Below are 143,246 nucleotides of genomic sequence, written 5' to 3'. Positions count from 1 at the left end.
TTCAATCGCTGTTTTTAAGTGGAGGACTGAGGTGTTCTGTTTTGTTTTTCTCACAAAAGCTTATACATATGCTTGTTGCCATGTGGTTATCTTTTCTCCCCTTTTATCCTGCTTTTTTTTTCATTTGCATTTCTCCAGTATATTCCCTTTCTCTGTTTTCTCTCTTGCTCGAGCTCATTTTTAAACTCATGGTGTATTATTTCTCTGTCCAATGACAAGAACACTGAATATACAGTTTATTCATGTACTAATAATTTTATTATGCTTTTAAATTATGTATATTTAAACTATATATATATATATATATATATACCCTGATTAGCCACAGCATTCAAACCACTGACAGGTGAAGTGAATAACATTAATCATCTCGTTACAATGCCATGTTCTGCTGGGAAACCTTGGTTCCTGACATCGATGTGGATGCAGCTTGACACGCTCCACATAACGACACACTTCCGGACCAAGTACACCCCCTCATGGCCTCATGGCAACACCACTCCCCGATGGCTGTGGCCCCTGCAGCAGGACAGTGTGCCGTGCCACACTGCAAAAACTGCTCAAGAATGGCCCGAGGAACACATCAACCTGGCCTCTGAATCCCCAGATCCCAATGTGATTGAGCATCTATGGGACATGCTGGTACCCCACAGGACTCAAAGGATCCACCGCCAAAACCCTGGTGCCAGACACCACAGGACACCCCCAGAGGTCCTGTGTCCATGCCTTAGCAGGTCAGAGCCAAGCCAGGTCCAAGGAGGTCCCACCGAGGATCAAACGCTCTCTGGGCTCTGGTTCGGCTCTTGGATACAAGCGTCCCATGCTCGACCAGGTTGGGATCTGGGAATTTGGAGGCCAGGTCAGTGCCTCAAGCTCTTTGTCACATTGTCCTGCTCGGGGGCACTGCCACTGGGGAGTGGTGTTGCCATGAGAGGATGTACGTGGTCTACAGAGGTGTATGGGTAGGTGGAGTGTGTCAAGTGGCATCCACGTGAATGCCAGGACTCCAAGTTCCCAACAGAACATTGCATTGTAACGAGATGATCATGTTAGTCACTTCACCTGTCAGTGGTTTTAATGTTGTGGCGGGTCGGTGTATACACAGTGTATATATGTATGTACGTATATACACTGTGTGTGTATGTGTATATATATATATATATATATATATATATATATATAGATCTATATATATATATATAGATATAGATATATATATATATATGCATTCCCTTTGACCTTCAGGTTATTGCGGTGAGGAGTGTGCAGGTGAAAATTAGCCATTTCTGGTTTTTCATTTTCACTCCTTGATTTCCACTTCTTTTCAGACTCTGCCGGCATTCAGCATTTAGACATTGAGACTTTTAGACTCTTTATACTTGCCAATTTAGAGTTTTGAGCTGGAAGAGTTTTTTGTTTTCTTTCTTAGGGTTTTTTTATTTATTTTTTATTTTTTTGCACAATGCCAAAAATAAGATACGGTACCTTTGAAAATTCTCACAATAATCAGAGTGCAGTTGAATCTGTGTGCCACAGCATTTCCAGTCCAAGTGTACACGTCTTCGTTTCCAGCTGGTGGTCATTCAGACACTTATACTGTGTTCTTTTGTCTCTTGTCTTTAGTTTCATCATTTTGTTTTTTTGCCGGGCTGTTGTCAAGCTGTTTTAGCAGTGTCGGGCATTTTAAAGAGATGGGCGACCATGGCATGTGAAGTTTAAACGAGTGCCTGTGTGTGTGCATGCTTCACAGCGTGTTTGGGATGTTTGAGTTTTCAAACTCAAAAGAATGTCTTAACTGGTCACCCACGACCTCTGTCCCATCTCTGTCCGAGCTTTTTGCGAAGACTTGACTTGTGACTGATAGCTTTGGTGGTGTAGGCGTTACCTTGGGAGGTATCTTTGGGAAACTGCTTGTGGAAAATCACTGAAGAGTGCCACAGTGAAGGAGGGAGATCTCGACATGCCAACTTACACTGGGCACAAAGCCAGCTGGTTTAAAAATACATGACTTGTCTGTAATTTAAAAGCCCCACAAGCTCATTGGGGTATAAAGTGGAAGTGTCAAAGCGAGGTGGTGTACCTCGATTCAGCTGGAATTGCAGTTTGCTTATGAATGTATTGTACAGTTTTCAGAGTGGAGGAACTGTTCGTCTTTGCTCCTACTTCAGTTATTAACAGAGGTCGTAGAGGTCACATACCAGCTACATACAGTAGACCGCCCGCCCAGTCACAGTGAGCCCACCCCTCCTCCAAGCCTGTGTGTCCTTGAAACTTTCCCTCTTATCAGTTCCTCCTCCATGTCCCACTTCCAGACGTCTGAGACAGGCAGCTCACTTCAAAGCCCAATTATCCCCCCCGCCATGAGATAATCACTTCTGACAGCCACCCCCCCCCCCCCCCCCCCCCCATCTCCTGACATCTTGTCCTTCAGCAACTAACTGGGAGACAACCCAAAATGACCCCCGCCCCTCCTCCCTTTGCTCGCTCTCTCTTGGCATCTTCCTTGTTCTTCTCATGGGAACCAACCCCCGGCTCTCAAACTGACCCGGAACAAGTCTCGTGTATTTCCTGTGTTGTGCAGTATTTTATTTATTTTGTATTCTTATTTCTATATATTATATTTTTTACAAATTGTTTGATTTGCCACGGGTGAGCGTGTGAGCAAGCGTCACTCGGGAGCTGTTGTGATATCATTTTATTTAATATGCATTTTATTATTATTCCTTGCCAGCAGCATGATGTCTCAATAAGGTACCATTTAGTTATTTGTCACAGAGACGCCTCTGTGTATTTTCTTGGGAGCTGCCATTAGTAACACTTTATAATGATGGCACAAAACACACAAGCATGACTCATGACTTTTATGTATTAATTAATTCAGGATGTATTATGAATTCCTGTTGCTCACCTCGCTGTGAGTTTATGAGATTATTTAAAGCTTAATGGATTCATCTGCTGATGATTAACTCAGTTACTTAATACTTTAATTTATGTGCCACCAAATTATCTGGAATCCAGTTACATAGAAAAGGGATAGTATTACGTCTCCTAGAAACATGAAGCTGTTTATTTATCAGTCAGACGCAAACATCGACGTGTTGCTGCAGAAATCATCTTTAACATTGTTGGCACAATCAGATCAGGTCTTTGGTCCAGATTGAAATATCTATGTAACAATTATATGGATTACCATGAAACCTTTTAGACATTCATGGTCCCTCAGAGGATCAGTCCTACTACCAAATTTTAGCAACAGTATCAGGCTAAGACACTGTTAATTAGGAAGTACTCGTTTGAAGACATTGGGACTTAATTGTCATTGACAATGTTTAGTTTTTTGTACTTACCGGGTCCTACTGATCCCACATCGCTAGGAGGAATTAAAAATGCATACCAAACAAAAGTTTGGGTCTCAGGAGGCTAAACACGTCTATCCATTAATGCCCTGTTTTGCAGAGCGGTACCTGCCAAATGTTTTTCGTTTTAGCGCACCGTTCTCTTCTTTGCTGCACTCAACTTCTTTCAACAACAAAAATATCTACACAGATTTAAAGATTCACTTGTTAGCTTTTAAAATGTGGCAGATAGTGACCACTGGGTCAAGCAGCAACATGCAGATGTTTGAAATTAATAGAAAACATCTTCATACTTCTATTAGAACAGGTTACTGTTAAGCTTTCAAAGCAGGTGATCAAATATATGGCGCTGAAATGACCTTGTTTCCAAGTATCCAAGTCTGGTGATTTTGAATTTTGAGAAAAATCTCCTACTTCTTAAGCAAAATAAACAACTTAAAACCCCATTCAATTGGCTGAAAATACATTGTCACAACACAGGTGAGTTTTTCTTACCTCCTAAAAAGTAGAACTTAGTAGTGACACCACTAAGGTTGTCAAGACTGGTGATAACAGTTTTGATACCATATGTTTAAAACAGTGTTAATTATATGTTCGACAGTATGAAAAGTACCAAAGCTATTTAAAAAAAACCAGATCTACAATCAGATTTTCAACCCAAGGCTGCACAGATGAAGGGAAGAAAATCAGCTGGTCTTTGACCTGTGGCTGTTGAGACGTTCTCTCCAGAAACAAACCCATCATGTGACTGGAGATGTCTGTACCAGCACTGTGTGCAGGTTCTTAATTTGTTTAGAAATAGAAAACATACTCTATGTTTTGTGCCCTAAAACTTTTTTATTTTTGCCATGATATGGAAAGAGGTATGGGATATGTTTTTTTATATTAGTGTTGTATAAAAGTTTAAAATGCTTGTTTTGTGACAACTGGCGATGCTTCTGTATGTAATTGGATTCTGGGGCCGGTTTCACAAAACACCTTAAATTCAGATTTTCCGTAAAGTCCTAGTTAAGGTTTCTTTAAAGTAAAAAAGCAGTTGCACAAAACATCCTTACTCTTCTCCTTAAGGTTTCCTTAAAATGTTCACTGAAGTATTTATGGTTTTCTCCTTGTCTTAAGTTCAGATTTTCATTAAAGCCCTAGTTAAGGTTTTCTCAAAATAACATCCATTGAACAAAACACCTTCAATTCAGATTTTTCTTGAAGTCCTAGTTAAGGTTTTCTCAAAATAACATCCGTTGAACAAAACACCTTAAGTTCAGATTTTCATTAAAGTCCTAGTTAAGGTTTCCTCAACAACCAAAAAATCAGTCTCACAAAACACCTTAAGTTCAGATTTTCATTTAAGTCCTAGTTAAGGTTTCCTCAACAACCAAAAAATCGGTCACACAAAACACCTCAAGTTCAGATTTTCGTTTAAGACCTAGTTAAGGTTTCCTCAAAATAAAATGGGTTGCACAAAACACCTTAAGTTCAGATTTTCAATAAAGTCCTAGTTAAGGTTTCCTCAAAATAAAATGGGTTGCACAAAACACCTCAAGTTCAGATTTTCGTTTAAGACCTAGTTAAGGTTTCCTCAAAATAAAATGGGTTGCACAAAACACCTTAAGTTCAGATTTTCATTAAAGTCCTAGTCAAGGTTTCCTCAAAATACAGTTGGTTGTACAAAACACCTCAAGTTCAGATTTTCCCCAAAGTTGTAGTAAAGGTTTCCTCTAAATAAAATCGGTCGCACAAAACACCCATAACTCTTCTCCTTAAGGTTTCCTAAAAATGTTCACTTAAGTATTTATGGTTTTCTCCTTGGCTTGGTGTTATACTTAAGGAATCCCTAGACCGCTGCACAAAAGACCTTAGCAACCAAAGCAAGGTTTAAAAAAAAAAACAAAAAAAACTTAAGGTACCTCTGACTCTATCTTAACTGCAACGTGACCAAGTTCCTGGTGATTAATGAAAAAAACGAACACACCCTAAGATAATGTTATTGTCACCTTGGACTCAAGGATGAAGTGATTCAATTTTGGTGGTCAAAAACTTGTGTTTTGCAACTGGTCCCAGTTATTTTGGTGGCTTATGAATTAATGATGAAGTAATTTAAAGTTCATTAACTGAAGATCCATTAACTCCATATAAGGAGGGGAGCTCGGAGTAGAGCCGCTGCTCCTTCACATTGAAAGGGGTCAGTTGAGGTGTTTCGGGCATCTGACATCCTGGGCGCCTCCTGTTGGAGGTGGATGGCAACTTGATCATAGTGAGTGACCGGAATTTATGCATCAAATCATAATGACTCTTTAATTAATTCTATATTTTAAATGTGTGTGTGTGTCACCTTCATCATAAAGTGTTACCCAGATGTGCTACACTGATGAAGATCGTTTAAGTTTCCATCATGTTAGTTTGAACATTAGTCACCAGTATTTGCTTGATAATGTGGTTACAGCTTAACGAATGCATTTGATCATGATTTAATTTATTTAAACTTCTTCTTTCCTCACACTTGTCATGAGACGGTGCAGCAGATTATGCGCATGAAGTGGGAGAGCGGACCGTGTTGAATGTGTTCCTGTCGAAGTGCTCTATATGCTGGGGACTATACGGGATGACCGAGTCGTTTCATGATGTCACGTGTCCGCAGCTCCATCCTGTGGTTCACTGTTGATAGTTTTCTGAGGGAGAAGCAGTCACTTTTCAACTGGGAGAGATTTTTTTTGTTATGAAATGTCAGATCGCATGCAGGGATGGATAAGCATGGGGCTGTTGCCATCTCAGTCCCTCACACACAGGTGTGACCATGTGCGCAGTAAATTGAGCTTAGGTGTTTGATGGTATGAGGATGCCGGGCCGAAACCAGCGTCTGCACCAAATACAGTGAATGGAACAAGGCCACTGTTATCAGTAGTTACTCTTAAAGGTGTTTCAGAATCTCCACAGACAAACCGTGACAAGCAGCTCAACTCTCTGGTTGTCATGACGTCTCACCATAGATTTTAAAAAAAGGGAAAAATCAACAATGTGTATATTATGTCTGTATGGAAACCTAAACGTTCAGATCCAAACGTGGGTGTTTGATGTCCGTTTGTATGCTTTTTGTGTGTCAATTCAGAGCGAGAGAATAAATTAATTTATATATTTTTTAGAAAATAAAAGCTGTACTATTATTACTAAAAAAAAAAGGACTGTGGCCAATAAAGAGTCTTACACAACAGAAATAATCTCAAAGTCAGACTCGAGTCGACATCTGCACTCACTGCCTTAAAACATTCACAGGTTCTGTTTCACAGCTCTGACCCGAGAAAAATCATAAAAAGGCTTTTCGAGGAGGGCGAGGAGAAGACGGTGTACAGTAGTAGTGGTAGTAGAGTTTGTACAAATATACCAAGTGAAAAAAAATATTTATTACCTGCATTGGAAGAAATTGTTTACTTATTGAATGTTACCTGTTTATGTAGAAAAGTTTAGATGTAATAAAATGCATTCTGTTAGTTCTCTGTGTGTTTTCCTTTGTTTTAAAACATCATCTCTTCTTATGCCTCCAGGCCGGTGAAAGCCGGAGTCAGTGTGTTTTCGGTTTGTCCATCAGGTCGTCCCAGTCACGTGAATGAAATATCCTGAGGAATTTTCTATGAATTTGGCACAAACTTCCACTTGGACTTAAGGATGAACTGATTAGAATATGGTGGTCAGAGGTCAAGGTCTCATTCTGGTGAACACAATATCCCAAGTATGCTTTGAGGAGTTTTCTTCAAATTTGGCGCAAACATCCACAATGATGAACTGATTTGATTTTAGTGTTTAAAGGTTAATGTCATTGTGACCTTGCATCTGTCTCATTCTCAAATTGAATTTCCCCTCAGGGGGATTAATAAAAGTATATACAGTTTTTAAAAACTTAAATTAAAAATTCTTGTGAGCGCAATATCCCAAGAAAGCTTTGAGCGAAGGAATTCACTGTGACCTTACGTCCATCTCATTCTCATTAATGCAATATCTCAAGAAGGCCCTGGAGGAGTTTTCCTAAATTTGGCACAAACGTTCACTCAGACTCAAGGATGAACTGATAAGATTTTGGTGGCCAAATGTCAAGATGACTGCAATCTGGAAATCCATCTGTTAAAAAAAAACAAAAACTTTTTTCTTTTCTTCCTACAATGTAAATTGCAGAATCTGTCTTGAGAGATTAAGATGACTGTGACCTTGCATCTGTCTTATTCTTGTGAATACAATGTCCTGAGAAAGCTTCAAAGGATTTTCGTCAAATTTTGCACAAATGTCCACTTGGACTTGAGGATGAACTGATTAGAATTTGGCCGTCAAAGGTCACTTTGATGTTGCATCTGTCTCATTCTCGTGAGCGCAATATCTCAAGAACCCCTTGAGGGATTTTCTTAAGCACAAACGTCCACTTGGACTCAGTGATGACCTGATTAGATTTTGGTGTTGAAAGGTCAAAAGTCCCTGTAACCTTGCATCCATCTCATTCCTGTGAACGCAATATCACAAGAACCCTTTGAGGTAATTTCTTCTAATTTGGCACAAACATTCACTCTGACTCAAGGATGAACTGACTAGAATTTGGTGGTCAAAGGTCACTGTGACCTCACAAAACAAGTTTTTGGCCATAACTCAAGAATTCATATGCTACTTATGACAAATTTCACACAAATGTCAAGGACAGACGTGTAATATCTATAACGTATAGAATAAAATGAAGAAGACATTACATTTTATATCAAACAGGTCAAAGATCAGCTTCACTGTGACATCATAATATTCTGCAAAAACACTTCTCTGGTCATTACTAACACTTTCATTCAGGAACAGAAGGGGAGACATTTGGTTAATACTGAAGTGTGACACTAATCTTGGGTGTCCATCTTGAAACTGCAATAACTAAAGACCTTTTGTGCTGCCGGGTCGAAGACGTGTGTAAAGCAGCCATGTTTTAGAATGTGTAGCGTGACTTGTAGTTTTTTATTCAACTTTATTGAATAATTATAATAATAATACATTTTATTTAAAAGGCGCCTTTCAAAACACCCAAGGTCACTTTACAGAGTATAAAAAATACATACAGAACAATAGTCAGTGAATCTTGACACTGACACCACCACAAAGGCAAGGGGAGAGACATGTACAGGATCGTTTTAAAACAGAATAGCCTTTGAAAATAATCTCAATGTGTCTTGCAGTGTCTCACTGTCATCCCTTGTTGCCACCTGTGAGTTAACTAGGTTCACAGGAGCAGAATGGTGGTGGAGACCAGACAGCCTGCCTTGGGAGGAGAATAAACTTCAATGGACTCGTGCTTTTGGTGATTCCTTGACTGTGTGTGTGTGTGTGTGTGTGTGTGTGTGTGTGTGGAGGACCAGAAAGGAAGTGAGCCAACTACCAAGTAGGACCGGATTGTTTTTTTTTTTTTTTTTAATTCCACCTCAGTGAGTTTGAGTCCTCTTTTTTTGCAACACATTACTTTTTCCTAGTGCCTGTTTTTTCATTTTAATTAATTTAGTGGACATGGGCGTTTCTGTCTCACTGGGATTACCTTGAGCTGGACAAAGAGAACTATTATTAAAGGGGACGTTCCTCTGATTACCTTTTTTTTCTTTTTTTTCCTCCTGTATTTTCATTTGGGGAGGGGAACAATATATAAATAAATCATGTTTGAGTCCATTTAAGTTTTCTTGATTACGTTCTGCAGCTGGTGTCAGTAGGGAGCCAGGGTCAGACCCCGTATTTTGTCTACCCCCACTAACCAAGATTAAATAATAACTGTAGCTTTTGAAAATAACTCATTACTAGGCTTTAAAGGTAAGCTGATTGTTATAACACTGTTGTATTAGAAGTGTAGAAATTGTGCAAAATCTTATAAGGAAACTCTCTTGTTATGAAAATCATCTCTTTTTTAGGAAGATGTTGCTGTAGTAACATTTTAACACCCTGCTACACCACAAGTGAACACTAGATGGCAGCAGAGTCGTTTCATCAACTTCCCCCTCTTTGTGGTGTTTCCAGCCCAGCCTGCAGATATTTCAAATTACCATTACGCACGGTTTGCCCCCTCCAGTCTGTGCCCTACTGGCTTTGGTACGTGCTACACATAACATGAGCATCTGAAATTATTAATTAGATGTTTGTGTTTTAATTAAAAGTGATGGGGAAGCCTCGCGCTCCGATGAGCCTCCATTACGCACAAGACTGATGGACACATCACACCTAATGCTCGCCAGTAAACACCTCCACCCCGCCACTCCTGTCATGTTGTCAGAGATGAGAGCAGTGGTGTTGGATGATCGTGCGTCTTGGAGCGGAGAGGCGGAGAAATGACAGGACAGGAGGGTGGGGATGGATACAGGCGGAGGAGCTGGCATCTTGTGATAATGTGGCACTCCAAGATTCAGCTCTATTTGGACATTAATGTTTTTATGTATCTTAAATGAAGACCATTCACTGGCTACATTATCTTGAAGTGTGAGTTGCTGACATCATGGATAAAGAGAATGAGAGCGTGTGTTTGAACAGGTCACTGTTGGAGGTGGACTTCTTCAGCAAGCTGGAGGACATCGACGTGACGGCTGACGGGAGCCCGGGTCTGAGGTTCCTCATCTGCCTCGTTTATTCTGTTGTGTGCGCTGCGGGTCTGATAGGCAACCTGCTGGTGCTCTTCTTCATCAGGGTCAAACAAGAGAGGAAGAGGTCCACGGTGAACTTCTTCGTGTTCAACTTGGCAGTGACGGACTTGCAGTTCGTGCTCACTCTGCCCTTCTGGGCCGTGGACACCGCGCTGGACTTCAGCTGGCCATTTGGAGACGCCATGTGCAAAATCATCCTCTCCGTCACCGTGATGAACATGTACGCCAGTGTGTTTTTCCTCACTGCCATGAGTGTGACCCGCTACTGGTCGGTCGCCTCGGCTCTGAAGAACACCACTGCGCTGAAGTCATGTTCCGCCAAGTGGACCTGCGCAATCATTTGGACACTGGCGACTGTGGCGACTGCGCCGACTTCGATTTTCTCAACTGTCAGTAACGTAACCGGAGAGAAACTCTGTTTGTTGAGGTTTCCCGGGGGACAATACTGGTTAGCAGTTTATCACATACAGAAAATACTCGTAGGGTTTGTGTTGCCGATGTCCATCGTGTCCATCAGCTACATAATGCTGCTGCGTTTTGTCCGCAACCGGAGTATGAAAACAAGCAACCCCAAACGGATATCCCAAGTTACAAAATCTATCACCATCGTCGTGTTGTCTTTCTTTCTGTGCTGGATGCCGAACCACGCCATCACCTTTTGGAGTGTACTGGTCAAACTGAACGCTGCGCACTGGGACAAAGCCTACTACATAGTCCATACATATGTGTTCCCACTGACGGTGTGTCTGGCTCACACCAACAGCTGCCTGAACCCGATTATTTACTGCCTCATGAGGAAGGAGTTCAGGAACAAGCTGAGAAGTCTGATTCACAGGGGATAATGTTTTGGGGCTTTGGGAATGATTTCATGTGTTGACAAACAGTGCCCGTGACGCACCGAGTGCGCACGGCGAAAAAGGCACGGGGTGAGAGAGGAGACCTGTCAGAAAGCTCAATGACGACAAACAGCATCATGTCAAGACTATTTACTCCGCTCTGTTGAGAAAAAATATAACTTTCATCAGCGCTTCTTGTCTGTAAAGGCTTGCGTAATGTGGCTTAGTTCTGTTGGCTTTTGGCTTTATGCAAACCAATTCCTAATTTTGTGTAAAAAAAAATGTGTTACACGTATGATCACTGTGGCCTTGCTTGTTCAATATCCATTAGTAGTGACGTGTCCCTGGTCTACTGCTGGAGTGACTGCGTGCGTAATTGCGCATGATAAATAACCATGCATTAATGTGCTTGCGTTATAGCTGTAGGCAAACGGTTAGGAAGCTGAGCGCTTTCTACATCTATCTGTGAATGTATTTGCAAATAATGTAACCAGTGTGTCAGTCATGGATGCAAACATCACCTCCTGGAACAAAGGAGGGAAAGCAACGAGTCGTTTTTTTAAGTTACAGCGTGCCAAAATCATTTGTTTGAGCACAAAAAAACAACAAAATGTGTGACATGATTCTTGTAAATTAAAAAAAAATGTATCTAGTATGATTTGTAAATAAAGATGTATTCAAGCTGTCACATTGGTTAGTTTTCCTTAGATATCATCGGCCTATTCGAGTCGAGTTGTAACAGGTGGAAACAGTTGCTAACGGTGCAGGTAAAAAACACAGAGCAGAAGTGTGTCGCTGACCTGCACATTGAAGCTAATGGGTTAAACCATCATCAACATACAAAGCGCGCTGATGAAATAGACTTAATGGCTTTTTGTGCTCATCACCGGGAGTTCTCCAACATCACTCATCAGAGAAAAATGGCCTCGCGCACGAGCACTACATGAGCCGCGTGCACAAAGGCCATTCTGAATGGGTTTAAGAGCTGCAGCCCACGCGCACACACAGCTGGGTGTCAGTGTGAACATTAAAAAGCAGCAGGCTCTCTCTGGGCGCTGGCTGCAGCATTGGATTGAAGTGACTGTAAAATATTGCATTGAATTAGACAGAAAGGGATTTATTTATCAGAATCAGAGTCAGAATCAGAAATACTTTATTGATCCCCGGGGGGAAATTATTTGCGTTGCAGGTGCTCCTTGCAAGAGTGGAAAGATAAGTGAAAATATAAGAAATTTAACAAGAGTATGTAGTTCAAATAAACTGGATTATTAACAAAAAATAAAAGTTATATATATATTGTAACCTAAACAAGATTATTTACACAATATATAGAGTATAAATAGATAATACACATAATATATATACAGTCAAGGTGAAATGGGGTTATTGCACAAGTTAAATTAAATTATTGCACATGTTGACAGTGGGTGAAATAGTCTCAGGGCCACTCAGAGGGAGGAGTTGTACAGTTTGATGGCCACAGGCAGGAATGATTTCCTGTGGCGCTCAGTGGTACATCTTGGTGGTATGAGTCTCCCACTAAAAGTACTCTTGTGTCTGACCAGCACCTGGTGGAGTGGGTGTGAGACATTGTCCAAGATCGTTCGTAGCTTAGACAGCATCCTCCTCTCTGACACCACCATCAGAGAGTCACACTCCGTTCCCACAACGTCACTGGCCTTGCGCATCAGTTTGTTGAGTCTGTTAGTGTCCGCCACCCTCAGCCTGCTGCCCCAGCACACAACAGCATAGAGGATAGCACTGGCCACCACAGACTCATAGAAAATCCTGAGCATAGGAGGACCTCAGTCGCCTCAGAAAGAGGTATAGTTTGTTTACAGGAGCATGTAAAGGAACAATCAGTCTGTTTTGGTATTTCTTTACCAATGATTATTTTTGATCAAGTTTGCACTGACGTAATAGTTTTTAAGGCAGGAAGTGGACAACAAATGTGCAAATTTCGTCTTTTTATTTATTTATTAATTTATTTATTGTTTATATATGATTTTTTTTTTAATCTAATTTTTATTTTATCAGTGATAATGCTCTCCACAGAGCAACAGATTCGAACTCCAACCTCCTCACATATTGATGTTTGGTCATGGACTTTCCACATCCAGATACAACATGCAAGGTACCCTGGGTGCATTGGTTGTTGACGTACTGAGAGGCCTTGTCAAGTTCTGCCTGTTACATGCATTGTCTTCTTTCAACATACACTTCTGTTTTCACAGGAAATTTAATGCAGTCTCTTTCAAAATAAATGCACTAAGTCGGTACGACACTGCAAAGACACTAAAGGATAGCTTTATTCATCGGTGTCTGACGCCAGATGTCACTGCCCAAGTGCTGGATTTCGACGACTTCAGAGTGAGCCTGGGTTGCATGGAGAGAGTGGGTCCTTCAGTGATGTGTTGGATGAAGAATGGGCCCTTATGAGTGATTGCCACGTTGGAAATACTGTATATCTGTGTTCAAAGAAAACTCTCATTAAATTAAAAACAGTACCCCTTTTTTGCCTTTCGTATTTTTTGTTATATCATCCAATGTCAACTCTCTGATCATGTGACAACCTAACTGTAACCTGAACCTTAAAACTTTGTCTCAACCCTCCAACAAACAGGCCTCTGTAGACGTGAAGACTGATCAGAGTGTCCTCACCTTCCAAAAATGTCCTCACTCATAATATACTTTACTTTTATCGCTCCTTTCATACAAGCAATGCAGCACAAAGTGCTTTACAATAAGGTCATCATAAGCACTGAGTGCTTCACATAAAAATAGACATGATGAACATAAAAGACGAACAAGTTAATTTGATACAAAAGGACATGGAAAAACAATACATTCAACAATTTTCATTAAAAGTACACACACACACACACACATTTATCATGATATAAACTATACATGGGCTATATCATATCCATGACTGTATTCATTTGAAAAGAACAAGTTTGTTTTTATCCTCACTGGTGCAGTATTTGCTTAGAGGATGCTGATGGAGAAGTACAGTCAGAGGGAACTGCATTGTGTTTTATAGATCTATTGAAAGCATATGACAGGGTGCCGAGAGAGGAGCTGTGGTATTGTATGAGGACGTCTGGGATGGTAGAGAAGTATGTTAGAGCGGTGCAGGACATGTATGAGAGCTGTCGGACAGGGGTGAGGTGTGCTGTAGGTGGAAGTGGGAGTGCATCAAGGATCAGCTCTGAGCCCCATCTTGTTTGCTATGGTGATTGACAGGTTGACAGATGAGGTTAGACGGGAATCTCCATGGACTATGATGTTTGCAGATGACATTGTGATCTGTAGTGAGAGCAGGGAGCGGGTGGAGGAAAGGTATGCCCTGGAAAGGAGAGGAATGAAAGTTAGTCATAGCAAGACAGAATACGTGTGTGTGAATGAGAAGGACCCAAGTGGAACGGTGAGGTTACAGCAGGAAGTAGAAAAAAAGAAGGTGGAGGATTTTAAGTACTTCGGGTCAACAGTCCAGAGCAACAGAGAGTGTGTAAAAGAGGTGAAGAAACAAACAGGTGGAGAAGTGTCAGGTGTGATGTCTGATAGAAGAGCAGAGATGAAGATGTTGAGGTTCTCTTTGGGAGTGACGAGGATGGATAGGATTCCTCTTCTTCTTCTTTTTTCTTTTTCTTTTAATTCTTTTTCTTCTTTTTCTTTTTCTTCTTTTTCTCTTTTTCTCCTTCTCTCTTCTCTCTTCTTTCTTCTCCTCCTGTAAGAACTATTCTGAGGTGCTTTACCTGTCCTACTTTTTCTATCTGAGTAATATTATTTTCTGCTATTTATATTTATGCTCCGCTACATTTCAGAGGGAAATATCTTACTTCACTAGATTCATTTGAAAGCCGACCCCACTACTCACATTTCACAATGAACAATATATGAAATGCATTTTAGGGTCACATAACAAGCCATGAAGTATCTCAGAGAGCACTGAAAGTACATTTAATCAAGTACTTGAGCTCAGTTCTTAGGTGCTCTAGAGTTTATCATTTCTACTTCTCTATACTTCTACTGGCACTTGTGTTCCCTTGGTAATGAGCTGATTGGCTCCTACCTGCCCGTGTTATGTGGGGAGAGGTATAAGTGAGACACGAGAGAGTGAGTGCCTCTGCTTAAGAGTGAGGAGAAGGTGCTGTACCCCTAAGCTGGGATGTGTTAGTACTGTCTTGCCGTGTTGGTAAAAAATTAAATGAAGAGGAAGAAATAAATGTTGTAGCCCACTTATTACCCACAGCCCGGAAGAACTGGGGGAACATTAACGGTCAAGAAAAGAGGGATACAAAGTTAAAGAAGTTGATAACAAATGGCAAAGTGAATAAATCCCAAGAAACGAGAAAAAGAGGTTAAATTAGGGCCCAAACTCAAAGATCAACTAAGCATTAAAGAAACTAAAGCTTCAGTCTAAGGGGCGGCACGGTAATGTGGTGGTTAGCACTGTCGCCTCACAGCAAGAGGGTTCCCGGTTCGATCCCAGGTGTGGGAGCCCTGCTGTGCGGAGTTTGCATGTTCTCCCTGTGTCAGTGTGGGTTCTCTCCAGGTACTCCAGCTTCCTCCCACAGTCCAAAGACATGCAGATTAATTGATAACTCTAAATTGGCCGTAGGTGTGAATGTGAATGTGAATGTGAATGGTTGTCTGTCTCTATGTGTCAGCCCTGCGATAGTCTGGTGACCTGTCCAGGGTGTACCCTGCCTTTCACCCAATGTCAGCTGGGATAGGCTCCAGCCCCCCCACGACCCTCAAGAGGATGAAGCGGTTAGAAGATGGATGGATGGAAGCTTCAGTCTAACGCAATATCTCTGTATTTTTTTACTGTGCAGTCAGAAAGGCTTGAAGGGGGCTGAAAAGGAGTCATTAATGGAGATGCAATAAAACATTTTTGCAGGTTTTTAGGAGATATTAATTAAAGGGTCGTGGGTTTCTCACAAACTTTGTTTGACATAAACCCCTTGGAGGTATTTGGTCTACCTCCCTTGAGTCTTTCTGACATTTCATAATGAGTCTTTGCCTTTTCTCATGCAGTCCCTCATGATTAATCTCTATGGGATCATTTCAGAAAGTGTATTATTTTCCATTTTAACTAAAAAGCAGCCAGTATTTGAAGGGTTGAAAAGATGTTTATTCGTCTTGGAAGGGGGATTAACTATGACGCTGTAGTCTGTCTGCTGCAGTTGATGGGACTCGGTGGGCTTGACTGTTGTCCATAGCAGGAGATTGAACCTGTATCTCCTAGCTGATGCTGTTATCCTCATTCTCACCACACATCTTGGCCTTACAACGGTAAATCATGTGAGAAGGTGAACATCATATTAGTGTTTGGATCTTAAAGTGGATTTAATGGTGCAGAGACTCTCAACCAGTTTCAGACTTCACATGGTGTCCACTGTACCACTCTAAGTTTTCCAAAATTGGTCGTCTGTCAGTGCTATTAAAAATGCAACACAGAAATATTTCAAACATCAAATTCACATGACAGTGTGACAACTCACTAAATTCAGAGTCTGTGAGAAATTTATGACCTAAGAAATATGGTCACAGGCCAGAAAAAGCTCAAACACACTGATGCAGTGACTCCACAAAAATGTCCTCTTCACTTCAGTTCGTTGCCCGACAACAAGCTAGAAGCGGATTTTTTGGAAATATTTGGAAGTCTGTGTTCTCACAGTCATACACGACCTCATATTGAAACCCTATTTTTCTTTGCTGAGACAGATCAAGGGTCGTGATTCATGCGTGGGCTGGTTTCTCATATCAGAAGTGTCACTAATTAGCAGCTATTAGTAAGAAGATTCATGATGAAACAGGCTGTTACTTTCTGCAGGGCCTAATGATTCAACACCAATATTGGGTGAACGCTCCACCCAACCTCTTAGCACATTTCACATGGATTTGTCTCAGTGGAATCACATTAACCAGAGCAAATTTAAAGGTGATAATATGTCAAGGCTGCATGCAGTGGTGTTGTAATAGGTGGGAAGATGGGTAGGTTACCAAGGAGGAAGTGGGTTTACTCTCCTATATATTCCAATGGCTTTTTGGCTGATAAGCGGATATACTGTAAATGGCCAGAAAAGGAGATGGGTGTATCCCATGTACCTGCATATATCCTCCATTACCCCACTGTCTGCATGTTTAACAGCATGTCATCGACTCTGGCTAAAATAGGGCAAACAGGTCGGTGGATGATGCAGTCAACCTGGGACTGCACTACATCCTGCACCACCTCGACTCCCCAGGGACTTACGCAAGGATCCTGTTTGTGGACTTCAGCTCGGCTTTCAACACCATCATCCCTGAAATACTCCACAAGAAGCTCATCTAGCTCACGGTGACTGCCTCCACCTGTCAGTGGATTACCAGCTTCTTGACTGACAGGAGCCAGTGTGTGAGGCTGGGGAGCATCACATTCAGCTCCCAGTCCATCAGCACTGGCGCCCCCCAGGGGTGTGTCCTCTCCCCACTGCTCTTCTCCTTGTATACCAACGACTGCACCTCAGGTAACCCTTCTGTGAAACTCCTGAAATTTGCGGACGACACCACAGTCATCTGTCTAATCCGTGACTGTGATGAGTCTGTATACAGACAGGAGGTGGAGCAGCTGGTCCTATGGTGCGGTCAGAACCACCTGGAGCTGAACCTGCTCAAGACTGTGGAGATGACAGTGGACTTCAGCAGAAGCCCCCCGACACTACCCCGCCTCACCACAGGTCAAAGGTCAGGAAACGGGCAGGAAACATCACTGTAGACCCCTCACACGCCGGACACAATCTGTTTAAACTCCTCCCCTCCGGTAGGTGCTACAGAGCACCGTTTGTCAAAACCACCTGTCTCAAAGACAGTTTCTTCCCCCAGGCTGTTGCTCTGTCAAACAACACTGCATCCTTGTATATTGTATATATTAAAAAAAAATTACAAATCAGATACAGATAGTTTTGTTCTTAAGCAGCTTATTGACAATATCTTACACAATGTTCAATACCTTCCAAAGAGCTGTATTTTGGTCAGGGTGGAAAAGCAGCATTTGACATGAAGTAGGATACTCACTGCTCCTGAAACCTGGCACCTCTTTGCCTTCAGAAGTGCATCAGTATTAGGTGTGCAAAGTCATCCAGTGAGCCGAACTGGACTCTTTGAAGAGCCAGCCCTGGCCCCCGGGGTGTATGTTTGATGCCCCTGCACCAGACCTTTAAGTCTCAGGCTCCCTCTACCAATGCAACATCAAATAAATAAAACAAAAAAGAGGAGCACACAAGTAAAACAAATGAGAATTGAAACACAGTTTAAGTTAAAATAAAGTATAAAATATGACATAAATAAAACATTAGATAAAGTAATTCACACTGTAATTGTCAGTCAATGAAGTGAAAGTAAACGGGAATGCAGTATATGCATGAGCAGAGGTATAATCATATACAACGGTGTAGAAAATTATAAAACAATAAGCAGCCTACTGTTAAATGGTAAAGTAAGTGAAATTATTTTTTAAATATTAAATGTAATTGAGTAAATTTAAAGTAAAAAAACAATAACGTTAATATTAAGGTTTGAAGTTAGAATAAAAAAATAGACTTTTTTATTTTTTATCTATTCATTTATCTATTTATTGGCATTTTGGAAAATACACATTGTGCTGGAAATACTACCAGCCTGCGAGATCTTTGGTTCGATCGTCATTTTTCCGAGATTCAGGAGGAGCACCATGAACGCCCCACGGTGTGGTCATGTGACCCAGCAGCAGGCGGGCCATTCTCAGCTTCTCCTTCGCTCTTTGGCACCAATGTCGGAGGTGTTTGTGCCTGGAAGAAATGGACTCTGGCAATGCACGAATTTGATCATTCAGAGATCCGATCAGCTGAGTCTGTGAATGGCGCCAAAACAGGACCCTAAACCTAAATTTCAAGAAGGTGGGTGCTGAGAAATAACGCTGATGTTACAACGGCTGGAAGGGGGCGGGTTTGTTGTTGTTGATGCTGCTGCTGTAGCTCGACAGTAGTGGTCTCCAGGGAAAGAGAACAGAGCTCCAGAGCCTTTATTTGTGTCCATATTTGTGGGGATTTAATTTCAAACACGCCCAAATTTGATTCACATTAAAGCTATTCACCTTAAAATAAAGTTAAATGTGTAAAACAGACGTTAATGCAATGCTAACAGCTAGCTAGCTTGTTATTTATGCTATGCACGAGCTAAACCCTTTCAGTCACTGACACACAAAAGAGCCTCTGAAACCATGCCAGTCTAAGTTATATTAGTTCAAATTCTATCTGAGGACCTTCACAGTAGTTTAAGGAGTTATTACACTTGAATGTATTGTAATTATTTTGTTCTTAGCTCTTGTAGTCCTTTCATTTGTTTCCTCTCTTCGCAGGTGAAAGAGTCCTGTGCTTTCATGGGCCACTGCTCTATGAGGCAAAGGTTTGTTTCCATACTATATGTGTTGTTATGAATTGATTATTAAGTGCAAGACAAATGTCAGCCAACGTATTGACGCAGAGCTGTGTGTGTTTTCTTGTTTTCACAGTGTGTAAAGATCAACATAAAGGACAAACAGATTAAATACTTCATTCATTACAGCGGATGGAACAAAAAGTGAGAAGCTTGGTTTATTACTGTTTCATTGTTTGGCTGTATCTCTCTCTGATCCCCTGCTGTGAGTTAAACCAGTGAGAACTTTTCTTATTTTTTCCTTTGTGATGGTTTGAGATGTTTTTTCTGTTGCAGCTGGGATGAATGGGTTCCTGAAAGCAGAGTTCTCAAATATGTGGACAGCAACCTTGCGAAACAAAAAGAGCTTCAAAAGGCCAATCAGTAAGTTTCCCTTTCCGTGCACAGAAGGTAGAGATGAAGAATTTATTGTTATTGTTATTATTTTTTTGTGAGACACTTGTTTATGTGTAAAAAAACAAAAAAAAAACAACAACCAAAAAACACACAAATACCTCCCTGATGTTGAATATTTTGTCATTTTTCTCCCAAACTGCTTCAACATTTACAAAAGAGAGCAAGACAGTTTGCAGTCAGTGTTGGGAAGATTACTTTTGAAATGTAATAGGTTACAAATTACTAGTTACCCTGTTAAAAATATAAGTAATGCAACCATTTTAATTACTTCATTGAAGTAATGTAACTTATTACATTTGATTACGTTTCTAACAAATGATTTAATCTGGGCAATTGAGCTGTAAAATGTCCAGAAATAGGCGATGCTAGAAAAAAGCATCCCTGCACATCGAAAAAAAATGCAAAACAACAGAATGTATGTTTTATCCTACACGTAGATTGTAAAAATAATGACATCACCCATTGGTTTGTGGACTCTTGTGCAAAGCCTTGAGTTTGGTATTTTGGTCATCACTGTCTTGGTTTTTTGGAGCCAGAAGTGACCGTATTTGGGTGAGAGGCTGGAGCTTAAAGCAGCCCTGCCCTTCACTGTGTGTAACGTTAAGCCTTAAAATGTAAATGGGTGAGTTAGATAGAAATCCACCCCCGTACAGTTGTCGTGAATGCTGAAATTAGCTATAGAGACCAAAACCATTTTTATACCAGGCTGTGAACATGTTTATTTATACAGAGCCCTACACGGGCTAGGACCGAGCTACATTGCTAACTCCCTTGTTAACTATTTGCCTCCATGACCACTGTGATCATCTGCTGCTGGTTTATTGGAGGTTCCCAGCAACGGCTGGAAGAAGATCAGGGATGCGGCCTTTGTCAGTGACGCCCCAAAGCTATGGAACACACTACCTATAGATATCAGGGAAGCTAGCTCGCTAAATATTTTTAAAAGAAAGCTAAAAACATATCTGTTAAATTTAGCCTTTAACAAGCTCTGACTTTCCAGATACAGGTCTAAAACTCTTTCTTTTTATGCTTTTACTTTCTATTTATGCTTCACGCTGCTGCAACTCTTTTAAAATTTTACTTGATTTTATTATTTATAGTTTTACAACTCTGTGACTTAATGAATCAGTTCTGTTTCATGTTCATTCTGTCTGTTTTCACGTGAAGCACTCAGTGCTTATACTGCCCTTATCGTAAAGCTTTTTGTGCTGCGTTTCTTGTATGAATGGTGCTATATAAATAAAGTTTATTATTACTATTTATCATTATTTCGGCTGTAAAATTGGACATTTTAACATGGGGGTCGATGAGGATTGACTCGCTTCTGGAGCCAGCCTCAAGTGGCCATATAAAGAACTGCAGATGTTGGCACTTCATGTTGACTTGCTGCTTGACTCTACATATAACCTTTTTACCGAAAATGGTATATTTGGATGTAACCCCTTTGTAATCACCAACATTTTGATTAGTAACTGGAATTTAATTACTTTTTTTTTTTTTTTTTTCAGTAACTGTAACTCATTACAATTCCATTTATTTTGTACTTCATTAACATTCGACTACTTACATGTAGTTATTCCCCAACACTGTTTGCGCTTAACTGAATTTATAATTTAATTTTAACCGGATTTATTTTAATGAACTTTAATCATTTTTTTCCTTCCCAGGGACCATTATGTTGAGGGAAAGATGAGGGGTTTAGCACCAAGCAAGAAGATTGCTGCTGTGCAGCAGAAAAATGTTGATCTGTAAGTATCCGCCTCATTTTACCAACTCTGTTAATTCAATATATTTTAAACACGTCATATAAGTAGACATAATGTTGAATGGAATAAAGTTGTATGTATGAACTGAATGTAGTCATGATGCAGTTTGGACCACACAGGGTACTTGTGTAATGTGATATTGTTACTTAAGATGTTTCTTTTTTTCTTTTTGTTTTGCATCTTAGGAAAGTGAAAAAGGCAAAGCAGAAGAGTAAGTAAATGTTTCCACACAACATGTTAGTGGCAGCTTTAACTCAAGTAAATATTTTTATTTTATTTAAATATTTTTAAAAATTAAAACTCAATTCTAACATCAGGTATTTGTCTTAAAGGATAGTTTTTGGGTCATCAGAATGAGACCGTAACATTTGAATATTACAACAAAATGTTCCTGTATCTAAGATATTAGGTGTTTATGCTTTACAGTCAGCATTGTGAGTGTTTTCACATATCCTGGCAGTGTGGATCAGAAGCTTCTCTCCAACAGTACATGAAATGCATTTTCAGATTAGCCACTTTTCAAATTTAGCTCCTTATCAAACATGTGCTTCACGGTGTAAGGTGATTTGGAGGCACGCTGAACCTGTGAAAATCACCATGGAGAAAAGACATTAACAGTTCCTGTAGCTGTAGATAAAAATGGACTGAAGTGCTGCTTTATTTACATGTCCTACAAACTACATAACAACTTGTTGTTTACCTGCTGATCCATTATGCCTAAAAGCACCGTCTTATTTTTTGAACTTGTTATGGATCTGTTCAGTACAAGAAGAGGCTTTGACCTTGATAACTTTTTCAGACTTTTTTTTTCATGAAACCCTCATTTCTTCATAATTCATAAGCTGTGATGGGTGTCTCGTTTAGCCCCGGGGCCGGGTGAAGGCACCAGCAGCGGAGAAACGCCGCAGGGACCACGGAAGAAGAGGGCTCGGGTTGATCCCACTGTGGAGAGTGTATGTATCATCAGTTATTTGGAACCCTGTGGACACACATGCAAACATACCCACCTAATTTTACAGCTTGATCAGATCATAGCATGGCATTTTGTTTGTGTGTAAAGCAGAGAAAAGAATTAACTGTTTTTTATCTCAGGGCATATTTTTAATCATAAATTGAAACCATGACTGATTATTTGACTCCAAAAACGCAGAGTGGGAAAATATTGGGATGTCAGCCTAAAAATGCCTGTTTAAAATTGAAATTTAAAGGGATAGTGCATCCCATAATCAAAAATACACACTTTTCCCTCTTACCTGTAGTGCTATTTATTGATCTAGATGGTTTTGGTGTGAGTTGCTGAGTGTTGGAAAATTGAGCCATAGAGATGTCTGCCTTCTCTTCAGTATAACAGAAATAAATGGCGCTCAGCTTGTGGTGCTCAAAGCACCAAAAAAATACATTTGAAAAACTCAACAGCAATGTCTCTTTCCAGAAATCATGACCTGGTTACTCAAGATAATCCACAGACCTTGTTGTGAGCAGTTTCATGGAGGGTCTATTTATTTCTACAGAACAACACCCATCAACCGTATCACAGCACAGGAGGAAGTGTGCATCTACTGCCAGCTCGCCTAGCACCACTGATGACTAACGTTACAGCTCAGCCCAGGAGGAAGCCTTAAATGTTTACATCTCGGGGTGTCACAAGCATGGACCTCTAACGCATGAGTAGATGCACTTCTCCTTTTGCTCGGTGATGTGGTTGGTGGATGTAGTTCAGTAGAAAGAAAATAGTTCCTACATGTAACTGCTTGCAACAAGATCTGTGGATTATCTTGAGAAACCGGGTGTGTTCTATCTGAACTGTCCCTTTAACATATCACCTTGAGATCAGATATTCAAAGAGTCTATTTTCTGCTACTTTACTAGTGGTTTCCAGCTGTGGAGGTAGTTTTGGCTTTATTTGCCCACTGCTGTCGAGGCTTTCAGATGTATTTTTTGGAGCTTTGAGCACCACAAGCTTAGTGCCAACTAGTTCCAATACATTCAAGAGAAGGCAGACATCTCTATAGCCTACACCTCCAACACTCAGCAACTCACATCAAAACAATCTAGATTTATGAATAGCACTACAGGTAAGAGAAAACATATGTGTTTTTGATTTGTCAGTGAACTGTCCCTTAAAGGCAACTGAGAGATGCTGAACAGCTGTAGTTTACTCAATTTTACAGTTTTATCAGATTACTCAATTACTCCCAGAATAATCAATAGAATACTTGATTACTAAAAGAATCGATAGCTGCACCCCTAGAATCAACCCATGCCTGGCGCAGACAGATGAGGTGTTTCTTCTCCCCTAAATCCTCTTCCCAAAGAGTCTTCACAGAACTCGGAGAGGTTGAAGAAAAGGTTTGAATTTGATTGTAAATATATGAAATCATACCATTTATTTTCATTCTGTCGGGCTCACAAAGTTGTTTAAGAGGTCAATTTTTTGTGCACGGAAGTGACCGCTGTCCTCTCTCTGGTGCACCCACAGGTCAGAGAAAGACTTAAGTTATTTTCAGAAAGCAAGAAATAGCAGGAAATGTTGCATGCAGACAGCAGAGGTAATTATGATGTGCAAACACACCAGGGTGCCAACAAAGGGTTAGTTATGTCACAGTACTTATGTCATTAAAGGCCTGAACATTTGAGGGTGGAGGCTCATTGCAGCCACGGAACATCATTATTCTCTCCTATAAGACCCGACGGCGGGTGTCCAACAGCAGGAGATGTTGGCATACTGGTATTTTATTTTTACCTCCACCAAGGACTTTTGTTTTCAGTTCGGCTTGTTTGTTTGTTTGTGAACAGGATTGTGGAAAAACTACTACCCGATTTTCATGAAAATTAGTGGACGGGTGAAGCACGAGTCAGGGAGGAACCCAATGAATTATGTTGCAGATAGGAATCACAGGACAGATAGACAAATTATTTTTTCATTTATTCCTACATCTTTCACTTTGCAGTTTGATATCTTCTTGTTTGTGTCTTTGTGAGACACAGAAGTATGAAGTGTGTACTACAGAACCTTGAAAGAGAATCATCTCTGCTCCCAGACACCCATAGAAATAATCACCAATGTGTGTCCAGGAGGAGATGTTCACCAACCGTGTGGAGGTGAAGGTGAAGATCCCTGAAGAGCTGAAACCCTGGCTAGTGGATGACTGGGACCTCATCACCCGACAGAAACAGGTGGAAAAATACACACAGACACAAAGTGTAACAAGTGCCTGTGGATTTATTTCAGCTATGATGACCTGTGGAGGTTAAAAAGTTGGCTTCACAGTAAAGAAAATGTCTGTATAACAAATTCACGTGGACATGCTGCTTTTTAAATCCAACTAAATTAATTGAATGATGGAAACACATTATTAACAACCATTTTTACACCTGGAAACTTGGATTTGGAATTAGGGCTGGGCGATATAGACAACAAATTTATCTCTGTATTTTCAGGCTGAATGGAGACACACAATATATATCCCGATATTTTCTCCTAAGTGAGCTACATTACATCAATTTCAAGCTGACCCACAGCTAAAGTCCCCTGTTATTTTTGCTGCATGTGTTTTTCCACAGCAGGGCAGGTATAAGAAGTTTACCTGTTGGAGGTGAGCTGTTTGCAGAGGTGCAGTAAGAGCCTGTTGTCTGCAGCTCTTCATCAACATCTCACTGTGGCTGATTCTGACTGTACTCTTCCTCCCTGCCATATTATTAGACTTGTCTTAATTGAAGAAAAGCCGCTAACAAAGTTCAGCTAATTGAGTGATAAACATATTTCATTTCCGATAGATTCTTCATAATAAAAGTCCCCTGTTATTTTTGCTTTGTAAAAACTTTTATTGTGAAGCAGCAAAATAAGGAAATGTTGAGTTTTTCGAGCAGCAACTTCACACAACTTCTAACATGGCTGGAAGCGAACATTAAACAGTAAAATAATAGCAGATATCTGAAGTAAAAACAGGATGCAGGAGAGAAACAAAACTCCAAACCACAGAGATTCAGTCAGAAGCTACAGACTAACTGAGAGCTGAACACACAGAGACTTTTAAAAACACATTTCTCTCTGGTCTCTGAGGTGAGGAGAGTGTTGCAACACACTTGACGCTTGTTTTAGGGGGAGAACGAAGGTCATTGGGTGTTGGCTGCGTTTGGCTAGATGTCACTGCTTTTCGACCCACTCCAGAAAAGGTCCATCTCTGACGCAGCTCGGCGTGGCACTGGACGTCTAGACTGGAAACGGAAATCTAGACCGATGTAGTACTGTAGACTAATTTACACACAGAGTGAGTGAGTGAGTGAGTGAGGCAGAGCTGTGCTGAGAGTGTGGGAGAGGAGAGCTGCACACTGGTATGTGTTATATAACGCAACTTGACCCTCTATCGATATAAACTGTGTTGTCTAAATGTATATCGTGCTTGAAAATGTATCGATACATCGTACATAGTTGTTATATCGCCCAGCCCTACTGGGAATGAACCAGGAGTGAATCACTGTGTCAAAACCAAAATCAGTCCTCAACTCTTTTCTCAGAATTTAGATTCCTTCTCTCATGTTTTTTTGGAGTCAGATCAGATCTCACAGTACAGTACACTTCAAAGTCATACCACATCGTAACACTGTGATAGGTTAAGATGTTGATTAAACACCAAAATTTGACATCACTGACCAGAATTTGTTATGAAAGTCTGCTGCAAAAGATGGAAGAGCAGCAAACTGAAGATCAAAGTTGCAGATGAAAGTCACGGGATGCACAAGCTGTGCAATGTAGCACTGACAGGAAATTGTTGGATACAATTATACCTGTTGTCGCCTTCAAAGTGAGGAATACGGTGATATTTTGTAACTCGCTAGCAGACTAAATGCATGTTTTCTGTTGCCTACAGTTATTTCATCTGCCTGCTAAGAAGAATGTTGAGACCGTCTTGGAGGACTATGCAAACTACAAGAAATCAAAAGGAAACTCGGACAATAAGTAAGAATCAATGCCCCCTTCAAATCATGTGACTGTAGAGACATGTCTGTACCCTGTTATAATCTGTTTGGCATCATACAGTGGTTTTTGCATTCTTGCCCATCACTGTCTTCCCTTCTATGGAATAAATGACAGGTTGTTTCCTGCATAATCTTATGTCCTTTACCCAGCATGGTGCCATTTATTCACAATATCTACTTTTACCTCAGCCGTGATTAAAGTGTAATTTCAGTATTTTTCAACCTGGACTCGACTTCCCCATGTTTTCTTGACTTGGTGGGTAATGGGAGCAACAATTTTTGAAATTGGTCCAGTATTGAGTGAGAACAATGCAGCCAACAGTAGCAAAACAGGCTGCAATGTAAACACTCAGGGCACATTCGCACCGCCAATTTATGTCCACTGGAAGTGCGTGATTTTGCTGCTGATGTGTTCACATTATTATTTTAAGTGTCTGACAACATAATGGAAAGGATCCCTACAGAAACATATTTGTTAAATATTAAAAGCCTTGAAAGCACCATCACAAAACCCACCAAGCTCCATTTAAATAAAGAGGTATTTTAACATCAGAAAACACACTTTATTCAAATTTGACCAAGAGAAAATGAAACTCACAAATAAAGTCTTTGTTTCTTCTTTTCACTGTTCCAACAATCACCAATTCTGGTACAGTTGAAATCAACCCTTAATTCACCCAGTTAGATGTGAAGACATGCTGGCTCTATACATGCTAAAATGATTATTCATTTAAGTGGGGTCTGGTTGGTTTGGATGTAGCGATTTTGGGGCTGTTTCTCATTAAACAGCACAGATCCTACTCTACAACAAAAAAGTCTGTCTGTCCTCTCCATAATGTTGTCAGACACCTTAAATAAGAATCCAGTCAGTGGCAAAAACAAACACTTTTAGTTGATGTAGCAGTGTAAATTATTTGTGCACGTATTATTTTTGACATCTGTTTTAGAGTTAGTCTTTGTAGTTTTTTTGTCTCAAATTCAGGACATTGTAGTCAGCTTTAAGTCATTAGGTTTTGTAGATGTTTTAATCTAATCTAGTTTGATTTATTCATGTATCAGAAATTGGAATCAAGGTGACAGGTTGTATAATAATTTCATTCAGACGTTTTTTTCTACATCATTTGAAAAGCTCAACGTCTCTCTATCTATGCTCTCAAAAACTTTGACACAACAAACCAACTAATATCAGACAACTAGGATTTGTACCAGGGTTCATTGTAAACTCTGACTTATCAATCACACTGTTAAGAAGCAGAAAAATAACTTAAAACAGATTGGTCTCACAGAGTTATTGATTAAAACTAAACTTTCATCTCTGTCAGAGAAAACTCAGCTGAGTTCAGAGTGTTTACTAACAGCACAGCTACTGAGCCTCCTACCTGCCTGTCAAACAGCAATCTAACCATAAACCTCCTGAGACAGTCGGGATTGAGTGGAGTCATGCGGGGTTCACCTGTGAAGTCTAGAAGTCTGTGAAGACTGTTTACTTGAGTTTACCAGCACGTCCCTCGTGCGGCATTTGAAGAAAATTAGAAGCGTGGTTGTCCTCGGCTTTCAATGTCAGATAGTCCACTGCTAACATTTTCGTTGCGCCTTGTCTCATCAACAAAAGTGAAACATAGATTATTTTCAAGATCTGTTTTTAGGTCGTCATTGTCTAGTTTTCATCATGGAAAAAAGATGACAGAAAATAACACCGTGCACACATGCCCCAAGTGGTTAAATTGCATCCTGTTTCCCGGCTGATAGCTGCAGCATTCTTGCTCAATTCTGGACTTATTTCAAAAATGACAGTTCCTATTAGTCATTTGGAAACAAAATTATAGGAAAATAGGGTCCCGATTGAAAAGTACCAGTTACTGTCTAAGTGTAATTAATTATAACATAACAGAATATATCTCCATGTTTTAGTCAATTTGCAAATCATTAATGCTGCTGGCCATTCTCCTAAATTACCACATTTTAAATTGATGGGTGTTTTTTTGTTGTTGTTTTTTCACCAAGCTACCTTTTTTAATTAATTTCAGTAGGATATTAAAATACACCTGCTAAGATTAGATACTGGCTTAGTTTAATCAAAGTCGTGGTGTTGTAATGCAGTGGAGAACACAGACAGATATGAAAATGTTAGCTAGACTGGTGCGTTCATGTGCTCTCTTACAAATCAGAGAAACAATTTACTTTATTATAAGTTAGCAAAACTCATTTTTATTGAGTTCAAATAGAAAAAGTAATGAAATTCATATCTTTTTGATGGCATCCCTGATTTCTTATTGTCTTTCTAATGGGTCTAATTGTCTGTCATATTTTTTTAGTCTCAAGTTTCACATTTCCAAATTCCTCCAAGCAGGTGAACACACCAGGCTGGCCGACTTTAAGCAGTTTAATCTGCATCACAGCACAACGAAAACCCTACACTGACTCACTTTGAATAAACCCAAACAATATATGAGCTTTGACTGATTTCCTTCGTAAAGCAAATTTTAAATTCTCTTCTATTTATGGCTTCTTCAAGCTGTGATCTCTTAAGTCTCCACTGCTGCTCTCCCCAGAGAAATAACATGTGACTTCTCTCTGTGCCCTTCACTTAGAGAGTACGCAGTAAATGAGGTGGTGGCGGGGATTCGGGAATACTTTAACGTCATGCTGGGCACTCAGCTGCTTTATAAGTTCGAGAGACCGCAGTATGCTGAGATACTGACTGAACACCCAGACATGCCGATGTCCCAGGTGTACGGAGCTCCACACTTGCTACGCCTATTTGGTAAGGACCCTGGACACACTGTGAAACACATATATACATCAGATACCGCCACAGGCACTAGTGGCGCTGAAAGCTCCCTGCTGCATCACTTCACATTGCTGTGTCTGCCAAAGAAGTTGCACATGAACACACCACAGAGACTCAAACCGACAGTAAACCAGCATGTATGTTCTGCACTTGCATGAGAGGAAATAACTCTCCAAACCAGCAGACAGTGGTAGTCTGTGTCCGTCATCCAAAAAGGGAAACTGGAGGACTGTCTTGATGCTAATTAGACAGTTAGCACATTAACGACACAATCCAATGATGAAAGAACAGAACATATTTACTGTGTGCCAGTGAACAGTAACACAAACCACAGAGAATTGTTCCAGCTAAAGAGCTTGTGGCTTGTGGTTTGTTTTGGTCTTTCTCCCTCTTGACTTCAGCTCTTTGTTTACTCTCCTTACCTCTGTTGTCCTTCTCATGCGCTGAGCTGAACTGCCAATCAGAGCGATTTCATTTACCAACATGCTCTGCGGTCTCTAATGTTGATTCAGCAAGCTGAAAAAAAATCCAACTAGCGCCAACAAGGGCCACAGGAACTCACTGTCAGTCCAACATTGACCAACGTCTGACCGTTGGCTTGGTGTGTCCGGGCCTTTACAGGTTACACACCCACAGTGTAAGATAATGCACCAAATCAGCTTAGTTGTATCTCTGTGCCATACAGTAATGAGCATAAATAATGCTTGTGCTTAGTTATTTGTGCTCTTTTCTGTGTAGAAATAAGATAACCCATGATGATAATCAGATCAGCTAGTCAATGTGACATTTACTGTGACAGTTAATGGTGAAATGATTGATAATTGCCGTCACAACGTTGTTTACTGAGGTTAAATTGAACACCACACTCTAGGAAAACTCAGCTGGGTTCTTAAGATGACTGATTTGGTTACTGATGCTAATGAACACCTCTGACTTCACAAATACCCAACAGTCAAGCATAATATAACAGTTGGCTTAAAGGATGAAGGACTGTCATCTCAGCTGAAATAATAGTGGGCCAGTTATGTGAGAATGAAGCTGATCTGGGGTTCTCACCAAATACAGCTTCATGCACGTTAGAAATATAACCAGTCAGTTAAATCTATAGTTTTCACAAATACTGTAAAACCTCAATTAAATGCCTAGTCCCTTTTACTAGCCCAGTGTGGCTACACATTTAAAAAAAAATAAAATAAAGGCCTGTCTCAATTAGAGGCCTGGTCTGGTTGCCAGGCATTTCATTTTTATAGAAGTTCTTTGGATGTGTCAAACTGGACTGTTGACCACCTACTGGAGCTAATGTTAGTTAACTGCCTGGATCGCACATACAGATGTAAATGTTTAATGTTAGCTCGGTTCAGTTCATTTTCCTGAAACCATGACCACCAGAGAAGACTGTAATTCATTCAGATTTACCAGTATGATGGTAAACAAGTGGTGTCTCCCTTCCTCTGAGGCTGTCATAAATCAGAATATGTGTCCATTCCTTGACTACCCGGTAATGTATTTATATTCCTTTAGTCCATAAGGGTCCACCGATCAAAGGAAGCTCAAGTGTTTTTCATAATAATTTATCCAAGTTATGAATATTATTTTAACAGGATAAAGTGGTGGTGTGTCGGTATGCCGGGTGCTGTAATCCTCAAGTGCCGTGAAACAAGTGTCATAGCATAACACACAATTGATATATTATTTAAAGCCTAATTTTTATACAAGTAATATTCATACTGGTTCAAATAAACTATTTGAGTGTATTTCCCATCTTTGCTGCGCAGTAGTTTTGTGCAAAAATAATTAAAGGGTTGTCCCATATATAAGCCTGTTGAGTTCAGTGATTTGAGAAAATATTAGCCCGGGCCACTGTTTGAAGTTTGAAGATAAGTAGACAAATAAATCTAATCAGATTAATCTACAATTGAAATAATCGTTAGTTGCAGCCCCAGTGGTGGCTGTGTAGGACTGTTTCCGTCTCATGTGACCCAGACATTTCCAAAAACTCCAGAGTATTGTTAAATCCAAGGGTCAAAATTTATGTATGTATTTACTTCCAAAATTCATAATATGTTTTTATCTATAATAATACTCCGCTTCAATCTATATTTGTTGGTGTTTACCCTTTAAAAACAACATTTTCATCGCTGTCAAAAAACTGTTTCCTCTCCTACTTGCTGCACACAAAGGGAGGCACATACTTGTATTAACAAGGCAGTCTCACACCAGTCTAATAACATCATAAATGACGTTTGTTCATTAAAGACAGTTGGTTTTATAAAAAAGATTAACACATTTAATCCAGTAAATCTCCTTATTCGAATCGAGGATTTTGTTTGAGGATTTTATTTTACTTTTTTTTTACAGTGATGACGTCATAAAATAGAACGACAGGCATCAGAGGCTTTATTTGAAAACCTCAGTAGGAGCTTTGAATTTAAAAAGTGACATGCACAACAGCCATAGAATCTCCAGAAAATCTATGATACAGTGATACATATAAATACAGAATATTTTGTCCATATCAGCTACCCTGGGGTCTGTTTTCATCTCAGGTCAACAGCTGTGTTTAAAGAAAAAAACATGTATCCCACTTAAAAAAAATAGATATACAGGTCATCTTTTGCACGTCTAGAGTTTTTCCTTATCTGCTGTAAGGGTTTAAAGGACAGTGGGATGTTGTGTGCTGTAAATAGACTTAAATTCTGTGTATATAAGGTACAAACATGAGTATGACATGTTATTTCTGTCATTTTTACATTCTCACTGTGTTAAAAAACATCCTCCACCCTGCTGTCTCCCTCTGCATGGTTCCTCACACACTGTCTGTTCTACTCTGACAGTTCGTATTGGAGCCATGCTGGCCTACACTCCACTGGACGAGAAGAGCCTGGCTTTGCTGCTCAGTTACCTCCAAGATTTCCTCAAGTAAGGTTCAACTCCGACCACGCCACCAGAGCCTCCATGTCATGCTTGGCTGATTCTCAAATGTCATGTTACATCCACATTCGTATTAGTGCAGCCAAGCTTTGTTGCAAATCCGCAAAACATGAAATTGATTTTCTGCTCTGGAAAATATTTTTGCTGAGACTGATGGACATTCAGCAGCTTTTTATGGCAGATAGATCTGACGTTTGGCTTCTTTTTATTATTTAAAATGGTTTCGGAGATGAGTCATGCGTGGTGTTTGATTCGTTTTGATTAGTTGTGTCAAATCTTTATCAAAACTAAGTCCGAAACAGCACTGCAGACATATTCTTACTGACTGAAGTAAATAGGATTCTCAAGTGGTTGAATGGTGACATAACACACAACATTTAGGAATAGTGCGTATTTAGGTTTAATTTTCAGAAATTACTCATGCTTCATGGAACAGCTTGTGCAATGTTAGAAACACAATGAAATATAAAATATAGTAATTCTGAGCAAAAGATCTCAAGGCGCAGAAATTATCCGAAGTGTCAAGATCCATGTACTTTTTTCAAACATTCCAGTGAAGTCTTTTCAGCCGGAGCACCAGACTGGAAAATGGATTAATGGGGACCTTATTGAGGCTTTCTTTTCTTAGATAATTACACTTCTGTTTGCCAGCATGACGTTATTCTGACCAAAAGACTGCATTAGCTGTAGAAAAGAAGGGATAACAGAAGTTTCTAAAGATCTGTGTGAATTCAGTCTAAATATCAGGCCAGAAAACCTCTGACTTATCATGTCAGACATCTTTATGTCACTGTACTCACTGTCAAAAAACACTATAATATAAGACACTGGTTAAATGGTCTGTGGACACACTGCTGATTGAATACATTGGGAAAAAAAGGTAATTGGTGAGCTGTGTTGAATATTGAGTGGTCTGATGTTTTATGAGTTAAACACATCATTGTTCAATAGAATTTGTAAATTTACTGAGGCAAACAACTCGAGGTTTAGCCTTGCACCTTGCTGTAGAATAATGTCACACTCCTCCCATCCACAGTACACTCATTTCCATGATTTTATATATGCAGGCAGTGAATCTTATTAACTTACACACCAGACCTGTAAGCTCATTCTCAGTTTCCTGTGAAGAACGCTCTCTCATTTCATCTGTTTTTTTAACCAGATGAACCTTACTGAATGTCCAACTGTACAAGACTCCTTGTTTTTGGACTCTAATTTGCCAGGATGTAGAGTTGAGGGATATTTTTCTTTCTTGAAATTAAGGCTGCTGTGCAGAATAAAGACTTTCTTACTTTCTCACCTCAGTTTAAAAATCATCAGGGTTCCTGCGAAACATTAAAAAGTCTACAAAGGGACTGAATTATTCATCTGAAAATAAGACCTCAGTTGCTACTAAGATGTCTTAACACAATCTTTTTGATGTTTAAAAAATGCCGTTCGTTGTAAAAACCTTGGGTGCCCTCCAAATTGCATAGTTTATTTTTACTTTTAGTTGATACTGCAGCTGCCCTTAAAAAGTCCTTCCTGTTGCATGCAGTATGCACACAATCGAGACATTACGCCCTGAACTTTGACCCTCTTCCTTTTTTATCCATTACCATGGAGATAAAACAAACGCCACTTATCAAATTCACCACAGACAGAGATCAACCTGGAGAGCTCTGCTGTTGTTACTTTGCAATGTATGTAGTTAAACTTTAAATTTACAACTGCACAGATTGTAGATTTGAACATATTTGTGACAGTGAAATTACATCTGCAATTCTCTATCAGTCATTTTCATCTTCCGTCCTTTTGTTGTTTGTGTTATTTATGATTATTTTGTTTACTTAAACAATTAATATTCCTATTATTATGATTCAGCTGGTCATCAGTTGCTTGAATGCGCCGTCATCCGTCATTGCAGCTTCTGAAAGCTGTCAATCAGCTGTCATCAGTTTGCGTCTCAGTAGAGGCAACGTATTGTCCACTGTGCAGAGGATTGTGGGTCAGAATAGCCAGAAAAGCATGTTGGCTTACATACTGTAAAATCAGACTGGATGTAGTAGAACATCCTGGTATTTTTGGCACACTGCATTTGACATACTAAACTATATAGTATGGTAGTGTGGGGATTGGAAAGCACAGCCGGTGTTGGTGAACAGATAGCTAGCAGCTCTGGACATGGCCGCTGTTGAGGGACAAATGTTTCAGCTTTCAGTAATAACCCTTTCTGTCCGTCCACACAATAATGATCAATCTGAAATGTTCTTCAGGTACCTGGTGAAGAATTCATCCACCCTCTTCAGTGCCACCGATTATGAGGTCGCGCCTCCAGAGTACCACCGCAAGGCCGTGTGAGAGCTCTCAGCACGCAGCGCTCCTGTCGATGCTCATCTCCCACGCCACATGTAAAATAACCATTACCATCCTTTTGAGTGCAGACTTGGATGAGATTTTTCACTTGAACTGATTCACTTCCTCCGTAAAGGTCTCCGGAGCTTGTCTCAGTTCAGAAGTAAAAAAAATACATAAATGAGGAAATCTTTTTGAAGCAGAAATGCTCCTCTTTTCTCCCTCTGTCCTTTTTGCTCTCTTATTTGAAAAATACACATGAAAAAAATGTATTTTCTGTCGACGAGTTTCTGTTTCCACAAACAGCTCTTTGGTGTTTTTGTGCATTCCACCTGATAGATATTTGTTACTGTTGCATGTGTGTATTTATTAGTGTTTCTTCTGCCACATGAGGTGCAGTGTAATGCTGGACGACACGCTCAGCACTCAGCAGTTGATGTTTTTGTATCTGTATCTTGTGCATTTGTATCAATTTGTAAAAAAAAAAAAAAAAAGTTTCTACACAATCTCTAAATTGTTCGTGTTTTCTTGTTTCGTGTCTTGTAAAATATTTAGTGTCATCACTGTTCTTCCAAAAATGCATTTTGCTAAATTTCTGACGAAATAAGATGAAAAAATGACAGAGGAAAGTCTCACAGGGACATCAAGGCACAACATCAGACATCAAAGTCTTAGATGGTTTCATATTCGTCTGAGGGACAGGTGGGCAGAAACGTCTGTCTGTCCTGCACGTCCCAAGACCAAAATGTATAAATTATTTTTACCTGACATATAGATGTTTTAAAGGGACAGTTTACCCCCATATCAAAAAATACATAGCTCCTTTTCCACCAACATTTCCAGGAAGTTTTATTTCCAGGAATTTATTAACGTGGGTAAAGAATTCCTGGTAATCTGTGTGGTTTGCATTTCCACTACACCTCAAAGTTCCGGAAAATTTATTCAAATCAGTAGACCCGGCCGTTTTGAGTCGCCGACTCAAAGTCCCGCTGAATTTCCTCCTTGGCAAATACGCTCAAAAGAGCCTGGACCTCATCGTCCGTTCACTTCTCATAGCTTCTCTTCTTTTGCTCCATTTTCCAAATGATCATAACAAACGAGGTGAAGCTTGTAGAAATGAAATAAAGTTTGCAGCTACACTGGCATGGAAGTGCCACCAAATAGCGTTCCTCAGCTAACAGCCCTGCCCCTCAGGAGTTCCAGGGAGTCTGAAAAGTCCTACCCCCCTACTAGGTACTTTTTTCAGGGAAAGTTTGGGGTTGAGGGAAAGTTTTTTCCCCGGGTAATTTCAATGGAAATGCACCGAGGTTTTTCAAAATCCCTTTTGATAGAAGTTCCTGCGGTGGAAAAGGGGCTATTTCTCCTCTTACCCCTAGTGGTCTTCATTAGTCTAGATTCTTTTGGTTTGAGATGCTGAGTGTTGGAGATATCAGCCGTAGAGATGTCTGCCTTCTCTCAGATATAATGGAACTAGATGGTACTCAGCTTGTGGTGCTTCAGTGCCAAAAACAGTTACATTGGATGTGTCTTTCCAAAAATCATGACCCAGTTACACGCTTCCTTCTGCATGATGGTTCAGTTTGATGTAGTTTGGTTGAAAGAAAGAAGTTCTTTCATGAAACTGCTCATGACAAGGTCTGTGGGTTACCTTGAATAACTGAGTCATGATTTCTGGCAAGAGACATTGCTGTTGAGTTTTTCAAATGTATTTTTTAGGCACTTTGAGCACCACAAGCCAATGTCCATACAGTTCCATTTTATTCAAGAGGAGGCAGACATCTCTATGGTCGATATCTCCAACACTCTGCAACTCAAACTAAAACAATTTAGACTGATAAATAGCACTACAGATAAGAGAAGAAAAAAATGTATTATTGATTTTGGGGTGAACTGTCCCTTTAAATTCTCTAAAAAAGACATTTAAAGTCAGTCTGCAGAAGATATCAAGTCAAGGAAACAACATAACCCATGATAAAAATAATTATTAGTTGCAGTCTCATACAAAATAGTTAAAATAGCTCCACCCCGACCAACTACAATAGTAAAGTCCTGCTTTAACATAGATAAATAAGGTAATGATATAATAATAGTGTAACAATCACAGGGGCAGTTTTTCTGCATTGAATACTTTTAATACTTAAACCCTCTGTAGTATGCATTATGATGCCAGTTAGTAAAAAAAAAAAATGTTAGTGATGATTCATTTTTTTTTATTTATTTATACTTTTTGTCATAAAAAATATATACACAGCTCTGGAAAAAAATAAGACACCACAGCAAAATGATCAGATTCTCTGATTTTACTATTTATGCGTTCAAATAAAATTAACATTTTTGTTTCATTCTATAAACTCCTGACAACATTTCTCCCAAATTCCAAATAAAAAAATTGTCATTTAGAGCATTTTCTTTGCAGAAAATGACAAATGGTCAAAATAACAAATAAGATGCAGTGTTTTCAGACTTCAAATAATGCAAAGAAGACAAGTTCATATTGATTTTTAAACAACACAATACTAATGTTTTAACTAAGGAAGAGTTCAGAGATGAATATTTGGTGTACAACTTTCTAGAGTTAAATGCATCCAAAACTAAAGAAATGATGATTGATTTTAGACGTAACAAGAAGGCCTTCACTGAGAGTGTTATAGATGGAGAGAAGATTGAAATTGTCAGCTCCTATAAATATCTAGGCACTGTGTTTGACAACCAGCTTAAATGGGATGTTAACACTGAAGCTCTGGTCAAATGTGGACAGCAGAGGATTCATCTCCTTCGAATGTTAAATTCTTTTTCTGTCAGTCCAGTTATTCTTTGTCGCTTTTATCAGTCTTTCATTGAAAGCCTTTTGACTTATTCTTTTATCTGTTGGTTCAACAACCTGTCACTCAGGGACAAGAATAGCCTGAACAGAGTTGTGAAAATTTGTTCCAAGATTATCGGACTTAAGCAGAGAGACCTAGGTTCTCTATGGGAGCAACAGGTTCTGAGGAAGTCACACAGCATTCTAAGTACTTCCGGGCTTGTTTTAGCAAGTGAATTTTCACTATTGCCTTCAGGGCGTTGTTACGCCCAACCTGCTTCTAAGAGTAATCGCTTTTCCAAGTCTTTCATCCCCTCTGCTGCCCGATTGTTAAACACATCCTTATGTATTGTGCGTTGTGCATTGGGTACTGTGTACCTCTATGTATTTTTATCATCCAGGTTAAATTTTGCAACCCTGTTCTCAGCACTGTGATGATACATTTTACAGCAGATCCAAGACAGGTTTTTAAAGAACTTGAACCAGAGCTTGAAAGCCTTTATTGTCATTGCGTAGGAATACAATGAAATTACTTGTGATGCTCAAGTGATGCATCCCAACAAAGAACATAGAAACACAAGACACAGGATGTTCAGTGAGCGATAAAAAAAGATGTACTTAGTAAGATTTGCCCTAAAAAAACAATGTAAGACTCAGAATGAGCCCACCTTACTCATCATTTATGACTCACTAGAAGTGTGTGGTGCTGTACCTCTCTGCAGAGACTCCCTCCGCCTGTCTGTACTTATTTTCTATTTTTCAGGACGTTTATGGACGTGTACCCCCACAGTGCTCAGTGGGGTTTTATAAAAAGGTAGCAACCAGGTGCAAGATCATAAGCAGCAGGCATCCAAGAGACACAATGCCAAACAAATCTGCAAATATAGTGAGGTGAAACATCAAATGAGAGTCAATCTGGGGTTGGCTTTTACTTTTACTTTCACCGGCAAGGGCGTTTACAAGCAGCAACCAACAATCAGTGGTGTAGTCATAGTTGATGAGGTGGCAGAACCATTAAGTAGATCTGTGGGTAACTGAGGAGGAGGTGGGTACTCTCTTACATATTACAGTGGCATTTTAGGTGATAGGGGGGGTATACTATAAACCAGTGGTTCCCAACTGGTGGGTCGCAGACATGTCAAGTTTGTAAAAAAAAACACACTTTATTTTGAAGTACAGTGAATTTCTGGCATAGCCTTCATTTCGAAGTGTCATTTCCTGCTGCAGAGTAATTGACTAATGGACAGCTACTTGATAAAGACAGCAAACTTGCTCAACGACATGGCCAAACGCAAGTATGACGCTGAATGTATTAAACTGTGTAGACCTTGAAGTAACGACTAAGAGAAATCTGGACCCCAAGGCTGGACCAGCTAGGAACCACTGCTGTAAACGACCAGAAAAAGAGGCGGGTGTACTCCGTATACCTGTGTACTGCCAACAATCCTGCATGGTATACCTTTAAGTAGCGGGATCATTTTCTCACCCCACAAAGGAACATTTCACTCTTTATCAGAAACATTCAAATTCAAAACACCAAATCTGGAGATGCATGGTTTTCCTTGGATGTTGAGATGAAAAATCGTAATCTGAAAAGTAACTAAAGCTGTTAGACAAATACAGTGGAGCAAAACGTCCAATATTTACCTTTAAGATATAGAGGAGAAGAAGTACAAAGATGTTGACAGTGGAAATAGCTACTGGCTACTTCCCTGTTGATTTGTTTGTCAAGTGTTTACCACTGAAGCTCTGGTCAAATGTGGACAGCAGAGGATTCATCTCCTTCGAATGTTAAATTCTTTTTCTGTCAGTCCAGTTATTCTTTGTCGCTTTTATCAGTCTTTCATTGAAAGCCTTTTGACTTATTCTTTTATCTGTTGGTTCAACAACCTGTCACTCAGGGACAAGAATAGCCTGAACAGAGTTGTGAAAATTTGTTCCAAGATTATCGGACTTAAGCAGAGAGACCTAGGTTCTCTATGGGAGCAACAGGTTCTGAGGAAGTCACACAGCATTCTAAGTACTTCCGGGCTTGTTTTAGCAAGTGAATTTTCACTATTGCCTTCAGGGCGTTGTTACGCCCAACCTGCTTCTAAGAGTAATCGCTTTTCCAAGTCTTTCATCCCCTCTGCTGCCCGATTGTTAAACACATCCTTATGTATTGTGCGTTGTGCATTGGGTACTGTGTACCTCTATGTATTTTTATCATCCAGTGCCGGTATTGATTATTTTTAATGAACATATTTATTGGTGTTTTCTTCACATTTTAATGTAATTCATCATGGCGACTAACAAAATTTGCACACAGCTGTTAATTTTCTTTCTATGTTCTATGTGTTGTGTGTGTGTTGTTGTGCGAGCTGTCAAATGAAATTGCCCTTTAGGGAATTAATAAAGTTGTCTTGAATCTTGAATCTAACCCTGATTTTCAGTCACAGCTTTCATGCGTCTCGGCATGCTCTCCACCAGTCTGTCACATTGCTGTTGGGTTCTATGCCATGTTCTATCCCACTCCTGGTACAAAAATTCATGCAGCTCAGCTATGTTTGATGACTTGTGACCAATGGGGTTCAGGTCTGGAGATTGGGCCGGCCATGACAGGGTCTTGATCTGGTGGTCCTTCATCCACACCTTGATTGACCTGGCTGTGTGGCATGGAGCATTGTCCTGCTGGAAAAACCAGCCCTCAGAGTTGGGGAAATTTGGTAGAGCAGAAGGAAGCAGGTTTTCTTCCAGGAAACCTTGTGTGTGGCTTGATTCATGAGTCCTTCACAAAGACAAATCTGCCCAACTCCAGCTTTGCTGAGGCACCCTCAGATCATCACTGATCCTCCATCAAATTTCACAGTGGGTGTGAGACACTGTGGCTTGTAGGCCTCTCCAGGTCTCCGTCTAACCATTAGACGACCAAGTGTTGGGCAAAGCTGAAAATTGGACTCATCAGAAAAGATGACCTTACTCCAGTCCTCTATGGTCCAATCCGTATGGTCTTTTGCAAACCTCAGCCTGACTCTTCTTTGCTTCTCATTAATGAAGGGCTTTTTTTCTAGCCTTACACAACTTCAGCCCCTAGGATTCTGCATTCTCGCCGTGCACTTCACCCCAGCTGCCATTAGCCATTCTTTTTGTAGGTCCCTTGATGTGGTTGCTGAGTGACATTCGAATGAGTTGACGGCCATCCCGGTCAATGAAGAGTCGTTTTCACCATCTGCTGGTCTGTAGCTTGTCCCCAGTGTCTGCTGCTTGACCTTGTTCTTATGAACCTCCGTCTTAGAAATTTTAAGGATGGAAGCAGCCTGACACTCACTGTATCTCTCTGCCAGTAAAGCCAGAATTGACCCTTTTTTCTACCCTCAAAACTTATTTGAACTCTTTTGGCATGTCAGTAGCTATTTTTTGATTCCAATTACTTTTGAGGTACTACAAGCACTGTTTTTGCCATCTAGCTGGTCCTATTGCAAGAGGATAGTGATGACCACTGCAGTGGTTTTTATATTTTTCCTTATGATTTAAGATTTGGTTGAGGTGATCACCTAATCAGTACCTTATTAAGTAGTATGAGGTGTGCTTGTGTTGGAATTCAACAGACATTTGCACACAATATCAGTGGGCTCTTATTTTTTGCAGAGCTATATATATATATATATATATATATATATATATATATACATATATATATATACACACACACACACACACACACACATATTTTCCTTTTTTTACCTTAAAGCAACACCGTGCCATTAGAGTAAGAAATTCAAAAAAAGGCTTATTGTCTAAAATTTTAATCCAAATTTTAAACAATACTCATGGAAAATATTCAAAAACCTTTAAGTTTAAAATTCATGCCATTTGAAATTGAAAAACATTAAAAATAAACTCCTTTCATAAGTTTATTTGTCTGAGCGTTACCCTCAGACAACATGGTACCACTGTGGAACAACACATATGAATGAATGTGTTAAAGAACATATTTCAGCAAAATGTACATAAACAAAACAAGTTTAGATTTCAGTGTTTGATTTTTTTTGCTTTAGATAGCCTTTTTGAATGAATAGCTACAGGTAACATTAATGATTTAATTAATTTACAACTAAACTGATAAATGGATTTTACCATTTAAAAAATAAACAAACATGACTGTCCCATTTTACCTGAACGCCTCATCGAAGTGAGCTTAACGTGTTTGAGGGTCCAAAGTTTAAAAACTAACACTTAAGGTGTCCTCAGAGTTTCAGGTGGTTTTCCTGGTAGCTTCCCCAAAGTGTCCCAAATTCCCAGACTGCACCTTACTCATTATGTATCCATTGATTGATTGACTCATTGTTTTAGTTTTGTCCGATTAGAGACCACAAGGGGGCAGCATTTCCCCCCTGCGTTTGATTGATTCTCCCAAAAACTTCACCTGCTGCTTTAACCTGCTTCCAGTGGTGGAGGAAGTACTCTGATCCTTTACTGGAAATGAAAATAATCCACTATAAGTAAGAGCCCTGCATTCAGTATTTTCCTCAAGTAAAAGTACTGAAGTTTTGTCAGCTGAATTTACTTAAAGTAAAAGTACCAATTCTGCAGTAAATGTTCCCTGACAGTGTTTTACTATTATACAAATATTGGATTAATATTACTGCTGCATTAATGTTGAATTTGCTGCTGGAGTTGTTGAAGGTTGTGCTGATTGGAGCTGTTAAATATACTGTTTGGTAGTTTAATCTACAGCAATGCATCATATTCTTTAAGGTCATCATATGTTTGTAGCTTGGCTGTCCTGTGAGAACCATGTATCTGCCTAAATTCAACTTTTCATGTAAAATGTGTCAGAATATTAGTCCAGCGAGTGACTGTTGTGGGCAGTGGCCAGCCTCATTAACCTATCTGTCCTGGCACTGCCCAAGAGTCACAACATATTAGCAAATTGTTTTTCAGTTGCTATCAGTCGTCCTGGGTCGACCTGTGGTCTTTGGTATTAAAGGTTCTGATCTTGTGTTAACCAGCTCCCAACATAACATGATATTATTTGTGACCCTACTAGCACATGGATTGATATTAAATTGGATGCAAACAAGGGCTTCTGCCCATTCTTTTTTTTAAGATATTTTTTGGGGCATTTTTAGCCTTTAATGAATTGGACAGACAAGTGTGAAGGGGGGGGGGGGGGGGGGGGAGAGAGAGAGAGAGACATGCAGCAAGGGGCCCCAGGCTGGAGTTGAACCTGGGCCGCTGCGGCAACAGCCTTGTACATGGGGCGCCTACTCTACCACTAAGCCATCGACGCCCCTTGCTTCTGCCCATTCTGCCCTCGTGAAGGATGTGGTGCTCCACATGCATTTAGAAAAGATTAAATTCTCATGAAGAGGATGGGGAAACAAATTCTACCAGATCTGGCAACCCTTTATAGACCACTTAAAGAGGTCCTTCCCCGAGCAAGCCTGGTTTAAAATACTTAAAACATGGTCAAAAGGTTAAATTTTGCAACCCTGTTCTCAGCACTGTGATGATACATTTTACAGCAGATCCAAGACAGGTTTTTAAAGAACTTGAACCAGAGCTTGAAAGCCTTTATTGTCATTGCGTAGGAATACAATGAAATTACTTGTGATGCTCAAGTGATGCATCCCAACAAAGAACATAGAAACACAAGACACAGGATGTTCAGTGAGCGATAAAAAAAGATGTACTTAGTAAGATTTGCCCTAAAAAAACAATGTAAGACTCAGAATGAGCCCACCTTACTCATCATTTATGACTCACTAGAAGTGTGTGGTGCTGTACCTCTCTGCAGAGACTCCCTCCGCCTGTCTGTACTTATTTTCTATTTTTCAGGACGTTTATGGACGTGTACCCCCACAGTGCTCAGTGGGGTTTTATAAAAAGGTAGCAACCAGGTGCAAGATCATAAGCAGCAGGCATCCAAGAGACACAATGCCAAACAAATCTGCAAATATAGTGAGGTGAAACATCAAATGAGAGTCAATCTGGGGTTGGCTTTTACTTTTACTTTCACCGGCAAGGGCGTTTACAAGCAGCAACCAACAATCAGTGGTGTAGTCATAGTTGATGAGGTGGCAGAACCATTAAGTAGATCTGTGGGTAACTGAGGAGGAGGTGGGTACTCTCTTACATATTACAGTGGCATTTTAGGTGATAGGGGGGGTATACTATAAACCAGTGGTTCCCAACTGGTGGGTCGCAGACATGTCAAGTTTGTAAAAAAAAACACACTTTATTTTGAAGTACAGTGAATTTCTGGCATAGCCTTCATTTCGAAGTGTCATTTCCTGCTGCAGAGTAATTGACTAATGGACAGCTACTTGATAAAGACAGCAAACTTGCTCAACGACATGGCCAAACGCAAGTATGACGCTGAATGTATTAAACTGTGTAGACCTTGAAGTAACGACTAAGAGAAATCTGGACCCCAAGGCTGGACCAGCTAGGAACCACTGCTGTAAACGACCAGAAAAAGAGGCGGGTGTACTCCGTATACCTGTGTACTGCCAACAATCCTGCATGGTATACCTTTAAGTAGCGGGATCATTTTCTCACCCCACAAAGGAACATTTCACTCTTTATCAGAAACATTCAAATTCAAAACACCAAATCTGGAGATGCATGGTTTTCCTTGGATGTTGAGATGAAAAATCGTAATCTGAAAAGTAACTAAAGCTGTTAGACAAATACAGTGGAGCAAAACGTCCAATATTTACCTTTAAGATATAGAGGAGAAGAAGTACAAAGATGTTGACAGTGGAAATAGCTACTGGCTACTTCCCTGTTGATTTGTTTGTCAAGTGTTTACCACTGTTGACCCTTGATGACACATTTTGTGTCATTTTATTAACAAAGCAGAATGACACAATACATAATAGAAGGATATATGCAGCCTTTGTGCAGTGGTATTTCAGCATTTACATACATTCTATGTTGAAATCAATCAACCCACCACTCTACACATTAATAAGAGAGTAAATAAGCCTAAAACAGATTTAGATATTTGAATTAACATCTAGATCTTAGGGTACCAAGGGACACATAGGTCGAGCAGGTGCCCCATGGGTTCAGTTCCAGCCTGTGGCCCTTTGCTGCATGTCATCCCCTCTCTCCCACCCTTTCGCAATAAGTCTATCCTTTCTAATAAAGACATAAAAAACCTCCAAAATAATCTTTAAATAAATCTATCTGAATCTCAAATAGTCTTTGGAACAAGTATTTTAACTTTTAAATCTTACATCAATTGATCAGGTATTTTCTGTATTAATTGTACCCCAGGCATTAAGTAGTGAGCACATGTTCTGTTGTACATGCTGTTATATATATATATATATTAAAAACTCTTGTCCTATATTCTGTATAATTCCATACTCACATAAAATGTAGGAATGAGATAATTCAAGGGCAGATGACTGTTTAGTGTTCTACCCACATGTCCTTGAACCAACAAGCCTATACTTACATCTCATTTTCTGGTCTAAATCAAAAAATATATACTGTACAGCAACAATCTGGCTGTTTCTAACCAACACTTCAAGACCTTTTTCTCACAGAAGTATATTTTCATCCAAGATGTTTATTAAAGATAACAGACAGTTGGATGTTTGTTCTGGGAAAGCAGCAGATAGCTCAGTTTAGGTAATGGCAGCTGTTTATTTAAAGTGGCAATGTAGACAAATGAGGCATTTTATTCCAAGTAATAGATAGCGTATTGTTGAGTTCATGGATGTAATCACTGGTGGTTATATTTAGATGCAGAAAGATATGACTGTTTATATTATTTGATAAATGCAGATAGGAAGGATGGATAATTTATTCAAGGGTTTATTGGAGAGTGTATACAGATTCCATTCTACTGTTCTGGGTAAAATTATGCAGTGTAAAAAAAACTCTATCTATCTATTTATCTATCTATCTATCTATCTATCTATCTATCTATCTATCTATCTATCTGTTGTTCTGTCTATCGTTCTATCTATCTATCGTTCTATCTATCTATCTGTTGTTCTATCTATCGTTCTATCTATCTATCTATCTATCTATCTATCTATCTATCTATCTATCTATCTGTTGTTCTGTCTATCGTTCTATCTATCTATCTGTTGTTCTATCTATCGTTCTATCTATCGTTCTATCTATCTATCTATCTATCTATTTATCTATCTATCTGTTGTTCTATCTATCTATCTATCTATCTATCTATCTATCTATCTATCTATCTGTTGTTCTGTCTATCGTTCTATCTATCTATCTGTTGTTCTATCTATCGTTCTATCTATCTATCTATCTATCTATCTATCTATCTGTTGTTCTGTCTATCGTTCTATCTATCTATCATTCTATCTATCTATCTGTTGTTCTATCTATCTATCTATCTATCTATCTATCTATCTATCTATCTATCTATCTGTTGTTCTGTCTATCGTTCTATCTATCTATCGTTCTATCTATCTATCTGTTGTTCTATCTATCGTTCTATCTATCTATCTATCTATCTATCTATCTATCTATCTATCTGTTGTTCTGTCTATCGTTCTATCTATCTATCGTTCTATCTATCTATCTGTTGTTCTATCTATCGTTCTATCTATCTATCTATCTATCTATCTATCGTTCTATCGTTCTATCGTTCTATCTATCGTTCTATCGTTTTAGCTATCGTTCTATCCATGGGGTAAAAAGTAGGATATTCCATATAAATTCCAGTGGTAGAATGTAACTAAGTACATTTACTCGACTACATTTATTTGACAACTGTAGTCACAAGCTACTGTATAGATTCAGATAATCAATACAAAATATAAATGAACTAATAAATTATAAGACTTATTAGCAGTTAAGCTACAAAGCAGTATGTAAAGTAAGTAACATCTGCTCCATCTTTACCAGCTGACACATTAAAGTGATGCATCAATTATTATGGATCATAATCCAATAATATTATTTGCATTATTCTGAAATGGGCCATTCTGCATACTGAGTTATTTTACTTTGGGTACTTTAAGTATAATTTGATGCTAATACTTTTGTACTTTTACTTGAGGAGGGGGCTGTGGCTTAAAGGCAGAGCGGGGCATCCACTAATCAGAGGATCAGCAGCTCAATTTCCGTCCCCTCCAGTCCACATGTCCAAGCATCCTTGGCCAAGATACTGAACCCTGAACTTCTCTCGATGGCTGTTCCATTGGTGTGTGAGTGTGTGTGAATGGTGACTGAGTAGCAGGTGGCACCATGTGTGTGAATATGTGTGTGAATGGATAAAGTGACACGCTTTGAGTGGTTGGAAGACTAGAGAGGTGATATACAAGTGCAGTCCATTTCCCATTTACTCAATGCAGGATATTTTGATTGTAACAGGGTATTTCTTTACAGTGTTGCTGCTATTTTTACTTTAGTACAAATATCATTTTAACTAGACCAGTGAAGTGTTCTCATGTTGTTTGTTGTCTTGTTATTCATTATTTTGCCCAGTTCTTTGTGTGTTATGACCGCTGTCTTCCTTGTCTCTGTGCAGTGCAGGCTCTGTTCTATCTGTATATTTTCCACTGCTTTTATTGTTGATGTGTTTTCGTCTTGTTTGTTGTCCTGCTCGTCATCATTTTTGCCTAATTCATTGTGTGTTATAATAGCTGTTGTCTTTGTTGTCTCTGTGTAGTGCAGGCTGTGTTTGTATCTGAATATTTGTCACTGCTTTAATAGGGGGCACCACAAGTTCCAAAGAAGTGCTATGGCCTTTCACAAAATTTGGCCATGATCAATAAGGGGTTTTTCAAACATCACCAAACTTGGTGGACTTTTTTAATTAAGCCATTGAAGCATGTCCCCAAAATGATTCTGCAGTTGACCAATAGGAAGCGGCAGTACTCCCAAAAAAGAACATGGCCCAGTAGAGATTTGGACATAAATGAACGAGCATCTGTCTGATTGTCAGAAAATCTGTTGTTTATCTTGAACACAGGGGCCCTAAACTGTCAAAGGTCTTGATTCTACCCAGCTTCTATTGTTAAAGTGCATAACCCAACTTGAACGAGACAAGACGAGACGAAACGAGACGAGATAAGATAACATAAGATTAGATAAGATCAGATAAGATACGGCTTTATTAATCCCACGCTGGGGAAATTCACGTTACAGCAGCTCAGGGGTCATTGTATAATTTGTTGAGAACAAAATGATGTAACAACGGTCAGTGGAGACTGGAACCATCAACCCACTGAGGGCTGGATTCCAAATCACACCGAAAATCACAGTAAAATATTGAAATCACAGGCTGATCCAACTTGTGTGAATTTTATCATGATAACTCATAATGTGACTCAGTAATGTGTATTGCCCCTGCCTTACTGTATGCACTCCTGTCTGGGCATGCTCCTGATGAGTCAGTGAATGGTGTCCTGGAGGATCTCCTCCCAGGCCTGGGCATTTTTTAGGCAATTCTGAGCAACAAGCAGAAGAATTAGAAGACATTTAGCAACACAATCTGCCTTTTGCATCAGCTGGGGCTTGAACTCACAACCTCTGAGACTAAGAATCAATTTCTATCTCACTGAGCTAATTAGTCGGTGACAATTCATGTGTAGCTTCACAAATTGACTAAGCCAGATGTGCAGGTTTAACAGCCGTCCATGCATGGAAAAGCAGATTTCAAACCACTGTAAAAAATTCAGTTATTGAAACAAAAATCTGAAAATACACATATTGCATCTAGACAGCATGGAGATGTTGGTAATTTATTTTAACAATGATTGATTTGCTCCATAAACTGATGTTCAAAATTACCATTTTTACATTGACTCCAATTGTTCACATTAGAGCAAAATTCAAAATGCTGTCAAAAATTCAGTTTTTGAGATAAAATTCTGAAATTTGCCACACATCATCTACCATGACTCTAGAATTTTGTCATTTTTTTCATGAACATTGAAGATTTATTTAGCAAGAATTTGCATGTATATGTTTACAGTACCGTTTACAGTCAAACATTTTGATGCACTGTAGGCTCAATTTTTGATAAATCAAAAATCTGAAAAACGTAGTTTTTGTAGGACAGTCTGAAGATGCTCTGTAGCAAGTTTGATGTCAATTGAGCAAAAATTGTGGGAGGAGATAGGTTTAAGAAGTTTTACAGTTTTTGAAAAAAACAGTGATGAACTTCATAATTTTTAATAGGTTTAAACGTACAAAGGTTTCTTTAGTATTGGGGCTACAGTTTGATGAAAGTTGTGAAGTTGTAGCACGTATGGGTGATTTGTTATGAATTTTCAAAGTTTTGAACTTTAGACGCTTGCTGTAGTGCCACCATTAGGACTATTGGCTTGAGTTTACAGCTAAGGATATCTGGCATGAGACTGGACTTTTGTGCAAAGTTTGGTGAGTTTTTACCCATGGGAGGTATGATTTCCTCCGAAGAAGAAAGAAGAAAGAAAAAGAATACCTAGGATTACAATAGTGTGCTGGCAGCTTAGCTGGCCGGACCCTAATAAATAAATAAAATTGAGCATTTCTGACTAATTCTGACATATGTTCATAAAAGTTATTAACATGCACCCTCCCTGTCAATTAATTAACAAAGTATAATACATAAAAGAGCTGAGTTGTTCTTCAAACACTTAATATTTCCTCTTAAATTTGGGTGAGACCAAGTTTAAGGTTCAATCAGGAGCATGTAAATTGCAGTGGGCCTACCTAACATTAGCACATAACTGCAGGGCTACCACAGTACAGTTACAGGTACAGTGAGCTCAGTGATCCGTGACACACACAGACAGGTAACTGGGTGACACACAGTTTAGGTAGTTATTAAGATAATTTTTATTGCAGGTGGTGGCAGCTAGGTAAACACTTTCTATTGTCGTCTTGACGTAAATAACTGAGCAGCTAATTATACTAGTTTGCACAGAGATTCATAGCTGCTTCTTCCAGGTGTGTCGATCCTCAGGTAGGCCTGACGTCATGCCAGGTTGTTCCTGCCTTGTCCCAGGATGTCTCCAACTTCTCCCAACGTCTCTTCACAAGGAAGTCCCGCCCCCTAACGTCGCTGATTGGACTGAAAGTATAAGCCCCGCTCATGCTTCAGTTTGATTGGTTCCCAGCGGTTGTCAATCAAAGCGCGAGCAGAGTTTGCGGTTAGGCGTCAGGTGAAACTCGCTCTGTCAGGATTGTAAAAGAAGGGGACGGATAAAACTTAGTTCGTGTGGACTTTCTGGAAAGTTTTTTAATACTATTTATGAATTTACTCAGCAAAGGAGACTTTTAACACCGGAAACCAGCAAGTTACAAGATGAAGAGCCTCAAGTATCGATTGAAAAAGCACGAAGTTACCATCACAGTAAGTTGTTTTTGACTTAGTTTTGCTAACATCTCCGTCTCTTACCGTTGGATTAGAAATGTGTGGATGAGCGATGCTAACGCTAGGTGTTGTGTTAGACACCGTGGGGGTTATTGTCTGTAACCTCTTGTCCTCAACCACCACGTTAACCGCGGGCTTGTTCCCACGGCTGTGTGGTGTGGTTGGAAAATACACCGCCAGCAAGTTTAAGCACCTGCAGCTCTGCGCGAGCGGTGGATGTGGCCTGACACCGTTTTATTACACGGGATGCATTCAGGTTCAGGTTTTTATTGATGTGGCCTAAATCTGGAGCAGCTGACTGAGTTGTTATTCTCAAAGCGCGGCAGGGAAGAGAAAAAGCTCCTCCAATCACTGCACCAAAGTGCCTGTGCTCCTGCCTGTTATCACCCACTCTGTGGTGGCTTCTTTTGTGTCCTTTCGAGACACCGGGAGGAACATCACGACCCCCTAAAAGCTGTGGTTTCAATTGTTTACTTCTGTTCTTGAATGCAGCAGCAGGACACTAATTTATGTGAGGTCTCCTGTAGGATGAAAGCTCAGTTCAGTGAAGTTATTTATTAATCACACCCAGCTAAAACTAATGTTGTCTAATGCAACAATGGTGGAAGAAGTGCTGAGATCATTTAGTTAGGTAAAAGAAGGAATACCATACCACAGTGTGCGAATACTTTATCACAGGTATTTAAAAGTTTTATTCAAGTCAAAGTATCACAAGTAAAATGCAGAGTCAAGTCACTTTTATTTATATAGCACATTTCATACGACCCCCCCCCCCATACATTATCATATAAGATAATAAAATACTACATCTATAAACCAAGCAGGACAGGGAAAAACAAACAAAATAAGAGGGTACTGTTATTATCATTGTTCTTAAAAAAAGGGGAGATAATGACAATGGTAATACTAATTCCTAAAACATATAAAATACACTTAAAAACCTAACGAAAAGCTTGTGAAAAAAAGTTTGCTTTTAAAATTAGATAAGATAGGATGAGACAAAAAGTCGGACGCAAGAGAAAAAAGTGTTGAGTGCCAAAATTTTTTTTTTTTTAGAATATATATATATATATTTTATTTATATAAAATCTATAGACACCTTTCACTTGTACAGATATTGTATGTCTGCGATTGATAACTGAACCAAACACATGCCGTGTAGTATATTTACTGTAAAGATAATAAGACAAGAAATATATAAATATTATTGCGCATAAAGTTATAAAATATTGCACATAAGGAAACTGCACATATGAAACAAGCAAGTCATTGTAAAAGCCAAAGTAAAAGGGTACTGTACTGTTATTATCATTATTCTCAAAAAAGGGCAGATTGTGACAATAATAATACTAATTCCTAAAACAAACAGAAATACACTTAAAAACCTAACTAAAAGCTTGTGAAAAAAAGTTTGCTTTTAAAAGAGAACGCTGTTGTAGCAGACCACAGTTCATATGGAAAAGAAGTCCAGAGAGTAGGACCAAAATGACTGAAAGCACCATGAGTTGATTGAGAGTGACCAAGTTCAGAGTTATTGGATTATAATCATGAATAGATTAATATATATATCACTTTTATGTTGCAGCTGTTTAAGATGGGCTAATTGTATTATCTTGATATACTACTATGTGGCTGAATCTTTATTGATACATCATGATTTCTTTGTTGATAATATTTTGTATTATTATCCTGGATCTATAAAGTAACTAAGTACCATTTAACTTTAATTAGTAGCCCGGGCCATTATTTGCTTAAATCACTGAAATCAACAGGCTTATATTTGGGACAGGCCTTTAATTCCTTTCACACAAAACAGTTGCTTAACAAAGAGTGGGAAATACAATCAAATTTTTTATTTAAACCAGTATGAATATTACTTGTTTAAGTTACTAGTTCTTTATTAGGCTTCAGGTAATAAATGTATTACGATTCATTCATTTGATGCAGCTCAGTCAGTGACTTACAACACTCGAGGATTACGGCACCCGGCATCCCGACAGAACACCACTTTATCCTGTTGAAACAATTCTCACAACTTGGATTCATTTGTATGAAAAACACTTTTGATTCTTTTGAGCTGCGGACCCTTATGGACTAAAGATATATGAATAACTTATAGGGGAATCGAGGAATGGGCACATAATTTGAGGTAACCAACAACTCGCTTTTATACATCCGAAGAACTTTTAATAACTGCTTGGCAACCAGACCAGGTGTCTAATTGAGACAGGCCTTTATTTGTCAAAATTTGTAGCCACACCGGGCTAGTAGAAGGGACTGGGCGTTCAGTTGGGAGTAGGCTTTTACTTGAAGTTTCAGGGTAACTTGTAATACCTGTTGCGGTGTAAAATGCACAATACTTAACTTAGTGTTGATTAAACTTTCTGATCATTTTGAGGCTGTACTTTTGTTACTGTTGTATTTGTATTGCATGTAGTGGTTCAATATTTGGTCCACCCCCATTTATATCAATAACGGTAGATTAAACATTTCTAGAATAACACAGCAGCACCACAAACTAGAGTTGCAGTTAATGATTAGTCTATTTTTATTGAGTAATCCGACAATCATTTCAAGGATTGCCAATGAAATGTGAAAACAGTTAAAACAATGGCAGTTATGATTTCCCCAAACTCTAGGTTTTATCATCATATCGCTTTTTTATCAGTCTGAAACCCAAAGGTATTCAGTTTATTATCATATATAGCAAAGACAAGCAGCAGCTCCTGACATTTGAGAAGCTGAAACCAAAGAATGTATGGCGTGTGTTTGAAAAATGACTAAAACAATAAATCAGTTTCGTCAAAGTCTTGCAGATTGATTGATTAAGAACTTGTTTCAGCTCTACCTAAAAACTACAGCCTCAAATATGACCTCAAAGTTGAGTCGACACCTCTCTCAGTGAAAACTCCACATTATAACTTCCATGAAGCTCAGCTGTGTTGCAGGGCTCCTGTGTTTGACTACACTGGTTTGAGCTTTGTGTGCCTAATAAACTGGCATCTGAGTGCATATCCTTACTTTAAAAAAATAGAGTAACACGGCCACAAAGTACAGAAGACTTATATAAAAGTATTACATCCAAACCTTCTATAGAATTTGTTGCGGGTAGCCACCAAGGCTCCATGGCACCGTGGATACACCATAAGTCCCTGCAGGAATGTCACAGTGAATTTGTTTTGAGGTTAAGTCTGCATTTGTTACAGCCATTGAATGATTGATTGAATGACGCCCTGCACCTCCCCAGCCTCATCATGGGCCGTAATGTTGAAGTCATTCTTCCCAATCCAAAAGTAGCCTATGAATTTTCCTTAATAGACAGTCATTACAATTCTGCACAGTTTTCAACATGCAGTGGGTGTTTGGCTCCGCACTCTGTTTCCAGCTCCCAGCAATTACCATGAGAAAGGCACAAAGCCAGAGTAGCTGTGTGTGGTAAACTATCTGGCCCTTTTTAAAAGGGAGCAGGAAAAAAAGAGCCTTTCAGGAATGAAATGGTATTGTATCAGCGCTGATGGTTGTCTCACTCCTTCCGTCAAAGGCAGCCATTTAAAATACATGCAAAAAAGAAGTGTGTTTTTTTTTGCCCTGCAGCATTTTCTATACCATTTGTTTTAAAACTAGCACAGGAGAAGCTCAAGGTAAACTGTGTTGATGAAACAGACGTGACATTTACACAGGTCTGAGTGATGATTTTATAACATTCCCACTGGATTCCTCTGTGCAGGCAGATACCAGAGGACAAACTAACAGATGGCTGCACCCTTACAGACATCACAATAGGCCTACTCTCATTTTAAATATATTTAAAGACATATGGTACCTCAGTTCTGATTTGTGTACTGCTAAAGGTAAAGGCATATCAGATCATCACCACCTGTTGCAGTGCTGTCCTGAAACCTTTGATGTTCAGGGAATGGATAAATCATATCGGTCAAAGAGACATTAGATTGACAGCATCACGTTATGAGATGCATGCTTCCCCCTTAGGCACACAATGCCCGGGAGGTGAACTCACTCAGTCACGCTTCCTGCTGGGATGACTAATAAATAAGGAAAAAACATCTGCATTTTTTAAGTGGGAGAGGAGAGGGCGGAGGGATTCAAAGAAAACTTTCTTTTAATGCTTAAACAAACTGTAACTGAATTGTAGTTCCTTGTACTTCTGTTATCATTTCTGTTTGGACTGTATGGATTTGCTTTGATTTTCTTAAACAAAGAAGCCACAAACTGCCTTTTCAGACGCTTCCTGACACTGTCATTAAAGAGATACTAATTTTTAACCAGCTTTGTATCAGAACGGTTTAGGTCTGGGGTAGGCAGCCTGTGGCTCCAGAGCCATATGCAGCTCTGTTAGCGGGATTTATACTTGTGCTGCAGACCCTACGCCGTAGCCCACGCACGTTGCCTACGCTGTTGTGAGCATTTATACTTGTCGGTGGTGGGTCTGTGTCACTGTGCAATTACACCTCCAATACACTAGCTGGTGGCGGGGTTTCTGTGAAGTGCTGTAAAGTTTAGTTAATTCAAAACACACAGTAAACATGGCTTAATAGTGACAATTTCAAACATAAGTGCACAAATCAGCTTCACTATAACTCGCAGCATTCACAGACAAACACTTGTCTTTATCTGGACACATTTTCCCCACAAATACATCATGCTAATCTTATTAGCACAAGCCTATGGCATTTTACATTGTATAAATTAGCCTAGATTTCCTCTGCTCATATGAAGACAGGATAGATGGCTAAATGTAAATCCTGGATAAAGCACACATAACTTAAAATGCTGTTTTAGTGGAGGCTTTATTGTCTACACAATTTATTGCTTCTCATCTGGGAAATTTAAGTAAAGAAAAGCTTTGTTTCCACTGAGGGAAATGGTTTCAGCTTACAAAAATAGATATGAGGTCTGTGTTGCCGTGACGTGTAGTTACATTTCTGGGGAGGTGCATGTCAGGTTACAGCATAGCTACGGCGTCTGTGCAACGCAGAAGTATAAATTCTGCCTTAGCGCCCCTCTAGTGGCTCTCTGTGGCTTTGACAAAAAAAGAACGGTTATTTATTTATTTTAACTTTTTATTTAATTATTGTTGTAGGCCTAGAGCAGGGGTCTGCAACCTTTGCCATTAAAAGAGCCATTTTTGACCAAAAATAATTTGAAAAAATCTGTGTGGAGCCGCAAAACATGTTTGAGCTTTATAATCAAGGTAAATAGCCTATTAAGTCTAAATTAGCGTATACTTATGGTCTAAATAAGCATTTGTTAATATGTTTTACCACAAGGTAGACACTGTGCAGGGCACTATTAATAATTATCTGGTACTTAAATTTTGCAGAGCTGGCAGTGAGAGCAAACAAATCTGTCCACACACTACTACATTCTCTATTTTATTCAATTTACTTTTTTGGATTTGGCATCCATAGCTAACCAGCCACTGCTATCGAGGTTCAGCAACATTTGGATTCATAGAATGAATTTCCATAGACTTCTTTTCTCAAAGGCTCAAGGAGCCACTGGACTGGGGCTAAAGAGCCACATGTGGCTCCGGAGCCACAGGTTGCCTACCCCTGGCCTAGAGAAATTCTTACATTCTTCAGTTGTAAATATGTGTAACCTGTGCACTCAATTAAAAAAACAAGCAACTTTTAATGTTTCGTCAACTACAATGTTTGGCATATGTTTACGGCCTGACACCAATTCCTCTAAATTTTGCCAAACCTCAACAGCGGTGGCTAGTCTTGAGCCTCTCTAACTATGCTAGCAATGGATTCCAAATCTAAAAAAGTAAAAGTCGCTCAAGGAAATACAGAATTTAATAGTGGGTGGACAGATGCTTTCACTGTCATTCAAAGTTAAAGTACCAAATAATCATAAATCACCCACTGCAGAGGAGCCCTCTTGTGGTAAAACCCATTTTGAATGCTCATTTAGACCTATTGTTAATGTCGATAGGCTAATTTAGACTTAATGCACAGTGTTTCCATAAGGCTCAAATATGTTTTGCAACTCCAGGCAGATTTTTTAAAACATTAGTTTTGGTCAAAGATGGCTCGTTTGGTATTCGGGGTTGCTGACCCGTTTAGGTAGTATGTATAAATGAACTGTAGTAAACTTCCCTCCATCTTACTAGTGTCCAGATCTCCCTGCTCATCTCTCTTCTCAATTTAGTTTCACATCATCTAGCGGAATATTGTTGGCTCTCGAGCTGTTTGTGCCAACTATAAGTTATACATTTTCACAGCCCATCACCACGGACACAAAGAGTATAGAAGCGGATTGAGACAGAGACCCACCCCTCTCTCTTTCTCTAAAACACAGACCAAATGCTGATCAAATGTTTACCAAGATCCTTTTACTGTATTGCCTATTTCTTGCCTAAAGTGTCTTCAGAAATACATTTAAGTGTGCTGTTTTGCTGTAATTTGAGATCATTTGTAAAGCCGGCTGCCATATTGTTTGCTGTGGAAAAAAAAGGCCAAGCTTGCGTTTTGTCACCTACCAGTGTGAACGTTTACTGGTCTAGTGCAGCGCAGTGCACTCTGGTAGTTGTAGGTTTTCTACCTCCTGAGCAAAAGCAAATGCCACAGCCTTTTTCCTCGGTTTTCTCTGGTCATGTAGCACCAATTTCAAAGTATTTATGTTTTCCCCTGCATAAACAGCACAGTTTTATGAAAACACCATCTGTCCAGCAGTGAAATGCTTCTTTCAGGGATATTTTGTATTTTGTATTCTGTCTGTATTCTTCTCCAAATAAGTTTGCCTAGAAGTATTGCCAAGAACGTAGTTCAGCCAAGGAATGCTGACTAAACCATTTAAGGTAGCTGTAAAACAAACTCAGTGACCAGGATACAAAATGCCAAGACATTCCCTCAATACCAGCTGTAGATTAAAGGCAGAGTGAGGGCTGTTGTTTTGGCTCAGGTTTGCAGGGCTCAAGTTTCTGTTATTGTGTGTCTTGTTGTGTGTCACTCATTAAGAGTGATAAATAATCACAAGGCTGCTCATGACGAGCGTCGTCATTGCCATATACTCCCGATGATGGAGTATTTGGGTGTGACTAATATTTATTTTAACTGTCGGTTAGTTTGTCATTTTTTTCCTTGAGTAATCAGTTAATTGTTTCATGTACAGAACTTCAGAAAATAGTTAAAAATCCCAGTTTCCCACAGCTAAAGGGGACGTCTTCAAATCCTGTTTTGTTAGACCAACAGTTTAAAACCTGAAGATATTTACGTTACAATTATGTAAAACAGAGAAGCAGCAAACCCTCATATCATAGATGCTGTAACCAGATATTCTTTTGCATTTTCTTCCTAAAAATGACTCAATGATTCATTGATTTTTAAAGTCAATATATCGCTGGTTTATCGTTGATCAAGAAATCGTTTAATCATGGCAGCTCTGAGCAGTAGTATATTTCTTATTTGTCCCTTACTTAGCCATAAAATGCACCCAGGCTTTCCTTTATTTGTATTTGTTATGTTTTATCATAGATGTGGGCTATATCTAAATAATATGATCTCTCTGCTGGCCAGCAGGTCCTTATCGGCATTAAAACAAATAAAAAACAAACCAGAACTTCCTCTGAAAGATCAAATATCTGAATCTGGTTGGACTAACATTCTTCAAATACCTTAGTTGGCCACAATCTCCAGATTTTTCAAAGCAAATATGTTGAAAATGTTTCAACTTGGCGGTTATTCAGAGTTGTATCTACAGAGACGAGGAGCAGAAAGAAGAGCTCATGGAGCAAAATAGGAGAAACTGGATTTCCTGGTTAGTTTTGAGATTAGTTTAAGCCGCCACGCACACCAATAACAGCTTGTTGTCACAGCAAACATCTGTTCTGTCAGTTGGGGAACTCCGCTCTGTTTTGTGTGTCGAAAGACGCTTAAATTGGACGAAACAAGTTGGTTCATACAGTGGAGGAGATACTGTACCCGTCAGTCATCTATTCTGCAGGCCTCACAAAGTGAGGTCTCTCTGTGGCAGATTCATCCATGGCCTTGCCAGACCACAATGAGAAGCACAACTGTGGTCTGGCTTTGTAAAGGCTTGTGTAATGTCATTTCAGAATATTTTTTCTCGTTCCCAAGATCCAACTCTCAAGAGCTTTTGCAACACATTGGAACAAGAACAGACGGTCCTGTCATGAAATGTTCAGTATTTATCCCCTGTGTTTGTGTATTTCTTGTGATAAGAATAAGACAGAATAGTCCGGCTTTATGCGCATAAAGTGCTGCAAGTGAATACATGCTGTGAAAGGCTCCTGCATTCATGATACTGCTGGAGTGTTGCAGCTGTGCCCAGTGGATGTTCAGAATAATACACTCTGAAACATTGTCTGTTTAGCTGTGATTCTCTGTCCTCTCATGAGCTGCAAAGTATTGTAAATATAACACTCTGCTGGAGAAAATACCGTGAATGCAAAACAGTGTTTTCACAAGTGGGTTTTGTTTATATTTTGCACATGCTCAAGGACGCTCATGAACTCAAGCACACGGGTCATGCAGTCACATCTTGCTTCTAGTTTCACGTTGTTCCAATTATCAACACTTAGCAACAACAACGTGCAGAGAAATGTAGAAATGTGCCCTTAAGGGTAACTAAGATGTCTCCAAGCTGACAGACATGAATGCTTATAATACATGCAAATGTATGAGAAAGATAACTGCAATCAATATGTTTGTTAGAGGATCCATTTTAAGTACTTTTTTCTGTAATATTGTGAAAGTGTAGTGAAATATGTAGAGAAAATATTAATTTGCATGCCATTATTATTAAAAATAATAATGATAATTCCCTTAAATATTGTTGGTTGTGTGTAAGAGTACTGTTGGTGTCGGTTTATTGTTTGGATAAATCTTTTCGATGAAAATAGTTGTGGTTGGGGACCGCAACGAGGACAGCAGGTTACTAACGAGAAAGAAAACGTGTGAGTAACGTGTGTGTGTTTGTGACGGGGATTAGAGGTGGTTGGAGTGGGCTGAAATGAAAGCTGTTCATTGCCACACCCCATATGGACCGCTGGCATTTAGGTTAATCATCAAAGACATGTTGAAGTGTGTGCAGCACTCCCTGTGGCGCAAAACCACTAATTTATGACAGCTGACAATGAAGATTACTGATCACAGACTAAGTTTTGAAACACACAATAAGCTGCTTGTGGCCAACACTCAGAGAAAGGCATTATTTTCATGAGGATGATTTAATCAGTTTGTTGATGGGCTGCTCCATTAATACTCCCGTGTTTATGTGAATAATGGGCTCTTGTGCTTGGCAGAATGATTGATATATCTTTGATATGATTTGCAGTCATTTGCAAATTTTCCCTCTGTGGGACGAATAAAGGATGATCTTATCTTATCTTATCTTATATATTTTTGCTTGCGCAACAGATTGAATTGCAATGTGACTTGTGTCTTGGATTGTTTTGTTTTTATATTGAGTGTGATTTTAGTTTGTAGCACATATTTTGTTTCAAGTCTTCCAGGAGACCAAAAGCATATTTAGGAGCTATGAACATTAATTTGACATAAATGAGAAGGCACTTTGAGGGTCTTGTTGAAATGAACATGTTGAATTTTGACCGTTTTTACTTCAGCTGGAGCCCAACATTTGGATTGTGTCATATACCTCTGGGTTGATTACTATATTGTTATGTTGCAGTAATGTCATTATTATGTTTGAGATAGAGAGTACTGACTTGCTTGAATTTCTTTGTGTCGCAAAAATGGAAACTCAGAAACAACAACAACAAAAAGAGATGAATAAGGCGGCTAATATTCCACATATCTTACTGTGGTTAGATTGCTTTGTCTGAGCGTAACCATGTTAACCTTATAATGAAAGAATGATGTTTCCATGGTTCACCTTACTCATATTTCTGCATCGACTACATTATGATTAGTGTGCATTGCTATTGTGGGAAAATAATCAGGAGTCATTATTTCCGTAACTTGAGTTTTTATTGTTCCATTTCTTTTGTCGCATACCTCCATGACGTTCAGAGTGAAGGATTAGCATTACTGGAGAAGAGCCCTGCTGACCATAGAAAACACCACCTCTGAAGTGAACAGGAATCTAATTTCCTGCTCAGGGGCGCTTCATGAGGGAGGGTTGTCTGAACCTGGAGATGTGTATTGTAACATAGACTACTGCTTTTTGTCTCAAAATTAATGTTAATGAATTTCACACATTTCTCCATGTTATGTACAATTACCGTTTTTTGACCTGGAAAATAAGTCCGACTACGGAAGAAAAGTTATGAAAATTCCATATCATAATTGTAGTGAACAAAGTGACCACAGTTCTTAGTTATTAGTATAAAAATGAAAAATATAATGAACAATAACACCAACCAAAGGGAATTTTACCACGGTTTATCACAAACTGGTAACTATTTCATATCTATGTGACTCTTAGCCTTAATGACCCCTCTGTTATTCATGAAACACTAGGAGACTACTGCTGCAGGAGTGTGAGCTCCATGCCAGGGACAGGCATGGTCCTCTCTCATTGGTGAGAGTCCACCTGTACACACACACAGTGACAGGCTAACTGTTAGCATCACACATCGCAAATGCCGATGTTGATGTTGGCGTGACTTTTTTGCTACCAGTTAACAGCTAGGTGTTGGATGTTAGCCGCTGCTGTTGTATAAGCTTGTGCTTACCGGGCAGATGTTGAACTGACCAGGAGGAGAGTGGCTCGGAGACGGTCCTTCAGCACTCAATAACCTTTGTAATGACAGCCACAGAAGTTTGCTGATTTTTAATGATTTCTTTTGTGAACTTCGATTTTATGGTTGAATAGACCCTTTTAGGGCTGACGCACAATAACATCAGTTTGTTAGCAGGAGGCAAAATGCGTCTCGGCACCACAGGGCTGTAGGGTACATAGGAGTCTTAAAATGACGTCTCGTTGTGTTATTAGGAGCCAGAATAGAAGGAGTCATGACTCAAACTTAAATGTTATCACATACCAGCTGCCACTGCCCGTCAACAAAAGACAACTATGGTTAAATGCAATAAGACGAAATGACTGGACGGAGGCAATCATCAAAAATGCTCACATGTGCAGCGCACACTTCATATCAGGTTAGGGAAAAAGTATTTACTGTTGTAGGGATGAATAATGTTATGTGTATTAAGGGTTATCATGTCCACCTCATCAGAAACTGGGGAGGGATTAAGAGGAATATTGGATTTCTCTGTAACGCTAACTTTTTAGTGCATTAGCTAACATTAGCTTCAATAGCAAAACAAACTGGGGGAAACCGTGCGAGTGTTGTCCTTCTTTCTAAGATTGGCATAGTAATCAACCACAAAGCTTCCCGTGACATCATCCATCCACTGAGTGAGAGCATACGGGTCGACCAGTCTGGTCCCGTTGGTCAGTGTTTTACTTTGTCTGGTAACACTGGCGGTCCTGGAGAGTGAGTGACCTGACATGGTGCGTTCGTAAATTCAGTCTGAAGCTCTACACTTAGTGAGAGCCCTGTTGGTTGAAGGAAGAGAGCATAATATTTCTGTATAAATGAACGAATAGTTAAGTTAATCACACGTTGCGCTGTGCCACTCTGATAGTGTGATGCTTTGGATAACTGAATGGTAAATTCCGACAGCACTCAAAATTTACGAACAGTCCAGTTTGTGCCAGAGTGCTCTCCGACACTCGAAATGAGGACTTCCGAATGCACCACTTGCATCATCTTCCTCCATGGTCTAAAACAAGCCAACAGAACTTGCTAGCACTAGCTAATAACTGTGGAGAATTGTTTTGCCTCCAGCTAAGCCCACTGCCCACCAAAAACCGTCACACTCTTTGCTTACAATAAAAGGGTCTTAAGGCTAGTTAAAACCCGGTTGTTCAATAAACAAGTTTTCAAATTGCACTTGTACGTTGTTGACTAATTCACATTCCTATTCTTATGTTAGATTTGTTTTTCTTGCAAGTAAGTCTTTAATAATTTACTGCAACTACTCAAATATGGGAATTATTTTAAATGCCCCATCAGTACTAGAAATGAATGGTGATATTTCTGCTGCATACACTAGTGTCTGTCAATTTACGTTACTACTTCTGCAAGGAAGTGTATCATCACAGAATTTTGGACTTAAAACTCCCCTTTCATTTGTAAGGAGGGTTTGCTGTAGGCCTGCACATTTTCCTGCTTCTTTGTGTTCCTGATCACACCTTGTCTTTATTCAATCTTCTCCCCCAGCAGGACTCTTTGAGGATGAAAGGTGAGAGCCTCCCTCGCCCTTTAAGTGGTGTTATTTTACAAATAGAGAGCAGGGCTGGGGGGCGTTGATGATGGTGTAGTGGGAGTGAGGAGCCAGATGGAGTTGGACTGTGTTTTTGGGAGGATGTAACAAAAGGAGGGTGGGGATGGGAGAGGAGTGCATGGTCGCTCCAAGCCTCAGGCAGTGGTCACTATCTGCTGTTTTAGATGTGTCCTTGTATTTAGTGATAAGGTTATGTAATAGTTCTTAGATGAGCTCAATCTCTCACATGTTGAATGCTAAAGTGAAGTAGAATACAACATTATAAATACTGGGAATTCATTTATTATGCTCCTTTCTAAGTTCATACTTGTATTTAAGGTTTCTACTAGAACATGTTCACATGTTTTAATGTTCAAACAACACTTAATTTTCCTCACAGTGTCTGTGTTGGAACACCTGTATTCACCCTCTGTCTGTAACGCTCTGCTTTAACCTCTGTCTCTTTAAGCCTCCCTCCTAAAAAAGCTCAGTCTGCACTTACCGACCTGCATTTCTGAGTCCACACATCTTAGCGTCTCTGCACCGTCATTACAGCCGGCGAATGAGTGTAACATCGAACAGCCGCACTTTCTATAGTGAAAAATCACCAAAAAGAGCTTCTTAACACAACTAAACATGTTCCCAAAGGAAAATGACTGGAAACAAGGAAAATTAATGACATTGACAACCCAGATTATATGTTTCACTAAAATTGGCGTAAAGCCACAGGCAGCATTGTACTTGCACTTGGGGGTGGGGGGGTGGGGGGGTGGGTGACTGTGTATAGCTTTCTGTCTTTAAAAATCACCAGTAAAAGCTTCTAAACACAACCTGGCATGTTCCAGCCGGAATGTGATCTGAAATCGATAAGAAATTGACAACATCAGCAACTAAGATTACATGTTTCTTGACACGATCACGGAGCTTTGTGTAACAGTGTGGGCTACATAAGGAATACACTTGCAGTACCATGCCTGGAGAAGATGTACATGTAGAGAAATCAGTCACAATCTGATGTCAGCTTAAAGCTAAAGTAGAAAAATCAGTTGAAAACAGTAATAGTATATTTTATCTACAAGTGCACATAACACACTGAGCGAGCCGCCTGTTAATGACGCTGTGGGCTAATGGGCATGTAGCTACTTCCATGTTTCAGGTGATACGTCATGTTTGTAGTCGACCAATGAAGATGAGTTTACATATCACCTTGGGTTCGTCCTTCACCTTCTCAAAATGATCCCACACTTTGGATTTCCTGCCCGACATGTTATTAACTAGCCTGTGTAATAACCGCAGGTACCAGCCCTGGAAATTAGAGGCCGTACACATGCTGTGTCTTTAACCGCCTGGAAAACACGAGGTCGGCTGCTGGGCTTTCAAAAGTGTGGCGGCAATTTGCGCCTGAGGTTGCTAAACAACCTTAACAAGCACTGTATAGCCTATTTACCTGAAATCCTGAGTGCAGAGGTGATCTTCTTCCAGGCGCTGTTTATAAGTGTGTAGGCCTACCGTCTGTGGGACAGATGTAAAGCTCTGGGTAGCCCTGCACTAACATGATCAACTTTTCTGTATTTATCAGACTGAATATTTACAGAAGAAGGGAAAGATATCTGTCAGCCGTGATTGGTTCGTAACGTAACTCCTGTCTGACTGCTGAGCGTGGCCACTTCCTGTATCTGTCCTTTCAAATTAAATTCCTACATACTCCAGTCATATAGGTTTTGATTTATTTTGACAAGGCGCAGTTTTCTTTTTTTTTTTTTTCTTTGACTAAGTGACCCATGAAATCTTGCTGACTGATGACCTTTCTGGTCGACTAACGTTTGATCGCCTATTGGGGGGCAGATCTAGTAATAGGTCCCCTTTTTAATATGCTTTTTTAAAACTATCACTATATTGAAGTGAGATGATGTTCAGACCTACTGTGCCTCTGTGTACGCTGAGTTTTACAACAGGATTTTACAATTTTCTAAACTCTGTGCATGCACTGTGTGAGAGCCAGTTTTTGTGTTTAAAAAAAATTCAAAGATAGACATATTTGTAAAATAGTGTAATCTGATCACAGCTAGAGCTTAATTTGATAAACATAGGTGTGTCTCAGTTGTACTGAGAAAGATGTTTTTTTCAAGTGCTGAGCTGTTCATTTTTTATCTGAACCTGGTTTTGATGCGGGTGCTTGTTGAATAGATGCACACGAGCCATTCAGAGCAGTTTTTATAGTTTTGATCAGTATTTTGCAAGTTTTACAAGAGTTGCTTTATTTTTGCCTTTACACACATACACACACACATGCACACAACTACTACTACTGAAAGCCAGGCCAAGCCTCTCATCTAATCAACCCTGATAAGCCACAGACCTTTAGTCAAACCCATCAACCAAAGCAGCGAGTTTAAAAGTCTGTTTTAATGTGCTTTGTCTGGCCTTATTTGTAGCATTGTTAATACACTGGGCTTCAGACACTGATTTAGCAAAGTCACAAATGTAGTGCTTACACGGCAGCATGCTGCATACAGTGGAGCATTTTATAAATCTTATCATAGTCATAATGCTCCAGAATCAGCGTTTTTTTCTGTATCAACCAGGACCTGCCAATAATAAATATGTTTTAGTTGTTTTCAGTTTGTCTACTAAAACCCTGCTCTAGGAATCCAACCCAGAGGCTTGTGCTACAAAGCCAGGTCAACTTACCCAGGATATCTTTTCGTTATCCAGCCTGACAAACCCTAACATTGGCCACTACAAAGCTGGTTATCAACTAGTTCAACTCTGTTAGTTAACTAGTTAACTCTGGGTTTTCCTATCCAGCCACAAGCACGTTAATGTGAGAAAAGAGACGGGTTGTTAATTACGAGTGACATCATCAGCGCCATGAATGATGTAGGTTACCTCATGTCATATGAGATGAAAAAATACAGACAGTGTTATAATGAAGAAATGTAGAAACATATAAAATGCTTCCCAAAAGTGCACTGTCGGCCAAGACTTGACGTACGTGTAGGTATCACTTGGCTGTATGACACATTAGCATGGAGTATTTTTGCTGTTTAGGTGGACGAATGGTGGATGAATATGTCCCATAAAACACTTGAAAGTAATGCCAGGCTGTTTCTGCTATTTATAATAAGGAGCCAATTAACAGTGTATGGATTATTATTTTCAAGTTCTCATCACAGGTGTCGTTAGGTTGAGCTGTAGTGATGGAAACAGAGTGTAAAAATAGCAACGCTGACTGCAGACTGAAATAAACTAGATGTGCTCTGTCTTTTTACCAGAGATTTTTCCTCAGTGATCTAATTGGTCACATGTTGGGGTGTTGTCAGGCTGTGATCCAATACTCTGAAAAATAACCTGCTCTGGAGTTAGTTAGCTGTTCAGCGTAAGTTACCACAGTGATTTATCCCTATAAGAAGAGAACCGGCTTCGCAGTACTGCAAACTCAAAGTTAACCCTGAAATTGCCTCGCTAACTTCAAATCCTGCTTCATAGTACAGGCCTGTGTGTGTGTGTGTGTGTGTGTGTGTGTGTGTGTGTGTGTGTGTGTGTGTGTGTGTGTGTGATCACAACTGAAACCATTGTAAAAAGAATTATCTTGTTCCATCTTCTACCTCTGCGCTATCACATGCTGAGGCTTTTAAAACTTGTGAACCACTGTAGCTCTGTAATGGTCTGCTGCTGCAGTTTCAACCCCAGGAGTGCACACTGCTCCAGTTGTCCAAGCAATCCATTAGGAAATCCTTAAAAGGACGGCACTATAGTGAAGGAGTATATTTTATCAGCAAGAAGATGCGATTGTTGTGTCGGGCTGCACCAATATTTGTAATCTGTTTTTAAATTGAGAACTCTCTTCTACATTAAAGACTATGTCACACCATCAGAAAAATAGCATCTGGAAGCTAAGGCAGAATGAGTATTTTCAAAAGTTCTTTTTTGTTGATTTATGATAATAAATTTTACCCTGGTTTGGGAACTTGCAACCTCCTGAACCCATGATGAATCTTTCTCAAGTCGCTGAGCAACGTTTTAAGCCCTGAGTGCTTTCTTAATGTTTCAAGTAGAAGCCTCTTTCAGCAAGTTTAGACTCCAACTTGGAGACACCCAGCAGGCCTTCTTACCCCTCTGCTGATGGGGGTGAAAAGGTTTGGGATTTGAAAAATCCCCTTTTCCTCCCTCCTTTTCAAAGTTTGTGTTTTGTTTGCTTTTGGACTTGAGTTGGTATAGACTGAATGTTTCATTTGAATTAATCCTCAGTCAGACTACAAGGCTTTTCAAATCTTCCTCTGACAAGCGGCCATCAGACTAAATTACTGGTCTGCTTGCTGCCCTGTCAGGAAGATGTTCAAGCTATACAATGGAGCAAAGATTGCTGTCACACATAAATACAGGGGATCAGACTGTACGCAGTTTTGTCATTCAAATGCATTTTCCTGTTCATGCACAAGTCTCTCTGTTGTCTCTTTGTTCGTGGCATGGGAGCTAAGCATGTCACTTCTTAAGTGGCATTTCCCAGAATTTGTGTTTCCAGTCATGTTGCGCTTTTATACCATTTTATTTCAACTTGTGTTGAAATAAAAGAGGTTCAATCTTTGCTTTCAGATGAGTTTATGAATTGCATCAGCCGAAATAGCAGCAATCACTTCATTAAAACTAGTGAAACAGCTGAAGTAAAGATGAACTATTCAGCTGCAAATGAGCTTTGAAGATAAATTATGCTGTCTTGGTATGAACTTGACAAATAGTTTTGGTGGCTCATAGAGGCTGCAGTGTAAATAAACTCCACAAAATAGAAAAGTCATGTTGCTTGTTTATATCTTACAGGGATACATTAGGGCTGCATGGTATATGCGGTAGACGGTAGAAATGATATAAATTTGGCCCACGGTAGAGATTTGCGCTCTACCGTCCTATCGTCGATGACGTCATCGCACCTGCCTCAGTGTGAAAATGGCTGCGAGCACAGAGACAGCGGAGCAAGAGGAGCTGGTTCACGTCCGTGATTTAGCGTAGCACGTGCAACATGTGTTGCTGGAGAACTTGTGAGTGAGTGAGTTAATGTCTTATGAACAGCCCCGGACTTCTCAGACTCTTTTAGCGACTTATCGCTCAGAGGGAACTCATTCAGTGTCTCCTCTGGCAGCAGCACAGCATCTCTCCCTCTCCTCTCTCACCGTGCGCACACGGGAGTTGGTTTTCGGCAAGAGAGTTTGTCATAAACCTTTGGTAATGTAAATCTATGTGACGCTAGGGGCTCCACAAAAAACTCCATATGTGAATGTGTGATAGTTGTGGTATCATAGCAGCCTGTCACAGGTTACAGCGTGATGATTAGAGGAGAAATGGCAGAGCATAAAGGTCCAGGTGGAAAAAACACAACTCAGTCATTTAGGATTTTGCTAAAAGAAGGAAATTACCTTTTGATATAGATTCCAGGGGACATTTTGCACCATAGAGTACTGGGTTTTAATTTTGAGTTTTGAGATCTGCATTCTGCACAATAAATGCTCTAAAAAATACATTATATCTTTGCTTTTGTTGTTGTTGTTGGTTTTTTTTTTTAATCAATTTAGCTTTGCTAAGGGACTACAAAACCCATTCAGAAACACTTCTATTATAACTTTTACACTTAAATTTATACCACGATATATACCGTTACCGTGAAGGGATTCGATTTATACCGTGATATAAATTTTAGGTCATACCGCCCAGCCCTAGGATACATGCATGTGAAGTTCACATTCTGGCCAGATGATACTTTAAGAGGAAATCTTTTGAAATCTCCAAAGTTATTAATCCTCTGGGGAGCATGAATGTGCTCAGTGAAACTTGTTTTAATCTTAAACTAAAGGGTTAATGGGAGCCCAGCCATAGCTACCTTACAATGTAGATTTTGATTTGTGGTTCAATGTCCGATTACATGCATCAATGTCACCACCATAACACTACAGTATATTCCCCACAATATCTGGATTTACTTAGTGATTCAAGTGATGGTGGGAAGATTCACCTTGTTGTTCCCTCCAGGATGTTGCGATGTTGCAACAATTAATGCAAATTCAGCCATTCCCTGGGAATTCTGCACGACCTTTCAGTTTTGTCAAATCACTGCAACTTAACTGCAAATTTGCCTTTTTAAAACAGGTGAAATCTTGTTCTACTTAAGCTGCACGGATAGATTCATTCATTCATCTCCTCTATCTGTTTATCTTGAGACTGCTGCTGCAGGACTGGAGCTCAGAGTCACACACACAGTGACATGGCTAGCTTTTAGCAACACACGGCTAATGTTACCTGGCGGTTAATAACAGGTTTAACGACAGAACTGAACCATGTTGGTGTCAGCCTGAGATGAAAAGCTCGTTGGATGTTAAGCGCTGCTGCGGGGCTTCTGCCCAGGTGGCAAAATATGACGAGTAGTGATGAGATCATGTGCTGCGATAGCTCGGGACGGTCTTTCAGTGCTTCATTGAATGGTGGCAACAGCTGTGGGAAACACTGAATGCTCATAACAATAAGCTCCGAGTCCGTGACAGCATCACAACATTTTTTTGCAATTTTCACTTGCCCCCGCAATTTAATTGGGAGGAAGAAAAACAGCTATAAACATCTCAACGTGCATTGCAATTTTTTGCATTGTTTCATTACTGAATATAAGGATGTTTCATGCTGTCACTGTATTTAAGATGTTTCATTCATTCTGATAAAGACTGGTGAGCAGAAGGTTTGCAGATGTATGTTACTGCAGAGGTGAAAATAATGGAGACTTTTTTAATATCTTATTTCTACCGGGATCAGAAACACGCTGACTAGCCCATGGAGCCCACGCCTTAATATAAATAGATCTCTTATGTCATGGCAATCTGCCTGTAACAATAGATTTTGATTGTTTCTTGGGTGGAAGTGGAAATATTGGCCAGATGGTGTCTCTTTGGAAAACTCAGGGGGTCAGCAAAGTCAATAAGAGTCCATGAATACCCATATCGAGTTACTTGGACGTCTGACGTGATGGTTGATAGGGATCTCCATTCTTTCTGTTTTTATGTTCCTAAAGAATAACCAGTTTTCTTTATTAGTTCTGCACATTTTTCTGTAATATAGTAGATCTTACTGTACATGTTCACATAGCCATTCACTGTAGGAGGCAAACTCTCAGACAGGATGAGCAGCAGTTTGTTTGTAGTTCGTTTGAGGCTGGACGTTGTGTAGGCTGTAGAGTAGGTGGTAGCTCAGTGGTCTGTGATTTTAGGATTAATGTCTGGCTCCATGGGGGCAGCCGTGAGGTCATCGCAGCGGTGTTGCCCGTCTGTGTTCCCATGCAGAGAGCTCACTCTGTGGAAGTATGTGTGTGTGTGTCTGTGTGTGTCTGTGTGTGTCTGTGTGTGTGTGTGTGTGTGTGTGTGTGTGTGCGGTGACAATGTGCAAGTATATCTTTGTTTGTGTCTTGTTTGTTTGTCATGTGTAAATTATAGGGAACCCATGCAGTTAGCAGACTGTGTGTGTGTGTGTAATATGAACTATGTTGCGTTAGTGATGGAGAGATAACCAATGATGGGAGAGGTTGTCATGTGAGAGGGGCTGAGCTTGTTGACCGACTTTGGGTGGGCTGCAGCTGACCTCAGCCAACACACATACACACACACACACACACACACACACACACACATATATGTACAGTCAGGCATGCTGAGCAACATGAGCACAAAGATTCTGCTGATGGGGGACAAACTGCTGTGAAATGGCTCAGACTAAGCCTCATCAAGCTGTGCTCGGTGCGTGTTTGTATGTTTCTGTCTCTCGGGAGATTAGACGAGTGTCTGCTTTATCAAGAACTTGAAGTCAGTACAACTTTTTGATATGTTCTATGCAAAAGTCACAGTGCCCTTTGTAGAGAAGACAGTGAGAAAGAAAGTGCTGGAGCCAGTTAGTACTTTAGGACAAAAATTCATGTCTCGGTATTTACAGGTTGCCTGACGATACACAGTATATATCTCGGTATTCTCTGCAAAATGGGCAACATGTTTTCAGTTGCAAGTCAAATCCACATTTAAGATGTCACAAGCGGTTTTATATAAATAGACTGTGATAAAAAATAAAATGCAAAGACAGGAACTTTATTCCCCTGTTTGAAAATATGCAGCTGCACAACAGTTACAAATCCAAAACGGTAATCGGCGGCAGGGTTTCTGTGAAGTGCTGTAAAGTTTAGTTGATTCAAAACACACATTAAACATGGCTTAATAGAGACAATGTCAAACACAAGTACACAAATCAGCTTCACTATAACTCGCACCATTCACAGACAAAACAGTTGTCTTTATCTGGACACATTTTCCCCACAAATAGAACATGCTAATGTTTTTAGCACAAGCTTATGGCATTTTATATTGTATAAATTAGCCTAGCGACAAGGGGACCTCTCTCTACTCATATGAAGCCAGGGCCAACAGCAACATAAGACAAAAGTAATGTTACAAAATTCAGCTCCATTACAACTCACAAGGTTCACCGACAAGACAACTGTCTTATACTAAACACTTTTTCCAAACAAATACAACATGCTAACGTTATTAGCACAAGCCTATGGCACTTTACATTGTATGAATTAGCGATATCTGAAAGAGGGACATCCTCTACTCCAGGGGTCTGCAACCTTTGCCATTAATAGAGCCATTTTTGACCAAAAATAATTTTTAAAAAATCTGTGTGGAGCTGCAAAACATGTTTGAGCCTTATAACCAAGGTAACATAGCCTATTAAGTCTAAATTAGCGTATACTTATGGTCTAAATAAGCATTCATTAATATGTTTTACCACAAGGTGGACACTGTGCAGGGCACTATTTATAATTATCTGGTACTTAAATTTTGCAGAGCTGGCAGTGAGAGCAAACAAATCTGTCCATGCACTACTACAGTCTCTATTTCATTCAATTTACTTTTATGGATCTGGCATCCATAGCTAACCAGCTAGGGAGACTCAAGACTAGCAACTGCTATCGAGGTTTGGCAACATTTGGATTCATAGAATGAATTTCCATAGAATTCTTTTCTCAAAGGCTCAAGGAGCCACTGGACTGGGGCTAAAGAGCCACATGTGGCTCCGGAGCCACAGGTTGCCTACCCCTGCTCTACTCATATGAAGCCAAGACTTAAAATGCTATATTGTGTGGAGGCTCTATTGTCTTCACAATTTATTGTTTCTTATCTGTGAAATTAAAGTAGATAAAAGCTTACAAAATAGAGGAAATAAAGGCTTACAAAAAATAGACAGGAGGTCTTTGTCACTCTAACGTGTAGTTACATGTCTGGGGAGAGTGTGAGAGAGGAGAGTTGCACACTGGTATGTGTCATGTAACACAAGTTGACCCTATATCGATATAGGCTAAATGGTGTTGTCTAAAACTATATCTTGCTTAAAAATATATCGATATATCGTACATAGTGGTTATGTTGCCCAGCCCTGCCACTGCTGACTTCTTGTGTGTAGTGAGTTTTGATGAGGAACACAAACAGCAGCAGAGTTTGGTGATTAGAAACAAGGTGGTGTGATGTCTAAAGGTCACCGGATATTTTTAGCATTTTGAGATGTGGAAGGAGACTTTTCTAGGAAAACCTGCGTATTCAGAACTTGGTCACAGGGAAAGAAAGGTGGAGCATTTGACTTGCTGAAGGGGCAAGTTTCTACCTGCACTGTATCTACCTGATTGTTATCTTACACCATGGGAGTCAAGTGTTTTTTTTTTTTTTAGGAATTGAATATGGCAGCTCAAATGTCTTTTACTGCACTTTAACTGATTTTTTATTTGTATTTAGTTTTCTCATCAGGTGTCTTTACATAAGCTTTGGCAGATGTTGTGTAGAAAATCTATGCAATGTGTTGCTTCACTGGAGGCATACTGTGTGGTGGAAATTTTGTAACCTCTCCCTATTCTTTGCGAAATCCAAATTGAAGTTGCATTACAGCATTGAGCACCATTGTTTTAAGACATTCTGCAAGAGAGTTTTTTGTATATGTATGATTTTAGGAAGCCTAGCCCATTTGACCAACCCTCCAGGCACATTCCTCGCCCTGCCTGTGTGTGTGATGACTTGTAAGTGCCGGCCAAACAGGCATCATCACCACTATTTGTGCCCAAGTACCAGCATGCCCTAAGAGCTCCTCATTTAACCAAATAGGGCCGTGGCAGACAAAAGACTCCTGTGGTGTTTTCCCTAATATTGCCTCATCATTTTTCTTGAGGTGAGATAAAAACAACAGCCTTCATTCTTCACAATACTCCCTTCAGGCACATAACCTTAAAGTTTGGAAGGGTGCGTTCCCTTATTGTCTCTCATGGCACTGAGAATGCTTATTATAATGGTGTTTTCTTGAAATATAATAGCTCTTTAAGAAAATCACCACCTTGTTAATTCACTGTAGTGTTTCTACAATAGCGACCTTCATTATTGGAAATCATTTCACAGCCCCGCGGCTCCCTGTCTGCCCTGTTCTTTTCTTTTATCTCCACATCATCAGACCAGCTGCAATAATATCAGCCATACCGGCAGCCATCTACAGCCAAAGCCCACAACACTGCTTGTTTTTAATTCTCCTGCTTCAGAACATTGTTATTTCAGTGATGGCTATTAAAACGTGTGAGCTAAGCTGCTGACATTTTACAGCAAATAGGTATTTTAAAGGAACAGTTCACCACAAAATCAAAATTGCATATTTTACCTCTTACTTGTGGTGCTTTTCATCAGTCTAATTTTTTTTTGGTATGAGGTGCAGAGTGTTGGAGATGTCTGCCTTCTCTCAAATATAATAGAACTAGATGCCACTCAGCTTCTGGTGTTTAAAGTGTCAAGAAAATACATTTTGAAAACTCAACATAAGTGTCTTATTACAGAAATCATGACCTGGTTACTCAAGATAATCCACAGACCCTGTTTTGAACAGTTGAATATAGGAACAATTTTCTTTTCATCTGTCGACAGTATCACTGCGAAGGAGGAAGTGTGCATGTACAACTAGCTCACTAATGCCTGGTTCACACTACACAACATTTCTGTCCATTCTGACGGTCACTATGTCAGATTAGGCGATTGTGGAGTCATAAAATGGTGCCGTGACTTGGCCGACAGACATGACAGACTGCGCGATGATCCACTCCAGTCATCCCCGGTCGTCTTTTACGACATGTGTGATGTCATCGGATTATTCTTGTCCTACTTTTATCATTATTACTATTATTTCAGTCACTGTGTCTGTTCATGTCCCAGCTGTAATGTTGTTGTAGTAATGTTAAAAGTGCCACCAGATGGCAGGAGCTACATTTGAAGCCGTACGCAAACATGCAAGTCACTGAATCCTCCACAACAAGTTCCTGCAAATGTTTCACAGTAAAAGCCTATTTAGAAAATGAAGGGATTCTCTCAACAAGTTATAAGGGGCTTTTAATTTAAAACGGATACAAGCAGTGTTGAGTTTGAAATGAGGGCGTGATGCATTAACTTTATCAAGGCAAACAGGAGTGGATAAAAAGTAAAAATATAAGAATAAGAGGGAATAATAAATAGTTAGGTTGGTAGCCTCTGTAGTTGTGGTAAGTAAAAGCCCTGCCACTATTTTTTCATTTTTATTCTTTTGTACCCTCCATTATGAAGAAATAACATTGTTTGCTAGCTTGGTGCTAATGGCAGTACCAGGGGTTAAAGTTCTCCGGCACAATGCCGGATTTCCGGTGTGGCGAAGTTTCTGTCCGGCACGGGCAGAAGTGCTCTGCAGTGCGAGCATTTCACTCACATTTGCCCCTAAAAAAATATATATGTGTGAACCGGGAAAATGATTTGGGTGCACAATGTGCGAGTAAACACAACCTACTGTTTACCATAATCGGCATTGGATGTTTTTTCATTGATAACCGATCAAATAAATGTATTTTAAAACTCGCTCCTTTGGCTCTGATACAGTCATCTCCCTCCCTGCCTGCAGTCCCCACTGCACTGAGCTTTGTAACAATGTCCCGCCTACAGCCCCCTCTGATTGGTTACATGTCACAAGTGATAGCCAATCAACACTGATGCCTGTGCATGCTTTCACATCATGTCACATTAAGACACAGAGCTCAGACGGAGCAGGAGAGGCTCCGGTAAGCCAGCGGTAATTTTGAAGGTAAGGTAACAGAACCCAGACAGAAACGAAAGCTGCAATAAAAATCCTCTATGCTGAAGTTTTAAAGTCACCACCACAACATTATATGATCCATTTCAATGATGACATGCTTGCCCAGAGGCGAAATTTCAATGTAATTGCCTGTTTAATTCACATCAAGCTCGATGCAATTTTGCAAACAGCCTAAATGATTTAGCTTCTAAAATTGAATAGCACCAAGGCAAAAAAGAGATGTAGGAGCTATAAGTCAAAAAGTCTGGTAACCACTGAAAGTTTAATCTTTATTTATAAACTCATTATGCTATAAAAGTTTAATCTGAAAAGTAACGACTAAAGCTATCATCTTTTTGTTCGTTTTAATACTAAACACGTTCCTTTGCAACACATACATTTCTATTTCTTCATTTTGTGACCGCAACACCAAGCCCCCCGCTCCGGAAAAGATTTCAGATTTCAGGCACACAAATCTTCCGTGCTCCACATTTCAGGCACAATTTTTTTTCTTGCTTTAACTCCTGCAGTACTCACCGGGTTGAAAAAGTGCCTCTGCTGTTTTACCCCATAAATATTCCCTTTTTACTCTGTGTGGTAACATCCCTGGAGGAAATATCATAAAGGCTGGGCTTGTTGTTGGCATACAGTTGTCTACGGCAGCAGATCGCTCTATGTCCCTACTGGACAAAAAGAAAATCTAACGTGACTTTCTGCTGGAATGATGTGAGGTGTCCCAGTTGTGGCGTCAGTTGTCGTCTACTATAACACACTACACGAGATGAAACGATGGATTATTGCGTACAACACTCGTTCACAATCTGAGCCAACACCGTACGATGCTGCGTCGGGCTATAATTGGGCTGATATCGTGTAGTGTGCACCAGGCACAAGCACCACTGAGTTAACTAATGTTACAGCTCAGCTGAGGAAGACGCCTTACCAATAATTAGGAATTTTCCTTCATCATTTTGTTTCAATCTATAATGTGTTTCATATATATTTTAACTGGGGTTGGTCTGCACTACACTGCTTTGTTGCTCTACTTCCCCCCATCTGCTTTTGTCACAGTGAATATCTCAGTGGTATTAAGGCAGCATTAAGTAGCCAAACATAGGCTAAAGACTAATTTTCAAATTGTGTGAATTCTCCCTTTTTCTGTGTGTCTCAGTTTTGTGTGTCTTGAGCTGTGTCACATTGTTCATATCATGTGCTGTCAGCAGCACGAGCCTCTCGTTCATGAGTAGATGCACGCTTGCGTCTTCGTGTTGATACGATTGGTACCTGAAAAGAAAGTAGCTCCTTCAACTGCTCACAACAAAGTCTATGGATCATTTTTAAAGTCATGTGACTTGAGTCCCCTACCTCTGAGTAATAGTAATTCATTTTTATCTTAATGATTTTAGAATAATTGCAAAGTGTTCCTCGTGGAGCCCCCTTTGAAGACATTTTAGAGATAAAACAGTTCTCATTAGATGCTTCACACAATTATTTAATAAGCTTTGAAGGTCTGAAAAACACATTAGTGCTTCAGTAAAATCCTCCAAATCCATTTGGGATAAAGGCAGTAGAGATAAGAACGCATTACCTTAAGAGGGGTTTTGTTCAGATTCAATAATAGACTTGTCAGATATCACCAACTGATAGAGGGCGCGTTAAACATATCTCTCATGAATGACACCATTGTCTTTCTAGAACCATATTTCAGAAACTACATTATGGCCTTCAGTTTCCGTAATACTGTAGAGACTGTCTTAACTGGGGAGTTGGCAGGGGCAAAGTTCACAGGGTTTGGGCAACTGGAAAGCTGATCTCCTGGCCTGGCAGCGGGAGTCGGAAGTAGGAGAAAATAGCAAGGAAAGGCTTTGCCCTGTGGGTCATAAGTCATCTAAAACGGTGTGAGCACGCAGCTGGACAGACTCCATTTTGGATCCATGGGCAGCACCAGTGAGGATATCTTGAGAGGGTCACCAGTTATCCACTTTACCACATGGGTTTTATCATGTTCAGCTGGTTCAAGCTTAACTCAAAGACCATAAAACAGAACTATGTTATCAGTTTTTATCAGTATTTCAAGGCAGCCTGCCATTTTTCTGTTTTCTTAGAATTGGTCTTACTGTACCTTACTCAGTGATGTTTTTTTACTCTTAAATGTGTAAATGTGTGGTCCATATTTGTACTTAATTTAGGCAGATTTGAGGTAATTGCTCTCACTTTGAGATTAGTTTTGTGTTAGTCGTGGAAGCCCAATTAAAGGGAAACTTCAGCAAGTGACTAATGGAGACGACAATTTTTGTCATTGGTCCAGTATTTCGAGAGACCGCTGAACAGGCTGCAATGTAATCCCAGCAGGAAATTGTGCATCATCAATTTACATCCATTTTAAAAGTCATGTTTGTAGTTCTAGTCATGTAGTCAGATTGCTATTAGAAATGTCAACATTGCAGAAAGGACCCTATAGAGCAGTGGTTCCCAACTGGGGGGTCATGGTCTTAAAGTGAGCCATGGGTCCATTCTGTAGGGACTGCAAGTGACTCGCAAGCATGTCAGGTTTGTAAAAAATACCCTTTATTTTGAAGTATAGTGAATTTCCGACACAGAGCTTTTATTTTGAAGTGTCTGTTCCTGCTGTAGAGTGACTGACTAACTGACAAAGACAGCAAACTAGTTTGATGGCATGGCCAAACACAAGTATGATGCTAAATATAGTATACTGTGTGGACCCTGAACTAATGACTAAGGAGAAATCTGGTCCCTGTGGCTCGATAAGTTAGGAACCGCTGCTAAAGAGAAATGAAACATTTTTCTTTACCTTTTGCTTGTCTGTTTGTTATTGTGACCAAGTCTCACTCAAGGAGAAGTCTCGCTCTGAAATCTCGCAAGAGGTGATTTGTTGCAAGAAAAACAACAGTGGAAATGTAGGTGACCATTGTCACCCTTTTCTCTGTGTCCCAGGATAAAATAGACTTTAGTGAATTGGAGCTGTCGTTTTTCTGTTCACCACCAGAGGGCGTGTCTGTCTGCCTGTCCCCCAACATCCAGTCCACACTCTGCCCAGCAAGAGTGGTCCTCTGTTTAGCAGCCACCCAGATATGCAGCGAGTGCCTCGTGTACATACCAAAAACAGAGGACACCTGGCCTGAACCATCAGTGGGGTGCCTGGCCTGATCTAAGAGGGTCTTTCACTCTGAAGCATCAATTTACCTGTCCCGTAACGACAGATTGACAGCGAGCAAGCTATATCTTGTGAATTTCTCACCTCTCCCCTTGTTCTTTTACACATTTGTTCACCTCACATATTCTCTCTCCTCCTCCACCCTTTCTGTCTCTGCCCCTGATGGGGTTTCATTTACACTCTACATGCCCAGACAGTTGCACAGTTCGCTACTTCATGCTCAGGTCTATCGTCACAGATTAGATGGGGGTGTATAGTGGTGCATAGGGGTGTAAAAGTGCTACTGCTAACAGCAGTCCTAGAAAAAAACATGCTCATTGTTAGACAGTGGTAGTGGTATGGGGAGAGAGTAAATATTGTCCTTAAAAATTCTCTGTTTGCCACTAAACTAATAATATCTGTCATCCACTACTCAGAAATTAATGAAGGAATGACTGGCTTAAAATTGAAATATGTTTTTTAAAGGCAGTCATGAAGAGGATACGTTTCTTCCTTGATGGATAACTGCTCTGACTAGCATCGTTTGCGCCTGTATTGTTTATTTAGTGTCCATCATAAGGCAACAGCTGTGGCTGATGTAATTTCTAGAGATTTGGCTAGAGATTTGTGGCACAGTTTCTGGTATTTGATCTTGCTCTTAAAGTTGTCATTAACACTGACGCAGCTCGAGTTTTGGCTTTTCATTGCCAGGGTATATTGCACCAATAAATCAGCTTGTCACTAAGATATTCACACAGCATGCAGCTATTTTAATGTCCCAAACAGGTATCTCCGGGGATAAATGATAAAAATATAAACAGTACAGTTTGTGCCTATGATGTGAGCTGTCAGAGCATCTAAATGTCTCTCCAGTAGTTTGTTTAAACTTGTTTCAGTTAATTGGTGTTTGCTTTATTGGGTTGCTTATTTCATACCAATTATCAGATAAACCAGACAGTACAGCCTAAGTTAACAAAGTTATTTAGATAAAAATGTTAATTAGTGCAAATTTGGTGCAAACAGTCATGCCCCACTCTGGATAATATCACCATCACATTAAAACTTTTATTTCTCCAATACTTTGGCTTATGACCAAATTAAACAGCTACACAACTAATGACATTCCCATCAGCCTCGGGTGTACTTTGCGTTTGATGCTAAATAGCAAATGCTAGCATGCTAACACACTAACTTACCAGTAGTTGGTAAAGCATGTTAGCGTGCTGAGGTTAGCATTTAGCTTAAGCACCATTATGCCTAGGTATAGCCTTACAGAGCATCACTGCTGATCATTAGTTTTGTCTTCTTTAACAGGAAATAGTATTATTTTTATAGCCTCTATCACTGCCTCACTCTGTGAACACAAGTTATCTGTTACAGCGGCTAACAGATTTACTCATACAGTGAAAGTGCTCCGGCTGATGTTGTCATTTTTTAGTATGTGGATAAAAATGGCAAAATATAAATTAAATTAATAATAGCAGGCTTTGCCCTTTGTGGTGCAGAGAATCAAATTTGAGCAATTTCATGTGTATAATGTGTTTTTATGTCACCAAATCAGTCAGAGTATTAAAGGACAGGTTAAGATTATTCAAGTCTGACCTAAAAAATTGAATGCCGTTTTATGAAAGCATCAGAGAATGTGGAGGTAATTCATCAATGTATTTGAATCAAAATGGGAAAACGAATTGAATGTGAACATTTCAACAGAAGTTTGGTATGATATGTGTGAATCTCTACATTCTTCCACAAGCTCTCAGCAGCTCAGGGTGTTTAACTGGAAGAATTTAGTGCGTTTTTTTAATTACACCTAAGATCAGCAGTAAAACCTCTTCAGTGTACCAGCCCTGTTGGAGACAATGTGGTTGTAAAGAAGCGCACTACACACATTTTTGGAGTTGTGAAAAACTGAAGTCATTTTGGGAAGATGTACATTCTGTCTTGGTTGAAGTGCTTGGTTATGATATCCTGCTGTCATGCACTGTTTTGTATGTGGGTCATGTTTTGCCAGTTACACTTAAGAAGGATCAATACTTGGTTAAGGCTCTCCTTACAGCGGCAAGAAAAACTATAACTAGGAGCTGGTTTAAACCTGATCCACCTAAGCGGGAACAATGGTTTGGTCTGATACAGGAAATAAGGACAATGGAAAAACTGACTTTTATGTTAAGATTAAGGGAAGATTTGTTTGCAAAGAAATGGCAGAAATGGTCACTCTATCAGAAGACAATCTAAGGACATTGGTCCTCAAGTTGTGGTCGCACCGAATTGTAAAGCAGGTACTGTCAATGTTTATCTTTTCTGTCACAATTTGTTTTTCTGACAGGCTTTGTTTCTTTATTGGTTTGTTGTTTCTTTTATATTACTATTGTTAAAAAGATCTGTATACCTGTCATTTTGATATTGGCAATGTACAGCAGTTGATCTGCTTGAAATTTATTGCTTACAAAAATAAAGTTATATATAAAAAAAAAATTTTAATGCCATGTTCATACAAGACATGGAAGTGCCCTGATCTGTAAATTGTCGCATCGCTACCTGTGAGCAGTCGCCTGCACATTTCTCTTTGCCGGTCAGTAAGAGATTCTGACCCCCCTTTTCCCCCTAATCGCACATAGAACTTTGTCTGGGAAGCAAATTTTATCATTTATCATAATCAGATCATTTTTATCATATCTAATGTATCCTTTATATCACTCAGACTAGATTATCAGTGTGTTTCCTAGCCAGGTTTGCTCGTGGCTCATGTTAAAAATAGACCAGACACCGAAGTTATCACTGCAGATTGCAGGCTGGCCACAGAGCTCTGGGCTGCGGTGCATCCTGTCTGAACAGACCAATTGGTTAGCACGGGCGCAAATGCACAGTGAAGGAGTTATTGCTTGCTGTAATGATTCCTCTTGTCCATAATGGCCATGAAATCATCTCTTCAGACACAAAATCGTCCGTCTGGGTTCTGTGCAAAAATACTTTTTCTTGAGGTTGTCTGCTGGGTCAACAATCTAAGTCAATTTAAGCTTGTATTTTCAAAAGTTAGTGTCTTTTTAGTATGAAAGTCATTACTTTTTCCACTCTGTTTCTTTGCTGACCTGCTGTGGAGAGACCTTTCTACTAAATTTGGGAGATAACCATCACTTTTAAATTTTTGCAAAGCAATTTTTCTTTTAAAAGATATTTCTTCTGGCATTTTTGGCTTTAATTGATAGGATAGTGAAGTGTGAAAGGGGGAGAGAGAGAGAGAGAGAGGGAGAAACATGCAGCAAAGGGCCACAGGCTGGAGTCGAACCCGGGCCGCTGCGGCAACAGCCTTGTACATGGGGCGCCTGCTCTATCCACTAAGCCACTGATGCCCCGTAAAGCAATGTTACACAGAACTAAGACTGTGGATTTTTTCCTCCTCTTTAACATTGGAATAACACATAGCAAGAAAGGGATCACAGAATGATCAGTATGAACAAGAGAAGTGAGTTCAGCCACCAAGAACTCTTGTATTAAGATAGACTTATGAAAAATCTGAACTTGTCCTCCTTGGAAATTTCCCATTTTGTTCTTGTCATACTCTTTTGGTATCTTTTTGTCCCTAATTAAAAGTACTAAAAAAAAAGTACTGTGAAAGTTCCACACTTTTATATACCTATCCACTTCACACATGAAAGGTCAAAGGTTTACATTTCATGTTATTACGTCTCTTCACAGATGTCTCCCCAGATCATCCCTGTAGTCATAATCTTATGAAACCACATCAGTAACAGCAGTTTGGCATCGGACACCACTATCACTTGACATATTGGCGTACAGCTTTATGTTTTGGTCCCAGCTTCGGTGTGTTATCAGATGACCAGACAGATATTTCCTGCCGGTGATTTCATCTATGAGGACATTAGAGACCCTTTCGTCTCGCCAGGGGCAGAGAGAGGCAGGAAACTGAGGTGTTGGAAAGAGTTACAGTCTGTAGACAGAGATGGAAAACCTGAACTGAAGATGACAACAGTCTCTAAATGACACCCAGAATAATCTGTGTGGACAGGTAGGGGCCTAAACTGGCTCATCCAGGGTCAGGTGATGTTTCGTCCCCAAGGTTGCTGTGTTAAAATAGAAACTTTAGGGAATGTGTTTGTTTCAGTTGCACGCAAGGGTTGAATACCATACAATGCAATCAGGAGAAGCTGCTGGCCCAATCCAGTTTGTGACCTTTTTGCTTTTGATCAGTTTGACTGGTCAATGATCAGCTTTTGTTTTGTAGTCACATTAGTGGTGTGGCTGTATGGATGCCAAGGCAAGTTTGAAAGGCTGAAATATCTCAACAGTTTGAACATTTCATGGTGATGGATTTCCATGAACTTTAGACTGGATATTTTTGGTCCCCTCACAAAGGGATGACATTTTTTTGTCCTTGTGCCAGCAACAGCGTTTTGTCTTTTGGTTGTCCTTCCGTTCATATACATCTGTCCATCCAATTCTTGTGAACATCACGTCTTAGGAACACATTGAGGAATATCCTCAAATTTGGCACAAATATCCTCTTAGACTTAGGAATGAACTGATTTTGGTGGTCAAAGGTCACTGTGACCTCCCCAAACACATTTTTGGCCACAACTGAAGAATTTATATGCTAATTGTGAGATAATTTCACACAAATATTTAATTACATTAGTGATAAAGACATTTTACATCCAAAAGGTCAAAGCTTACCTTCACTGTAACATCAAAATGTTCTCTAAAAGCACTTTTCTGGCCATTATTCAACGTCATAATAACTCGGGAACAAAAGGGGAGACATTTGGTCAGACACTGAATTGGTGACACTAATCTTTGGTGCTCTCCTTGATCCTGTGCTGATTGTATTGATCCTTTGTGCTGCTGGATTGAAGAGTTTGAAGCATTGTCCGCTGTCTTGACTGCAAACTAGTCTGGACAGACATGGATGTAAACTACAGCTTGACTGGTGGTGGAGGCATGCGATCGCAAGGCGGTAATTCTATTTTTGGTTTTCAGAGAAAAATCTCTAATTATTGGATAGATTGCTGTTAGGGCCTGGTGATATGTCCTGAAAATTATATCATGATATTTTCAGACTATATCTCGATACACAATACATATCGATATTTTTAAATCTCCTCAAAAACATTTAATTAACGCTAGGACTTGGAGACAAAGTCGAACATTAGAGTATTTTTGACCAAATAGATTCTCTATTGCGACAAAGTTGTAGGGATGACTATTGTAGTTGTAGATGAATCATTAATAATGTGGATATAACAACAAAGTGGGTTAAGGCATGCGTTTAAACAAATAGAAAAGTCTGGTAAGTCGATAAATTGACATCACTTTACTGTAATGCAGCCTTTAAAATGTGGGGAAAAATACCATTTTAGCCCTATCACGATACAACGGTATCCAAAATCGAAGATGATATGTAATCTTATATCGAGATAACGATATAACATCATCATTTTGCCCAGCCCTAATTTCTGTGAAATTTGAGAAATACATTTATGTGCTGCTCAGTGTGGATTTTAATATCTTGGTTATTGCTTAACTTTTTATCTAGCACCATCATCACTTTGGTTTATGACTAAATACTTCAAAATCAACGACATTCCCATCAGCCTCAGCTGTACTTTGTGTTAAATGCAAATTAAAAATGTTAGCATGATAACATCCAAACCATGATGTTGTCCATTGTAAATATTTACTGTTCACGCACTGACTACTGCACAAGGCGCAAGAGAAAGGAGAGAAAGATTTCATTGCATATTTTAGTTGTCTCTCTCGACTAACTGTTGGCTACTTGTTGCATCTGCCCTCGAGAGTTCTTTGTACTGCTCTGTTGATTGAACGGAAACTAACAAGAAACAAGAACTTTTTGTGGTTCTTTACCTTGCACCGTACAGTCCGACAGCATTCATTTCTGGGTTCCACTGCCACCTGGTGGAGATCCCTGTGCACTACCAAGCGGTCAAATTCAACAGCTGCTATAACAAAACAAAAAAAGATCGGTATTGACCGTCTACAGGCCGATATGGCTCATAGACAATCAGCATTCTGTGTCTGCACCCAAAAAAAAGGAGATTGTGGCATTCCAAGTAAAGTTACAAAAATTAATAGCTGTAAATATTTGGTGAAATTTTGAATTAAAAAAACTCATAATGTGTGTAATATAAAGTAAACTATCCTAATGTTTTTTCTCAATGTCTTTCAGCTCTACACACACCTCAGATTAAATGTTGCTGAGCTCAGTCCTTTGAAATAAACTTCACACATATTCCTGTGCTTGAATGTGTTGTCATCATTCCAGCGTATGAAAGCAAATCAGGGAGATACATTGACATCATATTGACGTCATGAAATGAAACTAGATATCCTCATGTGTCCTCATCATCATCCTTTCCAGTCTTGGAAGGCTGCGCTACCATAAAGTGATTCAAGCTTAGATCATCAAAGAAAATGTGCATCATATCATAACTCCCCCACACAGTTTAGACCAAATATTTTCTGAAGGCAACAATAGTTAATATTACTTTAAAATATCAGTTTATACTTAAAAACCTATAATGATTTTTGTTTGTGTCAGTGAGTGAGTGGCTACTGCAGTGGCAACTCTGGCTCGCTAACAGCCCTATCGTTAACTAGTACATTAACAGATTCCCTAACAAATACACACACCAGCACAGCACACCCATGTGAGACATTTACGTGACTGATGTCCAGTATGCTGTGTGGCTAGGTGCCATTTTGGCGCCTTTGTCTCTATGCTAGGGTGAGCAGCTTTCGTAAGTTGACACCTACTTCTTCATATGACATGTCATGCGGAGGAGGTCTTTTTGCATGTTTGTGGATATCAGTGCTGCTCTGTTAACGCCAGTCTGGCAGCAGAAAGTAACACGAGGCCACAAGGAGCTGATGCAGTGTGTAAATTAAACGGGTCCTCGGGTTGCTGCACTTTTTTTTTTTTTCTCCCTTGGATGGTTTAACTAGTAAAAGTGAAAGTCTTATTGTGCATTGTTTACTATATGGGTATTACCAAAGAGGCAGTGTGGTTGTAGTTTTTGGTGGGGCTGCAGTCTCAGACAGCTGGTTGTAAAAAGGCTGACATCTAACCTTGCTACCGTGCAGCCAGGATCAGGGGGCTTTGGAGCCACACCACCCTCTTTAGATGGATGGGTTAACAGCAGCTCTTGGCCCAGTAGTGTCCTGTGAGGGTCAGTGCCAAGACCAATGTGCAAACCATAATCCCCCTCTGACATTAATATTTTCAGATGGAGGCAAGCAGGGAGCATGGTGGGGGGTGGCAATGTAAGCAAGGTCTTTCTGGCTGGCCTTGTTTCATGCTGGCAGTGGTGATAGACACTAAAGCCATTACTCATGGTGCAGGCATGTCCAGAATGTATTCTTAGCCCCTGTCTTCCTATCAGTCACTACAGAAAGGTTGGAGGGTCAAAAAATAAAGAGGTAACCAGTCTACAGGGCTGTCTGCACCACTGCTGTTTACCAGGGAGGGGGTGATATTTTAAACCTGGGAGAGCTCACATATTTACCCCACTGAGCCTGACTGACTTGCCATTTGGTGCAGCGAAGACGCTGGAGACCACTGACAGAAGAGAGAGGAGGCAAAGAGAAGCTCTGTAGCTACTGTTTGTACAGCAAGTAGCACGCAGCTTTTACACGTAGAAAACAAACCAGAGAAGAAGAGGAAGAGGATCAAAACAGAAGAAGACTGAGGTGAACTGAAGGTTTGAGGATAAAGGCGAGAATAGAGGGGGAACCACTCGGGGGAGGCGAGAGGTAGCCAGGCTGAGCTGACTTCCCCCCCAGAGGAGGAGTTGCAGTTGCCGGCCAGGGCAGGTCCCAGGGCTGGCAGGGCTGGCCCTACTGCTTCTCCACCTCCATTCCTTCCTCCTCTTACTCCTCCTTCTCCTCCCTTTTACCATCAACCAAGCTGCTGTGCAGTGATGAACTTACAGGCAGAGCCCGTGAGCAACACAGGAATGCTTAGAAAATCCTGCCAAATGAACTTCTCTGCCTCAAGTGAGGGAAACTCCAGAGGTTGAGCCTTCCATAAGAGGACCTCCCTTGCAGTATAGACTGTCACCCCTCTGTCCTCTCATCCGTTTTTTGTTGCACTCACTGGTTGAGTGCACTGAGAGACTGAGGGCGTTTTTTATACACTTTTTTTCTCAGTTTTTGCTTTTGTAAACCGGAACCGTGGCAACCTTTTCAGTAGCACGGTGCAAGGACCAGCTCCACTCACCCAAGATGAGCCGCTGGCTGAAATGCACCTCCATGCACTTTGTAGGTATTCACCGGTAGTGATTCAGTTTGTCACCATTAGCTGTTTTTGTAGTTACTGTTTGTTCTGTTCTTATGCTTTTGTCTGCAAATTGAATTTCCTGAAAGATGTGCTTTAAAATAGTGGTAATGCACTGAAGGAGTTCTTCTTGAGGGGAATTGGGACAGTTACTGTTGGTGGATCAATTTAGTGACTCATTCATCGCTTCTCATCCACTGGATATTGTACATGTCAAAGTGATGTATGTGTGGTATAATTATTTTTGATTGTTGAGTTTAAGTGCATTGCTGCTGTGAATGTACAAATTGCTTGTGTTTGGATCTCTGTGAAGGTTATAATTTGTGCTTGTGTGTTCTCTGTTCATTTATTATCTCAGTATAAAGCACCACTCTTGACTGTGCTTCCCAGAAGCCTTAAAACTACTCTGTTCCCATGCTTTGCAGCCATAACTCATGGGGGGTGGGAGATTTAGTGAAAGTGCAGCACATTCTTGGCACATTCTGCATTTACTTGAGTCTATTATTATACCACAAAAGAACAAATTACATGACCAATATTTCTGTCGTTGTTTTTGTGTCAGAAATGAGTTTGTGCTTCACATGCTTATGTCACTGCTGCATTAATTAGTCAACTTAAAGAACTGGAAACCAAATTATAGGCATAACTCTCTACTTTTAAACTAAGTAGGTAAAATACTTAATGATTTGGTTTGTGAAATACATAACATACTGTATGTCTGACTCATTCTCATCTTTGTCAGAACACAGACTGGAACAAGTATGATGATCGGCTGATGAAGGCGGTGGAACGCAGCGAGGTGGACAAGGTCGCTGCTGTTCTCAGCAAGAAGGGCATCATCCCCACCAAGCTTGATGTGGAAGGACGCTCAGCGTGAGTAAACACACACACACACACATCCACGTTCAGTGTGTTGACATATGAATTTTTTTTTCTTGGTTGTTACTATCTGCTGTGCCTCTGGAATATTTCCAGATCTAAAAATGCTGAGCGTCACAAATTCCAAACATTGTTGTGGTCTCCCCTCCACACACTCTGACATGTTTCCCAGATAAAGCATTTATAGATGAGAATTCCTTCACAATTAGGTCTTACTCAGAAATAGTTTACCTCTAGCCTCCAAGTCTCCCTCCATGACCCTAAAAAAAAAAACAAAAAACAATCCCGCCCCCTCCAAAATTTCCCGTGGCCATGGCGTTCCCTCTGCAGATATCAGCCTTAAACTTTCACCCAGCTGCCCTGCATATGAGAGGCATTGCAGTCGCGTATTATCATGTGTCCATTTTTATATCCAGAAATTTCTCTTTACGTGTCCATCTGACTGGAGGTCAGTGTGGGAGTCGCTACAAAGAATGTTTGCGGCCACTGAAGGCTTGACCACGCTGGCTGGAGGCTGTTTGTGTAGTTCACACAGGAAATGACTCCCTGCAAAGTCAGATCAGATCCACTGTGCTGCCTGTAACACTGAGTAATGCATTTAGGCCCAGCTGCAGGCTATTATCTGGATAGGTTGACATCTTGAAGGACTGTGTTTTAGATGGTAGCTTTTTTCAGTGGGAGCCTCAGGATTTGGGTTGTTTGTGCTTTGCAAAGAGCTGTATTTACGCCCTTCACAAGGTTTAATTAGAAGAGCAGACTATAAGCCAGGATGAAATGGAAGGTGCAGGAGAAAAGTAGGTCAACCTAACTGAACTATGTTCAAGGAATTCTCAGATGTTGCATCCCGATCGAACAAGACCTCAGATATTTCAGGTGTCACATACAGAGCTTTGTTTGGTCCTATTAAGGATCATAATGGCACAACCTTGGAAACAATGCATTGGGCTGTTTAAAAAAGCCTTGTTTCTTTGCTAAATGTAACCAGATTCCAACAGCAGCATTTTGGGAGGCCTGACGCCCTCACTTTAATCCCAGATAAATGAAGAAGTCTCTGGTCTCTGGCCTGTGCTTCAAGTTTATTTTGATAAAGGCTTTGTTAAATCATAAAACTATGGAGCACCAGATCCCAGAAGCAAAGGTGCGGAGTATTTTCAGCAGTGTGTGAAATTCTCTTGTGGCTCCGTCGCACAGACCAACGATTATGTACATGCCTGCGTGTAAATAAACACGCTTTATACAATTATACGCACAACCTGATAAATGCCTGCTCTCATAATAAGGTGCTAGAATTTGTCAGAACTAAATCCAGTGACTGTAGGAGTTGTTGCGCACAAACACTGGCATGCTCATTATTTAGTGTTCCCCCTGCAGGGCGGGCAGACCTCAACTAGTTACCCATAAAATCAACACATTGAACATTTATGGAAAGAGGTCATGCTTTTGCCAAGTCTGCCCAAAACAAAAGTGAACCACAACTGCAACTCAGCAAGTCTGCTTATAGTTCAGTGGGCCACACACAGACAACACGTGTCTCCGGCCTTCTGGCCTCTGCATAAGCCAACACAGGAATGTCAAATGGCGATGCCTTGTAATCATGGTCCTCTGTGGGGAAACTAATTACAAAGTGTTACCCCTGATATATAATTCGGTGTGTCCTGGATTAGCCTCACTGTGTTCAGCTAATTAATTCAGTTCTAACCGTCCTATTGTGGCTTCCAGCTGGGTAAACAGTTTACATCTCTGCAGAGGCATTAGCTGTATCCCACTGAGGTAAACCCACCCCACCACACCTGCTCATTGTAGTGTGGTGCTGATAGCTCGCTGACAAGGGCTTAGCAGTGAAAGAAGTTCACATGACAGCACGCCACTCGAGACAGTCCCTCGCCAGGCCCTGCAGCATGAAACTGGCTCTGAGTAAAGATACTGCTGTGTGCCCGTTGTTTGTCAGGATTAGCGGAAATGAGTTTTGTGCTCAAGTGTCTTTTTAAGAAAAAGACGAGCAAACTGTGAGTTTCACAGTTGGATCTGCGTGATGTTGAGCCTGATCTTATAATGGATTGAGAGCAGAATTTTAAGTTAACTGCAACTAATGTATTCACATGCTGTGGTTTAGAAAAACAAGACAAAAGATCAGCAAACATGGACTTAATGAAAAGGATTATGGGGATTAATATGTTTTCATCAGAGCTAACTTAATGAGTTATGGCCACTAGGGGACAGAAGAGCTTTAAAACAGGGTGTTGCTAGGTATGCGTGTCTTGTGTCTTGGACGCATTAAAATCCATAAGGATGCAGTTAACTTATTTTTAACACGTCCTATTTGTTCCCTCGATGAGGCTACATTGCTAACGACAAATCCATGATGAAACCTTGCTGTCAAAGAAAAAAAAGCCACCATAACATTATCGAATGCATGTAAAACAGGTTACTCCAATCTCCCCTCACTGGACTTCAGTCCTGATCTACATGATGATACGTGATGTAGCTGTAGCTAACGTTGGCCCAGCTGCTGGAAACAGATGTCCCAGTGACGAACACCGCTGTAGCTTAGACTCCGAACAGGGGTGTGTTACTATGACGGTTCATCACGTCTGTGTTAACTTTGTTGGAAGCACGTATAATTATAGTCCTGCTGTTTGAAAATCAGCTTCTGGCCTCCGTTAACTGAACTGTTGCTTTTGTTTAGCATGCTAGTTTAGCATTAGCATGAGTCTCAGATAGCTATATCGCACAGCCACCAAACAACTCTGTGTAAGTTTCACAACCGTATGCTTCAGAGTTTATCTTCACGACTGCCTCAGTAAGCAAAGCGAGGCACGCTGACACTTTTTTCCAGATTGGAGTGCAGGGAGATGAGTTTGTTTTACAGTTTATGCAGCTCTTTTGGGCGGATACCATGCACTCATGTAACTCAATCTCATAAATATGTAAGGGCTCCACCTAGTGGTGCATTCCGCATCTTACAGCAAATCTACACAACATTTTCTGACAGTTTAAATTACACGTCCCATTGTCTTCTTATTGCTTCTAATTTTTAATGGCAATCAATCGTTAATCACCGATATCCCCAAATCTAATTTAGTAAACTGTGTGAGAGACTAGAAGGAGAAGCATCAACATCAAACTCAAGTTTAACAAGACAATTAGTCAAAAATAAATCGTTTGGGATAACCATTCAAACGTCCACCTGTGGATTGCGGTGTACTCACTACATTGAAAACCTGTCAACATCACTGCAATATTAAACATTCAGAATGTCTACAATCCTGGCAACCAGATAAATGTAAGTCCATTATTCTCTCTGGTATTAGCAGTGGTTTGTTTTCCACCAACTCCTGTGAAATACATGTCTTTAGCTCCCTACAGGTCAAGCTTTCTTCACCAATTAGTCGCTGATCTTTATCTGCTGTTTGGTGTTGACGTAGCAACACACAGTAAGTTAATCAAAGGCTATTTTTGAAAGCAGTACCGCAGAATTGAGTGATAAGTCAGTATGGGTTCATCGTGAGTGACCGCTTTTGTAATACACAGTCACCGAATAAGTGCAGCTTTAAAAGTTAGTCCGGTCACTAAGCAGGGAGGTCACTTTTCTGTTTTGATATCATGGATCTCCAAGCTTCTCACTGGCATGTAAATGCATCAGAAGACTTGCAGACTAAATGTGCAGCTATGATTGAGAAAATATGTACATATACATTTCAAGTTGTAGATAGTGATAAAAAAGATGTTGATAGTGTTGTACATAGCTAACACATTTGATAAATACTTATCAGGAAGGAATTATTTGAAGCTACAGTTGTATTTTGACATACACTGTCTATGTCTCAGCTACCAGCGTATACTCTATGGTTTACTCTTCCCTGTCCACTCGCTAAAAATAGCAGCCATATCTTATAGACTGTCAACCTGAAAGCCGCCCAAGGAGCAGGTGTGAAGATGAAATGACATAGCTCAATGTGCCTGTACTCTTAAATCCAGACCCATTAGTCTCCTACAATTCACCTCTAACCATTTTACTGAAGTGTCCAGCTGAGTACAGCTCCTCAGAGTCAGTCCTTTGTGTTTGGTCAGTGTCTGACACGCTGCTATTTGGTTGGTTTCTTTGTTAGTCTAATCCTGTTATTAACTTTCTATGGAGGACTATTATAGTTGATTTAAGTGTCCTCAAATCAAATCTGTCTGTGTTTGATTTCTTGGAAATAGTCATGATGTTGTGGCAAATACATCATTTTCAGTCTAAAACGTCTTGGTAGCTGTTAGAGCCACTTACTGCCGTGTTGGCATACTTTACCCACATTCAAGTTTGCAGTTATGTTCAATGTTTGTGACTCTATTCAGAAGCATTCCTCCAGTTACCTTCTGGAAAATGCTGTGGGTCATGAACTTGGCAAATCACATCGCTTCTATCCCCCTGACTTAGCTCTGGTCTGCTTCCTGTCTACTGTTTGCCCCAGAGAGGTCAGGACCCTCCACTGCTCCCCAGAGAGCCAGCATCTCCTGGCCATCAACACGGCTTTTAATACCCGCAGCAGTGTTGAGGTGACAGCCTAGCTGTCTCCTTGGCAGATACCTCGGGGTTAGTGTATAAACAGGTTCATGTGACTTGATGGGTGACAGACTGAGATTGGTTTACACACAAATGCTTTGCAGACCTTCAGGGCTGGTGGCGGCGGCGACAGTGCTGCTGTGGGTTAAATCAGAGAAGGGGAGCAGGAATGTTTCCAGTCAAAAGTGATGATTTAAGACATGTTGGCAAACAGTTGCAGTGGGAAACTGCATAACTGAGTGTGCAATGAACAAGGGAATATGGAGACTTTAAGGCAATTACACAAGAATAAAAGTTTGATGAATCAGTTGCAATTTAAGATTCATTTCGTAACTGTTTTGGGACTTTAAATCGAACCACATGATCCTCATTAGCAGATGGAGTTCGAACAGTTGTCATGAAAACAGATATTCAGATGTCCTTTTTTACATGAGCCTTTTAAGGGCTTCTTGTCCTTGTTGATTTAAAAGTTGAGTTTCAAGTTCAAGAATAAACCAGAAATACTTATGAATAAAATAAATTGAGGTTGGTGGCCTCGCTAATAACGTTTGTTACCATGCGCTACAGGCTATTAAGTATCATCACATTATGCAAACAAGACAGTGGACACAGAGGCAAATCTCTCTTGAATATAATCATTGTGTAATAGTGGCTTCACAGAAAAGTTGACTATCAAAACCACTAGTCTGCATTGTTGTAGACTAATCGTTCATCTGTGGTTTTATCATGGTGCAGTTATAAAGCAGTGGCATTGCATCCACAGCTGATAGGCAGCTGGGGGACACTGTGTATAGTTATTGTTAACAAGTCATAGTTATGAGTTGAGATGGCCTTCTAACAACTGAAGGTGGATATAACTGGTTGTTGTTGAACATAGATTTGTACAATCATTTTCATTGCTATGCCATGTTAAATAAACAGAATTCAGGCTGTTTCGAGAAGGACACACTCCCACTACGCCTAGTAGAAAGCAGTCGCTTCCTGTCAGTGCGCTGGTACACCACTTAACGTGTAACAGTGAGGGCCAAGAAAACTGTTAAAATGGAGTGTAATCTGTCAGCCAGCGGCAGCTACAGCAATTGTCAGCTGACGTAAATAACACTGGCCTACAGGGCAAAAGCCATTGTAGCTTTCCTATAGGGTTGGGAACCGATATTGGTACAGATTCCTGTGCCTGGAAATTAGTACACTGACAGTTCATTGCCTACACGGGCAGTAATGTTCACAATAGGAATTTATGTAAGCCTTGTTTGTGTTTGTATGGACCACGTGCTCATGGAGATGTAGGATCCAGCGTATCTGCCGGCTACAAAACCTGGTGTGCAGACTCCACCTACCCAGGGCAGCAAATATGACGGCTTGGTAATGGTGCGGACCCAGTAGCTCCTGCTCAGACAAGCCTGCTGGGGGTTTAATCTAATCAGATCACTGCTCATGTGTAAACAGCCGAGGACTCTATGTCACCTAATCCCAGGGAGGTTGGGCCTACATGAGTTAACCTTTTACTGGTTGTGTTTGAGAACGTTTTCATTTGAATTGATAATTGTTATCAAGAGAAAAAAAGAAAGATATGTCTCCTGCAATTAATCAACTAGATGGCTTCTTTTGGGGGCTGTCAGCGACTTTTTTGACAAGAATTGATTGCAACCATCCGAAACATCCCCCATGTGCATGTAGGAGAACTATGGTGTCTGATGCCAAAGAGCAGATGACCCTATCTAGAACCAGTGTTTGGTTTGTCCATTCTGGGCTACTGTAGAACAACATGGCAGACTCTGTGGAAGAGGGCCTGCGTCATATGTAGATGGAGTGGGTCATGTAAGGTAATGAAAACACTACGATTCTTAGATCCAGGTGATTATAAACTAGTACACACATGATTATGAATACCATTTCTGCCAATATACCCCCTTAAATCTTACACACTGGACCTTTAACCTTTGATATCAACATGATATTGTGTGACTTTAAATAGGGTGGTGCTTTCACTGACAAAAAAGAATGGAGGACACAAAAAGTAAAACATGACAACCTTGTGCAACCTTTTCATTTGCTGGAAGTCTTTTTTTTTAATCAATTTGATAGTGCTTATGTATACAGCAGTGAAGCTGATAGAGTCAGACAACATTGTCTGTGTAGCTCTTGGTTGCCTTGGAGTCATGACAGACCCTGAGGTTTCTTGTTATTTGCTCCAAGAATGCTGATCTTGCTGATAGCAAGGAGCCAGGCGTCCGTTTGCAGTCCGTCTCTTGTCCTTAAATTTCACCCTCACCCCCCTTCTCTTTACACCCTATCACTTTTTCACTTGCCCTCCTCTACTCCGCGCTGCCTGCTCTTTGCCATCACTCTCCGTCTTATGCCCTGTCTGTTCTTAATTTTCCCTCGATCTCTCTTGTTGTTTTGCAGGTTTCATTTGGCTGCGACGCGAGGACACCTCGACTGTCTCAATCTCATCCTGGGACACCATGTTGATATCACTGCAACTGATGCCACTGGTGAGTTCAGGTTGGATTCAAGTAATGCCCTGGAGCAGTGTGATCATACCCCTATTATATCAACGAGAATGGATGTAATACCAAAAACACTTTGCAGTATAACACACTGCAATCCAATGCCACAAAAATAAACCTAAAAATAAACCTCACTGTGCACCTTCAAAGTACTGTAGATGTGGTGTCATTTCCACATTACAAATCAAGGTGTGTTTTGGTTCTCATGCCAGACCACATGTCCTGTTTTTAGGAGGGAGAGGAGAATGTGTCAGGCAGAAAATTGGTCTTATTAGTGGTCTGTACAGCAGATTAACAGAGGCAAAGTGTTGCTCACTGCTGCCATCATAAATTGGGGTGTGATATTAGGCTGGATAATGAGCAAGAGACATGGACTGACCTCATCCCTGCCTTCAGAAGCAATGTAGACAAAAGGTTTAGGCAGCAAGGCAAAGATGGAGGCAATGAAATACTCTTGTTGAAGCCATGAAGCAACGTTTTGGTCTAATTTGGCTTGAAAAGAAAACGTTATTATACGATGTGTTTTCTGTAAAGTGTTGCACATTACCATATTTTAAATCTAACTTATTTCAGGGTGCAAATATTGCAGGTTCTCTTCAAGCATGACCACATAACCAAGGACAGAAAAAAATCCAAATATGTCATTTAAAGTGAAGCTATTCAACATCAGCATTCAGCCAGCATAGAAAGACTTAAAAATAAAGATTATTAAATTAAAAGAAATACTTACTTATTCCACCCTTTCAAATACAATATCCGAAATGTAACAGTGTGGCAGGGCTTCCAAGAAAACTAAATCAAATTTATTTCCAGTTGAGAATCTGGTGAGGGTGCACATGGACTGTACAAGGACATTTTCATTCAGAATTGGACAGATAAATGCCCTGCCATAAAAAGAAATGGACCCACTAATTGCCTCCTGATTGACTCATTAGTATCAAAACTCATGGCCCCTGGTTTTCAAACCAGATGAGATCAGAGCGATGAACTGATTGATCTCTTGGTGTAATGGCACATGTGCAATAAACCTTGAAGTTTTTAGCATCATCAGAACGAGCAGCAGAGTTTGGCTTGTTCTGGGTGCTTGTCACAGGATAATATTTTAGTTTAAGGCACTGTCATGATGAAGTGATACATACAGTATAGTTATTTTTTGTTTCCCACGGTGCACTTATGAACCTACAGGCAGTGGGCGATTTGAGGAAGGATGCCATCCCTCTTGTTAACCTGCCATCCCTCTCCATTCAAGGGTCCAGACCCTGATGCCGTTCTGTATTTTCTATCACAGAAAACACACATTTTATATTGTCATATTTACTGGTAATGACACATAATATAGCCAAATCCATCACGTTGTTAACAGCGATGGCCATTTACCTGCAACTTTCAGCTCCCTGGCGACCTCCCTCCAACCTGCTGCCACCGTATTTAGGTTTTTGTACTAAAATGAGGAGGTGTTGTGTGGATATTGCAACAGGAAAAATAGATGCATAGTATTCGACAAAAGTGCAGCTGAAAACGGCAGCAATGTGTCGCTCGCAGCCAGTTGAAACATTCAGACAGAAAACCGTTAAGTCAGACTGAAGCTCACTCATGTTGCATTCAGTTAGGACGTAGTGTAAGAGCAAATAAAACACGACAAATAAAGTAATCCCTTCAAGTAATCTATATTTAAAGACAGTAACTGTACTCAGAATACCATTAGTTTAAACTGTAACAGAATACAGTAGCAACCAGAAAACTCAAACACTAAATTGCGTGCATTAAATCATCTCACATGATGCTATTTAGACTATCCAAGTCTGTGCATTTTGACTCGAGTCAGTGAGATACACATAGAAGAATAGAGGCGAAAGACACAGTCAGAGAAAACTAATTTCAAACGACATGTTGCCAAGAGCCTGCAGGTCACAGAGGATGTTTGCACACTGAAGGCTTCACATAAAAAACTTCTCTTTTCTTCAGGATTGAAATGTCACCTCAAAAGAAAATAGAAATAAGTCATTTGTTTGAAGCCGACAGTGTACAAACCTCATTCGTGACCTGCAGTGAAGTTTTCTTGGTCTTGCGCATGCAGAGTATTTTTGCCTGGATGTGTGCATGCTTTGTTCCTTCTCTTGTGTACTCTAAAGACACAATATAAGTCAGCAAAAGCTGAGTTTTAACCAAGAATGGATGGACTCTAACATGTTGTTCCCATGGGCAGAGTTATGTCTCATCATATGTTCCGAGACAGTGGCAATTATTAAAAGCAGCATTGAGAGGTACCACTACACAAAGCATAAAGCATCTTTTGAGCAAACATAACCACTCAAATCTAAACTGAGGACACAGAATAAAATATTTTACATCAATCAGTCAACAATGAATTTATTATTAATCATATAAGGATCAACTCCAATGAAATAACACCAGTCAGATATCCCCCCACCCTGTTACAATGTACAAATCGCCCACTGCCTACAGGTACTAGTGGTAATTGCGCTTGTTTTTGGCTCTACATACAGTGTAACCCTCTATTATGAATGTGAATTTTTCTGATTGCTGCGTTTATGGCTTTCAGGTAAAAACGCTCTTCATCTGGCCTCAAGAAATGGACATTCTCTGTGTGTGCAGAAACTCTTGCAGGTAAAGTGCAGTTGTGTATTTCTTACACTGTTTGTACCATATTGATATTTACCCCTGTGAGAAGACATGCCAAACTATGAGATAAGGTCTTATATGTTGGTGTGTTGTGTATCTCCACACTGTATGCATGCTCCCCAGTCACTAGCCAGTCAGAGCAGTTTCCCTCTCAGCTCCTTTAAATAATTATTGCCAAACAGCTCTGGCAGCTGAGCCCACTCCGTATCGGTCAACAGTAGGCTCTGTTGAGTCACCGTGCCCCACTGGGGGATTTATGTGTTTACAATCAGGGGGCTATCTCTGCAATATTGTGCTCTCATAGCGTTGTAGCCCTTCCCCCCTCCGCCCCCACCGCTCTCACGGCAGTGATCTAACAGAGGTCGCGGCTGTTGGCAGGGGGTTGTCAGCGGTGTTGACAAGCCTACCCTCCTGCAAACCTGCCGTCCATTCTTGGTGCCGTCATCACACCAGACATAGCAGCTGGACGCCAACACCCACCACCCGCACCGCCTCCACTATCTCCCTCCGTCAGCCCAAACCCTCAAGATATAGGATATCCCCCCTCCATGCTCCACCGTCAGCTCCCGTTGCCGCTCTGACTCCCCACCTCCCCCCACCCCTTCGCTTTGTCATTTGAGCACGCTGCTAATTTTTGGCCCTTGTTGCTAGAGAGAGTTGGGTTTTTATAGTGGGGGGTCAGAGCTCACTGGCAAGCTTACCCAGCAACATCAGGCCCCTGTTAGCATTGAGTCCTCAAGGCTTTCATAGCAGGCCCTCATCACCATGGTACACTCTGCCCAGCTGACTGACTGGGTAGAGATGTCACAGGCATATCAGCACAGCGCCACTTAGCCTAATATGACCCGCCTGCTGCTGCCTCTCATGTTCCACTGCAGGCCAGTGGAAATAAATGATTTCTAGACTGTTTTTAATGGAATTACTTAAATCCACGGGGAGTTTGAGGTAAAACAACCCCTCACGTCTTTGTAAAATGTCACCAACATGATGTTTTTTTTCAAATTCAGATTCATTTAATTCTTTTAGCTTTGAATAACTGAAAATACAAGCTCAGTTCATATGGTCAAACAGTTACCGATGTACTTTAGATCTGTGTGTTCTCAGCACAGAATTTCTCTCATCAACTGCTGAATATTCTTCAAATTATTTGCTGTTGATTTTTAGTGCTGGTGAGAGTGAGAAATCAGTGATATTAAACAAGTAAATTAATGTACTTCATTATTTTACTGACATAACTTAGAGCAGAGGCATTTCAGCACTTTTTAATAATTTGCTTCACTTGATGCCGTTGTTCCAACATTTTGATGTTATTTTACAGCACAACTGTCCAGTTGGAAATGTGGACCTACAAGGAAGAACAGCTCTACATGATGCTGGTAAGACTCGACTCTGCTGACTCTACTACTGACTGTACTGTTGTATAATGCTGTCTCTATTCTAGAACTGACTTGACTGTAATCTAATTCAGCCCTGACTCTACCCAACTTGACTCTCTTCTGTTTAAGATAAATAAAAACCCCTGATAGCTCTTTACTATATTTTGCATTGCTTTAACAGAGCACCCACATGCTCACTGAAATGTTAATATCTTCCACATCTTGATCAACATATTGTTAGTAGTAAGCAAGAAAGCTCTCACGAGGAACTGGGGTAAAGAAACACCACCAACAAAAGACTAATGGCTGACAATTTAATGGAGAAATTGAGACACATACTGAGACTACAAGAAGCACAACTAGAGAGAAAATGAGGAAAAATGGACTCTGTACAAGACTCAAAAAGACGACACTGGACTGAAATAATAATCAGTAGATACACAGATCCTTAAGGCTCTAAAAATGCAGAGTCATCCAAGCAGTTTTTGTTTCGTCAGGACTTTTTTCCCCCCAGTTATTTAATTATTTTATTATGCTGTTGGTTTTTATAAAGATTTAAGTGAAAAAATATATCTACCATATCATATATGTCAGGGCTGCACAATAAACCAAATATTAATGGCGATCACAATATGTGTAGAGTTTGCATGTCTAAGTGTCTGACTTTGGCCACCGGTAGGTTATGTCAAAGTTAGGTGACATTAAATTGCCCGAAGGTGTGAGTGTGAGCGTGAAAGGTTGTCTGTCACTGTGACTGTGATAACCTGGTGACCTGTCTAATGTGTACCCTCCCTCTGGCTGAATGTCAGAGATAAGCTCCAGCCCCGCTGCGACCCTGAAAAAGATCAGTTACAGTTAATGAATGCATGAATGGTAACTGCGATGCTGATGTTTAAAATGCATCCTCCGTCCATAGAAAACTGTCAATCAAATCAAGCGCTTCATAAACAAACCGCCAGCCTCCGCTTTTGAAGAGCTGTCATGCTGCTATGTGTGCAACCTGCAGCTGCAGCCTGTGAAAAGCTCTCCTGAATGTTATGACATCAGACAGGGCCAAACAAAAAACAGCCATTCATCATCTGTTGTTTGAAAGCATTTAGGATTTAGGGGAGAGAGAGAACAAATTTTATGCAAAGTGTGCATGAGACTGCCTGCGCCACAGAGCAACACAACTAACTTGTTAAACCACCTGAAAAATCCACGCAGCCTGCAGTACGGTGATTTGCATAAAGGCTGAGTAGAATGACATTTTAAATGTTACCTCACTGAATCTTGTCATTGACCAGCGTCAACCCTGAAAGATATGTGTCCATTCTGTCATGGCATATTTATTTTTAGTTAGCCTATATTCTGGGTACAGATTTATTTATGTTTTGCTTCAGGAACATGCAGTGAATCCAGGTGAACCTTGTTTTAAGTCTTATTTTGACGGGAGAAATTTGTAAATCAGCAGGAAATTAGCACAACATGAAGGGAAAGCAGCGCTCCATTGATTTAAATGTTAAAGTTCAATAAAAGAATATTGTCCAAAAATCGATGAGAAGAGTCCAGTATAATAATGCTGTCTTTATTTTAAGAGGCGCTGCCGGCGGTGGAGCTGACTGATGAACGTGTATTTCAGTGATTGCAGTTGTTATTTTTTCTCTCCACAGTCATGGCTGGCTGCTCCTCCAGCGTAAAACTTCTCTGTGACAGTGGGGCTTCTGTGAATGCCAGTGATTTTGTGAGAATTGATTTTTTTTTTTTTTCCCCATTTCATGTCACACAGTGTGTTGTCTGTCTTGGTCTATTCTTGGACTTTCTTTTCTGTGTGTTCAGCTATAATTATAGAAAATTATATTGATCTGCCTGCTTTATAAAGGCTGTTACCTCTGCAGTCACAGATAATAATTCAGTGTGAGATCAGTTAAAGCAGCAAAAAAGAGTATCATCCAATAAATCCTAATTTAGTCCAGTTCTGACTTCTCTATGTTCTGGATTACTCTGGCTTTTCTTTTCTTTTTTTTTTTGGCTCTTAGGTGAGATACAAATTGATTCTTTAGATTGGACTGTGTTGTGTTGGAGCTGTTGGATGTTGTGGATAGATGTACATGTGTGAATATCTTTTGATTTTCCTCCAGGATGGCAGGACACCTCTAGTGCTGGCGACCCAGATGTGTCATCCACGCATCTGTCAGCTGCTGCTGGAGCGAGGGGCTGACATCACCACCCGGGACAAACAGAGCAAGTAAGAAGAGTGGCCATATAAATATCAAGTTTAATAACTGGAAGTCTGTTGACGGATGGCGAAGGATGTTAACTTAAAACAAGTCGTTCCATTTGCATTTCTATAGATTTCATTACTTTAAAATGTAATAGACAACAACTAGATGTAGTGACAAGAACAGAACAAATCAACTCGTCAAACTCCTCACTAGTAGTTGAACAAAATGCATGATGAATGCACGTTTTGATTGATTTTGATAACCTCATATGCATAGCTAGTTTGTGTGTTTTGTGTCAGTCTATCTTACTCATAAACTGTCTTTGTTGATGCCCTCAGGACAGCGTTGATTCTGGGCTGCGAGTACGGCTGTAAGGACGCAGTGGAGGTGTTGCTGAAGAGTGGCGCCGACGTAAAGGCAGTTGACGGCTTGGGTCATGATGCATTTCACTACGCTCGCCTCAGCAAGAACGCGGAGCTTGTTGCGATGGTCAAAAGTTACCTGGACAAAGCCACCAGAGGTGAGAAGGCAAAGCAGACTGAACAGTAAAGAATCTTGTGGCAGTTTGTTTGGAACAAATACAAGAAGAGCATAATCAGCATGGTCATTTATTTATAGCAACAAGGAGAAGGATGGCCTCTGAAATGTAAACATCTGTCTGACACGTGACGGTAGCAGTAGTGCTGTTAATTGTCAAGTGATGTCCAGGATGTACTTTGAAAAAACAAACAGTTTTAAAGTCGACTTAAAGCTGAGAATCTTGGACTATCTGTTTAAAAAAAAAAAGACAATCTACATACAGTTTTTCAAGGTGAAAGGTTATTTAGATGAAGAACAACATGTGCAGGCTTTTTCTTGCTGTATTTAAGCTGCCTTATAACATTGGTATTATAAGTAACAATGCAGTGAGTCACTGACTCTCATAGGCAACAGCAAAGTGTGGCACATTCTGGCTACACCGAGGAAAACACTGTATCTTTAAAACCATAATACATGCGGGCAAAAATATTTGACACCCTGAGGATGTTTAGATTTTAATCTCAGGTTTTAGATTTCCTGTAGAATTATTGTCAGTGCAGCATAAAATAATTTTATAATTTATTTTCTAATGTCAGTAAGTGTTTTCCAACACTTCTCAAATTTAATATTTCACAGTGTCGTCAGCCATAGTCTAGACTTTCACGATTATTTCCTGATTCCATATTTCTCTGATATATTTTTGGTCCTTCTTGTTGTGTGTTTCTTTCCCTGAACATGTTGTCAAGGAACATTGCCTACGTTTACATGCACAAAATATTCCAGACAATGTTCCTGCTAAGCTGTTTAAATGGCTAATGAAATGAATATTTCATTAATATTCCCATTTACATGCAGCTGTGCACACTCTGATCAATATGCTCCAGCATGTTGTTCATCACATCAAAATTTAAAAAACATCAAAAAGTAAAACTACTGGAATCACTTGTGCTGTTTGCATCAAAATAGGATTTTTCAAAAGTTTGTTTTTTTAGTATGGTGACAAATTATTATTTGTCACCATGCAAACACAACCTCCCTCTTTCATTCCTTCAACCACCCTCTTGAAATGGTCAGGGTTGTGATATTTGTGTATATCCAAAAACCTGCTGATATCCAAATCTTTCATAATGTTTAAAAGTAGGTGTGTTTTTCTTCGGACCATAAATGTGGGAACATGTCCAAAGAATGCTCCTGTTACCAGAATACTACTGGCATATCCCATGTTTCCTAATTGGAAAAATTCCTAATTCAGAATATCTAGAGGTTCAGAGTTAGAGCGGGTCGTCCACCAATCAGAGGATCAGTGTTTCGAATTCCATCTCCTCCAGTCCGCATGTTGAAGCATCCTTGGGCAAGATGCTGAACCCCAAGTTGCTCCTGATGGCTGTTCCATCAGTGTGTGAGTGTGTGAATGGTAACTGAGTAGCAGGTGGCACCTTGTATGGTAGCCTCGGCCACCAGTGTGAATGTGTGTGTGAATTGCTGAATGTGACATGTAGTGTAAAAGCGCCTCGAGTGGTCAGAAGACTAGAAAGGCGCTTCATTTACCATTTTACCATTTAACTTAATATTCCATGTACATGACCCTCATCAAAGTTGAAATATTATCAAGGTAGGAATAATAGCGGAATATTAGTGCACATGTAAATTAGTCACTGTTCTCTGATCATGCCTGTTTTTGTCAAGTCTTGATAACATAGGAGAGGAAGTCTGAATGTGCTGTTTTCTCGTTTTGTTCCAGATAAAGAGGCTGCAAAGATAGAACAGTGGAAGCGACAGGTAATCCTGCAGCACTCACTTTACTCACCCACTCCATCCATTAAACCTCACCTATTTTACATTGAGGAGCAGCTGTTATTCTCCACACCTCACAACTTTACATATTTTAGAGCACCTTCATGTGCTCATGGGGCATTGTTAAAAGACGACAAAGGTCAAGCTTGCCTCCATTCCTGTCCGGCATTCAAATCCGGAACACTCAAACACTCTGAGGCATGTATTATTTAAGCACCCAAAATTCTGCATTTTCTCCCACTTGTTCAATATTTCAGATCATTTTCTTTGACTTGGTATTAGACCTTTTCATATTTATGAACCTGTAGGAAACTCACAGCAGCTCAGATGTGCATGACTGCCATCTAGTGATCATAAGAGAGAGTTGTTCCATAAGCTTTCACAGCCTGTGGTAACGTTATATTTTCAAAACATGGTTGTTAAAAAAGATCCTGTCTTGTTTTCAGCACTCAGTGGAGAGAGCAGAGGCAGCTGAGGTTACCAGAAGGGATCAGATCATACATGTAAGTGCTGTATAACGTCACCCTCCCTGTTCCACACAGTTTATCCAAAGTCTAAGCCATTAAGACAGTAATTTCTGTAATTCACTGATGAATTATTAGTTGTTTTTTAACATCCAGTTTGTAAGCTTTATGTGTGTGTTTCAGGACCTGGAGAGGCAGAACGAGCAACTGCAGGAAAATCTCAGGAAGTACCACCAGGATCAGAGAGCGCTGGTAGATAAGGTCAACATGCTACAGCAACAGCTCACACAGGTAAACAGAGCAAACCAGTAGAGTACAGTAAAGCCCTCCAAGCATGCTCGCCTTTCTCTACTCACCTGCTTTTTTCTGTTCATGTGTAGATGTGATGGTCCTACCAGAGGTTTGAGCGATAAATATAACGAAATCTAATTATAAAAGCTGAGCTGAGTCAAGCTGTCGTGCCTTAATAACGCAGTCCCAGGTTTTGCTGAGTCATTAATGTTAATGTGATGTAGGAAATGTGTAATTCTGACCACAGGCGTTTTTTCAATACTGATTGCTGATGTAAAAAAATAATGGCTTTCTTTGAAATGCTGCATTCAGGGAGCATAATAGATTTTTCATTATAAGCTGCCAGAACACTATCTAATCACAGATGAACACAGAAGTTCAATCAAATACATTTCAGTGATGCACTGTCAGTTATTGATCCCTCAGTTGTCTGTACATACAGTACAGGCCAAAAGTTTGGACACACCTTCTCATTCAATGCGTTTTCTTTATTTTCATGACTATTTACATTGTAGATTCTCACTGAAGGCATCAAAACTATGAATGAACACATGTGGAGTTATGTACTTAACAAAAAAAGGTGAAATAACTGAAAACATGTTTTATATTCTAGTTTCTTCAAAATAGCCACCCTTTGCTCTGATTACTGCTTTGCACACTCTTGGCATTCTCTCCATGAGCTTCAAGAGGTAGTCACCTGAAATGGTTTCCACTTCACAGGTGTGCCTTATCAGGGTTAATTAGTGGAATTTCTTGCTTTATCAATGGGGTTGGGACCATCAGTTGTGTTGTGCAGAAGTCAGGTTAATACACAGCCGACAGCCCTGTTGGACAACTGTTAAAATTCATATTATGGCAAGAACCAATCAGCTAACTAAAGAAAAACCAGTGGCCATCATTACTTTAAGAAATGAAGGTCAGTCAGTCCGGTAAATCGCAAAAACTTTAAATGTGTCCCCAAGTGGAGTCGCAAAAACCATCAAGCGCTACAACGAAACTGGCACACATGAGGACCGACCCAGGAAAGGAAGACCAAGAGTCACCTCTGCTTCTGAGGGTAAGTTCATCCGAGTCACCAGCCTCAGAAATCGCAAGTTAACAGCAGCTCAGATCAGAGACCAGATGAATGCCACACAGAGTTCTAGCAGCAGACCCATCTCTAGAACAACTGTTAAGAGGAGACTGCGCGAATCAGGCCTTCATGGTCAAATAGCTGCTAGGAAACCACTGCTAAGGAGAGGCAACAAGCAGAAGAGATTTGTTTGGGCCAAGAAACACAAGGAATGGACATTAGACCAGTGGAAATCTGTGCTTTGGTCTGATGAGTCCAAATTTGAGATCTTTGGTTCCAACCGCCGTGTCTTTGTGAGATGCAGAAAAGGTGAACGGATGGATTCCACATGCCTGGTTCCCACTGTGAAGCATGGAGGAGGAGGTGTGATGGTGTGGGGGTGTTTTGCTGGTGACACTGTTGGGGATTTATTCAAAATTGAAGGCACACTGAACCAGCATGGCTACCACAGCATCCTGCAGCGACATGCCATCCCATCCGGTTTGCGTTTAGTTGGACGATCATTTATTTTTCAACAGGACAATGACCCCAAACACACCTCCAGGCTGTGTAAGGGCTATTTGACCAAGAAGGAGAGTGATGGAGTGCTGCGGCAGATGACCTGGCCTCCACAGTCACCGGACCTGAACCCAATCGAGATGGTTTGGGGTGAGCTGGACCGCAGAGTGAAGGCAAAGGGGCCAACAAGTGCTAAACACCTCTGGGAACTCCTTCAAGACTGTTGGAAAACCATTTCAGGTGACTACCTCTTGAAGCTCATGGAGAGAATGCCAAGAGTGTGCAAAGCAGTAATCAGAGCAAAGGGTGGCTATTTTGAAGAAACTAGAATATAAAACATGTTTTCAGTTATTTCACCTTTTTTTGTTAAGTACATAACTCCACATGTGTTCATTCATAGTTTTGATGCCTTCAGTGAGAATCTACAATGTAAATAGTCATGAAAATGAAGAAAACGCATTGAATGAGAAGGTGTGTCCAAACTTTTGGCCTGTACTATACATATATATATATATGTTTATATATGATCTTTTTTTATTTATCTGCAGGAAAAGATCACCGTGGAAGACACTCAGAAAGAGGTATGAAACAAAATTGATTGCTTGGACACTGTGCGCGTCACTCACAGTTTTCTCAGTTGTTGTCTTGGTTACATATGTTTATAAGAATATTACACTCTATGCACATTATACTCAACATGGCATTATTGTAGCATTAATGGGCACAATGTAGAGACGGTGTTCAGCGACTGTATGACCTCTCAAACCTTAAAAAATAATAAGGATTTTTGGAAGGATGTTGGTGGTGCTGTGTCAACACATAACTGTACATGTGGAAGTGAAGGGAAGGGAAAAGGAAAGCAGCACAGTCTGAAATGCCATTTGATTGTGCCTTAATAGCATTTGATAATATCCGAAAAGGTCCACATATTCAGGAAACCAGGCCAAGTGCTGCAGAAATAAAGAACAATAATTTCCTGAAACAAATGTAAAAAAAATAAAGGTTCCATTGTCTGAGTCTGAAAGTAGGGAAAGAAAAATGAACAAAAAACATAAAATCTTTGAATCTCACGAATGTCTTTGTGCATTTAAAGGTGTTTAGATTTGTGCTTGCGTATGTTTCATGAATCCCAACTGGTCCAGCCACGAGGTCCAGATTTCTCCTTAGTCACTAGTTTAAGGTCCACACAGTTTAATTTATTCAGCGTCATACATGCGTGTGGCCATGTTGTCCAGCTAGTTTGCTGTCTCTGACAAGTAGCTGTCCGTTAGTTGCTCACTCTACAGCAGGACACGGCACTTCAAAACAAAAGGTCTGTGCTGGAAATATACTGTACTTCAAAATAAAGTATTTTTATAAACTTGACATGTTTGCAAGTCACTTACAGTCCATTTTAAACAGTTGAAAAATCAGATAACAGTTGTTAAAGTCCTTAAAGGGTGCGTGGAAGATATTTCTCTCTGTCTATCTCTCAAAGATGTATAAATATTGAATAGTACCAGTTCAACCAAAGGGTTTGTATACCTTCTGATAACTGATATAAATAAACTGTTCTTGCCATCATGCAATCAATCATTTATTCATCTGAAACTGTGTTTTGTTTTTCTGTCCATTGAATCAGAAGGAGCAGCTGAAGGTGTTACTCAGCACCAAAGACAGAGAGGAAGGAGCACGAGGGCTGGAGACTGTCAAGGTCCAACTCCGGAGCACTTTGGTCAGTGACTTTATATCCATCTGATCCCTACTTTAAGCCTTTAAGCCTCAAGAAAACATTGCAGCTTATTAGACTTTGTCATGCTGTGAATTCAGGATTCATCTCTGAAGTCTGCAAGTGATGTTCTTTGTCACAATGCCTACAATTAGTTGCCAGTTTATTAGGTACATTCAGCTCAAACTAATACAGTCTAATACAACAGTCCTGCAATAAACCCTCCTGTCATGAAGGTTATAATGCTCAGTTTTTGTTGAAACACTTTCAGATAGGTGTTCATTCATCTGTACAGTGTGGTGCTCTTGTATTATATTATACTGACAGGTATTTCTATTACTCTGTCCATCCTTGTCATATCAATGAGACTAAATAATGTAGACTAATTAGCAGAAGCACCATACATTTGAATCAAACCTCTCTAAAACTGAACATGATGACCTTCACGGAGGATTTATTGAACAGGACTGTTATACCAGTTTTAGCTAAGTGTAACTAATAAATGGTGTGTTAAAAAAAATAGAATATGATTTAACCCTTTGTAATGAATGTGTGTATCTGTATGTTCACAGGGGGACTACTCTGGGCAGTCTGTTATCAAAGGTAAGCTTCCGTCCATTTCTCGAATCACAAAGAAACATTTGATATTATTTCAACCTTCACCAGCAGACAATGTGGAGGTTTGAATGTTTAACGCTGTTTGTCTTACAGGTAAAGAAAACATTTTGGTCAAACAAGCGCTCAGCCTGGACTCTGATAAGGTACGTTTTTATTTATAGAACTGTTTCACATGACCTGCAGACGTCTGAATTACAGTGTTAGCGGTCTCTATCAACAATCTGCATACAAATTAAACTTCTAATAAAGTATTGATATTATAATTGGAGAATTATAACTGAGAACTAATCAGTCTATACCAATAAAATTACCAGTTAGAGTAAAGAAACGTGTGGAACCTATTTGTGAATGTATTACAAAGCAATCAAGTACTCTCAAACCAAATGACTTGCTATTCATAAAAATGACTACTAATAATAACTGAATGTGTTTTTCCTCTTTCTCTTCCGATGCACCAGAATCCTGCCATGTCGCGTTCGCTGTCCAGACCTCCAGAGAAGAGTCCACCCGCTGTAGGCTGGGACCTCTCTGGTGAACTGGACGCACTCCGACATGAACTTGAGGCTGTCAGGAGAAGACAACAGGCGGCTGAGGATGAAACTGCACGGCTTCAATCTGCCCTGAACCGTAAAACCCGAGAGTGCCAAGAGCTGGTTCAGAGCCGAGACACCATCCAGAAGCAGGCGGACCAGCAGGTTCAAGAACTGGAGGACGCCTTGGGCGACGTCCAGAAGAGGATGCTGGACTCTGAGTGTAAGGTCAAACAGCTGCAAGCCCATGTAGTCGCTGTGAAGGAACACTTAGGAGGCCAGGGGATGGAAGAAATGCGCGCCCAGCTCCAGGATATCAAGGCCAAGTATGAAGGAGCTTCGGCCGAAGTTGGACGCGTTCGTAACCGCCTCAAGCAGAGCGAGAAGGCCTTGGAGGAGTACAAGAGCAGCGAGAGCCAGCTGGCAGCAGAGGCAGACAGGCTGAACCAAGAGCTGGGAGCTCTGACTGCAGAAAGAGATGAGCTAGCGGAACACCTTCTAGAAATGGAAACACACCTGAAGGAGGTCCAGACTAAACATAGCAACACGGTACCTGCTGAGAAGTTTGACAACATGAAAAACCTGCTGACCAACGCAGTTGATGAGAAGGAGCGTCAGATCGCTGAGCTGAGGGAAGACTATGATCGTGTGCTGGAGGAGGTTGCTGAGCTCCATCGAAAACTGGACTGTCCTTCATCCCAGGGAGGACCGGGGGCGATGTCTGCTGAGGAGCAACAGAAGATACAGGCGGCTCTGGAAGAGCAGAACGCTTCATTGAAAAGGAAGTTGGTTGATGTGACCACCAGAAGCCAGGCTCTAATTCAGGAGGTCGAGGAGAGTGAGGAGGAGAGAGATTTGCTACGAGAGCAGCTGGAGGAGCTCAGCAGCAGGATTGAGATGGACTTTGTGCCCGTGAAGTTGCATGATGACGCCCGGAGGAACATGGTGACAGCTTTGGAGGAGCTGGAGGACAAACTGGTGGAGGCCAGTGAACGCTATGGAAAAGCAGAAGCGCAAGTTCAACAGCTTCAAACTGAGAGGACCACACTGCAGGAGAACATCAGCAGTCTCCAAAGTGCCAGCGAGAGACGCCTGAGTGAAATCGACGCTCTGAGATCTCAGAACGCCGACCTGATGAAGAAACTTGAAGTTTTGGAGAGGAAATGTGAAGACAGAGATAAAGAGTGTGTGCAGCTGTCCACACAGAGCCAGACTCTGAAACAGAGCTTGGAGGGAGAGTACGTTCCCAGACAGCAGCACGAGCAAGTGAGGATGGAGTTAAGCTCCACCTTAGAGAGCGTTAAAGCAGAGATGTTGAAGTTGGAGACCAAAGGAAAAGAAAGTGGGGAAGAATTGAAGAATGTGAAAGAAGAAAATGATAAGTTGAAAGAAAAGTTGGAGAGAGTCCTGTTGGAGATGAAAATAGATTATATGAGCGTAAAAGACCACAAAGCAGTTGCAGACAAGTTGAACGCTGCCGTGGTCGAGGCAGCGAACAGAGCGAACGAAGCGTCGGCAAGGTATGTGTCAACTCAGGAGGAAAATGTAAAGCTTACTGAAGAACTGGAGGCTCAGAAGAGAGAACTTGATACCATACAGGAGGCTATTCAGTCCAAGTTTATCCCAGTGACTGCGGCTCAGGAAAAAGAACACTCTTACGGCGCCCAGGTGAAGGAGTTGACGGCCAAGCTGTTGGAAATGGAGGAGAAGTATAACAAGGAAAGGTCTGCTGGAGAGAGCAACAAGCAGGAGAGGGAGAAGCTAAAAGTTGAGATTGAATCTGTTCAACAGAGACTAGACTCTGCTGTCGTTAGCAGTGAAAAGCACAAGAATGTGGAGGAAGAGTACAAGGCTAAATTTGAGGATTTAACTCAAAAGTTTGTTGACTTAGAGCAGCAGCACGAAGAGGTGACGCATCAGAACGCTGATCTTCAAAACCAGAACGCCCTCAGCAACACTCAGATCCAGAATCTCCAGGAGCGTCTGAAATCAGAGTTGACTCGGATAGCAACATACGACACAGAGCTGAAAGCCCTCCATGACGCCATGCAACAAGCCCAGGCTGACTGCAAAAAGGCAAGAGAGGCTCAGCAGGAGGAGGCCCAGAGGGTCTGTGCCTTACAGAAAGAAGTTCAGGAGCTCCACGGGGATCAGACGTCTCTGCTGCAACAACAGGCCAAGACCAAGGACGCCCTGGAGGCTGAGGTTGCTAAGCTTCGATTGGCTCTCCGCGAAGAAGAAGAGAACGGCGCCCAGAGGGCTGAAGATGTATCTGCGCTGCAATCTGAGCTCCTTCAGGCCACGCAGGCTCTCGAGGATGTTCGTGACAAGGAAGACCAAATGAACCAGCTGAAGAAGGAGAAACAGCAGCTGGAGGAGGAGGCTGCCAACCTGAGCAGCAAGCTGCTGAGCTTAGCGGAGGAGAGCGAAGAGGCCCATCGGGAGGCGACTCAGGCGAGGGAGGGTGAGAGCAGGGCCCGGACAGAGATGGAGGCCGTCCAGGAGAAGGGACACGCCATTGAGAGAGAAATCAGGGAGCTGAAGGAGAGATATGATGAGTCGCTCAGCACCATCTGTGATCTTCAGAGGAGGATTCAGACATCATCTCAGCAGACTGAAGCCAAAGACAAGAAGGTAGTAAACATGTGCTAACTTTGCTGTCAGACATTGGTTTGGTATTTAAACAACTTTTGGTACAGGCAGTATGTGAGTTTGAGAATAGCCTAATGTAACAACATGGATTTAAAATGTGATAGTCCGTCACTGAAAAGTTTTTGTTTGGTTTTACTTTTAAGGAAAAAAGAAAGAAAGAAAATCAGATTTGTCTCTTCTTCATTAGATAAAATTCTTCTGTCAGTTTTGTCACATGGTTGATAAAATAATGAAAAATGTTTTAACACTGATATTTGTGTGCCTTTGTGTGTGTGTGTCAGATCACAGAGTTGCTGACAGATGTCGAGCGATTGAAGCAGGCACTGAATGGTCTGTCCCAGCTAGCATACACGAGCAACGCACCCAACAAGAGACAGACGCAGCACATCGACACACTCCACGCTCAGATCAAGAGCCTACAGCAACAGCTGGCTGTGAGTGGACACACAGAAAATTATGTACATGTGCATATTCTGCTTTATTCTGTGGCAGTAGCTCAGTCCATAGGGACTTGGGTTGGGAACCAGAGGGTCACGTGTTCGAGTCCCCGTCCGGACCAAATATGGAGCGTGGACTGGTGGCTGGAGAGGTGCCAGTTCACCTCCTGGGCACTGCCGAGGTGCCCTTGAGCAAGGCACCGAACCCCCAGCCGCTCGGGGCGCCTCACCAAGGGCAGCCCCCTCACTCTGACATCTCTCCACTTTGTGCATGTATAGGTCCTGTTTGTGCATGTGTGTGTCTTTCGGACCTGTGTGTAATTGACAAGCAAGAGTGAAAACATTGAATTTCCCCTCAGGGGGATTAATAAAGGAAATAAACTTAAACTTAACTTAAACTTATATTTAATTTACTGCACAGTAGCTGTCTTTTTGTGAGAGACTGATTGAAAAACAACAACAATACAGTCTTCATTTAAACATACAGTATGTAAATTTCTGCCACTAGGGGTCTCTTAATAATACAAGATGAAGCAATGCTGTCATTGCAGTGAGTTTCTCCCAGTTAGAATTCCTTCAGTGGTCATTGTTTAGGAGGTTTTAATTGGAAGCTGAATTATCCACAGAGGTCTCCTCCTCTCCAAAACAAAAGAACCATGTGATTTAAACCAGTAAAAACACTGAATAAAGCAGTTCCATGTTACAAATCAGTGTTTAGCCTACGCTGTTCGGCACATTATAAAGGGCCTGCTATCCCAGCCCTTGTCAATGTGTGCTCACCTTTTTTCTCTTATAACTGAAGATCTAGACGGTTTTTAAGGGGAGCTAAATTATCCACAGAGGTCACCTCCTCACCAAAACAAGTAAATTGGTGATTTAAACCAGTAAAAGCACTTCATAAAGCTGTTTCATGTTAAAACTAAATGTTTCTCCAGTGGTCTTTGGCACGACAGGGGCTGGAGCTGAGCTGCCACTAATGTTTGCTCAGCTTGTTTCTCTACTAACTGCAGATCCATTGACTAAAGACCTTCATCCGGTTAAAACAAATAGTTGACAAAGATCTAAAAATGTGGCTTAAAACTGGATAAAATATCAACAGCTTCTGGTGGACAACCACAACCCTGATGTATGTGCAAAGGGGATAAGATGCCACTGACAGGCGACAGGGTTTAAATGACAAGGACTATGTTGTTAATATAAATGACAGATTTCTCTGGGTTTGAACATTGTTGGAAACATTTGAGATGATGTAAGCACACAAGTCAAAAATACATAACATTGGTCTTGTTTTTAGAATATTTATGCTGAAAAAATGCAATTTATATCTTTAAATACATCCTGCAAAGTGATATTTGCAATATTTTTTGTTTTAAAAGTTAATGCAGCAACATTTTGGCCTCAAAATCATGAATCTCCATGTTAATCAAGGAGTGCAAGATTAACAAAGGCATCATGTGGTATTTTGGTTTATGGCTAATCAGGTACTTCATAGAAAAAAAATACAAAAACTACATTAAGTGACTGATTAATAATAGTGATCCCACCGTGTTTATCTCCTTCACTCGGGAAGTAGGAGTGAAAATAAGAATTTGAACGTGCTAGCAGACATCATGACTTAAAACTAGACAAAAACAACGGATAACCAACTTTATTTTTTCAAAAAAATGGTGCCGTTCTTATCCTAACATTTAAATTTAGCTGAAAGAGTTATAATAATGAGGACAGAATTCAGTGACTGCACCACATCAATTTTTTTTAACTCTGGCCATGTGTTTTAGCCACTGTGTCATCTCCATGTCTTTCTCTTCTTCTTCTGCAGGATGCTGAGAGGCAACACAGGGAGGTGGTTTCAATATACCGAACCCATCTTCTCAGCGCAGCACAGGTAAGTTCCTCTCACTAATCTCTACTGAAGGCGAGAGTCGTCTGATTTTTATTCCCATGAATGGCCTTGATTAAAATAACATAGTTTCTGTCATTCAGACCGTTTTCTGACGACCTCACAGGAGCATGTTCAGAACAACAGGGATAAGGAGGTTGAGCTCACAGAGATTCAGTGATTAGATTAGAGAGCAGAGTTCATGAAGAAATAATTGAGCAGATAACGTGACTTGATGATAAATTATTTAATTAAAACACTTTTCATTAAAGGCAGACTCATGCATTGAGTATTTAACATGCACTGCATCAAGCCTTGGACGTTTCCAGCAACACTTTTCTGATTTTTATAATTAAATTTGCTTTTAAAACTTCCCTTCACAAATGTTATTGGCTAGTGGGAGCATTTTGCTTTCCACATGGAACAGAAAGAAATTAGGAGAAATTGAGAGCTTTCACAACAGCTGCAGCACAGCTGTAGTCAGTGAAGGGTGATATGACACACTGGCATCGCAGATTAAAGAATACACAACCACACCTTTGCAAACATTAAATGATGTATAGAAAAGAGAGTGAATGTTTATGTTTATAAAATCACGTCTCTTTATCGACATCAGTCAACTTTTAGCACCTTGTCTGCAGGTACGTTATGTGTTTACACTACTGTGAAACATTGTGTGAAGGTGTCCTGATTATTTGAGGCAGCCATTGCCGGTGGATTGGAAACACATAATGGGTAATGGTTGGAAATCCTGTGGGAGCAGGCTGCAGATTTATTTATCCAAACAGGAAACCTCAAAAAGGCAAAAAGCAACAAAACATACACTCAGGTCAAATCATGTAAAAATATGTAGATGTAAGTGCACAGTAGCTGTCAGGAGCTGAAGCACACAATGATCTGTGATGTGAGGAATGGAAAACCGAGCTCGCAGTGACTGTGTTTACTTGCACAAAATATTCTGTTTCTTGCCCTTACTCCGAAAATGACATTATTTATTCTACTCTCACTCATGAAAAAGACACCGAAATACTTGAACTCTCTCGCTTGAGGCAGTAACTCTCTTCCCAAACCAGAGGGGGCAACCCACCAGTTTGTGGCAGAGCATGGCCTCAAATTTGGAGGTGCTGACTCTCCTCCTGACCGCTTTACACTTGGCTGTGAACCGCCCCAGTACCTGCTGGAGGTCATGGTGTGATGAAGCCAACAGAACCACATCGTCTGCGAAAAGCAGAGATGCAATTCGGAGGTCCCCAAACTGGACCTCTTCCCCCCTCCGGCTGCGCCTCGAGATTCTGTCCATCTATGTTCCAACCCTCACCTATGGTCATGAGCTCTGGGCAATGACTAAAGCCTGATTTATGGTCCTGCGTTAAATCAACGACGTCGCTACGTCGTAGGGTACGTGGCTACGCAGAAGGCTCGCCATAGCCCCCAGCGTAGCCTGACGTGCACCTCCCCAAAAATGTAACTACACGTCGAGGCGACGCAGACCCAGCGCAGACTGAGAGGGCTGTGATTGGTTTGCTTGGTAGCAACGCATTTCCGGTTCCGTATTTCCAGATTGCGCCATCCCCGCCATCTTTAAACATCTTCTGTTGTGATATAGATGTTGCAGTATTAAGGCCCATTTATGCGTTCAACGTTCAATACGGATACGGACGGAGCCTTCTGTCCGTGCTTTGCGTTCATTTCTCTGTGACCGGAAAAGCCGGAAGCTAAACAAAGAATCAACTAGAGACGACGATAACCATTCAGGAAAGGAACGCAGCCTCCTACCGCTCTGGCGGTGAATTGCACTGCGACGAAATGGAGTGACGGAGAAGTTCGAAGGGTTCACGACAGCGTCACGGCAACGACCTAGGTACGTCGTAGGTACGCCACAGGACCATAAATCAGGCTTAAAAGAATGAGGTCACAGATAAAAGCACGAGTTTCCTCCGTGGGGTAGCTGGGCTCAGCCTTAGAGATAGGGGGAGGAGCTTGGACATCCAGAGGGAGCTCGGTGTAGAGCGGCTGCTCCTTCACATTGAAAGGGGTCAGTTGAGGTGGTTCGGGCATCTGATCCTTGGCGCCTCACATTGGTTCTGGGCACGTCCCACTGGTAGGAGGCCCCGGGTCAGACTCAGGACATGCTGGAGGGATTATATATCTCACCTGCCCTGGGAACACCTTGGGGTCCCCCAGGAGGAGCTGGAAGGTGTTGCAGGGGAGAGGGACGTCTGGGGTGCTTTACTTGGCCTGCTGCCCCCGTGACCCGGCCCCAGATAAGCGGTTGAAAATGGATGGATGGACATGATCCATATCAAATTTAGAATATTGTCATATTCGGAATAATATAATATGTGCATATAAAAATTATGGTACAAGTGGATTAATTGAATCTCATCTCTGCCTGTGTTTCTCTCGTAGGGCCACATGGATGAGGACGTCCAGGCTGCCTTACTGCAGATCATCCGCATGAGACAGGAGTTTGTGTGTTAAAGCTTCCTCTGACAAAACAGATGCTACCTGCTGACTCAAATTCACCATTCTCACATCTCCCATGGCTGAGTCCCCTGCTGTGGCCCCTGTGGGTGCCCAGCGTGTGTTTGTCAGTCATACAGCATCCTCTCTGCCCTGAAACCCTCCCCTTTTTTTGTAGTGTGGCTGCACTTTGGTTCCCAGATATCTGAGGGCCTTTTCACACCTGAAAGTCTGAACCAGGCTTCATATTTATGTTATATAGTGTACATTTGATCTGGTTAGAGTCGGTTTCAAGTTGCAATTATGCAGCGTACTAAAGACCTATACATGACATACCTACATCCTGTCATCATGACCTTCATATGCTGCTCTGTCGTCCTCTGGTATCCCCTTCCTCTCATCCTTTGGGAAAATAATTCAGTGTCATAATTTTTTAAAGTTGTCTCCTCCTCTCCCCTGTGCACTGTGGCTCATTTTGTTATGTTGTGTTGTTCATGGACAAACTGAAACCTGCATAGTCCATTCACTACCACTGACTTCACTTACTACTCATTTCTCCTCTGCTTCCATCGCCAACACCTGTCTGCTCTGAGCGCAGCCACTACACACAAGGTGCTAAACTACTCTTATCACTTGATGACAGCCTGCCAAATGTTTCTGTAATTGGTCTGATTGGCCTTTCAAAAAAATGTTTTCACACAAAAAACAAACCAAACCATTGCTCAGTTTGATCCTTGCTGAGACCACCTCTTTTTGCTGATGTTCAGCTGTTTGGTGTGGACTGTGGTCACACCTCCAACTCTGGTTGGGCTCAAACTAAAAAGTTCGAAAGTCGGACCAAACGAGGTAGGTGTGAAAGGGCCCGACATCTCTGTGCTGTGGGTGAAAGTGAGTAACTTTAGATTTTAGATACAAATGTGTTGTTTTCAACTTCAGTGAATGAAAACTCATTTTACTTCAAGCTGTCACTGTATCAATTTCTGCATCAAACTGACCTGTGAAATCATTTTGACTCAATGATCTTCATATATGCAGGAACATTTTTCAGTTTTTCTTACAGTGCAGTCTGTGAAAATGAGATTCCATACATTTATGTTCAATTTGTTCTAAATGATGCAAATCTGTGCAGCTTTATGCAGCATTAACTCATTATATTCAGTGATCATGGGAGTCATGTTAGATGTAGGTCCCTCTCATAGATCGCTCACCGCTGAAATGCTCAGCTGAAATGTAACACGGACATGAACACAAAGACCACTTTTCACATTCCCACCTGACCGTCAGCTCTCATACAGTACGTTTTAGTGTTCAACAGCATGTTTGAGGGATAGATACACATTTTTAAAGTGGACCTTAAAGGATGAGTTCACAGTTAAAGGAGTGAATGCTGCAGTAGGTTTAACTGTAATTATTCCTCCTGGTTATTCTGGACACGAAAAGATCGTTTAAAAAATTGTGAACCTGTCCTTTGATACAATACTCACATGCCAACATGTGCATTGAAGGAGTTACTGGTCCCTGTAGACTGACTGGTTGTGAAGAGATCTCTTGCCCTTTGAGATGTGTGTTTTTAAGTTTTTTTAGTGATTTTGTTTCTCACTCTGCATGTGGGATTTTACTACCTTGATTGCTTTTGAAAAAATCTTTGCATAAAATACACCGAGCTTCGTATGCGTTGCCTTGTACTGGGTTCAGCCATGCTGCAAAATCTTGGTTAGGTAGCCAATTTTTGTTGAATCTCCACTTTCCAGATGTCGTATAGGGCAGTGGTTCCCAGCTGGTGGGTCGCTGGTCCATTCTGAGTGGACCGCAAGTTACTCACGAGTGTGTCCAGTTTGTAAAAAAACACCCTTTATTTTGAAGTACAGTGAATTTCTTGTGCAGAGCTTTCGTGTTGAAGTGCTGTTTCCTGCTGTAGAGTTACTGACTAACAGACAACTACTTAACAGAGACGGCAAAGTAGTTCAACAACATGGCCAAACGCAAGTATGATGCTAAAGATAATTAACCATAGGACCCTGAGATAATGACTAAGGAGAAATCTGGACCCCGTGGCTGTTTTTACATTTTACATGAGAAAAATAACAAATCCTACTGTCCATGTCTTTGCATTTTAAGACTTAAAAGATTTATTTAAGATGTTTTAATACTAATTAAGGCCTTGTTTTTAGACTCGTGAATTTAGTGTCTTATCAGACTTTTTAAAGGATCAGCAGGAACCCTGTATTATAAGATTAGCAGTATGAATTAGTTACATCAAGTGGGTGTCTTTCAAGGTTATGGTCTTTTTTTTTAGTATGAGATTTCCTCTTTGTGTGTCCTCGCTGAGCTGCAGGGACAACACTTCAAGAAGAAGGGTGAATTTTGCTGTAAAATCTCTGATTTTTGATGTATGTTTGCACAGACAGAGGACTGTAGATTTGTCCCCCATCTCTTACACCGAAACAGCATTAGTAGGGGATCCTGTCACATCCAGTGTGGACAGAACGACTAATTACAGCATCCATTAACTCTCTTAATGCACATGTGGGCATCTGAGTGTTGTTTATGTGAACCTATCCTTAAACCTTGTTCATGTCACTTGTAACACTTCAGCTTCTTGATTTAGATGTTTCTCTTTTTCATTTTGTGGCGCAGTCATCATCTCCTGGAGGCCCAAACTCATGTCAGAATCATCCAAAGACCCACAGAGGGTAAAACAATCATCCAAATCTAAAACTAGTCACCATTTTGGTACATGGTGGATAGTAATATGACAGATCTGGGAGTCATGTCACTCACAGTCTTGTTACAGAAGTCTGGACATGGTTTGTGCTGGATTTGAGTCATGGAGGAGTGTGGAGTGGAGCTCTCTGTGCTGTGTCCTACAGTTTGCAGTGGGATGTCGTCCTTTTGTTGAAACCAGAGTGTCCTCTAGTGGAGAGACTTGGCAGGCCAGGTTGATAGAAATTGTAATAATCAGTGTGGCCCAGGGGTAGGCAGCTGTTGTTTTTGGTGGCTGTAATATCTGCTGGGAAATTTATTATGAATCCAACAGTGTAGAAAATGAATGTGAAACTAAACAGAGCTTTGTCTGTCTGTTGCTTTGCATCACTACATTTAAACCAAACCCCCTTTAAAGAAGCAAGAAGCTGATTTAATAAGTTTGATTTAATGTTGACTTAAAATAAAACCTAATTTCCGCAGCAGTGAACTCTCCTAGAACAAGGGCTGCGTACCCCTGAGCCAGCTATTTGTGACTCTTGGTGGTGTCGTGTAGTGGTGTTGTGATTGTTGAGCGAGTCTCTTATGCCTTTACACTGATATATTTTTCATAGCTTTGTACTTCTTTAATTACTGTACTACAGTGTGACAATTCTGATATTCAGCAGGTCTGGAAGTAGAACGGCACAGAACACGTTCAGGGTAACATTTACTGTAGATGTGACAAGAATAGAACTGATTATTTTTGTAGATAGACAAACCCCCTAACGATTAGCTATATGAAGCACTCCTGTCTTTAACTTTCAGCTAACACACTTCAACAAGTCAAATTTATCGCTCTCTGTTTTTATATTTTGGCCAAAAACTCTGTTTACACCAACAGATAGTTTAGAAAATACCTCTTTGCATTTTGTTATGCAGATGTTAGGAATTAACACTTTCTGTCTTCTCTCATCCGTTAACATAGACTTTAAACTGAATCCAGCTAAATCTCTAAATAAATATACTGTATACCAATCTGTTTAAATTGGTTGATGTCTTGACAATAATATCTGTGTTTGTGAATCAGTAATACAAAATCAATAAAAGTGCCTAACATAGAAAACTACTTCTTTTGTTCTGTGTGTTTTGTCATTACTTAAGTCACACTACAGGTTTGGTCATGACTGAAATATTCTACAGGTATACTGTGCAGGGTTGTAAAAACACCCATGCAAAGTGAAACCAAAAGCCAAAGCCAGATTTGCTCTCATTTGGCGTTTCGCCTCGCTGTATTTGCATTTATCTTTTTTTTTTCTTTCTTTTTTTTGAGTGTGATTTGTTTATATTTTTGGAACAGTGCTTCTTGAATGCCTGCTGCTTACAGTTCAGCACCAGAGGTCTCATTTATAAACTTTGCACACACACAAAACGAGGCCTGAAAGAGGTGTATGCCACTTCCCACAGAAAAGTTGTGATCTATAAAAACAGACTTGATGGGAGAAACTTTGACCCATGCTTACAAACATTTTAGAGACAGTAAATTGGTGACACAGATGGTGAGTTGTGAGCCTGATTGTAGAAATTGTCTAATATTTTTTGCCGCACACCATTGTTGGCTTTGGTCTGTGCGTACATTTTTTTAATATGGATCCTACGCATTGTTTTATAAGTACGACCCCTGGTTACTACCTTTTTATAAAGGTAGAGCTGAGCTCACATGAGCACGGCAGAGGTACACACACAAAGAAACTAAGAATATACAGGCAGAGCGCAGAGTCTGTGTGAGTCTATACACTGTTTTTAAAGAAAACTCCTGCATAGCGTACCTTTAACAACTCTTGGGTGGATCGCTGTGGATTTTTTTTTTTAAAAATTCATGATCCCCAGTGGATGAATCCTGCTCACTTAGGTGACCTCCTGACTTTCTTATCTGGCGTCAACAGTGGGTCAAAGTTTTCACTTACTCTATGAAACACCCCAACATCTACTCAACATTTGCAATGACATGCAATTTGAGATTTGACAGCCTTTCATTGAATATAGAAACATTACCTTAATCAACTGTGGACCCACTGTAATCTCTGAACAGGCTCCATGGTAAGCTAATAGTAATGTCCAGGTACAATGGTTGAGATATATTCACGCATTTAGTGAGGAGAGTCACAAAATAGGTAAGTGTTTTTGTTTTTTGTTGTTTTTGTTGGGTTTGTGATGTTCATGCTAAATAGAAAACCTTAAAATAAAAACTTAAAAATATATGTTAAAAAATGATGGATTGGAACAGCTTTGGGGCTCCCTTCACTTTTAATACTGTTTATTTGTGCTAGCTAACAAATGTTAGCATGCTAGCATGCTAAACTAATGGTTTAGATGGTGAACACCAGTATGTTAGCATTGTCAGTCTGAATGTTAGCATGCTGATGTTAGCATTTAGCACAAAGCGCTGCTCTACAGTCTCATAAAGCTGGTTATTTGTATTTTATTTACCCCAAGAGAAAACTGTTGAGTGGCAGTTGCAGTACAAAGTAGGAAAGTTTGCAAATATATATATATATATATATATATATATATATATATATATATATATATATAACCAAAAATATAATTACCAAAAATATATTGGTAGGTGGTTTGAGGGGGAACGTTATCCCCCATGTTAACAACAAGACCAAAATGGCGTCCCTCTTGTTAATTTGCCATCCTTCTCCATCCTGGTCTGGGTACAGACATCATTAACAAGAGGAGATTTTTAGCTTTTATTTCTAATTATCAGTATTGTTTTTGTGCTCTAAATATTTAACAAAACACGTCACATTACATTAAGACTGTCACTGTGCCACCATTTTGAGAAAACGGCCTTCAAAACTTGCGCTGTGGTGGCCGCAAAGATACATGACGCAGCTCAATGGGCTCTAAACTGGGAGCGCATGCTGTACTTCAGGGACTGTCCCGGAGTGAAAAAAATACACAGAAAAGCTAGGGGACACTTTCACCTTTAGCCAAAGAGGTACGCGAAACAAGCGTACCCAGCAACACAGGTGCAGGAAGAGAGGGGTATGAACGTTGGAAGAACTGCCGTCAGTTTGAAGGAAGAAGTTAGCTACAGAGTTAGCAATGGACTTTACACAACAATATTCACAACTTGGGTTTATTTTTTATTTTTTTTAATGAAAACCCTTTTTATTTGTTTTATCGATGGGAGCTTGCGGATTAAAGGATGGTAATTAATCGAGAAAAGGACACCTATGTGGGCTTCAGGACTGCTTCAAAGGTAAGGTTAATCTTTTAGCGTGCTGGTAACTTAAATGTGAATTCATTATACTTTAGTGCTCATGATTTCCGTAATTGAACTTCACGATTGAATTTTGGAGAATCTAACAGAGCTAACGATGTATAGCATGTCCGCATTGACACAAATTTAAAAATTGAATGTTGTATTTTGGTGCGCCATGCTAGCTGCTTACAGCTAACGTTAGCTCACGTTTGGTTTAAAGAGATTTTAATGTTTAATGTAAAATGTAGACTTTGTTTATTTACAAACAGACGGAAACCCACTGCTCAAACTCTGTCTGGTTATTATAAAGCTAATATTCATAATTGTAGGGAGACACAGAGGGAGGGAGAGTGGTGCTGAGTAGGACCAGAGTGTAGTTTACAGTTGTTAGCTGCTAGCTTGTCATGTTTTTACAAGATCAGAATGTGTTGTCTGAATTTGGTGAATTTGGTGAACGTTGCCTGAGTGACTTGCAGAAAATGCATGACCCCCCCATCCACCATAAATTAGTTTATAGATTTTCAAAACTTACCCTTTGATGTTTGAAAGTTAAAAGTTAACTATGAAATCCTGGAGTTGAAAAAAGCCTCATATTTTCACTCTTTTAGTTTGTGTAAACTAGTATAGTAAACTATAGTGGCTAAGCCTAAACTTAAAGCCGCTGAGGAGCTGCATAGACCGGCTCACCTTACGTAACCGACTGCTGTTCATTTTTATTTAAATATATCTTTTTATTTACTTGTTTATTTGACAAAGTCAAATGCACAGGACATTGTTTCATAATACAAATAAGATGCCATGCATAGAGGTTTCTAGCCATCGCAGATTTGCAACCCCTGTCCCTTGTTAGGCTGATAGTATTAAAACAGTAAGTTTAAGATTACTGAGCACAGAGTGATTCAGTACAGTAATACAATACAGCATATACAGTAAAAGACTAAGTCAAAGAGAAGACCACAATAAGAACAGAGACAAAAACAATAAACAATGACTATGTTATTTAAGTATTAGGGCTGTGTCTGTTTGTCTGTACATCCCCACACATGTATGTTCATGCATTGTGCTTAATGCACTTGTGTATGCATTTATCTGTGTGTTCACAGGCTTACTTCAGTTCCAGCCAGTACTTTCTTTACATGTGTGTTAACAACCCTGAGTTGTGTCAGTTTTTTAATTTCAGATAGTAATGCATTGCACAGTTGTATCCCTCTTACTGAAAAGGTTGATTGACCAAATATTGTTCTGCATTTTGTGCTCTACAGTTTCCACTTGTTAAAACTGTCAAAACGTAATATGTTGTATTTCTGTAGAATTAGGCAGTGGTGCCATCCAGCAGGTCCCCCTTCTTCTTCTTGTCTAATCATAATTTATGTCTCACCACTGTAGGCTTCAGTGAAAACCATGTAAGCATCCATGAAATTGTCCATAAACCGTTCAAAGGAACAATATCTCAACATTACATTCAGCAGTGTACACCTGGCTTGACATGGCCTGGTGTTGCTGTCCAAAAACTATATGTGCTCCTCCATCTAGCAACATCTGTCACTGAATTGATGGTTATCTATATTGACAGATACCCATGACAGTACAGTGACCCCTACAGGACAAATTGGCATCCCACATACATTTTACACCATGGATGGCTCCTATAACCATATTAATTTCCCAATTAAGTTATGTTTTTTTCTGATCGAAGTGTATGTGGGACATCATGTGTCCAGGGACTGTTGGAAATTTAAAAATCCAATGATAATTGCTGTTTTTACAGTTTTTGGATATGGTAAATGGTGTGAATTTGGTGATATTATATATTATATTATATTAGTGGGTAGAGCAGGCGCCCCATATACAAGGCTGTTGCCGCAGCGGCCCGGGTTTGACTCCAGCCTGTGGCCCTTTGCTGCATGTCACTCCCTCTCTCTCCCCCTTTCACGCTTGTCTGTCCTATCGATTAAAGGCAAAAATGTCTTTAAAAAAATGTAGATTTCCTTTAAAAATCTGCGTTTAAGTAAATAAAAAAATACAATCATTTAAATGTGTGTGCCCCTTCTCTCAGCCAAAATATAAAACTTCAGTCCTGTTCCAGTGCTTGAAGAATTATTTGCGATGCCTCCCCTTTTTGCACCCCCCCCCCCCCCCCCCCCCATAAATAATAAACACTCCCTTGTTCCTGTTTTATTATAGCCTTAAAAACATACTTTGTCCATCAGCTTCATACTGTGCACAGTGATGTTCTACATGAACACATTTTCAGCCAAACTGAGAACAGTTGTTTTTATTTCACATGAGAGATTTCTGTATTTGTGTTGTTGTCCTTACTTTTTTAAAGTGTTGGAGACATTGTTGGAAAAATGTGATCGCACAAACTTCTGTGCACCAGACAGGGCTTACCAATTTTTTATAATCAAATTGTTTTATAGTTGTGAGGTTTGTTTTCTTAAGCTGCCAGATGAGCGCCCAACGAAACTGACCAAACGACACCCACACAGTCTGATGACGCACATTAGCTGGGTTTGTTTTCCTGTTTGATTGTTGCTCATTCAGTCATGAATATTTAATATCACACAGAAATACAAAGTATTCAGGGGCTTTAAGTCATACAGTATGTGTGTGTGCTGTTAGCTCCACACACTCTTACTTCCCTTGTGGAAACAGCGCAGCTCATGTGGTTTCACTTTAAGTACAATCAACCCAGGAATGAGAGCGAGTAGCTCTTTGGCACACGGTGCTCACTTTTATCTTTGAGCCCATGTCTCTATTGATTTGTCTGTTGGTCTTTTTTCTCCTCACAAGATTTATTTTTCATTAAAGCTCTTTTCAACGGGATGCTGAGAACAGAGGTCAGGGCTATTTCAGTTATCTCATTTCAGATAAATTCAAGGCATGCACAGTCACTGAGCACAGGGGAATTTTCCATTTAAAAAAGCACAGTGTGGTTGAATTGGCCTGAAAATAATCAAGATTACTAATACTTACAAAAAAATCATTAATACAGGCTTCAAGCAGAACTTGGAGTTTATGATTAAGAGCTAATCCGGCCCTTATCCCATCCTCTGTTCACACACACACAAACACAACATGCACACACACCCTCTAATTGATACAAGACTTGTCCTGGGTTTGATTTCTTTGAGAAAAGCTTGCTGGTTTCAAGTGGCAGCCCTCCCTCCACTCCACTCCTCCTCTTTCCTCGGTTTTATGATTCTCTTTTTTGCGGTCTGTGCTGAATAAGCTGTTCTCAGCAATTATGGCAAATACAATTCAATCTGTTGGTAGATCTCTCTTTAATCTCATTTCCAGGGTCCTAATCAGTCCCATACATCCACTTGCGGCCATTCGGTTTACCATTGTAACCCCTTTCCCGGCCGCAAAGAATCCCATCTTTATAAAATTCGTCATCCCGAGAAGGATCAGAGACTTTATTTATGTTGGAATAAGCCCCGGCCGTCCACCGCATGCCTCATGAGTGGTAAACTGGCTGAGGAAGCAGGCGGGTGGTTATATACACATCAGATACACGCCCACATCTTTGCTTCCAGTCCTCTGAGCTGTCACGAATGTTTGTTATCTCACACAGCAGTCTGCCACCTCTGCGGCACTCGTTCCCCGGAGGAGCTGCTTCGCATTGTTTTCCGTACAGAAACTCAGAGGCCTCTTCTTGTGTTGTACGGGAATTGTGACAACTTATTGTTTTGACTACCCCACACATTAAACTTCTTTTCTCTGCCTTCACTTTTATCACCTGTGCGGTTGTTTTTACACTTCATCTCCTGCATGGCCAGATCAGACCTGCCTGGGGGCTTCAGGAAGAAAAGTCACTATTAGGTCCCCCATTACGTCCAAGTTGTGCAGTACTCCACCGATTTAACATTGTTCTCCTGTAACATTCGGACTCATTATGGACTGTCAGTCAAAGAACATCAGTCACCAGAAGAAAATGTTGACATTGCACATTTTTGCAAACTGCATATACGACACATTTGTGTGTTTTTTATCGAGCCATCGCAGCATTCCAGCCATGATTGTGCCAACAAAAGCAGGTGTTTTAAGCCAAAACATAGCGTTTTCCTAACCTAAACCAATACCTTTTTTTTCCACTAAAATTAACGCATGGATGTGATTTTTTTTTTTAATTTAAACCCAGAAAAAACAGCTAAAAGTAGGCAACAAACTCCTTCCCCAGTGCCAGTAGATCAGAGCCATGTACACAGCTCTGCAGTGGATGGATATGCCGTTTATTTTTGTAATCTGGTGTGTGACATTTGACAGGCCAAAAAACAAGTTACTAAACAGTAGAAAGCAGCATAGAGACCACTGAAAATGTGAGCGCTGCTTGGACAGAGATGGACAGTGGCGGCCTGTCATTGCATTGTGCCTGAAAATTAGCGCCTCCTCTGGTTATTGTGTCACTGTTGCTCGCCGCTTGAGTTGATAAATACTTATACTGCTGTAAAGCCATTTGTCCCGGGAGTGAATGCGATTGTAATGTTTCCTTTTGAATACAAAAGCCAGATGTTTGTGAGTGTTAGTGGGTTTTTTTATCTAGTGGGAAAGTGGCTCACATCATTTTTGTGCCCAAACATAACCACACGTCAACCAGAGTGTTGTTGAAACGTAAAGAATCCGTAAATTTCAACATATCGGCTACATAATAATGTACAAAAGCTATATATCCATGGATTTGGTTGGGTTGAAAATCGATGCAGCAGAACCAGAGATTTGATTTTTTCCCCTACACACATTCTCCTTATTCAGCAAGATTCAGATGTGCTATGCTATTAGCGGCTAGTGTAATCTCAAGCTGCTAGCCAAAAGCAGAGAAAAAATCTGTTAAATCTGTTCTTTCCAGAGGTGTGGACTCGAGTCACACGACTTGGACTTTTTTTTTTTTAACAAAATGTGCCACATATCAATTCATTTCCTTTTATTTCCTGAATCACTTAACATTAATGCTGTTTACTCCCAGCAAATTTACACGTAATTTCCAAACAACATTCGAACAAGTTGCAGGGGAGAACCATGAAAAACTAACGTTACGTTACTGAATGCCAGTTGGAAAAAAATTATACAAAATCAATTTTATTTGCGTACAAAATCTATGTAGTGATAAACAAAATATCAAATTGCAGTATGCAAAACGTGCAGGTTGAAAATGACAGATGGAGACCCAACAAACTTTTTTTTAAAATAAGTACAGATTTTCAAATGCAGTAATGGTTTTTGTGAATTTAATATATTATTACTCTGTTGTGAAAATTGAATTATATTTGGTGAAGATCACATCATGACTCATTAAGGACTCAAAACTCAAAGGTCAGGTCAGTGGTGTTCCCCCTTTAAGTACAGTAAACACTGTGGATGGCACTTTGATTATAGTTTGCAGCCAGAAACAGACCAGTGCTCTCACACTGCAATACGACCTCACTCAGAGTCTCTGTATGTCAGTTAGTTTTAATTTCTACAACTTTACTAAAGAAAATGAACCATGTGAGCGCAATATAAACTGAAAGTTGGTATTGTTTTTCAGTCATGCAAATTTACCCTCCAAAATACGCATGTAATCAAATTACCAAAGACAACACAGATGCAGCTTTACCCAGTTATCCAGCCTCGCTGTCCTGTCATGTATTTTTATTTCCTCCTTCTCCACTGCTTCCTTCCTTCCTGCTGTTTTACCTTTTGTCTGTCATCCTTCCTTCCTGATTAATTCCACAGGTCAGGTCAGTCAAGAGGTCTGTACCGTATTTGTCTTCCTGGTGTAATTGCTAACTATTTCTCTGTCACTAATAGGCCATTACTCAGGCAGTGCCAGCCAGCCAGCTTGTGAGGCTACAGCAGGGGCAGCGAACACGAGGCCAGGGGCCCCTCTTTTTTTTTTTTTTTTTTTTCATTAGTCCCTGAGGAATCGGACTACTCCTGGCTCCAGGCCGAGACAGGCGAGGCCCGTTTAATGCTTTTGCAGAGCTCCAAAGCACTTTGTTGCCTCAATAAAGTTCATTTATGGGATAATAAGGCTCTGGAGGACACATGGTGCTGATTTGAGTTGAATGGCTTCAGCATGGCTCACATTCCCAAAAGTGAACTCTGTCTCTTCCATCTTTTTGTTTTATTCCATCTTGTTTCTTTTTCTTTCTCCGCGTCTCACCTTTCTCTCGCTCCTCACCTCACATTCCCCCCTATGCTCTTTATCCGCCGTCATTTATTATTCTTCTTCCTAACACTTTGGCAGTGTAACTGTCTGATCCCGGGTTGACCTGGGATTTGCACACCTGGGTATGAGTAGCAGCGAGGGGGCAGGAGGCCCTCTCATTTCCCAGGATTTATTCCAGAGCTTCAGGGGGGAGATAGTGGGGGTAGATGAGGGAAGAGAGGCGATCAGAGGAATTAAAACCCTCAAGCCTCAAACCCTTGCAGGTGCTTTACATGCCAAGACTACGCAGAGCCGAGTGACCTGGACATTTGCTGTATCAAAGGTGTGGAAGTACACGTATGAGATACATGCGTTAAAACAGATTCCTGTGCTCTGATGATGGTTTAAACACACAAGCACAGATATATTAGAAACAGAACCTTCACTGCTTTATATCCCTCTGGTTATTGCACATGAGGCTTACGTGAGTGTTGGCCATCTTTCCCTGAAACCCAGTAAGGACATTGTACACCGCTGTATGCTAAATGGTTTCATCTGAGTTCAATGTTTTTCTTTTTCCCCTCATTAGTAGTTGGTTAACCACTAATGCTTAGTGTATCTGCTCAGCTTTTCTTCCTCCCTTCATTGACTTAGCAAGAAACAGATGGCGCCCAAACCGCCACATCTCCCTCTCCCCTCTGACTGTCATCCTTCCCACCACTTCTTTTACAATAATCTCTCGCTCTCAAACGGAAAATCGCCCCAGTTTTGTATGTCTGCTCGTGGCGCAACACATGAGACAGTGTATGTGGTTTAATAGGATAAGGCTTTTGGGGTTGCTTGGTGCTTGGAAACATGGCTGAGGCCACCTCTGGCTGCTTCAATCATCTTAAAGACATTGGGTTAGGCCTGAGGGTGTTAGCTTGAGCTTGTTAGTGCGGTTGGAAAAGGCTGTGTTTGATTCCAAGATGAGGACTGGATGAAAAGCTGTGAGTCTGGAGGACTGACGCTGATTTGATGTTGGCGTTTGGGAGCCGCTCCATTTTCAGTTGTGGTATCCTGGGATGGCATGCTGGCTGAGTAGCCAGTTCAGCCGAAACAGACCGCTGACACGAAGGGTGGCTCAGTGATACAGTGAAGACTAAGTGTTACATATTACGCAGGCTCAGAGTACAGATAGAGAATTGAGCGGTGTGGATATTTGACTTTTTGCTGCAGTGCTCCATTTGGAAAAAGCTCTTGCAGTATTTGAGTGGATCACTTCAGCAACCTTTTAGCATCTTTTACCAGCAGGAAGATCAAGATCATCTGTGGCAGCTGAATATTTGTAAATGCATAGAAACATTAATAACTGTTGAACTATATATCTGTTTCCTCTGCTTCCAGTCTCAATACTAAGCTAAGCTAATCACCTCCTGGCTCCAGCAGCCACAGCCTATATGTAGACGCCGCCATTTTAAAGAGACCAAGACAGATCTGTAAACAAATACAAGTTATCAGGGGCAGTGTTGCCAACTTGGCAAAGTTCTTGCTAAATTTAACAACTGTTCAGACCCCTTTATAGCCTGGTTCCAGACCATAGACCCCGCCCACTCAACTGAGTAGGCTTGCATCTCTGGTCTGGCATACTTCAATGAATTTGCGATTTATCTCGTCCAAACGCTGGACGGACCAATGAACGCTGGGGGTGGGGGTGGGTCTAACGATTAGCCAATCAGCGCCACGCTGATGTTAAGCTGTACGCCGGTGGGTAACTGGTGAGGATAGCAACAATGGCGATCACTACAGATCCTACAGACCACATTAACGATGCTATCGAGGTATTTCGCCACTACTCGCGTTAATGGAGGACCAAATTAAGGAAGCTGCTAAACTGGATTTAACGGCGATGCAGCTGGGCGTGCACGACGACGGAGACATTTTAAACGGGCAATGCTCGCTTGTTTTCGGCACCCCCGAGGCATGGATACTAATGACGTCAGATTCTGGGTGAGTCGTTGATCTCTACTGATTGGTTAGGGAAAAAATCAAATTCCCTCCCCCTTGTAAATCGCCTTCAATGGAAGCCATGTCAGACTGAAGGTTCTGGGAGCTTCAGTCTGACACTCAGGCTAACCCCTTTAGCAACTTTATGTCTATTAGGCAACTAGCGACAAATTCAGCAACTTATTCAGACCATCACTGAAAAAATGAGAAATATATTCAAACATATTACATTATAATTCATTCCTACACATGCTGCTCAGAGTAATCGCAGACTGTGGCTCCTCTGCCAGCTGCGCCGAGTCTCTCCCGAGACGCCACTCACCACATTGTGTGAGTTCAACTGTAGTGAGTTTCTATGGTCACGCTGATGCCCTTGCATGAGAAAGCTCTCATTGCATTCATATGATTTCTTGAAGATTTTTTCAATTAAATCTAATTCAGCAAAGTTGTCAAATGCCACCACTATCTCAAATAAATGCTTTATGATGTCACTGATATGCAGATGAGTGCATGACGCTATCTGGCAACTTTTAGAGCACGGTCTCACTCTGAAATCGTTGAAATCTAACGCTTGGGCAGTGACTTGTGGCGTCAGAAACCAACGAAAAAAGGCGTCTTTTAATGTCGGCATGATATGTGGCCATAGTTTAACGGTGCCTGGCTGTGTCAGGGGGAAAAGCGGCAGGACAAGGACCAAAGCTAAGGCGGCAGAAGTCCAAGTGGGGCAGGCGGGAAAGGTGGTGGATGGGTTCAACAAACACCAACTTTCACCTGAGAGAGCAGTGTTTGCGTCCCGTAAGATTCCAGAGCCAAAACTTGCCCCAGCCTCTTGCCCAAATATGGTCACTTCTGGCTCCAAAAAGCCAAGATGGTGATGGCCGTAATGCTGAACTTAAGGCTTCAAAACTGGAGTCCACAAACCAATGGGTGATGTCATGTAGCTATGGCCATTATTTATACAGTCTATGGTTGTCAAGGGCCGTCTGTTTGGGAAGTACTGAGCCTTAGACTGGATAAATGTGACTTGGATGATACAGCAGTACTTGTGTGAGAGTTTGAAAAACGTTGTTTTGATAGTTTTAGATTATCTCAGTTTTTGGATTCTTTGCTTACTGTGGAGGTATGCATGAAAAACAAAGTTTACTTCACAAATTCAGTGTAACATGGAGTGATTGATATACAAATGGTTGTTGGGGTGGTGAAGTATTCCTTTAAGAAATATTATAATTTAAAAATAGTTTCCTCTCTCTGTCAATGCTCAAAAGAAATGACAGTCATGTATCTTTGGATGATTAGACAGATGATTTGTATTTGAAGAATGAACAAACAATATAGAAGCCCAGTGTTCTTGAACCCAACAACAGTCAGTGATTGTTTTCCATTTAGACCAGGCTGAGACTGATTTAGAGTGTCCAACTCTTTGCCTAATTTGCAGCCTCTGGCCCAGCATGAATTAGTTTTTAGTTTTTCTTTGTAGTGGTTTGATGATGATATAGTGGTTCAGGGGGCTCATTTCCTACACAGAGCTGGGATTTCAGAAGCAAGGAGGTCAAAAGGTCAAACACTCAAAGCCCCTCTCCCGTGTCAGCCGTGGGCTTCAGTTGCTGAGTTATTGTCACGTTGCATCGTAGATATTCACTCCATTTGACTTCAAATCAACTTTACAGGACGGAGCCGGTGTTTAAGAGCCGAACATGTTATACAAGTCTGTATTGTCACACCATCTCATTAGACACATAAAAGGAAACTCTTTTCTTCGGGCAGGAGTTCACAAGATGTAAACAGGCTGTAAAAACTGAGACATCTGTATTCATTTTTTGCCTTTCTTCCACATTTGGTAATCTTTAGTCAACACAGCTCAGAATCAAGAATTCTTCAGGGTAAATTTAGCCGAATAAATGTTTAAATCATAAAGGTTAAAATGAAGCCATGTTTTGACTGGACTTAATCAAGTTGTGAGCATGTGCATCAAAATATTAGAAGTCTGCATTGTGCTGACTTTGTGTGCTCTAGTTTATCTTCTGTGCCAAAGTGTGTTGACATGTTTAGGAATTCATTTCAGGTTGTTGTCCTGAATATCTCCTTGATAAGTCAGCTCATACTTGAAGGCCAACTCCACTACATTTTAGAATATATTAATATACTTACTTCACTGTATTTATTCAACAGCTTTAATCACTTTGCAGATCAAGATTTGATAATTATCTTATAAAACATGATGTTGTGTTTTACTGTAACTCCCTACACACTGGTGTTTGTCAGTCCTCTCTGTCCTGCATCCAGCTGGTTCAGGATGCCGCTGCCTGGCTCCTCACTGGTACCCAGAGGAGAGACCATATCACACCTGTTTTAGCCTCTCTCCACTGGCTGCCTATAAAGTTCAGAATTGATTTTAAGGTTCTCCCGTTTGTTTACAAAGCTCTTAAAGGTCATGCCTCATCCTACATCACAGACCCCCCCAACCCCTTATTCTACGCCCAGGTCCCTTAGGTCAGCTGACCTGGGGCTCCTGGCTATCCCATGTTTCAGACTTCAGCTCAGGGGTGATCGTGCCTTTGCTGTGTCTGCCCCCAAACTGTGGAACAGCACCCCCCTTCCAATCAAATCTGCCCCTAAAAAATGCTTTGCCCTGTCCACAGCAGCGCATTGTTTAGCTTTTGTGCAGGCAGACTTGGCTAGTCAAAGATGCCAGCAAAGCAACATGGTACATAAAATGAGCACAGCAAAAACATCAGATATGTTGGACCACCGTGTTTAACTATATATCCTTTAAAAATTACAGTTACAGCTGAAAATAACAACAGAAATAAACAAGCTAACCGATCTCCCATATCTCCACATCTAAAATCAATAGCCAGATGTCTGCCTGGAAGTGATTGTTGTTGTTGGGGTGCCATCACAGTGATTCAGGCTATAAAGTGATTATAATTAATTTCAACTACAACACCAAAATGCTTGGTACCACGTGTTTAAAAGTTGTAAAACTATTCATTCATGATTTATGCCATTATTAGTGACTATATTAGGGTTATGAGGTTATAACAGTGAGTACTTTTGATACTGTCAGTACATTTTGCAGGTAGTACTTGATTGATTGAAGTTTTTATTTTATTTATATTGGTGTTTTCAGGTCAAAGGGAAGGGGGGACAGCGGTTAGTAAGAACCACACAATGGTACAGAACAGGGTTTTTCAAGTGACCGGTAGATAGGTTACATCCCTTTGCGTATACGGTCCATTGATCAAGTCGCAGTCTTAAAGAAAAAGTGATTTTCTCCATACAGTGAATTTCTTTAATAATTGCAATCCAGTTGTCCTTTAAAGGGGGGCTTGCCTATAGCTGCCTCAGTGTGATGGCTTTCTTGCTGGCAGCCGAAAGTACTTTGTAAAGGTATTTGTCCTGGGTCATGAGATTGTCTGGGGTTTTGCCCATTGATTTTGAATGAGAAAATTTTACGTGTTAGTATTTTTACACTGGTATTGCTGCTGCCCCCCAAGCATGGTATATCCATTTTTCTAAAGGTATTTTTTGCCTTTATTTGACAGGACAGATTCAACGTGAAAGGGGAAGAGAGTGGGGATGACAGGCAGCAAAGGGCTGTGGGCTGGAATCAAATCCGCAGCCGCTGCGGCAAGGAGTCAGGTGAGCTAGTGGGCGCCCCGATTCAGTGATACTGAATATTTTTTCTTCTACAAATCTTTAAGGATTCTAAAAATACCTTCAGTACAGTCGTAAGTGTTTTGAACAACATCCTGGGTAGTAATCTTTCTGAAAATCAGTTGCTTAGCTCTGTCATTCAAATGTAATGGAAATACGTGAGCGCGACAAACTGGGGTTAGTATCCTTGATGCATCTAAAACACTGTATTTACCTCAGCAGGTATGTTACAAAAAATGACTCAAGGGCCATTGGAGACATGTTGAATGTAGACCCTGATGAGAAGGAAATGGTGAATGGACAGCATTCTTTTAGCACCTTCCTACCTTACCAGACAAAATCCTTTACAATTTGCCTCCTCTCATTCATCATCATTGGCGACCACTGTAAGTTGAGTGTGGGCCCTCCTGGGGGTCCTTATTGTAGGTCTTTGAATGGCTGAAGAGGCTAATTCTGGAACCACAAACTTTCTTGCAGTTTTGGTATTGATGTGAGGGGCTGGAGGGGGAATGTAGCAGAGCTTTTATGGTGGGTGCTCACTCCTGTCTTCGCTGCTGCTTGACTCTGGCACCTTGTCAGAGATCGTCTTCATGTTTTGAGCAAGGTTTTCCCAGTTAGAGCTGTTCATGTGGATTTTTTTGTCCTTAAAACACTTTTTCTGATTTCCATTGCCTCGTTTGTCAGCATTTAGCTCTGAGTAGAGGACCTGATTAAGGAGGCGCGAGTCAGGCATTCGTACTGTGTCGCCTGTCGATCTCGTGGTGTTTAAGGTGGCAATGTTGTCGATGTTTGCTTCCTCAAGAACACTGCTGTTAGTGTACTTCTCATCTCAGCTGATATGCAAGACTTTTTTCAAGTATTTCTGGCAGGAGGACTTGAGGACTCCAATGCCGACTGTTGGTAGTCCAGGTCTCAATGTAAAAGATTTACAATCTAAAAGTATAGGCCCTGTAGACCAGTAGCTCAGTCTTTGCAAGAAGGTGAGAGTTTTCAAAGACTCTTCTACTGTGATGCAATGGTGCACCTCGTTGTCAGTGTCTGCCTTTACAGGGAGGTGACTTCCAAGTTCGAGGAACAAGTCCACATTTTAAAGGCCTACACCGTCATCTATTATTGTTGGCAGGGGGTGCCGAGGAGTCCACTGCGAGCTGATGGAGAACCTTGGTCTTAGGCCCTGGCAAAAACATCAAGTATGCACTAAAGAGGATTTTCTGTATGAGTGATGATGGTGTTATCATCTGCATATTGCAGCCTCACAGTGGTATGTGAAAGATCTTAGACTCAGCCTTGAAGCAGTTTAAGCTGAGCAGCTTGCCTTCTGTTCTATAGACGATCTTAACACTGGGGGGTTAATCTGTGACCGATTAGGTGAAGAATGGCTCCAATGAAGACCGTAGGGTGGGGGCAATGATGCAAACTTCTTTCAACACTTTCTCTTTATTTCCAATGGAGAGCAGGAGAAGCAGTTGCACAGTGCATGTTGGGACTGTTGTAGTGAGTTTAGAGGAGTGGTTGCGGCACGTTGGCTGGTCTATACTTGAGTAAAGTAGACTAGATTCAACTTCATACAAATAAGTCTTGGACCAACCTGTCAAACTAAGTGATGTAGTTCTAAAATGAAACAAGTCTCAGCAAAAGCATTGCCTATTTCCCACCTGAAAGGTTTTCAGAAATAGATTTTGGTGGATTTTTTAGATGGAATAACAGAACGTTTATGAGAAGGTGCCATGTTGTTTGAAGCAGTGAGCAGAGAACGAGGGACAGCCCAAGTAGCAGCGCGTGCATCCTACCAGGTGCAATCAACAATAGAGTTTATCACCAGTGGGAAGCCCATCAAGTGGCCAGTTAAGTGGAGCAGTGTGTCCCCTAGCATTGTCACAGGAGTGAGTGGAAATATGTTTTTTGCCATTACAGAGGACTGTTGTGCACATGTTGTCATGAAGGTGCCTCAGAATCTTTTTAGTAGTACTTTTTCTGACAGCCACACAAAAGATTATCCAGAAGGCCTGACGGTTCACAGAGTGAAATGCTTTGGTAAGGTTGGTGATGAAGGCCATGTTTAGTGGTTGGTTTTGTTCCTTGCATTTCTCTCGAAGCTGTCTGGCTGTGAAGATCATGCCACTTGTGCTGCTGGCATAATGAAAACCAGACTTTTTCAGACAGTGGGAGGAGTCTTGTTAGCATAATGTATTCATTGTACACACTCATATTAGCACACATGTTGGAAATGATTATAATAATGAGATGAATAATGATAATGATAAGCATTTATACATAAAGCTACAGTCTCAGGTCTAGTCCACAGGGTATTTATATTTATTATAGTTTTTTCTCTGTGTTTTGGCCTTTAATGCACATGCAAACATCATTCAAACAAACATTTGTAAAACTACTTCCAGGGTGAAGATTTTCAGTGTTGCTATGTAGGCATTGCAAACTGAGTTTTTAGCTTGTAACAACAGTGCGTTTGCAGAGTTTTTACATGTCTACGCAGAAATATGCAATCATGTGTTCCACTATATTGAGAAACAGAGGCTTCTTTGGTGTTTTACGGCAGTTGGCATCCTTGGCATTACTGCTTTCCTCTGGTTTCATCCGACCACTGCTATCCTTATCTTCTACAGTCTTCTGATAAGTCTTCTCACTTTCAGAAATATATAAATACCACCTTTCTCCCCTCCACCGTCTCTCCACTCTCAAGCACGCCCTTAATCCTGGCCTCCCTTCGCCCTACCCTCTGTCGTCCTGTCATCATCACCCTTCTTTCTTTCTCATATTTCCTTCAAGAAATAAGAATATGTTCCTCTGCCTCCTTTACTCTACACTGACTACAATAACCTGTTGGATGTTTCGATAATACAGAAAGTGTGCTATTCAAGTTACTGCAACGTATTCTCAATCTGCTTATATTTACTTGCTCATTTCTGCTGTCTAGCTGACTTTCAACCCCCCCGACTTTGTTTTGAACTTCATATAAATGCCTTTGTTTTGTCCCACTATCCCAATACTGCTGTCACTGATTGACTATTTCCCTCCACATAATGCTTTTTCCCTCTGATTTTGAAAGTTTGATATCAGTTTCCACACTTCCTCTCTTAACTGCCTCTTTTGCCATCTTGTCTACTTTTTCATTTCCTGGGATTCCTGAGTGTGCTGGTACCCACATGAATGCTATCTCCAGGTTGACTGAAAAAGTGATTGATTTTGTTATTCTAGGAGCCTACCAAATGTTTAACTTCTATTTGCAATAAAAAATAATTGAGATTTTATTTTTTAAATTGATACTTGTTGTTCATGTACGTATAAAATATTGCCACACAAAATGTTGCGATATTATGCTGTATTGATTTTTTTCCCCACCCCTAGTGGATGTGAATGTTTTTATAAGGACGGAGGGAAAAACCTCATTAACAAAAGTACTTGTGTCAGTGTGAACTAGGCCTTATTCATAGGTTTTAGGGATAAGCCCCAGATCTCCGCTGACCCTAAAACCGCCCCTGCTCGTAACGCCAGTTCCCACAATGTGCAGTAATGTAATTTAATTGCCACCTTTTTTCTCTTCTTTTCATTAAACACAAGTTTAAACACAGAGAGTTGTCTTCAGATTGTCGGCGTCTTAAAGGGTTTGGCTGTCTGTGATCTCAGCCTCGGTGGGCGATGACTGCCGCTTTGTGTCTTTGATGCAAATTCACAGTGATTGGAAGTTTCCGGCATTCCAGTTTGTAATCTCGTGGGAAGTGCTCCTGTTCACCTGATCAGGGTTATTTGGCTTTGACGAGCTGCAGATGTGTGTATGTGTGTGTGTGGCAGAGAGACAGTAGATGGCATGTGTGTGTGTGTGTGTGTGTGTGAGTGAATACATTCATGTGAGGTGTGTATGTGTAGAGTGTGAAAGCATGCAGGCATCTCACAGACCTGACTTTCATGGCCTCACTTCAGAGAGAGCTTTTCCCTTGGCAAGATATCTTGCCCTTGGCGAGACCAAAGGGAAATATTTATAAATCATCCGCACAACAAATATTGAATCCGACCTGAGAGGTCAAAGCCATTCAGATGGACACCCTCACCAGAAATGTGCAAACACACCTCCAAATCCGCCTGCTGACCCACCAGAGCGTCCCTGGAACCACATCTCTGACCCACTTATGTATCAGACACACACATTCACAAACACACACACACTGTTCGGACCTATTAATACCAGCATGCTCCCTCTGGGATTGTGAACTGCTGCTCAGTGGAAGATCAAATGTAAACATCTGGTACCTCAGCGATAAAACTACTTCCAGCAGTCTGTCTTTTCACCACACTGCGCCTGCTTTGTGTTGTTTTTGTTGTTGCTGTCTGACCCATTTTGTTTGATTGTCACTGTATGCTTTATGTGAGTTCTACTTAGGATGAGCAGGAAATTACTTTAACATGTCTGGAATTACTTTATATTCCCCTAAATCTGTTATGTTATGGCAGCCTAGCAATAATTAATATTTTCCCCTTCTTTTCTTATTATAATAGAAATGAGAAGTTATACTTTGTTGAGGTGAGACTGACAGAAGTTCTGAATTAATTTGGATTATCTTTAAGATATCAAACATTAAATGAGGAACCAGGCTTCACTGAATTACATATACTCACATAAAAAAGTTGGAATTTAGTAAGGAGGTGGTTTCCTCAAGGTCAACCACATGTTTGCTTTTTAATTAGTTAAGGTTATCTGTACATTTGAAATGAACAGTGTGTGTAGCATTAAGTGGCATCTAGCGGGGAAGACTGCAGAATGCAACCAAGCTTGAACTCCTGGTTAGAATTCCTTCAGTGCTCATTGTTGAGGAAGTTTTTAAGGGGAGCATAATTACCCGCAGAGGTCTCTTATTCTCCAAAACAAACGGACCCTGTGATAAAAAACGGTGAAAACACTGAATTAAGCAGTTTAATGTTACAAATTATTGTTTCTCTGATGCTGTTTGTCTTATGCAGGTGCTGCTAGCAGCACATGCTAATGTGTGCTCACTCTTTTCTTTGATAACTCAAGGTGCAGATGTTCAGGAGGTTTTTACAGGGAGATGAATTATCCGCAGAGGTCTCTTCCTCTCCAACACAAAGTGATTTAATTTTTACCCCAAAACCATTACTACACTGACTGCTGCACTGAAATCACACAGACAGTAAACTTTAATAGTTATACTTAGACTGTGCTCAATAATTTTAACTTAATGTTCACGGCATATGTTGGCACTGCTTGTGTGTGCTGATGTGTGCAGTGTGTGTGTTTAGAGTATGAATGAATGATATCTCCTCCTTTTATTATTTATTTCTTACTTTTATAATAGTTTCGTTTTATTCTATGCATTGAATTTAGTTGTATTTATTTACAATGACAATAAATGGAATTGAATTGAATTGAATTGAAATCGGTAAGTGTAGAATAGAGAGTCATTAGTTTAACACTGTATGCTGGTGATATATACGAACTCTAATGTCTTACAGACGAGTGTATCTGCAGCTCGACATGGCTGCCGGACACATGTGGGAGGAAGTGTTATGTACTGCTGGGTGGATGGCTGTCTGTGTGGACTTTAACCTGTTGTGCAGTTTTATGCATTCAGTGCAACAGTGTTGAAACAGTGGAGCAGATCTTTTCTGATTAAACTCATGAATATAATATGTGAGTCAATAGAGAGAATAGTTCAACCCTATTACCAACACAAGATCAGAGGAAAGGGCGATCAGCCCACGTGGTGTGAAATGTGGCAAACTACAGTTTCTGCAATGATAGTCTTATTCATGCATTTTTATAATTAGCTTGAGGGTTATTATCAGTTAAAACCAACAAAATTATATTATGTGTCAATATAATCGTTAAATAGAGGATTATAAGGTGATTTTTAAAAAGTTTAATGTGAAAAAGATACTGAAAGATACTTAATATGTCAGAAAAAGGTGGTCCAAAAAAAGGGTTTGATGTCACAGTGCAGCCATTAAGAAAAAAAAGAAAAAAAGAGGGCATGTACCATTTTAAGTATGGACCATGCAGATACAGTAAAATAAAATAAAATTAAATTGAATTAAATTAAAAACTAAAATGAAATATAAAATTGAATTGAATAAAATAAAATAAAACAATATCTTAAAATAATGTGGGTTTATTGTCTTATTTTGGTGAGTTTATGTACATGTGCTATTGAAGTTTTCTGTACATTTTGTGTTACAGCTGCAGCATCGGTGTCGACCAGCAGAGGACAGCATATCACCATCTGTTCAGAGCGTGTTGTCGGTGAGATCCCCTTTTCAAAGCACCAAAATGAGTGGACTGACTTCACTCACAGTCCACCCCCCCGCAGAGAAGATTGTGTTTTGATGTGAGTATGTCAAGATCAGGGGAACCACTTTTTATCAGAGCTGCTGTAGACGCTAAATCCTTTCATTTCTTTATTATATTTTTCATACGTTTCATCATTTTTGTGCAACAAAGCCGGCCTCTTGCATGAGAGCTGTTTCAAAAGGTGTGACTGTTTGGCTAATTTCAAAATTCTTTCAGATGGCGGTTGTTTTTGACCTTTATTCGCTTCAGACAAAGATCAGACAGCATCGGGATGACACTGACATGCATGGAGGGTGTACATAACAAGGCCACCTCTGTGACAAATCCACTGCAAAATATGATTTCTGGATACAGGAAGGAAAGGAGAGGGGTTGTGGGTAAAAGAAAAAAGGTAGTAGCTGAACAGAGAAAATGAAACGAGAGCTCTGGCTTGCAGTGCTCTTGTTATTGCAGCCTGTTCTGGCTGTCAGAGGACCTGACTGAACCCTGACCTCTCTGCCAGCAGCATGAGGAAGTGGTTAGACAGACTCATAACAAGACGTGGTGCAGCTGAGTACTGAGAAACCGAGGCTGAGGGGAGGGAGTGAAGTGTGTGTTCCCTTTGAGTTTGTCTTTGTTTTTTGGCACAGCACCTCTGGCCACCACCGCGGTTCCTGTGTCTCACTAACTCACAAACGCTCTCGCGTTGTCGAATCGCCTATCATGCCCCGTGTTTGTGTGTCGACCTAAACCGCATCTCTTCTTTTCTCAAAGAGCAAGTGGCCTCATTCTGTGTTTCTCTCACGAGACACAACGGCCCTCAATCCCATTAATTCAGCCGCTCTCCACTGACCATGTGGGTGAAGTGCGGATGGATAAAGCAGGCTGCTGCTCCATTGGACTCGGGCAGTTTCACGCTCATAAACACAGTCAGGGCTCAGTGCAAGCACACTCATCGTTGAACTCCCGCCCTTCCAGTCCCTTCATGTTGTCGTACCAAATTCTCTCTCTTGCTTTCTGTGTGTGTGTGTGTGTGTGTGTGTTTAATACACACACTGAGCAGTCTGGAGGGGGCATGCCAGATGTCAGTGCTCCGTCTTGGAGCAATTAAACCGGTTGTTATGATGAAAGAATTTATTTGCCATTTGTTTCTTCTGTTCAAGTGTAATTGAGTGATTGAGATCTTAATTAGATTGCCTCTCTTTTTTCACCTCCATTGTTTTGCAGCCTCCTTAATCCCCCATTTGTATTTTAATTCTTAACTGTTGAAGTTATACCTCTGTGTTTAAAGACTTCAGTGCAGAGCTGGAAAGCCGCTAATTGCTGTGAAACCACTGAAGTTACTGCAACAACTTTTGAGAGCAGTGATGCTTTTTCGTATTTTCAAATGTCTGGATTTTACTTGGGTACTTTTGTACCATTTAAACCATCTGCTTACTTTCTCAACTCTTATTAAAACAGGTATAATCAATATTTTTAGATTAACAATGGATCACATGACTTCATGTCAAAGGGATCACTTGTAGTGACAACCCCACAGAGAACTGTCACCAGACTCTCAGTTCCTCTCAGCACTGTAGAGCATCTCAGTATCTTTCACCTCATTGTTCTGGTTTTCCGGCCTGCGACTTTGCTGCCTTGGTTCAGTTTCACTGCTCTTACAGGAACAATGTGTAAGATTTAGTGGCAGTCAGTGGCATCTGGTGGTGAGGATGGCAGATTGCAACCAGCTGAAACTTCTCCCACGTAGAATTTCCTTTATGTTTGTTGTTCAGGAGGTTAGCCGAATCATCCGCAGAGGTCTCTTCCTCTGCAAAACAAGCGGACCAGGTGAGTTAATCAGGTAAAAACACTGAATAAAGCAGTTAAACATTACAAATTAGTTTCTCCTACATTGTTAGCCCAGCCTCTACTTATGTGTGCTCACCTTTTTTCTTTGATAAGTTCAGATACAGACATTTTTATATAAAGTACCTGTCAGTAAAGCAGTAAATTATCAGTCAATCAACCAATAATTTATTTATCAAATCAAATCATGCAGGTACAACTTCAGTGAAATGTGATCCTGTCAGTTCCTTTAATGTGTGCATTGTAGTTTAGTCTCTTTTTGTCTATTCTTACATCGTCAGCTGCTGCTTTATAATTGTCCATAAAGTTTCCAGACTGGCTGCTGTGCTCGTGTTTATGGCGTCCCAGATGGTTCTGGTAATCCGTGGTTTCTGGGTGTGGAATGATGTAGTTTTGAGTACAGTAGCTTCTATTGTTGTACAAATTAGAGTCACTATAGACTGAGTGAATTTATTGCCATTGACGGCAGTTTCCTTGAATGTGCCCCAGACTCTGATTGGCTCAATTACTCACATCACTAGGGGCATGCGTCGTATTTTGTGTACATATTTTGACCTCAACAAGATGGCTGCATGGTCACTCCTCCTGAACACGGGCAGCTCCGCTCTGCAGCCAGCTCTGAATGGGTCATAGCAGTAATCGGAAGGATCTACTACCCTCATGGCATAGGGCGAACAGGAATGGGACAGCACTTAACACTCCCACCATCACACCAGTCCCCATTTAGCACAAAGCACACGCCTCCTCCCCATCTCTCCTCAGAGTCCTCTGCTCTGTCAGATCAGCATAAAGAAGAGTCTCTTGGTTCTATCGTGCTGTCCAGGATTTAGCCAAGTTTCGGTGACTCAAAGGCTGTTACAGTTCCTGATATCCTGTTGGAAACTTATGAGGTACAGAGGTCGTCCAGTTTAATAACCAACACCTGTGCAATGGCTAGCAGGATGCTAGTTTGGCTGTGCCCATCTTCTCAATCTTTTCCTCAGTGTTTACTGATGCTCACATTTGAAAATCTCAATCTGGCTATCTTATAGAAGTCGACAGGAGGAGAGTTTACCGACTAGTGAGTTTAGTTCTTCATCCTGATGAGTGACATGCAACCACCATGCAGCACCAACCACAAAAAGCACTACCAACACTGGCAAAATAGACACAAAAGCATCAATTTAGCACAAATTAGGAGAGCTGACGGGGAGTGACCTGGGTTCTCATTTATAAAACAGCGTGTGGGATGCATACTAAAAATGTACATACAGACAAAAGCCAAATTTGGCGTGTACCAAAAAAATATTCGACAGTTTCTGCAATCAGGATTACACCTCACAATCTGTGTCGCCACTTTCCCATTTCCAAAATGTTTGTTAGCATGGGTCAAAGCTTCTCCCATCAAGTTTGTTTTTATAGATCACAACTTTTACGTGGGAAGTGGCATACGCCTCTTTCAGGTCTCGTTTTGTGCGTACGCAGTGTTCATGAATGAGACCCCTGGTCAGTTTTGGGGAGGAAGAGACCTCTGCAGATAATTTAGCTCCTGGTAAAAACCTCCTGAACAATAAACACTAAAGGAATTCGGCCTGGGAGAAGTTTCAGCTGGTTGCAATCTGCAATTCTCACCAATAGATGCCACTAAATCTCACACACAAGGTCTTGAATTTGTTGAAACACTTGCAGTAATTAAATGTTATGTACAGTAGAACACAAAGATTTTCAATTGTGCAAAGAATTGGAAAGATACAACCTCCATCTGTGACAGCAGTATGTTACATTGTGAGGAAGACTTCAGATCATGCTTAAAAACCTGATAAACTTGCTCCCTAGAAAATTATGTCATCTACCTTTCTGTTCGTCAGTTGTCATTAAAAGTCAACGAATGGGAGAGTTGAGTGTGGAGGTTTATTCTCAAACTGGAAACAGAGGTTTCATCACCTGTAAAAGGCAGAGACCCTAGACCAGAGAATGAATTAACACTGGAAACAACAACTGGCTGTTAAACATCAGTCTAAAACAGGTTACAAGACAGAGAAGGGGTCAAAGGTCATCGACCATGAGTCATTGGAAGACCAAAGACACCAAAGATCATTTGTTATTATGTGAGTCATTTTTTATCTTTTGTCAAACATCTACATGTTGTTTCAATTCTGTTTCTACACCCTTCCTACACTTTCAAATATTTGCAGAATGTAGTCTCACATAGTAATCATTGTTTTGGGTTTTAGGTGACTGATGATTCATCAGCACAGTGTTGCATCAATCTTGGCAAAGCAGAGGAAATCATGTCTGTAAAATAAGTCCACAACACCTCAGTTTCCTGTCCCACAACATCTGCTCAAATGATTGTGAAAAATACTCAGCAGGGTGCCGTGTGGATTGGAGCATCCTGTACAATATGTGGAAGTAAACACCGTTTGTGAGACGATGCCGCCCGTCCTGCAATGGCCATCAGGAAGTCTTTTCAGCTCACGATTTAAAATAATGTGATAATGATGCAGTCTTTCCCTCACCATGGCAGCTTATTAGATGCTTAAAATTGTCTCTGTACAAATTTGTTTTCTCACTCTTGTAGTCTGTAAACAGCTCTCTGTTCCAGAGAGCCTTGCAGAGACTGGCCAAGTTGTTTTGCATTCTTGTTCTTGGCAGCAGTTGGGTAAAAGCTATAAATTATTTATCCATTGGTTGTTAGCAGAGATACTCTGGATGCTAATAAACTCCTGCAATGTTTGATCTCTTCGGTACCTCCGTGCTGAAAATAGTTGATTGTGACTGTACTGTGCCGTACCAGCATTTCAAA

General features: G+C 40.6%; 3 protein-coding genes across 3 annotated transcripts; all 3 read left to right on the top strand.

The window, feature by feature from the left end:
- Positions 1-9,705: 9,705 nt before the first annotated feature.
- Positions 9,706-10,962, top strand: rxfp3.3a1 (relaxin family peptide receptor 3.3a1). Its single transcript, XM_033631494.2, has one exon. It carries the CDS (start codon positions 9,841-9,843, stop codon positions 10,825-10,827), a length of 987 nt encoding a protein of 328 aa, XP_033487385.1. The 5' UTR covers positions 9,706-9,840; the 3' UTR covers positions 10,828-10,962.
- A 7,615-nt stretch (positions 10,963-18,577) lies between these two features.
- On the top strand, positions 18,578-34,986 carry LOC117256896 (mortality factor 4-like protein 1). Its single transcript, XM_033626665.2, has 12 exons — positions 18,578-18,746; positions 19,208-19,254; positions 19,361-19,428; positions 19,561-19,647; positions 21,348-21,428; positions 21,632-21,657; positions 22,311-22,399; positions 24,522-24,623; positions 26,318-26,406; positions 29,018-29,190; positions 32,052-32,136; positions 34,404-34,986. Exons 1-12 carry the CDS (start codon positions 18,707-18,709, stop codon positions 34,486-34,488), a joined length of 972 nt encoding a protein of 323 aa, XP_033482556.1. The 5' UTR covers positions 18,578-18,706; the 3' UTR covers positions 34,489-34,986.
- A 14,387-nt stretch (positions 34,987-49,373) lies between these two features.
- Positions 49,374-115,035, top strand: uacab (uveal autoantigen with coiled-coil domains and ankyrin repeats b). Its single transcript, XM_033642475.2, has 19 exons — positions 49,374-49,601; positions 86,243-86,373; positions 93,332-93,420; positions 95,999-96,063; positions 97,397-97,454; positions 99,107-99,177; positions 99,575-99,681; positions 99,997-100,178; positions 101,919-101,956; positions 102,418-102,474; positions 102,619-102,726; positions 104,845-104,877; positions 105,918-106,010; positions 106,577-106,607; positions 106,716-106,765; positions 107,081-109,786; positions 110,086-110,238; positions 112,061-112,126; positions 114,530-115,035. The coding sequence occupies exons 1-19, from the start codon at positions 49,554-49,556 to the stop codon at positions 114,599-114,601; spliced, it is 4,158 nt and encodes a 1,385-aa protein (XP_033498366.2). The 5' UTR covers positions 49,374-49,553; the 3' UTR covers positions 114,602-115,035.
- Positions 115,036-143,246: the final 28,211 nt, after the last annotated feature.

Source organism: Epinephelus lanceolatus, chromosome 2 (genome assembly GCF_041903045.1).
Source record: "Epinephelus lanceolatus isolate andai-2023 chromosome 2, ASM4190304v1, whole genome shotgun sequence".
NCBI classification, from domain to species: domain Eukaryota; kingdom Metazoa; phylum Chordata; class Actinopteri; order Perciformes; family Serranidae; genus Epinephelus; species Epinephelus lanceolatus.
Note: the sequence above shows the minus strand (reverse complement) of the source record. Positions and strands in the feature narration are given on the sequence as shown.

Coding starts and splice junctions, on each gene's coding strand:
- rxfp3.3a1 (XM_033631494.2), top strand. CDS start 9,841: ATGGATAAAGAGAATGAGAGCGTGTGTTTGAACAGGTCACTGTTGGAG.
- LOC117256896 (XM_033626665.2), top strand. CDS start 18,707: ATGGCGCCAAAACAGGACCCTAAACCTAAATTTCAAGAAG. Junction 19,648..21,347: donor GAGCTTCAAAAGGCCAATCA/GTAAGTTTCCCT, acceptor TTTCCTTCCCAG/GGACCATTATGTTGAGGGAA. Junction 21,429..21,631: donor CAGCAGAAAAATGTTGATCT/GTAAGTATCCGC, acceptor TTTGCATCTTAG/GAAAGTGAAAAAGGCAAAGC.
- uacab (XM_033642475.2), top strand. CDS start 49,554: ATGAAGAGCCTCAAGTATCGATTGAAAAAGCACGAAGTTACCATCACA. Junction 49,602..86,242: donor AGCACGAAGTTACCATCACA/GTAAGTTGTTTT, acceptor CATCTTTGTCAG/AACACAGACTGGAACAAGTA. Junction 101,957..102,417: donor TAGAACAGTGGAAGCGACAG/GTAATCCTGCAG, acceptor TCTTGTTTTCAG/CACTCAGTGGAGAGAGCAGA.